We start from the raw sequence: 102,392 nt of genomic DNA on the forward strand, positions 1-102,392 counted from the left end.
ATGCTATTTCTCTTTCTATGTTGAATGAAAGTTTATATGAGTGGCCCACAGGACACTTCAGGAACTCGCTGTGTCCCAAGGTCAGTACTGTGAACAGCATAGGCAGGACAAGACTGGAAATGTAGCAGAAATCGGACCAAAACTTTACAGAGTTGACATACTTTATGAAGGATTCTGCCTAATTTTAACTTTTACTCTATCACACATATACACTGGTGTTTCTGCCATTAAGTCTCTGAAAGTAAAGCTCCAGATCTATTTGGAATGGAAGATGCTCCTTCATTTTATTCCGGTTAGCTCCGGATGAATGGCAGCATCCTACAATATGGCTAATACGGTAACATTTTCTGACTCGGTAAAATTGCATTGCTTCCCCCAATATCCATGTACTCTTGTGGTGTCTCCCTAAGTGTGGAAAAACCAAACCTTAGGAATTGTTTTTTCTGCTTGGTAAGAGTGGATGGAGCTGTGCTTTGGAACCAAGCCTCACGTAAATAGTATTGTCAAGTAAATTCAACAATTATTTATTGAGCACATACCATGAGCCAGACAGAAAATGATTAACAGGGGGGAGCTACAGGGCTGTGTCTTGTTAGAGCTCACAGTCTACTGCTGGTGGCAGTGGAGAATGGGGAATTATAAACAGACAAATAAATTTACACTGGTGGTTCCCAATGGGGACGAGTACCAAAGGAAAAATTTCTGAAACATATGCAGCCTCATAACATCTTTCCTCACTTTCATCACTGCATAACAGTCTTCAAGGGGAGGGATGTGTATCAATAAAGCCCCCCAGGTTGACTCCCCTCCCCACTTCACCTCTCTTGAAAACCAGTGCAATACCTTGTGCCCTGGATTCTCTCCATGTTTATACTTTTTTTTTTTTTTTTTTTATGTCACAGAACATCTTTATTTTGCTTTCATTTTTGAAAGAAACTTTCATTTTTGAAGAACACTTTCACCAGATATAGAATTCTAGATTACCAGGTTTTTCTTTTAGCACTTTGAAGATGTTGTTTCATTGTTTTCTAGCTTACATTGTTTCTGATGAAAAGTTCACAATTATTCATATCTTTGTTTGCCTATTCTTTATGAGTCTTTTGTTCTCTAGCTATTTTTTTGCTTTTTACTGAGGAAGATTCACCCTGAGCTAACATCTGTGCCAACCCTCCTCTATTTTGTTTTTTTTTTTTTTTTTATTTTTTTTATTTTTTATTTTTTTTTTTATTTTTTCCCCCCAAAGCCCCAGTGGATAGTTGTGTGTCGTAGCTGCACATCCTTCTAGTTGCTGTATGTGGGACTTGGCCTCAGGATGAACGGAGAAGTGGTGCCTCGATGCGCACCCGGGATCCGAACCCGGGCCACCAGCATCGCAGCGCGCGCACTTCACCACCAAGCCACAGGGCCGGCCCTAACCCTCCTCTATTTTGTATGTGGGTCACTGCCACAGCATGGCCACTGACGAGTGGTGTAGGTCTGCACCCGGAAACTGAACCCGAGCTGCTGAAGTGGAGCACGCCGGACTTAACCACTAGGCCATGGAGCTGGCCGCTGGCTATTTTTAAGGTTTTTTTTTCCTTTATCATTACTCCTCAGCAGTTGGGTTATAACAAGTATTTGCATGGTTTTCTCTCTGTTTATCCTGATTGAGTTTCAGTGACCTTATTGCCCTATCTTCAAGGTCACTTTTTTCTCCTAAAGTGTCTAATCTGTCATTAAGCCCATCCATTATTTTTTTATTTCATGTATTTTATTTTTCCATTCTAGAATTACCAATTGATTCTTATTTTTATAGTTTATATTCCTCTCAAATATTTTCATGTGCTCCTTTAAATCCTTGAATACATTTATCATCTCCATTTAAAAGTTATTCTCTCATGTAAAAATTTATCAAGCTAGACATGTATGATCTGTGTATTTTAATAATTAAAAATGTTAACAACAAAAAAAATAAAAGTTTTTATCTGATAATTCCATCATTTCTGTCACTTTTGTGTCTGATTCTATTAACTGATTCGTCTCCAGGTTATGGGTCTCATATTCCCACTTCTTCATATGTCTAGTAATTATGGATTGGCTATGTAGAATTTTCATTGTTGAGTGTTTGGATTATGTTGTCTTCCTTTAAAGGTGTTGAATTTTGTTTTGAAAGGCAGTTAGTTTACTTGCAGAACACCTTGATCTTTTTGAGGCTTGTTTTAAAGCTTTGTTGGAGTGGGTCTAGGGCAGCTTTTGTTCTAGGGTTCCTTAAGAGTGGCCTTTCTAGGGCCTGTACTGGTCACCTGAGGTGTTCAACATGGTCTCTCCATTCTTCAGAATTCAAATAATTCTGACCATGTACGAGTTATGGGGTGGTCATTAAGCTGGTAGCTCTCTGGCAGTTGTTTTATCCCTGGTAGATGTTCTTTGGCCAGCCTCATGGAATCTCACCCTACATATGCACAGTTTAGTATTTAGCTGATCTCTCTGAATGTTTATGGAGCTCTTTCTTGGCATAACTTCCTCCTTTCTTGTTTCTGCCCTACCAATTCCAGCATGTCAGTCACCCTAAATTCCAATCTGTATTTTCTCATCCTGCTAAGATGAGACTATTGTGTTCTGATTTTCCCCTCTTCTTGTAATGGGGTCAAGTAGATGCCTTAGGCATAAAGTCAAAGAGGTTGTAGAGCTGATTTCATTTGTTCCTTCTCTTGGGGATTCACAGTCCTGAACTGTCAGTTTTCTAATATTTGAAAACTTATATTTATTTACTTTGCTTATTTATCTCATTGTTTATGGTGAAAGGGCTAGTCCAGTGCCAGATACCCTCTCATAGCATGAAACAGAAGTTTCATCACACCTTTGTAGTTTATATGGTACTTAATATTGGCTGAGAACATTTATTTGCAAAAATGGCCCTAATAATTCCCCTCCCTGTATTTACACCCCTTTCAATGTGACGTTACAACTTCTCCCCTCAAGAGATGAAATCTATTTACATTTCCCTTTACTCTGGGCTGGTCTGCTGACTAGTTTTGACTAATAGGATGTGATGACATGACTTTTCTGAGCTAAGACTCAAGACACCGTCTGTGCTTCTGCCTGCTCTTTTGGAACTCTGCTCCCACCATGTAAACCCATATTACTCTGACGGATGATGAAAGACACATGGCCCAGTGATTCCTGTCACATTGTCCTAGCCGACAGCTGGCCAACCACCAGAGCTGTGCATAAAACATCTGAGAGAAGCTGGACCCAAGCATATCCAGCAGCTGAATGCAGATGCATGAGTGATCCCAGCTGAGATGAGAACTGCCCAACTGAGCCCAGCCTAAGTTGCCAACCCTAGATTTGTGAGTTAAATGAGTGGTTATTGTTTTAAGCCACCATGTTTTGAGGTGCACTGTTACACAGCAATAGTTAACTGATAGATTCCTTGAGGGCAGGAACAGTATCTGTCTTGCTCAGTACCAAGAACAATGCCTGGAACATGGTACAGCTCAATAAATAGTGAGTTAGTGAATAACATAAGGTAGAATCATTGTGGGCTGGTTCTAGATTGGTTTTGAGTTAGTCTATTTTGTCTGATATAAGTATAGCCACTTCTGCTTTCTTTTGGTTGCCAAATGAAAGGGATATCTTCCATTTCTAATATTCCTTCACTTTCAGCCTATGTGTGTCCTGGAATCTAAAGTGAGTTTCTTGGGGCCGGCCGGGTGGTGCAGTGGTTAAGTGCACGCTCTGCTGCTGGCGGCCTGGGTTCGGATCCCGGATGCACACCGACACACGGCTTGTCAGGCCATGCTGTGGCGGCGTCCCATATAAAGTGGAGGAAGATGGGCACAGATGCTAGCCCCAGGGCCAGTCTTCCTCAGCAAAAAGAGGAGGATTGGCATGGATGTTAGCTCAGGGCTGATCTTCCTCAAAAAAAATAAATAAATAAATAAAGCGAGTTTCTTGTAGACAGTGTATAGTCCTGGTTTTTTATCCATTCAGTCACTCTATATCTTTTGATTAGAAGGTTTAATCAGTTTACACTTAAAATAATTATTGATAGGGAAGGATTTACTATTACCATTTTGTTAACTGATTTGTCTTGTAGTTCTTTTCTTCTTTTTTTCTCCTGCTGTCTTCCTCTGTGTTTTGTTGCTTTTCTGTATTATTAGGCTTTGATTCCTTCTTCTTTTCCTTTTGTGTAACTTCTATAAGTTTTCTATGTTAACCACATAGAAAACTTATGTTTTCTAAACAATGGTCAAATGGCTTACATAAAATATAGTTATAACAGTCTATTTTAAGCTGATCACAACTTCACTTGCAAACAAATCTCCACACTGTTATATTGCTTCCCCCCACATTGTGTGCTAATGATGTCACAATTTACATTTATATAGTGTAACCATTAACATAATTTATATTTATTTTTAATACTTTTGTCTTTTAACCTTTATACTAGAATTAAAAGTGATTTGTGCACCACTTTGGTAGTAATATGGTATTCTGTTTTTGTCTATATATCTGCCTTTACGGATGAGTTTCATACTTTCTTATGCTCTTCTGGTACCATTTAGCATCCTTGCATTTCAACTTGAAGAACTCCCTTTAGCCTTTCTTGTCAGGCAGGTCTAGTGGTGACGAACTCCTTCAGCTTTTGTTTATCTGAGAAAATCTTTATCACCCCTTCATTTTTGAAGGGCAGATTTGTCAGGTATAGTATTCTTGTTTGGCAGGTTTTTTCTTTCAGCATTTTGAATATATTATCCCACTCCCTTCTGAACTGCAAGATTTCTGCTGAAAAATCTTCTTATAGTCTTACAGAGGCTCCCCTGTATGTAACAAGTCACTTTTCTCTTGGTGTTTCAAAATTCTACCTTTAACTTCTGACAATTTGATTATAATGTGTCTTAGTGTGGGTCTTTTTCATCTTATTTGGTATCCTTTGGGCTTCATGAATCTGGATGTCTGTTTCTTTTCCCAGGTTTAGGACGTTTTCAGCTATTATTTCTTTGAATAAGCTTTCTGCCCTTTTCTCTCTCCCCTTCTGGGACTGGCATATGAGTATCCTATAAGTCCCTTAAGCTATCTATCTTCACTCTTTTTCCTTCTTTTTTCTTTTTGGCCCTCTGACTGGATGATTTCCAATGACCTGTCTTTTAGTTTGTTGATACTTTCTTCTGCTTGATCTAGTCTGTTGAATTTTTCAGTTCAGTTACTGTGTTCTTCAGCTCTATGATTTCTGTTTGGTGCTTCTTAATATTTTCTATCTCTTTGTTGAATTCTCACATTGTTCATGATTTGTCTCCTGGCCTTGGGTGAGCATTTTTTTGACCATTGTTTAGAATTCTCTGTCAGGTAAGTCATTTTTTCATTTGTAAGTCATAAATCTCCATTTTTTTTAGGGTCATTTTCTGGAGATTTATCTTGTTCTTTTATTTGGATCATATTTCCCTCTTTCTTAATTTTCCTTGACTTTTTATGTTTGTTTCTGCACATTAGATAAAACACCCACATCTCCCAGCCTTCATGAACTGGCGTCTTATAGGAGACTAACCACACCAATCAGCCTGGCCAGATGTTCCGCATTCCTCTCCAACCTTTGTGCTTGTTCAAACTGCCATCTTTGTTCCTAGTGGTCCCTAGGAGGATAGGGTATGCCAAGTCCCATCAGTGCCCCAAGACAGACAAGCTGGAAGCCAGTCTCTCACATAGAAGCTGGAAAAGTCGAGGCACTAGGTGTGGTCCAATTCCTTCTCTCTTTAGGGAGAAGCTGGAGTTTACTGCTCACTTGCTCTGCACTGACCTGGAGAGAGGGGCTGTGGCAAATTCCTATACCCTTATTCAAACCACACACTCTTTCAACAGTCTGCTTTGTTCTCTGTTGCCTCCAGGGTCCTAGAAAATGCTATGTCATGTTAGCTTTCATAGACAGGTGGGTTAAAACCTAGTACAACTCCTTCTAGGGAGAGGCTGGGGGCATCATTTTATTGCTGCAGCAGCCTGGGGAGAAGAGCCACAGGAAGCGGCCATGCACCCATTCGAACTCCCAAGTGATTAGTCATTGCCTGTCCTGTCAGCTCCCAGAGACAGGCAAGTTAGAAGCCAGACTCTTGGGCAGCAACTGGAAAAGTCAGGCTGCACTAGTATGCAGTCTAATCTCTTCCAGAGAGATGCTGGGCACTGGGTTTTATTGCTGGAGTGAGCTGAAAGGAGGGGTCATGGGAAGACTCTGCGGGGCCCTTCAAAACTTCTTTCTCTGCAGACCCTGGGAAACTAGTGAATTTCACGCCCTGTCAACTCCTAGAGACAGGCAAGTTAGAAGTCAGACTCTCAGGCAGAAGCTGGAAAAGTCAGGGTGCTATAAGTGTAGTTGAATTCCTTCCAAGAAGCTGGAGTCTTGTCTTTTCCACTGAAGTAGGCCAAGGGGAAATGCCACCAGAAGTGGCCACATGCCTCTTCAAGCTCCCAGAGAACTAATAATTGCCTACCCTGTCAGCTCCAAGATGCAGGCTAGTTAGAAGACAGACCCTCAGGCAGCAGCTGGAGAAGTCAGAGTGCTAGATGTGCAGTCAGACCCCTTCCAGGGAGAAGCTGGGAGATGAGCTTCATTGCCTGCTCACTCAGCACTGAGCCAGGGGTAAGAGCCACAGAAAGTGCTTGTGCACCCATTTAAAAGTGCCTCTTTGTTCTCTGAGGTCCCAGGGGACTAGCAAATACCAGGCACCATCAGCTCCCAGGGATGGGTGAGTTCAAAGCCAGTCCTTCAGCAAGAAACCATAAAAGTTGAGATGCTAAATATGTAGTCCAAACCCTTCACTCCTCAGGGAGATGCTGGTAGTTGGGGGTTTCCTCTCAATAGTAGGGCACTTAGCTGAGGGTGGGGTTTATGGCAAGAGTGTGTCTCACCTTTTCCTACCTGTTTCAATGTGGATATTTTCTTAGTCATCCAGTGTTAAGGAGTCTCTCAACTAATTTCTGGATTTCTCTCAGGTATTGATCCATGTGTAGCAGTTTATTCATAGAGTCCATGAGTGGAGGGCAAGTCCAGAGTCTCCTATTCCATCATCTTGCTGACCTAAATGCTATTATAAGTATGTTCGAAGTACCTAAAGAAACCACATCTAAAGAATTAAGGTTAAGTATGAGAGTGCAGAATGATTCTTAATTGGTAAAGCGTTTCTACTTGGGGTGACAAAATGTTTTAAAATTAGAGAATGGTGATGGTCACACAACTGGGAATATACTAAAGACTTCTAACTTGTACACTTTAAAAGAGTTTATATGGTATGTGAATTATATCTCAGTAAAGCTGTTATAAAAATATGACTTGCAATAAATCTAGGGAAGAAGCTTAGGGATATGTGCTGGTTAGTCATAGGGCTGAAATAAAAATCCTTTTCTCTTAAATTCTTGTCTATTCAGATGATCCTTCCAATGCATTCCCCTGATCTCTTCAGAGTATCTTGAGACTGGATTTCTAAAGAAAATATTTTGTGCATCATCAGCAAGTCTAGTTCAGCTAGGACATTTTTGTTCACTGTGTAGAAGATACTGTGCCAAGTCCTGGAGGGGAAACAGATGAACCAGATATGGCCCCTGACCTCCAGAAACTTAGTCTAGTGGGACAGATACATTAAAATAAAAAAAGTGGATCACATTAAGGTCACTAAGACAAAGATTTTGGAAGTTTTAGAAAAATGGATCTCTCACCTTGTTTGAAATCTTGGAAGGATTCATGGAAGAGGAGAATGTTTGCGTTGAAGCAAGAGGCCTAAATTGCAGCTTCTACCACTTACTGATAGCAAGTTGCTGCAGCCCAAGTGGGCAAGGGAATGGAGCGCTTCACCATCAAAACCACAGCCAGCTGAAGGCTCCAACGGCAGCTCTATCCCTGAGCATGTCACCATGTGCGGGGTGATGTCTGAAAGTTTCACTTCCCTACATTGCTGTGATCCCATATCACCAGACCTTCAGAGAGATGGAGAACATGTACATTCAAACTAGACATCTAAAACAGAGCTGTCCAACGGAATTTTCTGATAGAAATCCTCTATCTGCACTGTCCAATATCAGCCACTAAGCTATGTGTGGCTGAAATAAGGGAGTAAAATTTAATGAAAATTTATGTGTAAATATCCAATATGGCTAGCAGTCAACATATTGTATGTGCAGGTCTAGAACCTTAGGTCGCTCTTAGTGAACTAGTCACAAAATTATCTGATGATGTTGGCCCATCATCTGTTGTACAGTTCAAAAAGTTAAATTTATAGAATCATGGTCTTTTGGAATGATGAGGATCTACCTAAAATGAGATGGGACTTCACTTCTGTCTCCATCTTTGCATATCTGGCAAATTATCTTCATTCATGTGATTAAACAAATATTTACTGTTTTCTGTTGCATTAACAGCAACAGAATTAAATGTTTCCAAGACATTCCAAGAACATGGAACACCTGTGCTTTTCTAAAAATTCATTTCACAATTCATTTTGACATATGTGTATAGATTGGGAAATAAGTTAGGATGCTGGATGAAAGAAACCCCAAAATAAATTAGCTTTGAAAAATGGTTTAAACAAGAGAAATCTGGGCTGGAAGTCCACAGCTAAGACAGCTAAATGGTGATTTCAGGGATCCAAGTTCCTCCTTCCTTGTTGTTCCACTGTCCCTGAGGGTTGCCCTCAGTCACATGGCATTCCAGATGGGGAGGAAAAGAGCTAAGGAAAGCATGACCATTCTGTTAATAGGCACACATCACTACTATTCACATCTCTTTGGCCAGAATTTATAAAGTGGCCCCACCTAGTTACAAGGGAGTCTGAGAAGTAGTTATTCTTTCCCCCATGGACAGTAAATGTAACAAGATAAAATATGGGGTTTTGTTACTAAAGGAAAAGGGGAGAATGGATATTAAGGGATAAGTAGCAGTCTCTGCCAAAGAAAATCCAGAAATGTTCTGGATTCCAAGATAACGCAAAATGTCTAGATTCCAGTGCTGAAGTTGGAGACATAAAAGAGCACACCAAAACTCACTTAACACATCTTCTTCACCAAAAAAATTCAAAAGGAACACAAAATTATAAAAATTAAATTAATGCAATTACTCTTTGCCAATCTAAATATTTTAAGTCCTTTATTTAAAGCAGCAAATAAATGAGCACTTGTACCCACTAAAAATCCATCATAATCATCAGACACAGAATCAGAAAGTTTATTTACTTAAAACATTTCACAACTATTATACTGTTATTGGACAATCATTTATTTAAAATAACATCCCAAATACTTACAAAAATAAATCAGGTATTGCTTCTATTTTTCAAGTGTCAAAGTCTTGGTCATAGAAAAGAGGAATAACCTTTTATAAACTAAACATTAAAGCTACATCAAGTTTAATAACTGCACACTATTTTCTTTTATGGTTGTGCTTTACAAATTTCCAAACTACTTCTTTGCAATGTACAGGTTCATAATAAGAATGTATGCACAACCATATACACCCATTTCTACATATGAACGTTTCTCATTAAATACAGAGAACCTAACCTTGGCCACAGGGCCAGATGTGCCACTACACAGAAATGGTGTAGATATAGAAGCATTATCTAACATTCAAATTAGCATGCCAGTTATCAAAGATGATGACATCTTAATGAAGGATACTCAATGTTTCTAGATGTTAATTCTTAATCTATACTAAATCATTAGTTCAACTGCCTTATTCATCGAAAAAATAGAGTGAACTTCAAATATTTCTCAATACATTAAGTTAATCTCAGGATAAACATCATTGTCATAATTATACACACTTTTTATTTTAAAAAGAGAAAGGAATTAATATTCCTTAGAACAGACGCTCAAAATTAAAGATCCTTTCCAAACTGGTCTGTGGTTTTACTCTATCATCACTGGGACATTTAATTCCTTCTAAAATAGATAAAAATGCTGAATTGCTCTTCCCTAGTATATGCACTCCAGCCTCACTTACATCACAGACATGTACAAATCATGGTTCATGATGAATATTTATAGTGCTTTACCACCCACAGGGTGTCAATCTCACTACATTAACCAGATGTGGAAAAGAATCTCACTTCTGATCAGTTCCTGAATTTCTGCATGATTAATCACAATAATACAAAACGTGAAATTATATTAGTCTTTCATAAATACTTATATATCAAGCATTTGAAATTCTACCTACCACCTAGAAAAGTGATAGATCACAAAATTTGCTTTTCCTCTATTAAGAAAAAAGAATCTAGCCTTATGTCTTTATTCAGAAATTGCATCAGTTACGTAGAAATTCCAAGTATAATAATTGAAAATTTAAGAGCAATTGAACTGTGAAAATACTAATTTATTGAAATTGATGTTTTACAATAAATTTCATTAAAAGGGAGCTTGAAGAGTTTGTAAAATGTCAATATAAGCAAGTAGTAAACACCACAGGGGCAGATGACTTACACTGACCAAAATATCCAAAAAGCCATAATATTTAGAAAGTCTTAATTAGCATGCTGCAGTATTTTCAAAGGCTTATTTTACTTCACTAAAAGTCACAGGCAAGCAGAGGCTACAAGAATATATGAAAATGCAAATCAACAATATAATTGTACCGATAAAAAACATCCAACTCTAAGAGGTAGTGAACAGAAGTAACCCTGATAAAACAAAATATCCTGACAGATGCTCCCTAATCTCAGAGACCCAAATACAGTATGAAATTCTTGTAGTTTTAGCGACTAGAAAAAATTTACTGGTAAAGAATCTAAAAACCAAGTATCTAAATGAATAATACTGTAAATGGAACAACACTCATATTTGCAAAGAAAGGCTAAGAATAAAACCTAGACCAGAGGTCTATAGCCTGCAGGCCAAATATGGCCTACTACCTGTTTTTGTAAATAAAGTTTTATTGAAATGCAGCCACAACCATTTTGTTTACATATTGTGTATGGCTGCTGCTTTCACACTTATGGCAGAGTTGAGTACTGGTGACAGATCATATGGCCCACAGAGCCTAAAATATTTACTAAAATACTTATCATCTGTCCCTTTCCAGAAAGTTTGCTGACCCCTGGTCTAGACATATGCTGATAGGCATGTAGCTGTTGAACAGCACTGGAAAGATTAACTGAATGTCACAATAGAAGGTATTCAACTATAAGGAATACAAGATGCTAGTTACATCACAACTCAATTCCTTTTCATATCTCAAGTAGTCCTAACATTTTTCTTCTTTTTATTTTTGTGGTCTAACATCAAAGAGTATTTCCAAGTTATTATAAACAGATTTAGAATGGTGCTGTCCAATAGAACTTTCTGCAATGATGGAAATATTCTATATCTGCACTGTCCAATATTGCAGCCAGTAGCCACATGTAGCTACTGAAGATCTGAAATGTGGCTGGTGCAATTTTTATTGGAACTGAATTTTTAATTTTAATTCATTTAAATTGCCATATGTGGCTTGTGGCTACAACACTGGACAGCACAGATTTAACTCACCTAAATTAAAGTTTCAAAGTGTGACTCTTAAAAATGACCAAAAAACCTAGAAAGTAACACCTTTGAAAATAAGAGCTTTGGGCAGAAACGAACCCAATACCATACACAGCCCAAGACAGATTCCTTAGTGAGTAAACAAAATCAAACTGTTTCCAATTGTTTCATCACTGCACCACCTCTTTTTGATGAACAGGCAAAACTATTAGGCATCTTTTTTTAGCAGAAGCCCAGATAATTTTATGCTTTAAAGCAATAAAATTGTAATCTTCATGAATTATATTAAAAAGTATGTGGATGCTTCACACAAAGTATATTCTTTAGTTTGCTTTCCATCAGAAAGTCACCTCTTATAAAAGTCAGTTCATTTCCATACCTTCAACATTTCAACCATATTGTACAAAAGCCGTTGTTTATAGTAGGGACATAGGAGAACTGTGACCTCTCTGAATCTGCAAAATTTCCAATTAGTCACTTTTACTAGGACAAAGTCATTTCAGTAGTCAAATCTTCCAAATGTTCTATCTTCTGTTACATGACAAAATATACCTATTCAATGACAGAGTTAGAGGAGAGAGGTAAAACCTTGTATGTATCAAGTCAAAAAATATAACTCTTGTATAGTTCTCCATGTGCCTACCTCATGACTATTTTCATATGGACCAGAACAATAAAACAAATATAGATATATGTTTAAATTACATACAACTGATTACACATAGCAAATCAACCAAGCTACTGGCACAACTGAAAACATTAACCTAAAATATACACGGTCAATTTGAATTTATAATACTCTCAAAAGACAAATGTTTGGTTGAGGTGTGTGCCTAATTACATCCTCAAATTATTCAACTGTGCTCCCTCAGAGAGATAGCTAATTCCATATTTTGTGTTCAAAGTAAGCTGGCAAAATTAATTTCATGCATCTTGATTTTAAAATAGCTGATATCCAGCATCATAAACTTCTTTTTCAATCTGATAGTTAGTTGAAAGGTACAAAATATTTTAAGGGCACTTCTGTTTTTGTTTTCTTTTGCAGTTTAATCAGCTGTTGCAGCAGGAACTTTAACAGAGAGGTTTCTTCTGGTGTGGGTGATGTGCCGCTGCTGTGCTAGGAAAGACCGTGCAGGGGTGCAGGCACCAGTGTCTTGGCCAGCACCACTGCCGCTCACAAGTCTAGACTCCATCCCCAGTTTCTGGAACGCTAAACTCTGAACAAAAACAAATGAATCAATAAGATAACTAGAGTATGCAAAGTGCTTTTCACATCTATAAAGTCATTTAATCCTCAAAACAATCCTATTTTTTCCTCATTTTTGTAGGAAAAAATAAGGGTTCAGAAGCTAATTTATCTGCAGATGGTAACGCTAGTAAGCAAGACTGAAAACAAAGGCATAAAACCCAGTTTCTCTTTTTTTTTGGTGAGGAAGACTAGCCCTGAGTTAACATCTGTGCCAATCTTCCTCTATTCGTATGTGGGACACCACCACAGCATGGCTTGATGAGTGGCGTGTAGGTCCATGCCTGGGATCCGAACCTGTGAGCCCTGGACTGCCAAAGAGGAGCGCATGAACCTAACCACTACATCACCGGGCCGGCCCCCCAGTTTCTCTATTTTAATCCACTATATTTGAAATTATTAAAAACAGTAGCTTAAAATAATGTTCCAGATTTAAGCTTAATTATAACAATTTTAAAAAGGTTCCAAAGCATATTTTTATGTTTGGGCCATCCCTCCACCCACTATGAGCAGACATAGCACAACAGAACAGCTTAGATCAATGGTTCTCCAAGTATGGTCCCTGGATGAACATTAGCACCTCTGAGAATTTGTTAAAAATGCATATTCTACCTGGACTCTACTCAGACCTACTAAATCAGAAGCTTTGCAGGTGAGTCCAATAATTTGTGTTTTAACAATCTTCCGATGCATGCTAAAGTTTGAGAACCACCAGTATAGTTCAAATTTACTATGGTCTATCTATATATTGATATATGACAAATTACTGTAGTTATGGCTATTGGGTTTCTTGTAAGGGAAGTCATTACCTCTCACTAGACCACATAACACAATTTTACTGGACTTAGCATCACTAGTACCTAGTACAATACATCAAATATACTCAAAGCTCAAAAAATATAGGTTGAAAAATGAATAAATAATGCATTATTTGGCTCTAATATTTTTAATGATTTATGTATCAAGGGGCCACAGAGGAAGAAAGAAAATAATACACAGCCCCCTATCTTAACTAGGATGACTAACCCATGAAGGACACTTCACACATAATTTCCTTCGAGGCTTTGCTAAATTAAGCCAGATTTTACCAAAAAAGTGAAGGGAGGAAATGAGCACAAAAAGTGGAATGAAAGACAAGGCATGTTTGAGGAAGGACAACCAGTTCTATGTGGTGAAGAACACCTGTGTGGGCAGTCTATAAACTGATATTCTCTCATACTAAAGAAGCAGGAGCTAAGGTAGACAATGGCTCCATTGTTATCTATTCTAGCTGATTAGAATAACTCAAAAGAACCATTCATAACATGAAATGATACTCTTGGACACATCCCACTAATACTAAGGATGACAAAATAAAATACATTTCAAATTATTATTTTTTTGCTGAGGAAGATTAGCCCTGAGCTAACATCTGTGCCAATCTTCTTCTACTTTATATGTGGGTCGTGACCACAGCATGGTTGATGAGTAGTGTAGGTCCACACCCGGGATCAGAACCCATGAACCCAGGCCGCCGAAGTGGAGCATGCCAAACTTAACCATCACGCCATGGGGCTGACCCCTCAAATTATTTTACACTATTTTCTCCTTGTTAGGACAGATAGACAATTATTGAAGAGTATTCCTGGGTTAAAAAAAAATACATTAAGGGACACACTGAGAGGCTTTAGGGGATGTTAAAATAAATGCTGAATACTAGAAGCACTTAATTTTGCATTATCTAGATATTCATATTTCTACAGAAACTCTTCATGAAGCACAAATTAAATATTTTAGCTCAAATAAGGCAATTTAAAAACATTTATAAATTGTTGTGCGTGCTTCATGCGCGTCAACTAGAGGTTAATGAGTTATAAAATCACTGTAGTGATTTTTGAAAGTCAACTAAAAATATTAAACTAAAATATACAGTTAATTAGGATTGTGACCAACATTTTAAAAAAACAGAAGCCAATACGACAGAAAATACCTGAGTGCAATGCACAGTCAGGGTAACTCTTGTTCAGTTACCGATGTAAACATGTATATGTGCTGACTCGTGGTATAAGATATATTTCCTTCTGTGGTTCATGGTCAAAATGTTTGATAAACACTGTTCTACACATCCAATCATTGGTGGAATTTTAACTCACCTTATTATACCAGGCAGAAACAATGAGTTTTTCTTCATAATCACGGAATTTTGCTACTTTACATTCACTCTGGAAAAAGATATAAAGACTATTAAAATCCCAGAAATCAACCCAAATTACTAAAATGGAATCATTTTTTCACTATGCTCATCATCATTATTACTATTTTTTTAATTTTTATTTATTTATTTTTTTCCCCCAAAGCCCCAGTAGATAGTTGTACGTCATAGCTGCACATCCTTCTAGTTGCTGCATGTGGGACGAGGCCTCAGCATGGCCAGAGAAGCGGTGTGTCGGCGTGCACCTGGGATCCGAACCCGGGCCGCCAGCAGTGGAGCACGCGCACTTAACCGCTAAGCCACGAGGCCGGCCCTCACTATGCTCATTATTGAGAGAATTTGAAGACTGGACTGTGAGGTATATCAAATAGTCAAAATGTAAACTGAATCGTGGAGAAATGCATGCACAACACTTTTAGGAAAGAATAATATTGTTAGCAGCAAATCTTTAGTTCAGGAATTTTACTGGTAGAATAGACATTAACAACGAGAACAAACAGGAAACTACTGATTCTTATGCTACTGTCCCCTATGTCTAGAGGAAAAAGTAACAACTGGTTTACATGACAAAACAGAGCTGCACTTATGGAGGAGTCAAAACTAACGAGAAAGATGATGTAGTAAAAAAATACCCCAGAAAATCCTTTACAGTCTCCTATAAAGCTTAGCATGAATTTTTCTCTCTCAGTTCTTGGTGACCTGTATACTCGATTGCTTGTGGCCATATTTGCATGCCATCCTAGAGACTGGCATCCATTTCTCAATTACTCTAATACTGCCAATTTTGTAATTTTGTTGAGCACTAGATATAGTAGGCTCATATAAAAAGTTATAATCTTGAAACATTTGAACATTCCCACAGCAAGATGCTCATGATTCAAAAAGCAAACAGGAATGAGGGAGGCAAGAGGCTCTTCTTTTGGTTGACATCCACTCCAGGCAAAGACTCCCTGAGAGGGATGGCAGATAGAATAACCTCTGCTATTTACATGACTTTTCTCCTTTTTACATTTTTCAGTGTGTGTACTGAGGAATACACATACATTAAAGGCCCATCTGCTGTGACTGAACTGAATTTTTCCCTCAGAGCCCTACAGTTAGAGGCACCATTTTGTAATCATACTTGTTAGGGAACTGTACCCCAAGCATTGACAATTGTGTACATTCTCACTGGCTTTCACTGGGAAGTGAATAATCAGAGCGGCTGAGATTTCAGAGATCATTCATTCCAACTCTTGTTATTTTACAGACGAGGAGACTGAGGACAAGTGAGGAGAGGTGACTTTGAGATAAGTTACCAATAAAGCTGGAACCCTGGCCTCCGATTTATGTCATATTTAATGCTGGGGGTACAGAGACATAAGACACAGCCTCTGCCTTCAAGACACTCTGACACACGCCAAAAAGAAAATCAGTGTTATTGTGGGATGAATTCATGAGTTCAAAGTACATGGAATCACTATGGAGTCAGAACTAACTTAGCCCTAAGGAATACAGGGAAAGCTTTATAGTCCTTAGGGAAAGCTTTATAGAGGAAGAGACATTTGAGCTGGATCCTGAAGAATGAATAGTATTTCTTCAGAGAGATATCTCTATCCAGTGCTTTTTACAACACTTGACATGGCCTGAACAAGCACTTACAGCAAGTGCACATAAGGCTGGTATGTACTCTGGATGTTAAAGTCTTTAAGCAAAATATTTCCACCACAGTCCATATCTACTGGCTCAGAAATAATACAAAGAAAATGGTAAATGACTACAATGTGTTTCTCTGAAATATAACATTCCTAGTTGATTTAAAAAGAAACCAACTATCAGTTATGAGAATTTCAAGGCTAGTGACAAGAGATTTTCATATATTGAGGTATATGGGGTAACTATTCAGGTTCAAAACTGATTCAGCTTGAACTAAAGAAGCCTGACTTATGGCCTATCAAACATACATTGTACATCTTTAACCACGAAAGAATGTACTCTCACAATAAGAATGCATACTTCCCCTCCAATGCCAGTATTGGTAACGCCCATATTAGTCTCTTTCTAGACACCAGGGTCACATTGATTACTAATTTGCAACTGAATACCTCTTTGAAACTTTGATGAATATGTATCCTGGGTGTGTTTAATGTATTTTCTTTGTTGTAAAAAGGTATAAGACTGTATTGAAAACCATGCTTCTCCAGAATGTTTTCTTCCTTTGTGGAAACTGCCTTCCTGGGTTATAATCCTCACCCTGGCTCAAGTAAAACTCACCTTACCTCTCCTATCCATAGAATGGTTATTGGTTATTTTGCACTGACATTTCGTGGTGTAGTTGGCAAGATTTCAGAGAAACCCCCTGGAGACCATCCCCTGGAGACCACCTGGAATCTACTTTGAACTGGTACCACTCAGGCCCACTGAGACCTTCCAGCTTCATAGCACTCTTCAGGTGCCCCCAGTGAGTTTCTCCTGAAACCCAGACTTCCTTATTTAAGCTGTAGGGACTTTTACTTGAGCTGTTTCAAGTCTTAAGACTAGGTGTCTTAAGGGGGTACTGGTACATTTTCTAGGTGAGAGCAACCTCTGGGGAATTTCAGAGTGAAGGGGACAGGCGGACCTTTTCAATTTGGCTTTAAATTGGAAAAAATTGTGTCCATAAAGTCTGAACAAATTGTTTAATAGCAAAATGAGAGACTGAAAACTCATTCAGCTCCAAAGAGAAGGGATACCAGCTCCTCCCAGCCGTAAGGTGTCCTCAGGCAACTGAGAACCTAGTGGGAGTGTCTAGGTTGAGCCTCATGACGTGCAGAGGTCCCATAGGGAATTCCACCATGATTGTTCACTTTAAGTAACTGACAGCTCATGCAAGGATGTGCACATAAGGACTGGCCATCCACATACTCCGAGCCCCCACGGTAGTTTTCGACTTGACTGACTGCTGGCCAAAGAAACCTCGACAAGAGAGTGTTCACGACCTTTTCTCTGACCCACTAAACTGTCCTTAGAAATTGTTCAGACTTTGTAGTAAAACGAAACTAAAAGAAAAACAGAAATCTTGCTTCTGAAAGCCAACTAGTTCCAGAATGGGTAGCCTCCCCCTAGAACTCTGGTTGACTTCATGCACAGTACGTATGGATCTGATACTTGCAAGTGCTTAACAAAATGGGGATAAATGGTTGGATCTTTGAATCAAGATAACCTGGAATAATTTAAAATTACAGTGGCCACTTTGGGGCTCCTTTGAGCCTCCAAAACTTGTACAGTGGCCATTAGAAGGAATGTGCCAATTAGGTAAGATCATTTAAGAAGTCTACTTATTAAGTCACGGTTTTACAGACAACCCCATAATCTACCTTCAAAGAAGGGCCCAATATGAGCCCCTCCCCAAATTAATGAGATTCTGAGAGATTTCCTGGGAAACTGCTATGTTGAAGATTAATGAAGGTGTTCAATGCTGCTAGGTATACTTACTGTTTGTCCTGGCTGAAACCTGACAAGATATTTGAAAGGATTTAGCAACTTATGATCAAAAATTCAGCCAAATTGTAAGCTGATATTCAAAGCCTGATAGGATATTTTTTTAGGCCTTCTTCCCTAAATTAAGATAAAACTATGTACCCAGAGGGAAAGAAGCAAATTAAGGACAAGGTAATTGGATGGGTATGTCAGTCCTTTGATAAGTAACTAAACTTCTGTTTATCTCAAAAAAACTTGTGACTTCTCTGGGAGCTATTATCTAGATATCCAGATTCCTAAGACTGAAAGAAAAAAGAGAAAAGAAGCCTTCAGAGATGCAGGCTGTTATGAAAGCACCCTTGCCCAAAAATCTAAGGAAAATTTTAAAAACGGAGGCTATAAAATCTTTGTTGCATCTGACTGTGTGTTTATGTGTGTGCCGATATATGTATGTTATAAATGTGTTTCTATATTATAAATATAGATATGTTTCTACCTGCAGATGGTTTAATTTCTGAAAGAGCCCTATTTAATTGGCTTAAAGTAAGTGCTTATATAAATGTAACAGAAAATAACCCAAATGTCTTTCAAGTTAATGTGATATAAAATAATCTTTGGTAAACGAAAGCTTATTTAAGTTTCTTGGTTTGATTGAAATAAGCATGTCTTCAAAGTTATCAGCACTGGTTATGCTGCAGACATGCAGCTTTTTTTCTACCTGGGTTATTAATCAAATAGCTCATGTTATCTCTGTTACAAAACTTGTTAGCAAAGATAATAACTTAGAATGATAGCTAATTTTGCCTAATGTCTCATGAAGTCTCGTAGGCAATCTAAATAATTATTGAGAACAAGTAAACTAAATAGATGTGAAAAAGACAAAAGTTTCAGGTGAATTTTTTACAATAATTGTATGTTATGGTGTACGTACCTAAAATAACTTCAAAACCTTTTTGGTAACTTAAAATCTTAGTTTTGTTAAATCAAGTTAAATGATAAAATTTATTGAGTATCCAGATCATTTTCACATAAGATATAACATTAGATATTAATTACTAAACATGGATTTATTTACCTTTGGCTCCTTATTGCAGAGAAACTAGAAAATACTGGGTTTATTAATAAACATGTTTGTGCCACACTGAGAAATTTTCTATGAGAAAGTGCATGTTTCTAGACAGTATTTGTGGATCTGCCAATCCACGGGATGCCAATATAAAAATTAAAGAAAGTAAGATGTATGTTTTCAGTAAAGAAGATTTAAGGAATAGAGATATGTTTGTTTTGTTAAGAAAAATAAATTTGTCCTAAAATACTAGGAAGGAAAGAAAGCATAGGACAAATTCTGAATGTAAAAAAAAAAGTTATAAAAGGTTTGTGGAAGAGGAACCTTGAGGAAATAATTTTGAGCATGGTCAAGCTGGCTAAGATTAAAATAAATTTAATTAAGTAAATGAGTTTTAATATCAAAAGTAAGCAGATGCAAAATTAAAATTAGAGTTTTCTTTCTCTTAAATGATAATTTTCTTTAACTTTTAGTCTGCTCTTGATAAAGAGATTATAAAAGGTTTTTCTTTACCTTTGAGTAGTCTGCCTAAAAGCAGGGATTTTATCAAAATAATTTTCTATGTCCAAAAAGTTGAGCCTATCTATTAAAAGACTTTTTTTCCCCCCAACTGTTTTACCTTCTGTGTTTGCCTTTAACATCTTCTGTTGTCATCCTGGTTAAATAGATAACTAAGCACTCCTTCTCATTGGACCAAGTGTTTTAAAATCTTTTGATATTTTTGACAAACTTCTCCAAAAATCCAAATGCTAAATAAAGTCTTTCTTTTGACCTGAAAGAACCTTTGAAAATTTCTAATGGGTCCTGGGACTTGTCAAAGAATTTGTTCTCTCTTGCTATAAAGAGTGAGATACTATACTAATTAGGTTTATTTGGTATGTTAAATTGCATGGGAAGCAACGTCAAGTAAATGATCATAAACGTTCTTAGGTTATATTGCGTAGGTAAATATTATTCATTACCTTAACCCTCCTACCTTGCTTCCAGCACCACAGGAGGAAAATTACCATGACTGCACCACAGGAGGAAAATTACCATGACTGCATTTTTATTATCTAATTTGGTTTACAGATGGGTCTTACTTAAAAGAGAAGTAGGGACATAACCAGGCTGGATATCCTGTCCAGCCTGGAGAATGTCCACTGCTCTCTGTTAACCCTACTAACCCAGGGAAAGATGTCCTTCCACAGGCTCAAGAAATCACCACAGAAGAAAACAAATATGACAACAAAAAATGGGAATTTTTGACGGTACCATGCAGATGTGGTTCAGGTCAGATAACAAACCACAGTGCCTATTAGAGCACAATTGCCACTGCTCCAGCAAATACATCAATTACCCATTACTCACCTGAAAAGGTGATTTTATGGGGAAAACAATATTTTTGAAAACTTTCTCCCACAGTGGCTCATAAAGAATATGCTCATTGTACTATATGTCCTAAATATAATCCCAAGAAAACACTTCATGGGTCACAAGGTCACTTTCCCCTTCCTAAGGGACCCTTTGAGGTACAGCAATTGAACTCTGTTCAAATGCTACCATCTCAAGGATATAAATATCTTAGCAATGATCTGTGTGTGCTAACAACTGCTGCCAATCTTCCTCTCCTTAAGGCCAGATGGGCTTGTTCAGTGTTCCACTGGTATGAAACCACCTAGCAGCTATATTTGTTCCTTCTTTGGGGCTAGAAGATGTCATATCACATCTAGAAGCCCTGACTAAATTTACTCAACAAGCCCTTAATGATAGTCAAGCAGGATTAGCCTTATTAAATACTGAAATGTGTTTAGTAAGAAAGGCTGTCCCTCAAAATAGAATGGCCTTAGATATTTTAACTGCATCCCAAGGTGGTACATGTGCAATCATTCAAAGTGACTGCTGTGTCTTGATATCTGATGAATCTTCCAATGTGTCCTCTCTGCTAAAGCACATGAAAAAGCAAGTGGAAGCCCTAAGTGACCCTATACCTAGTCTTAATTTGTTTCATTGGCTCACTTCCAGTATTGCCTCCCTTTTGCAATATGGATTGCAATTCCTATTCCCATTATTTCTTGGAATTTTTCTATTAGTCATAATATTCAAACTAATTACTGTTTTCTTCACTCAGTATTGTAAGACTGGAATGCAGGCTAGAGTAATGGTTGCTCAGTGACTTGAGATGGTCAATCAATCTTACAACACTGGAAGAATTTCCTTTTCTGATAAAGACTATGCCTAAGAATTCATTTTAAACTAATCATTCCAAGTATTGAATTATCTATTCTCAAATTGTTATAAACAATGTAACCATAGGAAGTCATGTAAAAGCACATGTACAACGTTTGTGCAATAATCTAAAAATAATTGACAAATTACATAACCTATGAAACGCTTCCCCTGTTAATATATACCTCTATGTTTGTCAACTATATCCGACTATTTACCCCCAACATGGTTAACTGGGCAAATCAATGAAATAAAAGCCTAGCACCGAAGGACATGATGGACCAAGGGCAGGCAGCAACCACCCTAGCACTGAGGGACAATATTTTGATCATCAATACTTTCCATCAAAAGATTGTTGATTAAAAGGGGAAAATGACAAGAGATTTTCACATACTGAGGTATATGGCATAAATACTCGGGTTCAAAACTGATTCAGCTTGAACTAAAGAAGCCTCACTATGGCCTATCAAACATACATTGTAAATCTGCTTAACCATTAAAGTAAAGAATGCACTCTCTTAAGATAAAAGTGGATACTTCCTCTCCTATGCCAGCATGGGTAATGCCCTCTTGGTAATGCCCATGCTAGTCCCTTTCCAGACATCAGGTCATGTTGACCTGCTAATTTGCTGCTGAATACTTCTTTGAAACTTTGATCAATATGTACCCTTGGTATGTTTAATGTATGTTCTTTGTTCTAAAAAGGTAGAAGACTGTACTGAACACCATGCTTCTCTGGAGTGCTTTCTTCCTTTGTGGAAACTGCCTTCCCAGGTTATAATCCTCACCCTGGCTCAAGTAAAATTCACCTTATGTCTCTTATCTATAAAATGGTTAGTGGTTATTTTGCAGCCACACTAGTATACAGAACTCAACATGGCTCTGCAATTATGCATATGTTAGTATGAAGAAGTACATACTGACTTCAAAAATAGCATCAAATCTCACCATTGTATTAAAAATAGTAGTTTTGCAGAACACTTTGCAAAGGAAACTAGAACATGCCCAGTTATAAAATCAAAGAATATACAATATCGTACTGACACACCTAACCCAGCTAGTAAAACTAATGTAATCTCTAAACAAAAATAACTAAAATTTAAAGACTCAGCTAACTAATAACACCATGCCATTACTAACACAACTTTGTGTGATTAATAACCAAGACCGCCACTTTAGTCCAAGGGCTTACTGGAATTCTGTAAGTACTTCCTTCTCCCAGGAATTCCAACTAAGTTTGTTTAGGTTCAGGGAGAAAAAGGGAGAAGATAAGAGAGAAGAAAAATCTGGTTAAGAAGGAGAGAGAGACAGTGCAGCAGAGCACATAAACTCACAGAGACTAATCTTGTGGATAGTGAGATGCCTTGTAGTAAACATGCGGAGTGCTGAAACATGATGTTTCTAACTTCTTGTGCAACTTGATCATTAATAGCAAATATATGACAGCAGTTAATTATCATGATTACACAGAATAATTAAGAGGAGATGCGTGAATATGGAAGCTTTACCTCCAGAATCTCAATTCTTCTCTCTTTCTCTGCCAACTGCTTTCTAAGTAGCATTATTTCAGCAGATGCTGGATTTAATTTGGGATCTAAAGTTTTTATTACCTGTTTAAAGAAAAGAAAAAATATTTTACATTCACTCTATCTTATCAAGTATTGAAACAAGACATAGCCTATAAAATATATGTAAGTGGAAAATTTTCCACAAAGCGATCCAGGAGCTAATGATGGCTTGTTTTACAGTCTAATTTGAATAACAAAAATGACATTCTATAAACAAGAAATGATATAAAATTCAGTACAAAAATGGGAAGATCCCCATCCCCAATTTACTTTCTTCAAAGCTGAGAATGCAGGGATAGTTATTTAGCCTTATCAAACTTTGAGTGTTGAGGTCTTGAAATAACCCTTTCCACATTTATCTGACTCGAGTATTTTTTAAAAATTAAAATGAATTCAATAATTATATGGGAACTTGCTGATTGGACAAAGAGTAACAAAAAATTCTTAGCAACAATATTTTTTACTACCATTATTTAGTTAAATGTAATTCAATATATAAGATCAACATAACAGACATTGGTGATTTTGTCTGCAAACCCTAGGGTGCTCAACCACATTTATGTAAATTACTAAAAGTTAGATGAAAAGAGATAGTTGATCAGAATGTTTTTCAGAGACTTAACTAAAGTATGTACACAGCAGTATGGTTGGAAATCAACTCGGAAATGTCAGGCATAATTTATAAGCAAAAATAAGTTTCCAACAATAAGGTCATCTATATAATGTAATTACAAAGCTACTAAAAAAGGTTTAAAATTATTTAATGATTTAGGAAAATTTCACCTATATTTATAACGGTAAAAAAAAGAAGATTAGGGGCCGGCCCGGTGGCATAGTGGTTAAGTTCTTATCCTTTGACTCAATACTTCCATTTGACCCATTAAAGCAGGAACAAGATTAAGATAATAAATCAAAATAAAGGGAAAGCTGTCTGCCTAAATATGTTGCCTAGAGCCTTATTTCTAGCAGCAAAAAAGAAACAGAAATGGAAATAGACTATTTCCAACAGTAGGATGATGAATAAGTAAACTATGATATATCCCACTCAATGAATATTATGTAGCCATTCTTTTATTTTGCAAAGTCAGCTCCATAAGCAAGTGAATGTCTTGGTTACTGCTGTATATCCAGGGCTTGGCTGGATGTGCTCAAAAAATATTAAATTTCATTTATTTAACATGAAGAAATTACTATTTTAAGTTTAAAAATACAAATCATACGTGATATAATCATACAATTACTGTGTGTGTATACTATAATCAACAACCATAGAGATAATATGCATTGAAAAAAATGCACTGTTAAGAAAATACACCAAAAGATTAACAGCAGTTATCTCTGGGAGCCTTTCTGTATTTTATACTTTCTACTAAAAGCATGTATACTTTTGTAACTGAGAGAAATTGAACCATGGCAGAGACTGCTTGGATATTTACCACACCCTGCCTCCCTAGAAGCTGGGTGTGGCTATGTGCCTGAGTTATGCCCACTGAAATGAGAATGAAAATGCTTTACCCTGTTTCCAGGCCTGACCCATTACATATCTCCCTTGCACTGGGCTGTCTTCCTTCATCCACTAGTTGGACGATGTCAAGTGAACTTGGGAACCCTATGTTGAAGAAGGCAGAGCCTCTGTCAGCCAGGGACTCTGAATGATTGCACGGAGCAGAGCCCTTCCCTGATGACTGGGCTTCATGTGGTCAAGAAGTAAACTTCTGTCTTGTTAAGCCTTGAGAACTTGGGGCTTATCTGCCGCTGTAGGTAATATTTACACCTTAATTAATAAATATAAAAGTTTGGGGCCGGCCCCATGGCTTAGTGGTTAAGCACGTGCGCTCCGCTACTAGCGGCCTGGGTTCGGATCTCGGGCATGCACCGACACACCGCTTCTCTGGCCATGCTGAAGCCGCGTCCCACATACAGCAACTAGAAGGATGTGCAACTATGACATACAACTATCTACTGGGGCTTTGGGGGGGAAAAAAAAAGGAGGAGAATTGGCAATGGATGTTAGCTCAGAGCCGGTCTTCCTCAGCAAAAAGAGGAGGATTAGCATGGATGTTAGCTCAGGGCTGATCTTCCTCACAAAAAAAAAAATAAATAAATAAATAAAACATAAAAAGGGCAGCTATATCAGCAATACTTCAAAGATGTTATAAAATTCTCTTCTTTTCTTCAGTAAATAGAAAGAGTATGTTAGCATTCTCTGAGAGAGAATACTTACAGTTAATTAGGAAAATATATGGTATTCACGGAAATAAAAGAATTTATGAGAATAGTACTTACAGATATTTAAGAAAAAGTATGAAATAAGAAAAAAGAACAGTCTGGTGGATATTAGAATAGTGTTTGTCTAATCTAGACTAAATGCTAAAACAATTTCAAACAAGTTGGTAAAGCTCAATTTTCACAAAAGTGAAATTTTCACAAAAAATGTTCACTTTAAGAACTAAAGATTCCATACATTACAGCAGTCATTTTCTCTAATGAGGTCACTACAGTTCATGTGTTTTTTATCTGATGCTGAGTGAGAGGAAGCGAGCGTGAGGACACACCAGGAACCTCATCAGCAAGGCAGGGTAGTGGGGAGCTAAGTGACGTGATGCAGATATGAGAAGAGCAATACAATCAGGTGGAACAGGCCTAATTAGAATCTGGATCACAAAGATTGGAGCTCTGAAAGAACAGTCACTCACATTTCTTGCTTTCTCTAAGTACATTTTATATCTTTCCTCCATTGCTTTCATATCCTCATCTTTCTTCTGAAGAGCAGCTTCAAGTTCATTGATCTTTTGTACTATTATTGAAAATGAAATGAAACATGATTACCTATTTAGAATACTCCATCCTCAAAGAAAAATTATATTTATCATATTTAGCTTCTAAAGACTGATAAGAGAACGTAAAAGAGAAACCTTTTATTTCTTCTTTGTAGTGAATTCTTACCTAAAACTTTTGAACTATCACCAATACATCCCTTATCATTTCATATTACTTTTTCTCAAAAAATATCTACAATCTGCTTTATCTGGCTTTTTTTCTCCTTTCTATGAAGCATTTCGAGGAGCAAGTACACCTTACAATGAAAGCACAACTATCATAAGAGAAAATAAAGAATCTTTCTGTATGTTTGAAGTTCATTTTAATCTGATTATAAATCATTATTTTATTTACATTTCCACAGTATTAAGTGTATTATATTTTACAATGTTTGATACTCCTATATATCAATCAGTTCATTTTATTAGATTTACTTATTTTGCTTTAAGATTAGATCATTTATTGATTACTTAAATCACTAAAAATTATCATGGTTCTTATTTGCAAAGTATGTATCTATGTACTGTCCAAAGACTTATGCACAGTTCTTGCATCCTTCAACTAAAAAGGGCAAGTCCTTACATACAGTCTGATCCAGGTTTTCACAAATACCTACCGTTCTGGTTTACATCTGGCTGAAGATCTTCAATGAGTTCTTGTTTCTTCTGTAATTCTTCATGGACCTCTGTTAGTTTTTCCCTAAGTAGTGGAAAGAGCATGGAGCTTTGGAGGCAGACACACCTAAGAATGAAAACTGATTTCTGCCAAATAACATTTGTGGACTGTGGGGAAACATTTGTGGACTGTGGGGAAGCCCCTTTCTGATTCTCAGCTTCCTCACTTGTGAAGCGGAAAGACTATCTGCCAAACATCAGGGGGTTGTTGTGCGGATAGAAACTGCCTGCACATGGTGGGTGCCAAAAATGTTAAATTTTTTCCCGTTGCCACCCTTGCTTCCTAAGAAAGTTAAAGAAAATATTTTATAGGTTAAATATCCCACACTGCCACATAGTTGTGATAGTTGTCTGCTTTGTAAACTCTTGAAATGACATCAGTGATTGAAAAATGGAGGAGTTTGGGATCACTGGCAGCTGAACCTTCTAGCATGTTTTTCTCTTCCCTTTTTGGTGGCAGTGGTGAACATTCAATTGGCATCAGAATATTTGCTCTTATAAACAAAATCAGAAAAGGACATTAATTCTAGAAGCTTTTAAAACCCTTCCCCTCTCGTATTTGAAATGAAATATCAGTTTTACTTACATATGAGCTTCCAACTTCTGCTTTAGTTTGCTGGACTATAAAAATTTTAAAAAGTTGCTGTAAGATAACTATCATGACAAGATAAATTTTCCACACACCACATCTCTCTACCTCCTTTTGAAGGTGTACTATTTAAAATTATAAATGTTTCAAAAATTTGTATTCTAATAACATACTTGTAAAAACGTAAAATTTTAGGTATTTTTTTACTTCAAAGGGGAAAGGGAAGGAGAACAGGAAGTGAAGTAAGGAAGAGTACAACAGCAGAAAGAAAACTGCTTCACGTTTCTGAATATAATGAAAATAAAATGTGAACTTGAAGAAAAATAGCAAATGCAAGATGAAGGTGATATATTGAGGAGTATCAAAGATTTAAATACCTAAAGCATCATTTATTTAAATTCCAATTTTAAGATTTTAGGCCTTTAATGAAGAATAAAGAACTAAAATAATTATCTTTAAAATAAAATTTTATCATTATAAATGCAAGCACTTTAATATTAACATCAAAATGAAGCAATTGGATTTTGTTAAAAAATAAATTTTAAAATAAAATTTCCTCTAAAAAACACAGGAATTTAAACTGCAATAGTAGTAGTTCTGTATCATCTACTGAAATAGCTAAGAGTTTAAAATACATAATCTGAAATATAATTTAGAAACCAATACATTTTTTTACAAAGATAAAGAAATCTAAAATCTTTAAAACACTGCATTCCAAAATACACTCCCCCAAACAGATCCCATTTTAAAAGTATTCCCTAATGTGGCTTTTAAAAAATATTTGTATTAGAGAGGTTACAATACCGTATATATGCACATATGAGATGCCGCCATGCATGAGACGATTTCTATTTTCCAAGCCCCCAGGGAAAAAAGAGAAAATATAAAGTATATAAAAGGCAGAAAGGAAAAGCAATCCTTTCAATCTTCCTTTTCATCTCTACTTACTCTCCATAGTTTTCTCCCCCATCAACACAGGTACGATCACCTAACTTTCTATCTAATCAATATCTATCTAACACACATCTAGCCCTATCGTTTTGTTGTTGTTGTTTTAGTTAAACACATGCCTCCTTTGATTTTGACTTCTTTTCCCCTCTGCATAAAGAGATCAAACTACAGAAACACTGCTAGGTATATTCAGATTTAGGCTGTTTGAGCTCTCAAGTCTTCTTATCTCTGCCCTCACAATATCTGCCATCAAAAACCAGTAGAAACAGCAAGGCTGTGAGTCAGTATGGAAGAGGGAAGAAAGAAGGGGTGATGTCTTCAAGATTGCACTAAGGTTTCCGTCCTTTGGAGGCTGGAATGCTCCACTTCCTGAGTGCTCTTTTGGTAGAAATCATTTCTCATTCTCTCTTTTCCTATTAGAAATTTCCCTCACTTCTGCCCACTGATTACCCTCACAAGGGTTTTTCTCAGGCCAGCCTGCTTGGATCCCAGCAGAACAGTGAAGGCCTCAAGGGGAGCATGCTCTCCATCAGCAGTTACCATGAACTTAGGTGTAGCTGTTGAAGTAGGACAGACAGAAATCACCTTCTAATACATATGATCAATCGATAGGCCCCAAGTTGGCAAAATCGCTGCACCTGTTATGCAGATATATACGGTATTTAAGGGGACCCCCCCAGTGATAAGGGTAGCACTTTCGAATACAAGATTAATTTGAGCATCAGGACCTATTCCAGAGAGTTCCATATGCAGCACAATTATTATAATTTTTAAGCTACTTACACTTTCTCCTTCAGGCTTGGAGCCTTGCTCCTGTAAGGACTTCTGGAGGTCCTCAATCTGCTGCTGCAATTCTCGGATGCGCTCTCTGCTCAGCCTGTTGTAAGATGAATCATATGTGATTATTTGTATTGAAAGTCAAAGTACTTAAGGATCTATAAAGGTGGGTTTATGCAATTTAACTCATAAAGTATACATTTAATAGCAATAACAAATGCCAAACACTTATCTATGGAGAGGTATAATATATAGTAGAGTAGGCTACTTTCAAGGAAATAACTAAAAAAATAAGACTTTTTTTTTTTTTTTTTAATTTTTATTTATTTTCCCCCAAAGCACCAGTAGATAGTTGTATGTCGTAGTTGCACAGCCTTCTAGTCGCTGTATGTGGGACGCGGCCTCAGCATGGCCGGAGAAGCGGTGCGTTGGTGCGCGCCCGGGATCCGAACCCGGGCCGCCAGCAGCGGAGCACGTGCACTTAACCGCTAAGCCATGGGGCCGGCCCAAATAAGACATTTTTAACCTGAAAGCATATACACCCACATTTAACAATTTAAGGTACTTCCGTGTCAGTGACAAAAGTATAACATTTCTGTACTATATTCACTGGTATAAAAATTAGAAAACTAGCTCAATTTTCCTCCAGTTGTATTTTCAATGAATGGAACTAGGTTTCCTTTTCCTGTTTCAGATTTCAGAGTGTACTGGGCGAAGGCGAAGGTCACCATTTCCCAACCATTTCTTCGTGACTTTTTACTTAAAGTGACTGGCACTACCAACTAGAGCAGATTTTTAACTTGGCAAATCTCATTCTTTAAAACCCTGCTTAAGAGTTACTTCCATTGTACATTACCAGCAAGAAAGAGAGAGTACCTGTCTGACTTTCTCTCTTTTAATATATATATTTATATGACACAACACACCTGCCCAGTATAATTGTCCTTAGTCCCAGTGTTGTAGTTATCACATAATACAATAATTATCTACTCACGTGTCTGTCTTCCTAAATCAACTCTCTAAAAGCTGAAACTTAGTATCTCCAGTGCTGATACTGAACTCTACAGGATAGTAATATTTACCAGTGTCTTCAGAAAGCTAAAATGTTATTCTTCTTTTAATAGTATAAACACACAAATTTGAGAGACAAGATTCAAGTGTCTCTAAAATTCCTGGCAGTCTCTAAGAGCCAATAAAGCTTGGTCAAATAAATTCAAATACCTTTATTGCAAGTATGCTATTTATAAGGCAGGTTAGCACAGTGGTTAAGAGCACAGACTCAGCAGTCAGATTGACAGAGGGTTCTATGTAGGCTCCAGAACTTACTAGCTGGGTAACTTCGGGCAAGGTACTTAACCTTCTTGTACCTCAGCTTCCTTAGCCATAAAAAAAGATAGTCATAGATACTATTTCAGAGAGTTATTGTGAGGATTTATTTATACCAAAATAGTGCTTAGAAAAGCACCTGGCATATAGTAAGCAATACATAAATGTTGTATTTTTTTATTCATAATTTTTGAGCACCTCACTGGTATCAGATAAGTACACTGTTTGCTTTAATCAAGTTATCTATAATCTTCATAACAACTTGCAAATAGGTATCACCTCCAATTTATAGCTGAGGACACAAAGTGTGACTTTAAGCAACTTGCACAAAACCAAACAGTTAATAAGTTTAAGTAGAGGTGGGATTAAAATTTGAGTCCACAATCTGTGTCCCATCTATGCACCAGACTGCAGTAGAAAGGCAGACTGTCATTTACTCATGTGTTAAATTTTCTGTCTGTTGTAAAGATATCTAAGTGCAATTCAAGAATAAGCAACCTGGTTAACAAAATGTGCTAAAAGTAATGGGTAGTGAGAGACTAAACACAAACAAATTTAAACTTCTTCTAAAATCCTAATTATTTTAACTACAATGATATTTTCCACTTCTGGAATCAAGACTTTGTGGTTACGTAACGGCATCACCACGAGTGTCTATTATGAAGGAGCATGTCACCTTTGCTCAGTTTCCAATTCATTCATCCTGCGGTGCTTCTGTTCTAGCTGCTCCTGAAGCTCTTCAATACGTTCATTCTCAGTACCTTCCTGCTGCAGGCGAAGCATCTTGTTTTCATGTTGCAGTCGGATAAACACCTCCCTGTTGTTGAAAAGCAAAATTTGTTTTGAAATTTTTTAAATGTAAGAATTTTCACATTCTTAACTTTTTATAAGAAGAAATTCTTGTCCACTCAATAGTTGTCATTTTAAAATGTTACCAAAGCTTCTGAAAGTTAAGAAAAAACTGTGTACATTGTAAGACTATGTCTCAAAAAGAGTAAGTTTTTAAAGGTACAGGTATAAGATTATGTTATATATGATTAAGTGTTGATTATGCAAATCCCTAAGAGATAATATGAATGGTTTTACTTTCATAATTTAGAAACTATTCACTGAAGGTAATAAATAGCATATCCTTAGAAAACATATAACTGAAAAGCAATAGACTTAAGAAACTATAGCTTGCCTAAATAGTTTAAATATACTTTTATGATGACAGTCATATGATTATCTCTAGATTTTTTGTTTTTAGAAAAAATTTTTATTAAAAGTTTATATACATATTTTTAAAAATACAAATGATAGGAATGGTATTAAGTAAAAAAGCAATGCTTTCCTAACTGCTGCCCTCCTAAATCCCATTCCCCAAAAGCAGCTAATTTCAATCTCAATTTTTGTTCTTCTGAATGCCAGCACCATAACTTTAAAAAACAGGCTCATATGGCTATTTTTAAATGATAATAATCTCACTGGATATTAAAAACTAAAAAGTGCAAGTCGGTTTCCAGCCTGGCATATAAGGAGCTCTATCTTAACAACAGAACACTGAACAAACTGAAAATCAACAACTTTGTACTGAAAATCAACAACTTTGTACTGAAAATCAACAACTTTGTAAACATTACGCTAAGTGAAAGAAGTCAGTCACAAAAGGCCACATATTGTATGATTCCCTGTACAGGAAATGTCCCTAAGAGGCAAATCGATAGAGACAAAGAGTAGACGATTGGTTGCCCGGGGCTGGAGTTGGAGGGGAGGCAGGAATGGAGAAGACTGCTAACAGGTACAGGGTAGCTTTTGGGGGGGATGAAAATGTTCTAAAATTAGATATTCACAACTTTGTGACTATACTAAAAATCACGGAACTGTACATTTTTAAACGCGTGAATTATATACCAAAAAAGCTGTTTAAAGAGTATGAAGTAATAAATCAATAAAACTGTTGCCACAAGAAGGAAAATAAAACCCTAAAAATACCAGATTAGTCAATTGTCCAGAAGTAAACATAGCAGTAAAATACCCAGATAAAGTTGGGTCAAGAGGAACCTCTACAATTTGTGTTTGATTTAACTTCTGCTTCATCCTCCTGCTATGATTGACAGCTTCTCTCCCATTTTTCTCACCATGTGGGCTTGAATGTCATGTATTAAAAGGGTTTTCAACCGAGTTTAAGGATAGGAAAAGAAGTTCAACACAATAAAGGTCTTATTATAAAAGCCAGAATATGTTATTCAGCTAGTTTGTAAAATTTTACTTCTGATAAATTTTAAAACTGCTGTAGTAGCAATAATAATCTGACTTAGAAAGTTTAAGCAGATGAGACAAAGTAATCTTGACCTCTGTGACTCATAAAATGGAAAGTTTTAAACGCTCAGAAATTTACAAAAAAAAGAAGAAATCACATTTCTAATATTAAGTATGGATTATCAATTAATTAAAAATAAATTTACCTATATTCCACTGGCATAATCTCAGCAGCAAGATTCTCATAACTTTTTGTAGCAGATGCATCTAAACAGCAGCAACAAGAAACAGATGAACATTTCAGTATTTCTACCATTAAAAAAAGCTTTTCTAAATCCAACAAAATTCACCTGTTTGGCATAGATGATCCTGTTGTACTTGTGAACATCGCAGCTCTTCATTCGTTTCTTTCAGAGTATCACGCTGTTCTATTAGTCTCTAAAACAGAATTGTTTATATAAGCCAAATATTTAATTTTGCCCATAGGCAATGTACTTTATGCTTACAATAATTTATCTTAACAAAATAATTTGATAATTGTTGCTTAGTTAATGAAAAATAACAATGCTTTAGTTTTAATGCTAAGGGGTAATTTTCTCTTGCATACATCACATAAGTAATAGTCTTTATACAACACAAAGCTTGTGATTTCCCCATTAGATAGTTTATTGTTGAACTAAATGAACATAATTAAGCAACAGAGTATAAACAAGCAACTGTAGAGTAACAAAGCATGGACTTTGGATGTAAACAGATCATGGCTTGAATTCCAGTTTCACTACTTCCTAGCTATATTATCTAGGCCAAGTTATTTGACTCTTTGGCTTTAGTATCCTTTTTTTTTTTTTGTGAGGAAGATCAGCCCTGAGCTAACATCCATGCTAATCCTCCTCTTTTTGCTGAGGAAGACCGGCTCTGAGCTAACATCTATTGACAATACTCCTCCTCCTTTTCCCCAAAGCCCCAGTAGATAGTTGTATGTCATAGTTGCACATCCTTCTAGTTGCTACATGTGGGACGCGGCCACAGCGTGGCCGGAGAAGCGGTGCGTCACTGTGCGCCCGCGATCCGAACCTGGGCCGCCAGTAGTGGAGCGCATGCACTTAACCGCTAAGCCACAGGGCCCGCCCAGGCTTAGTATCCTTATCATCAAAAGGGAAATACTGATACATAAACTCTTGCAAAGGTGTTTTGAGTAACGAATGACGTAGATTTTGTCTATATCCAGAATATAGTCTGGTGTGTAGGAGATTTGTAATTTCCTTTTATCATAGCTGTGAAATTCCACTGAAAGAAGTGATACATAGTATCCTGGAAGTATGATTTTGTGGAAAAACACTATTTCCCAAGGATAGATCCTAGGACTTCATCATTAGCTATTTTATTTTAGAGCCTACAGCTAATGACAAATTTCTATGCCCTGTACAAAAGGCTCACATTTAAATCATTATCCCAGAACTTGAAAAGTACTTTTGAATATAAAATCATATTTTAAATGCTGTTATATTCCAAATCAGTAAACAAAACCCTATTTAGTCCACTATGTAGTTCAAATCACCCTAACAATAAATTGGTAATTGATTCCAAGGGTCCTTAGGCTGAGTCTACAGATGCCCTAGGGATCTCTGAACACTATAAATTATAACTACAAGCAGGCATGAGGTCCTTTATAAATCTGTACCTTCATAAATGCAATGCAAACACTAGAAAATTGGTCAAAATCAACTTTTCCAGAACTCTGAAAATTAACTAAAGGCCTGTAATGATCTGAGGAGCATTTGTTAGAGAAAATCTGCTAAATCTCAGTTAGAACAGTGAATTTTTTGTTCTTTTAAATTGTCTTACTACTATCATCCTCTCCCCAGCTTTAGAGTAGCCTTATAAACCAGCAGTCTTTCAATCACCGTAGCTTTGAAAAGCAGCAGTACAGCAAGCACCAGAAGGGGCAAACGGGACACAAAACTCGTCCCCAAAAGCCCCATCCTTAGAGAATTGTCATTATTTGACCTGTCTTACAGAAGCCTGGAGAAGCCCCATATATAGGCACTTTTCATTATTTGAACTGATTTGGTGCTCTCTGTGCAGGAAAATCCCTATTCTCAAGGCATTTGTCAAAAATAATCATCAGCAATTGCTTATCACTATAGCTGCTGAAGGCTGTGATGTCAGTTGGGGCAAATGAGAGCCTGGCCAAAAACTTACAGGGAAGATCTGAGAACAAGATATCTGTAGGGGACTTTGAAAAGCTCTGACATTTTCCTGGAGATTCAGGAGGACAGCCATGTGCAGGGCTGCCTGTGTGCCCAGAAAAGACCTGAGAGGGCCCCAAGTCTCAGCTCTGGATAAACCTGAGGCCCTGTGCAAGCATGAAATAAAGGCAAAGGCAGAGTTTTAAACTGCCTTAGAATTGAAGGTGTTTTCCAAAACACACACTGAGTCCTTGGGCAAAGGCTGGGAGAGTTATTGGTTCAAGGCATCAGTGGAAATATATGATTAATCATTAACTGACCTCAATGGTAACTGAGCAGAGAATTCAGTGACTACATATTACAAAGAATGCAGACATTACAGAATTAGTCCAAAAAAGTCACTAAAAAACCCCAGAAACAACAAATAATCCTAAAGTTGAGGGAAATCTGATTATCAGAGTTGAAACAATATATTATTTTAAATGTCATATTTTCAACAAAAATACAAAACACACAAAGAAACAGGACAGTCCACACACAGGGAAGAAAAAAAAGTAGTCAAAAGAAACAGTCAGTGAGGTGATCTAGTGGGTGGACACACTAGACAAAGACTTTAAGTGAGCTAAAACCTAAAAAAGCAGGAAAAATTTTCCAACTCATTCTATGTGATATCACTTTGATACCAAAACCAGGCAATGACATCAGAAGAAAACTATAAACCAATATCCTTATAGTATAGATGGAAAAATACTCAGTAAAATACTGGCAAACTGAAGCTAGTAATATATAAAAAGGATGATACACAATGACTAAGTGAAATTTACCTCCAAAATGCAAATTGCTTTAATATCCAAAAATCAAGGTAATACACCACATTAATACAATAAAAGACAAAAATCACATGTCATCTTATTGACCCAGAAAAAGCATATGACAAAATCCAACACCTTTTCATGATAAGAACACGCAACAAACTAGGAATAAAAGGAAACTTCTTCAACTTGATAGAGGGCATCTACAAACAAAACCCACAGCTAATTACATACATAATGGTGAAAGGATGAATGTTTTCTCCCTAATATCAGAACTAAGAGAAGTATATCCAAAGAAGTATATCTACTTATGTCATTGTATTCAACATAGTGCTGGAGGTTCTAGCCAGGATAATTTGACAAGAAAAAGAAATAAAAGGCATTCAGATTGCAAAGGAAGAAGTAAAACTATTTCTATTTGCAGAAGTCCTGATCTCATATATAGAAAATCCTAAAGAATCCACTAAGTGGATTCTTAGTAGAGATACTCAGTAGAACTACTAAGTGAATTCAACAAGGTTGCAAAAATCAATTGCAATTCTATACATCAGCATTGAAAAATCCAAAAATGAAATTGAGAAAATAATTTCATTTATAACAACAACAAAATAAAACAGGAATAAAATTTTAAAAGGTGCAAGTCTTGTACAATGAAAACCAGAAAACACTGTTGAAAGAAGCTAAAGACCTAAATAAATGGAATGTTATCCCACATTCATGGATCAGAAACTTAATACTATTAAGGTGGCAATGTTTCCAAATTGATCTACATATTCAGGCAATCCCTATCAACATCTCAAGCTGGCTATTTTGCAGTAATTGACAATATGATCCTGAGATTCATATGGAAATGCTATGGACTCAGAATAACCAAAATAATCTTAAAAAAAAAAAAAAGAACAAAGTTGGAGAACTCATAGTTCCCAATTTCAAAACTTACTACAAAGCTACAGTAATGACAGTGGGGTACTAGCATAAACCTAGACATACAGATCAATAACAAAGAATTTAAAGTCCAGAAATAAACTCCTACATTTACAATCAAATGATATTTTGTTACCTTTTTAAAAAAATTAATAGACCTTTTTGGCCATTGAAGGTTTGCAAAAAAATTGAGCATAAAGTACAGAGTTCCCATATATTCCCTCATCCTCCTCCCACCCTGAGATTCCCCTGTTATTAACATCTTGCATTAGTGTGGTTACCTGTAAGAATTGATGAGGCAACACTGATACACAATTATTAACTAAAGGACTTAGTTTACATTAGGGTTTACTCTTTGTATTTTACTTTTATGAATTTTGACAAACGTATAATGTAACCATCACTACAGTATCATGGTCAATTGATTTTTAGAAGGGTACCAAGACAATTCAATGGGGAAAAGAACAGTCTTGTCAACAAATGGTGGTGGGACAACTGAATATCACATGCAAACGAATGAAGTTAGACTCCTGTCTCACCCCAGATACAAAAATTAATTCAAAATCGCACATAGACTAAATATAAGAGCTAAAACTATAAAACCCCTAAAAGAAAACATAGGAGTAAACCTTAAAATCTTAGGTTACTCAACGGTTTCATAGAAATACCACCAAAAAAGCACAAACAACAAAAGAAAAAATAGATAACTTTGACTTCATCAAATGAAAAACTATTCTGCGGCAAACAACACCATTAAGAAAGTGAGAAGGCAGCCCATAGAATGGGAGAAAATATTTGAAGATTATATATCTGACGAGGGACTTGTATGCAGAATATATAAAGGACTCTAACAACTCAATAATAGAAAGCAAATAACCTAAATAAAACACGGGCAAAGGATTTGGGGAGACATTTCTCCAAGGAAGATATACAAATGGCCAATAAGTACATGAAAAGATACTCAACGTCATTAGTCATTAGGGAAATACAAATCAAAAACAGAATGACAGGGCCGGCTCTGTGGCTTGGCGGTTAAGTGCGCGCGCTCTGATGCTGGCGGCCCGGGTTCGGATCCCGGGCGCGCCCCGAGGCACCACTTCTCCGTCCAACGCGAGGCCGAGTCCCACGTACAGCAACTAGAAGGATGTGAACCTATGACATACAACTATCTACTGCGGCTTTGGGGGGAAAAAATGAATAAATAAAATCTTTAAAAAAAAAAAAACAAAACAGAATGACATACCACTTCATACCCACTAGGATAGCTAAAATTAAAAAGTAATAAGTGTTGGCAAGGATGTGGAGAAATTGGAACCATTACAAATTGTTGATGAGAATAAAATAATGGTTCATCCATTAGAAAACAGTCTGGTTCATCCATTAGAAAACAGTCTGGTAGTTCTTTAAAAGGTTAAACATAGTTACCATATGACTCAGCAATACCATTCCTAGGGATATACTTAAGAAATGAAAACATGTGTCCACACAAAAACTTGTACATAAATGTTCATAGACACATTATTTGTTTAATAGGCAAAAAGTGGAAACAGCCCAAATGCCTATAAACTGATGAACGAATAAATAAAATGTGGTATAACCATACAATGGAGTGTTATTCAGCAATAAAAATGAAGGAAGTACTGATACATGCTACAACATGGATGAACCTTGAAAGTATTATATTAAATGAAGGAATCCAGTCACAAAATCCACAAAGTGTGTGTTTACATATTCTGGATAGACTAGGCAAATCTACAGAGAAAGCAAGTAGATTAATGGATGCTAAGGCTGGGGGGAGGGAGACTAGAATGCAGAGTAACTGCTAATGGGCATTGGGTCTCCTTTGGGAGTGATGACAGCGTTCTAAAATTTGATTGTAGTGATGGTTACGTAACTCTGTGAACGTACTAAAAACTCAAGTGTACACTTCAAATGGGTGAAATTTACAGTATGCAAATTAAAATTATGGTCTGTATATTAAAAAATCACATCTATGGTCCTTGCTCTCAACGAGTTGACAACTAGAGTTGGAAAACATGCACTGAGACATATGACCTTGGCTCTGTGACTTCATGTTCCCTTGTGAAGTAAACTAACAAAATTGCATGAAGAATTTTTATAAGACTTTCTGTTACACCATCAATTTCAATTTGGAGAAAGAAAAAGAACTGGTTGACATCACTTTTATTCTTAGAACAGTAAGGACAGTATTAAAAAGTAAAAGAAGACAGACACATTACTCACAAATATATTTAAGTTTACGTTTACCTCTTTTTCCTTAAGCAAAGCTTCGTGTTTTTCTTCAAGCCGCTTCATTTCAAATGCCAGTGTGTCTGCCCTTTTGGATTCAGAGGAAAGTTTAACGTGAAGATCCTGAACCTTTTGTCAGAAACAAAAGTAAAAAAACAAGAGTATTGATAATACTGACAGTTTTTCAGAGTTAAAAAAATGAGAAACTGATTGGAAATAAAATTTATACTAGGATTATAGTCTAATTCTAAATATTTGTAGAAATAGCATGTAGATAAAAAGAACTAACATAAATTTAAAATACCCAAATTATAATTTAGCCAAAATAAAAAAAATGCAGCCTTCTATTCTAATGTTTATCTACATTGTTTGATAAAAGCAAAACAGAATATTTTAGGTTATAGCTCCTTTCTCGAGGCATTTATCACTGGTTATCGGAAATGCTAATAAACAATGAAATGTCCAAAAAAATTATAAGCTCAGAAGCCGATAAAGACGTACAAGACCTAGATAACACAAACTTAATGATCAACCCTTGAATCAAAATTCCAGATAGAAGAAATTTATCACAAGTTCACAGCCAACCACAGGCAATGTTTCTTCACTTATACATCATTCTTAAAGTATCAAATGGAAGGATGGTTGAGCTCTTTCAATTTCATTGATTAAAAAAATTAAGATATTTTCTTACCTGTCTCTTGTATGTTTCTAATTGTGTACGTGCTGCATTTGCCTTCTTTAATTCTTCTTCTAAGCTGACTGTATTATGCATATACATCATGTTTGTTTCCTGTAAAGTTTTCACCTGCTTGCGAAGGTCATTCAGATCTTGGAGCTTCTGACGATATATCTCTACTGTTGACTCCAGCTTACTTGCTTTATCAGAGGTAGCCCTATAATAATAAAGGCTAAATATTACTGTGTAAAAACTAGTAAATGCACATAACAATTTTATCCTGGCTGTAAAATGAGTCTTTTAAATAAACTATCAATTGGCTAAAACAAACAAAAAAAAAAATGAGGGAGAGACAAGAAATCATAAACTTCGTGAAAACTTTGGAAACAGATTCAGGCCTAAAATTGTCTCAAGTTCAACCTTTTTGCTATAAAGGCATCAAAATAAAAATGCTTCAAATTTGACACACTAAATTATCAAACTGTTTTATACATTAGCAAAATGTACCAAAAAAAACTGTTTTATAAATACAATTGAACAACTCTTAGCTACTCTGCAGCTTATGGGCCAACTGTGCTTTGTGCATAGCACTTATGGCAATTTTGTTTTAAATATTTGATATACTTAGAAAGTTGACTCAGTTTATAATTTGTCCGGCAAAACACTTCCCTTTAGAGCTGTGCTTACCTGACCAACTGGGCTAGAGAAAAAATAAATAAACCAAATCACTTCAATATCACACGCAGGTTCAAATTAATGGTTATAAAGACTTTTACTTCAAACGGCCATTAAAAACTGTGAGACAAAATAGCTATTTAAAAAAATTTAACTGAAAATATCAAGAACATGTGGATAATCTGTTTGCTTGAGTAACATTTCCAAGGCAAAAGGTAAACATAAATTTTATATTGTTCAAGGACAATCAGAGAACTCTGGGATAACCCTGAAATAAATGCTAAGACTCTCATCTATATTTATCTATATTTTATCAAATGCCAAAATATGGATTGTGAGAATGTATTTCCTTACATAAAAATTTCACAAGATATATTAATGAGTACAAGAGGTCAAGCTAAATGTATCTAAAAGAAACTCAGCTTACAAAATTTTAAGAAAAGCTATCATTCTGGGTTTATAGGTTCTAATGTGAAATTGTCCTAACAAGAATCAAGTATCATCCTTAAACTGCAATTACTCTCCACAAGCATAAAAGAAGTAAAGACAAGGAGCCTGGATCAAGACCACTCAATACGTGATACGTAGGGATAACTCGAAGAATCCCTGATGAATATACACAATGCCAAAATGACTAAGTAGTAACTCAGACAGGATACGATTATATTTAGACAGGCCGTACCTAAGAACGTCTATCTCATCTTTCAGCGCTCTTGTTTCCTCAGCAAGACTAGTCAATTCATCATTCCTATGCTGGAATTCAATTAGTTGCTTTTCAAGTTCTTCACAGTGAACACGGTAATCATCTTTTGCAGCTTCAAGCCTTGTATAAAGAAAACAAATAAGTATTTATAATGTAATTTCCATCATTTTTTTTTTTTTCTTACTGAGGCATAAGCTTAGCAAGACTTACTTCTAAGATGTTTTTTTTCCTTTTTTAATTCCACATTCAAAAGAAGAAAGACTAGAGGAATAAGATACCTTCTGACTCTTCGTTTTTGAAACAGACTTTAGAAGTAAGCAATGTTCTGAATTTTCATTTTCACTTCTGAATATTGTGCTTGGTCATCTCTAGTTCAAACAGGAATTTTAATTTCAAGAGATGAAGAGCAAATGTATAAATACATATTAAATTTATTCAAAAATATACATAGCATGTAAAGTGGTAAAATATTAACTCCAAGCAGACTATGATAAATTAAAGATACTTCAAACTGTACAGCAACAACAAAAAATTAAAATGACAAGACAGTGATTAAAATCAAATATTAAAAAATTATTTCATCAACCCAAAAGAATGAAAGAAGGGAAGAAAAAGAAACAAAAGTATAGACAGGACAAACGAAAAATAGGAAACTGACAGACCTAAATACAACCATCTCAAAAATTACATAAAAGGAAATGGACTAAACACATCAATTAAAAAGGCAGAGACTATCAGACTGGATAAAAAAGTATATGCTAATAAGAAGAGACATTTTAAATATAATGACACATATATTAAAAGTAAAAAGATGAAAAAATAATACCATGCAAACAATAAGCAAAAGAAGCTGGTTGGTTATATTAATATTAAAAAAAACATAAATTTTAAGTCACAAAGTATTACCAAAGATAGAGAGCTATTTCTTAATTGTAAGAGTCATTCATCAGAAAGACATATCATAAATGTGTATATACCTAAAAACAGAGTTTTAAAATACATGAAGAAAAAACTGATAGAATCGAAGGTAGAAATCTACAAAGCCACTGGTGAAAATTTTAACACCAGTCTCCCATAAATGATAGAACTAAATAAAAATATCAGTAAAAATATAGGAGATCTGAATAACACTATTAACCAGTTTGATATAATTGACATTTATAGAACATGTATGTCAAAAATTACAGAACACACATTCTTTGCAAGTACACATGGAACACTCGCCACAATAAAACATGTGATGAACAATAAAATCAGTATCAATAAATATTAAAAGACTGAAATCTCATGGACTATGTTCTCTAACCACAAGGAAATTAAATTAGAAATCAGTCATAATAAAAAGTCTACAAAAGCCTTAAATATTTGGAAATTAAACAACACATTTCTAAATAGCCCATGAGTCAAGGAAGAAATCACAGAGGAAATCAGAAAATATTTCAAAGAGAATAATAACAGAAAGACAACCAATCAAATTTTGGGAACACAGCTAAACCAGTGCTTAGAGGGAAATTTACAGTTTTAAAGGTTAATATTAGAAATGAAGAAAGGCTTAAAATCAATCATCTAAGTTTCAACCTTAACAGGGTAGATAAAGAAGAGCAAATTAAATCCAAAGTAAGCAAAAGGAAAGACATAAACACAGATCTAAAACTAATAATACAGAAAGCTAATAAAGGGTGTTTGAAAAGATTAATAAAATTGATGAACCCCTAGCAAGAGTGATTAACAAATGAGAGAAAATACAAATTACTAATATCAGGAATGAAAAAGGAAATATCAATACAGCTCCTAGAGTCACTAAAGGGACAATAAAAAGAATATTATGAACAACTTGATGCCAATAAATTCAACAACTTAAATGAAAGAAATATATACCTTGAAAAAAACAACTTACCAAACTGACACAAGATGAAATAGAAAATCTGAAAAGCCCCATGACCATTAAAGAAATCACATTTGTCATTAAAAGCCCTTTCACAAAGAAACCCACAGGTCCAGATTGTTTTATTGATAAATTCTATCAAACATTTAAGAAAGAAATAATATCGTTCTTACATAAACTCTTTCAGAAAATAGAGGAGGAGAGAATACTTCCCAATTATTCTATGAGACTAGCAGAACTCTGATAACAAAACCTGAAAGACATTACAAGAGAAAAAAGTTACAGACCAATATCTATTATGGAGACAGTCACAAAATTCTTTCAACACAGCAAATCGAATCCAGTCATATGTATACAGGATAATAAAATATGACCAAAGTGGACTGTCACTGGAATAGAAGATTTTTTAACACAAAAAAACTAATTGATCATATTAAAAGAATGAAAAAGAAAAACCACACTCTTTTCAAAATTCGGAAAAATCATGACAAAAATCAACACCCATTAATGATAAAAACTCTTAGCAAGCCAGAAATAAAAGGGAACTCCTTCAATCTGATAAAAAGCACATTAAAAAACGCTACAGCTGGCTTCATACTTGACGGTACTTAATTGAACATTTTCTCCTAAGACATGGAACGAACCAAGATGTCTGCTCCTGCTCAAAGCAAGAAAAACAAACGCAAGGCAGAAATAATAAAAAGAAGACGTGAAGCTCTATTATTAGATTAGATGACTATAGATTCCTTAGGATTTTCTAAGTAAACAAACCACTAGAATCAATTAATGAATAAAGAAACTTTGCAAGACATAAAAGTTTCAAAACACAAGATACAAGTTTCAAGATACAAGATAAAAGTTTCAATATACAAAAATCAAAGTACATATACATATTAGCAGCAATTTTTCAGAATAATTTTTTAAATTGCATTTGTAATAGTATCAAAAATATAAAATACTTGGGAATAAAGTTAACAAAAGACATACAAGACTTCTATGCTGGAAACAACACAACATTGCTGAGAGAAATTAAAGATTTAAATAAATGAAGATACCATATTCATAGATAGAAATTCTTAATATAATTAAGATATCAATTATATACAATCCAAATCATAACCACAAAAGGTGTTTTTTTCTCTTATTAAACTGACTAGCTGATTCTCAATTTATGTGAAAATGCAAAAGACTTCAAATAGCCAAAACAAATTTTGAAGAGGAAGAACAAAGTTGGAATATTCACACTACCTGATTCTAAATGACTTACTCTGGAGCTGTGGTAATCAAGGCCGTGTCGTACAGGCATAAAGACAGACAGATTGACCAAGGGAAAAGAACTGAAAGTCCAGAAAGTGACCCACATTTTATGGTTATATCATTTGTCACAAAGGTGCCAAAGCAATCTGATGGAGTAAAATAAAGATCTTTTCAACTGATGATATTGGAACAACTAGATACTCATATGGAAAACAAAAATAAAAACAATGCTTGACCTCTACACCTCACACTACTTTCAAAAAATCAATTCAAGATGGACCATGGACCTACGTGTAAAAGATACAACTATGAAAGTTCTAGAAGAAAATAGGAGAAAGTATCTTCATGACATAGAAGTAGACAAAGATTTCTTGGATAGTACACAAAAAGCACTAATCTTAAAAATATTTGATAAATCAGATTTCATCTAAATTAAGTACTTTTATTCTTTGAAAGACAAAAAATAAAAAGGCAAGCCACAGAATGGTGAAATCCTACTACACATATATCTGACAAAGGATTTGTATCCAGAATATATATTTCTTAAACTTCTATACTCAATAAGACAGACAAAAAACCCAATTTAAAAACAAGCTAACGGTGTGAAGAGACAATTCACAAAGCAAGATATATTGCCAATAAGCACATGAAAAGGGGCTTTATCACGTCATTAGTTATCAGAAAAGTGCAAATCAAAGCCACAATTAGATACTCCCACACATTCCCTGGAATAGCCAAAATGAAGAAGACTGAGAAGACCAAATTATCCTATGCAGGCAGAGCAACTAGAACTAGTTCTGGCACACACGAGTTCTGGCAGCACACACCAGTGGGAATGTAAAATGGCAGGACCACTTTGGAAAATGGTTTGCTGTATCTTTTCAAATTAAATATAAATCTACCGTGTAACTCAGCAATACCACTCTATGTATTTGCCAATGAGAAATGAAAAAATATGTTCACAAAAAGTCTTGTATTCCAGTGTTCACACCAGCTTTTTTATAAATTTAGCCAAAATCTGGAAACCCAAATGTCCATCTAAATGAAAATGGATAAACAAAAGGTGGTATAATGTGGAATAATTCCATATAATGGAATAGTACTCAGCAATAAAAAAGAATGAATTACTGACATAGTCAACAGCATAGGTAAATCTCACAAACATGCTGAGCAAAAGAAGCCAGTCACCAAAGGGTTCATACTGCATGATTCAATCTTAGTGAAGTTCTAGATCAGAGAAAACGAATCTATGGTGAAAAATCATCAGAAGAGTAATTAGCCTCTGGGAGGAGGGGGTCAACTGGGAAGGGGCATCAGGGAACTTTCTGTAGTGATAGAAATGATCTATCAAATGACAAACGTGTGAGTTACACAAATGCACGCATTTGTTAAAACATGCCAAACTGTATTCAGCAATTCATTTCACAATATGTAAATGTTATCTTGTGAAAAAAAGAACTGTAAAAATACTGAAGTCTAGTATTAGTTTGCTTTTTACAAAAGTATGGGTTAGCAATTCTTAAATTACTTTCAGTGTGTTTTGGGATTGGGTAAATGAGTAAATATATTGAGGAAAATGGAAGCCAGGTTTCTCACTAATGGAGAAGGGAGTTACAATACAGAAATGGAGAAGATTAGAATGAACCCTGAAGTGACCAGACTAAAATGAAAGATGTCAATATGAACTCACTGTTCATAACTGTAGATATAAATATAAATGCAGATGTGTATATATACAAGCGTGTGAACACGGGCACGTATGAACCTGTGCAAGTGCATTTCCTAGCTCTGTGCACCAAGGCGGCCTAGGAGCAATGACAGAAAAATTCATCTGGAGCATAGATCTTTGTTTATAAATAACATTCTCCACTAAAAGGAATAGAACTCTTTTGAGAAATGGCTGATTTCAGAATTGGGAAAGGAAAAGGACCAGATGAGTCTGGAACATTTTGTTGTGCCAGAAAGTAAGAAAATGCTCAAAGAAGGATAGCAGTATGTTGAAAGGACACAGGGGCCATTTGAAAGGCTTCCCAGTGGTCAAATCTGGGACAATTTGAGCATCAAAATAAGTGATGAAATAATGGATTTAGAGTCCATTGAATAAGAATCCATACTAAATGCAACGCATAATCCTGGCTTACATTCTGAACCAGGAAAAAAAAATAGCTATTAAAGGACAGTGAGATGACTGATGGAATTTGAATGTCATCTGTGGATTAGATAATAATATTGTATCGAGGACAAATTTCCTAATTTTGATCATCATATTGTGGTTTATAAGAGAAAGTCCTTCTTAGGAAACATGTATCTAAGTATATAGGGACAAAGAGGCATGTCTCCAACTTACTCTCAAATGGTTCAGAAAAAAATTTGTATATCTATGTGAATACATAGAGAGATGCTAAAACAAATGGAGAAAACTGTAAAACAATTGTTGAATCTGAGTGAAAGGTATAAAGGAGCTCCCTGTACTTGCAACTTTTTTTTGTAAGTTTGAAATTATATTAAAATAAAGAAACAAAAAAAATTCACACAGTATAATTAGAGTGCCTGCTGTCAAAGCCTCATAGTGCAAGGCTCAGTAGAAAGCACACAAGAGACAATCAAGGTTTATTCAAGATAAGATGTACACCTTTCTTTTTTACAGAAGAAATACACAAGGTAAAATAAAAAGCATCTCTTTAGCTTAAGATTTACAATTTTTCCATTTACTACTGGGTTCCTTCTCCTATGTAAGAAACCCCCCATTCTCCTCAGGTTTCAGCAATCACTCCTTTAAACTCTTAGTGGACTTGCCTATGGCCTTCATTTGGCCCTTATCACATGTTATTTTGAATTATTTAGTTATTTTTTTTTGGTGAGGAAGATTGGCCCTGAGCTAACATCTGTTGCCCATCTTCCTCTTTTTGCTTGAGGGAGATTGGCCCTGAGCTAACATCTCTGCCAATCTTTGTCTATTTTGTGTGTGGGACACTGCCACAGCATGGCTTGATGAGCTGTGTGTAGGTCCGCACCTGGAATCGAATCTGCAAACCGTGGGCCACTGAAGCAGAGCATGCAAACTTAACCACTATGCCACTGGGCCAGCCTCTGAATTATTTTGTTTTTGTGTACATATCCCACTTGCCTAACTGGATTGTGAGTCCTGTGAGGGCAGGAATCACTTATACCAAACAGTATTTTCAGTAGCTTAATCAGTGTCCTAAACAAGTCTTATGATGCTTAATAACTATTGTTGATATTATGATTTTTTTAGCTATTAGTTTAATAGACAACTCGACAGAATGATTTCTACTGAAAATATTACCTGAAGTTTTCTTCCTGTAATTGTTCTAGTTGTAACTGTGCATGAAAATACTTTTTTGCAACCATTGTATTTGGATCATCAAATGATCCATCCAGCTGGTCAAGTTTTTCATTCATCATCTCATTCTCAGAAACTAGTGAATTCTTTTCATCTTGAAGCGCAGTCACCTAAAAACAAATACATGAACATAAGCATCAACAGTGAAAATAGAGTCTGGAGTTCTAGATTCTCATTCTGACTAAGCCATTAAACAGCTTGGTCAATCAGATTAGATAATTTCTAAGGAGACTTTCAACTCTGGAATTCCGTTTCTAGGAGGTTTGGGTCAAACAAAAGAAATAAAATTAATTTGACTCATACAGAGAAAACAGAGTTAATACATATAAGGAGAATATCTTCAAAATGTTATGCTTTAATTCTAGGAAGAAAATGTTTCTAAGTCTATAAAATTGGATGCACCAATCAACTTCAAAAAATTAATCTGGGGGCCAGCCCGGTGGCATAGTGGTTAAGCTTGTGCGCTCCACTTCAGTGGCCCAGCGTTCACGGGTTTGGATCCCAGGCGCAGACCGACGCACTGCTTGTCAAGCCATGCTGTGGCGACGTCCCATATCAAGTAGAGGAAGATGGGCACGGATGTTAGCCCAGGGCCAATCTTCCTTAGCAAAAAGAGGAGGATTGGCAATGGATGTAGGCTCAGGGCTAATCTTCCTCACACACACAGAAGGAAACTAATTTGTTCCCCTTTGAGGTATAAATTTATTTTTAGGATGCTGTTACCTAGTAAGCCAAAATATACACACATATGCACAAAGTTATCATTTTAGGTTCATAGTTGAAAATTATCAGTTACACATCATGTCTTCAGAGGGCAAGCATGTTCTTTGATTAATGAATCAAGACCAAAAGCTGAATTGAATCCATTTGCACATTGAGACCGTGTGCTTATGATTTAAAATGGATAAAAAGATGTAACTTTAGAATTCCATCAATATCAGTGCCCGATACATTTTTTTATTTTGCTTACATATTTATGTAACAAGCATGATTTGCTTCCTTGGTTCTGTTTTTTTAAAAACATCTTTAAAAATTTACAGCTACAGCTGTGATCTTTTAAAAGACCAGAAGTTTACGTATGATTTTATTAAGATTAGTTTGAAAAAAAGTTGACCTATCATGACTTCCAACATATTATTGCACAAGTTTGTCATTTTTATTTTCAATAGGTGTAATTAATGAGACTACATATTGACACACTGAGCTAATAACAGGAAATTAAAATTGTCTGATTGTCTTCAATACAGTATAGGCAGGTTACAAACATTGTCCTCTAAACGAGAAACACAAACAAAAGCTGGGAAACTGTCCCCAGGCAGAGGATAGGAGGAAACAATTTCTCTTCCTAAATTCAATGCACCTTGTCATATAAGCAGTTTAGTGACTACTACCCGTCATGTACAATCCTCAGTGATTGAGACACAAAAAAGAATGCGAGTCTGTGCCCTTAAGATCCTTACAGTAGAAATGTAAACAATTACAGGAGAGAAAATGTTGAAGGTGCTTTGATGGAAGCAGACTACAGGGTAGGGGTAGTATACAAAGAAAGGAATATCTCATTCTAGATTGAAGGGAGGGGCTGTCATAAAAAGACTGGTAGAGGAGAACCAATACCCTTAGTCTTCAAAACTGGGTAGGAATCCTCTCAAGAAGGCAGAAGAGCAAGGGCAAATTTCGTTTTCAACACCGGGTGGGTAAGCGACCTCGCTCTTCTCCATGTTTCACATTGTGGTTGCAGAGCCACAGACGTGAGGGAAGGGAGTATTGAACACGCAAATGCCTCGGACCTGCCCCAGATATATGACTTAGAATGTCCAGTGGTGGTTCTAAATCTCCTTCAACAAGCTCCCACGGTGATATTTTCTTTAGGTTCATGCTGCACCTGCCTGTCCCTCTCTCTATTTCTGATTTTCTCTCTCTTCTCTGTCTGTCTCTCTGAGCTATTTAAAAGGAAAAGTTAAAAAAGCTAAAAAATACTAAAAGCTTGAAAATAATACTTATTTTCTCACATCACCCAGACTTAACTTCATAATTTTTATCACGTTTGCTTATTTAAAAAAAATAAAATATAAACTTCTATAGCTGGAGTCCTCTTTATCATATCGTACCCAGTCCCACAGGATTCTTAGGCACATTAAAGTTTGAAAATCCCAGCCTCAGAACATAAACTTATCTGTACAATGCCGGGCAGGAGTATGTTTTCTCTATCATACTATAAGCAAGAACCAGCCACTGCACTGCAGTAAGCGAAGGAGCGCCACCTACTGCTGCCGGGTGTTAGGAACAACGGCCGGGAAAGGCAGAAGAAAGAGCCACTGGTAAGCAGGTCACAACTTCCCCGAGGGCCCATAACAACCTTGACTGGAACAGAACTAGGAGACCGCACCAGAGTTCCTCAAGCTTCACATCAAAATCTCCTGATGAGTTTTTTCTCTTTCTTTTTGTAAAGTGCACATAATCAGGCTGTCCTCCCGACTTACTGAATCAGAATTTCAGTTGTTCTAGTATTTATAACCATAATTTGCAAAGAACAAGCACAGTTCTGCATTTAAGTGAATTCAGTCTTCACCACCAGATCTTTCACCACAGAATCTCCATTCCTGCGTTTTCTATTTTGATTAAGACATGTTTGCTAGCTGGACTGTGTCGACGAGTCGTTTTTTTCAAGAAGAACTCAAGTGTTTGCATCTGAGCTCTTCCTCTGGCTTTACTGCTGTTTCCCTCCCTCAGCATTCTGTGGACGTTGCTCCTCTGTATTCTGGCACTGAACTTGTCAGGGAGCCTGATTTTCTTGTCCTTATGCGTGATTTACCTTTTCTACCCGAATGACGGAGGAGTTGTTTTTCCTTTAATCTTGAAGTTCAACAGCTTAACTAGAATAAGGCTTGGTGTTAAACATTATTCACTGATCTGTTTCTATACCTGCAATTTCCTTTAAACCTGCACTGTGTTGTCCTACCACTTAAGTCTATTTATTATTATTTTTTTTTTGGTGAGGAAGATTGGACCTGAGCTAACATCTGTTTCCTCTTTTTGCTTGAGGGAGACTGGCCCTGAGCTAACATTTGTGCCAGCATGGCTTGATGAGTGGCGGGTAGGTCTGCACCTGGGATCTGAACCTGCGAACCCCAGGCCGCCAAAGCAGAGCGCACGAACTTAACCACTACACCACCAGGCCAGCTCCCATCTACTCTATTTTACTGATGTGTTCTTATGCAATTGTTATACTACATGAAGCAAAAGTTATTTTCTAAGCTTGGCTATTGTCTTTTACATGCTCTTCTCTATTTCTGTTTTTAATCTGTAATGTTCCCACAGATGTTATGCTTTTATGCTTTTCACCTAGTTCATGCTTTGTTGGCAGTCAAGACACCTATCTGTTCCAGTGTAGTGCTGACGACTTCTTGGTCACCCTGTTCACTATACCCAGGACCAGTCTATTTTCCCCTCTAAGTTATGGTTGGGACTGTTTTCTCTCCACACCACTCTGTGTAGCCTTCTGATGGCCAGGGAAGGGTAGGGGGCAGTTGATGCAATGGGCCATCTTTTTACAACACCTGGGCTAGCCTTTGACTTCTGAGGTTTAAGTTCCCTATAGCAGGATGGTGAGAAGTGTATCCCATTCCCATGGAGGAATTCCTCTGGGCATTAAACTGTTTCCTCAACTCACTGTGCAGCCCTATAGCCTCTGCTTCTGTCAGAAGGAGTCAGGCCTTAGTTTCTTAGCTGTCATTTCCACTCCTCTCCAGTCCAAGGAAAGAAAAGGAAGGAATCAAAGGGTGGATTTCCTTCTGCTTGGGTAGACTGCCATGAGCAGTCTCAAGGGTTTTGTTGATCCCCCTGTATGGGCTGGGGATTAGGGAAGAACAATGGGTGCCTGCTGTGTAGCACCTCTGTCGGTCATACACCTACTTCTTTTCTTGATTACCAGCTTTTAATTTAACTTCATTAGGTTATATCCTTTCTCCTGTTTACCTGCCCTTGGTGAATTTTATTACAGTTTATTTTTCTTTTTTGGTTCATTTGGTTAGGTATTAAAAAAGAATCCCCCCCCAAATTTTAAAATCACTGTCAAGTTATATATGACTAAAAGTAAACATTTTTCAAAAACAATTTTCCTTATACAATTGGGATATGTGTCATATATACCTGCCTGGATTTCTGTTAAATTAATAAAGTATTTTTTGTTCTGATTATATGCAGTAATCATTCATTTCATGTGCACAGCAGATAGTTGAGAGTTGAATCTATTTTAATACTAGAATTAAAATGCCAAAACTTGGGATGTCTACACTTTTCAACTAAAATCAGATCATCAGATACTCTTTATTATGTGTTACAAACACTCAAATCTTTTAATACAGAATTTTGTGTTCTTGTATAAGCATTTCTCAGAAAACTGTATAGAGATCCTACATGAGACCAGTAACAAGAGAGGACTGAATGATTCAATCCTCTCTTCCTTATATGAGGTATTCTGGAGGGTAGATATGATGTTACTTGAAAATGATCTCAGATGCTTTGCATGTGTGTGCATACGTGTTATAACGTGTGAGATGAGGGTGGTTAGGAAAGATGAAAGGAGAACAGGTAGAATTTCCCCTAATTTCGAGACACTGCCTTTGTTCAAATATAAACTTTGGCTTTGTTCAAACACAGAGGATTGATTTTTAAAGAGGAAGTTAAAAGACCTGGATTCTAGGGCTGTCACTGCCCTAAGTAGCTGAGTCACTCTGACCAAGTCGCTTCTCTTTTCCTTATTTGCAAACCCTGGAGGGCTTACCCAGCCCTATCATTCTAGATATTTATCTCAAGGATAATGCTACCATAACCCTTGTTCCTTGTCCTCATACTTTTCAGAGTCAACTAGTTATGTAGCTCATCATTTGAACAAAAATGCAATTTACATACAGCATATTAGGATGGTACATTTAACCTTCTGTATAATTTTTCAAGATCTTCACATTTGCATTTCCATGTGACAGTGATAACAACAATATATGCAATCACATGCATAGTGTTTATGTGCCAGGCCCTGCTCTAAGTGATTTAGGTACATTAACTCATTTCATCCTCATAATCACTCTGGGAGATACAGACTATTATCACATCATTTCTCAAAAGAGAAAACTGAAGTATAGAGGAATTAAGTAATTTGCCTGAGAGTATACAGCCAGCTGGTAACGTGGCCAGGGTGGCCTGCTTTGACAACCTACCCCTTTCACTGTTAACTGCTGTCTCTCACACCAAGTTCACTTTGCTAACACGTATGTGCCTATGAACACAAGAATTATATACACGTGTCCATATGCATGTAGATGTTAGCAAAACAAACTTGGCGTTGCATTTATTGGGAGTCAAGCACTTCTAAGTCCTTCCATAAATGACCTCACTTGATACTCACACCCTATGAAGTAGATACTTTTATTCCCCCTTTTGAGAAAAGAAAAAACTAAAGCCTCATCTAAATAGTTGAAATTCTACAATTAGAATGATCTTCTCAAAGAAGTAGGTAAGCCAGCAATTTTTAACTCTAAGAGAAAAATAATTATGAAATTCATCCTTGACTATTCAAGCCCATAATGAATCCTTTTAAAGATCCCTCCATGAAATGAAACCCAACCTCAGAAACACTTTGCCAATTAATTAATTAAAATGAAACACTTGTGAACTTAAAGAGGAAACTTTCTCAGCTCGGGTGTCTTTTCCGCACCTGCAGATCTAGTTCTTGGCATCTTTGCCTCAGTTCTTCTTTTTCTGCTAGTGCTTCCTGAAGTTCTTCCAGGGCCCTTTTAAGCTGAAATATAAAATGTCCCAATTCTTAGTAAATCTGTTTCGACACAAACTGAAAAATATACTTTTATCACTAGACATGTATACATTATTATTGGAAATGGTTTTTAAATTTACCTATTAACAAATAAGTCTTAATTTGTTGTTTTTGGGTGAATATTTACATAGTCTCATTAACATTTAAGACTAAGTTCCCACAGAAATAAAGTTTTATGAAAATCCTTGTGAAATATTTAAACAAAAGAGTAGTAGAGGATGCACTGTTTAATTTCATCACAGAAAAAAATTAGAACACAGCATACTTAAATTTAAATATAAATTTTATAGGAAAAATTTTTAATTTGAAATAATTCTTGAGATGACTGGTGACACTCAGGAAAAACAGATGTACAAAAATATAACAGGAAAAGCACGTGATGTATTTGCCTCTCCTCGTACCCTTTGCCTTACAACCCAGGTGGGGTTACACGCAGGAGGAGAGTGCCTTTGCCCCCATGCAAACAGTCATGTAATAAAACCAGGGAAAGGGTCTGAGCTGTTTTTTCAGTATCAGGAGAGAGGAAACAACTGTGACAAAAATCACATTACCGTATTAGATAAATAAGAACTTCACAGAATTTTAAAAAATGTCTACTATTTAATTATATAAACATACAGAATGGGTCACATATGTATTACAAGTGTCAGAAGAGAAGTTCAACGCTACTCAGCACTTTGAACATAATCATAGAAACTCTGGAGTACACTACTTGCACTCAGGAAGGAATGCATAATAATATTCAATTGAGATCTTACAGCAGAAAAGAAGGTCTAAATTTCATAGACGAAAATAATCTTATATATGCTCTCCTATGTAAGCCAGACCAAGACAGTAATTGGCAAAGGAACTGTGTCACGGTTTTCAACATTTTCCTCACATACTGAAATACTTACCTGTTGCTCTAATTCTCCAACAGTATCATTTGTAGGAGAGCTCAGTATTTCTTTACTCATCAACTAGGAAAGTAAAATGGAAGAATTAAGTAAAATAAAGTGATGTTCATGCAATAAAAATGTTTACTTGAAAGGACAGTAAAATGCTTATATTTAGTTTTTCCTTGCCTTAACTTGATGATCCTTAGAATATTATTCCAATAAAAATTTCATATAGGTTTAAACTAAATAACACAATGTTCAAGCATTATATTAGTGAGGACATTATAAGTAAAGTGTCCTTGAAATATGTAGATATATTTAAAATACTTGTGTACTGAAAACTTACAATCCAAGTTCTAAAAGATGAATTACTAAATAAAACCGAACACATTAAATAATAAAAAATGACTCTTCCACAACATACATTACCACTTTTTAAATATAGCCTTTAAATGAGTCATATGGCAAAACTTCTATTGAGAAGTCATTTTAAAAGAAGGAGCTATAATTATATGAAAGAAAAGATCCCGTAAATAACTTTTTTACATATGAAAGGCAGATTTATTTATGTGCAGAGATGCTTTGAATTCAAAGCAACAATGCAAACGCAGAGTGTGCAGTCTTCTAAAGTCCCGGGTGATGTCTCCTCTCAGTCAGGCCCTTTCTAAACTCGGTTCGTCCTCACCAGTCCCCCTCCACTTTCCCTCAGGTCTCCTCTGCACTGCGCCTCATCTCAGCCATGTAGTCTGATTTCAGGACTCAAGATGCACCACGTGAATTCTGAATCTTTATGGTTCAACTGAGATAACCAGCCTGGCTTAAACCCAGTTTACCTGGCTCCAAACCCTAAGTATCACCATAATTGCTCACAATTCTAACATTCTGAAAATGCACATGGGAGAGAGAGAGAGATACACACATACTTTAAAATGTCAGGAAAGTTTGCTCCAACTGGCAGAAAAAAGAGAAGAAATAAAAATTCCTATCTGGGAAGAGGTTGTTTATCCTACTTAGTTGAAGTTATTTAAAGGAACTTAATTTATCTTTTAAAATGGAGAGGTACTAAAATTGGGCTTGAAGTCTTTGTAAGATAATTTGGAAAAAAAAGAAAAGGGAAGACACAACTAAAGATGAGCAAACCTGCTGCAAAGGGCAAGTTTACACAAACAGAAATATACACATCCATAAAATTTACATCAAAAGTTTTACATAATGTGGTTTAGGATTTTCACGCCTATGTGAACATGGCATAACTCACCTCCTGAATAGCAGTCATGACCACATGCTGAACAGACTCTTCCAGTGTCATTATATTTTGAATATGTTCTGTGATTTAAAAAAAAACAGATATGAAAAAAAACCTAGTCTTTACCCACAGTACTTTAGCCATTCAATTAACAGTATAAAAATTCATTTACCACACATAATTTTTTATGCAGGTACATTATTTTTCCATAAGAAATATGTCCACTGAAAACAGGCAGAATTGAAAACAGTCATGTAAATATTTTTAAGTGTTTTATTTTAAAGAAGAAAACCTCTAATTTCTTATAAGGAAGAGAAAGACAAGAAATTGCAATTAATCTTAAAACAATTATGACAATTTCTTCCCTCTTGTTAAATATTTAGTACTATGGGATGAATTCACATGTATTAAATGAACTCCTAAAATCTTAAGGCCAGAAAGTTTCATTTTATCACCTACATTTCAGAAGTTCGTTTCAGGAAGGCTTTCCAAGAAGGGACCTACACAGCCTCCTGTAAACACTGTTCAGCACCCACCAGGTCTCATCTCAAGGAGATCCTTAGACCTACCACAAACACACATGCAATAAGCTAAGCTGATTCTGTCTCAATAAGAAATAAGGAATCATGAGAAAGTCTTTCACATATTTGCAGATTTAAATCCACTTCACCTGTATGTTCTCCAGCTAAAACTATTTTCCAAAAATTTGAAGGACTTATTATTTTCTAAAACTTTTATTGTTCTAATGATTCTTCTGGAAAACTTCCAGAAGTTCTCTAATCTTTCTTTTATTTGTGAAGCCAAGAACTGGACAGAGATTGTGATAGATTCTGGTATGCATCTGACCACTAAGTGCTATAGGGTGTGGGAGGGGACGACAACTAGAGAACGCCCCGGCAACAGAAGGCTTTCTATAACTGAATTTTTTGGATAATGGAGTGTTTTAAGTCTGCTGAAACCTTCATAAAAATTATCTCTTTCTGCAACAAGATAAACAGGGTACTGTTGACCAAACTAGTTCATTCCTTCAAGATTGAGCCTACTGCAATACCTTGGAATCATTTTGAAAATCAATTCTCACTGCAAAGTATAAAGGTGTAGAAGCTGTTTTATATTCTGCAGGTGTTTTGGTTTTAAACATTAATTAAATTACTAAAAGTTGCTCTTCATTTATCTGCTCACTCCTAAAAATTGGGAACCCAGACACATACCTCCAAAAATAAATTCAATTAGATAATCCTGATGTTTTTAATAATGAAAATGAAACTCTTTATATTTACTACCTACTCGGGGAGGCGGAGTCAAGATGGCGGCGTAGGCAGACTCTGAACTCACCTCCTCCCGTGGACACAGCCAATTTACAACTACTCGTGGAAAAATTACCCCTGAGACAGAACTGAAAACTGGATAAGAGGAACTCCTGCAACAACGGACAGTCCTAGCTGGGGTGGAAGAGGCAGAGACTCCCTTCCGGAGAGGAAAAACGCCGCCTTCACAAGCCGCCAGCATGACGGCCGGCCGCCGGGAGCAGCTCACAGGTACGCAGCCTCCCTGGAGGCGCGGGGCCCTGAGCCGGGGAGCGCCCCCGCTGTGGGCATTTTGTGGACCCAGCACAATCGACACCAGCGGCATAATATCTGACCTTGCCTGCTACTAAAGCATTGGGGAGCACCCCCAGAAAACCCGGTTCACAAAGAAACTAAAACTGGCTCTTAAAGGGCCCGCGCACAAACTCACCCGTTCCAGAAAGCATCCTAAAATCACCAGAAAGAAAGGTGCACACTGCTTTGGTGACAAGAGACTCACCTAATAGGCCCTGAGTGCATCTCGGTGAGGGGTGAGACCTCTCCAGGGACTGGGACATTGGCGGCGGCCATTGTTGTGGCCTGGTGTGAGCGTGCTGACACAGACGCCATTGGAGTTTTCCCTGAGACCTGCTAGCCCAGGGTCTGCTCCACCCGCTAGAGCACCGATTTAATCCAGCTCAGCCAAGGCAGGCAGCCCACCCTAGAGACTGGCCCCACCTAACAACAAGCCCTCAGGCAACGTGTGGGCCTGCATAGATTGGTGACTGGATTTTCTGCAGCCTGGCAACTGAGCTGACTTGAGCGGGGCAGGGTGTGCACAAGGAGCGGGTGGAGAGTGTGGGGTGGTGGCGGAGTGTGTGGGGCTCCCGCCGTGGAGAGACTGGGTCCGCTTGGGAGGTCGGGCGCTCACACGGGCAGGACTGTGTTGACTGTGTGTGTGGACCTCTGGGCGGCAGGGCTTGTCAGCTGCAGAAGACTTGTGCTTCTCAAAGACCCACATAGGAGGTTTGCCCCACCTTCCAAAGCCTGAAACAATTGGGTGCTCCTGTGCCTGAGGCCAGCCCCACCCAGCTGCAATCCTCAGAGAGCTGACAAGAGACCTAATAGGCTAGAGGTTTACAGCAATTCTAAGGCCCTGAGCCTAACAACCTGCCACACTGGGGGCCTACTCACTTAAAAGAAATACTGCAACACAAATGTGGTATTAGAACTTACAGCCAACTGTGCTGGGGCTCCCCACACCTGATAAAGAGACTGAAGGGCCCATAACAACTACAAGCAGCTGAGCATTACAACAGCTGGCCAGGAGCATAACTCAGCCTCCCTGGGCGCCTATAGGGGGAGCTAACAGGCCACAATAGAAGGACACACGTAGCCCACATAGGGGCCACCCCTGGAACATTGAGAACTGAGGGAAGCACACTGGAAGCCTCCTAAGCCATCACTTACATAAGGTCACCTAACCAAGAGCAGGAGACGTAGCTGACCTACCTAATACGTAGACACAAGCACAGGGAAAGAGGCAAAATGAGGAGGCAAAAGAATACATTCCAAGTAAGGGAACAGGACAAAACCCCAGAAAAGGAACTAAGTGAAACAGAAATGAGCAACCTACCTGACAGAGAGTTCAAACTAAGAGTGTTAAGGATGCTCACTGATCTGGGGAGAAGAATAGATGAACTCAGTGAGAATGTCAACAAAGAAATGGAAGATATAAAAAAGAACCAATCAGAAATGAAGAATACAATACTGGAAATGAAAAACTCATTAGAGGGACTCAAAAGCAGAGTAGAGGATACAGAAGAACGGATCAGTGAGCTGGAAGAAAGACTAGAAGAAATTACCCAAGGTGAACAGGTAAAAGAGAAAAGAATTAAAAAGAGTGAGGACAGTCTAAGGGACCTCTGGGACAACATCAAGCGCACTAACATCCGTGTTATAGGTGTCCCGGAAGGAGAAGAGCGAGACAAGGGGGCAGAGAATCTATTTCAAGAAATAATAGATGAAAACTTCCCTAACCTAAGGAAGGAAACAGACATCCAGGTACAGGAGGCACAGAGAGCCCCAAACAAGATAAACCCAAAGAGGCCCACACCAAGACACATCATAATCAAAATGTCCAGAATTAAAGATAAAGAGAGAATCCTAAAAGCCGCAAGAGAATGTCAAGTTACATACAAAGGAAACCCCATAAGGCTATCAGCTGACTTCTCAGCAGAAACCTTACAGGCTAGAAGAGAATGGCACGATATATTTAAAGTGCTAAAAGGAAAAAACTTACAGCCAAGAATACTCTACCCGGCAAGGTTATCATTCAAAATGGAAGGAGAGATCAAATTTTTCCCAGATAAGCAAAAATTAAAGGAGTTTGTCACCAAGAAACCAGTGTTACAAGAAATGTTAAAGGGACTGATTTAAGGGGAAAAGAGAAGACCACAAATAGGAAAAATTATCTATTTCCACGATTAGAACGTAATGGATACAAATGCACAAAAAAGAGGTTAGATATGATATCAAAAACATAAAAGGAGGGAGGAGGGTAGTTAAAGAGTACAGCTTTCAGACAGAGGTCAAACTAAAGTGACCATCAATTCTGTATAGAAGAAGTAAGGAACAGAGAAGGACTACTTAAACACTGAGGAAAAAAAAATAAAAAAGTTAAAAAATGGCAGTAAGTACATACTTATCAATAGCTACTTTAAACGTCAATGGACTAAATGCCCCAATTAAAAGGCATAGGGTGGCTGACTGGATAAAAAAACAAGACCCATATATATGCTGCATACAAGAGACACACTTCAGACCTAAAGACACTCACAAACTGAAAGTGAAGGGATGGAAAAAGATACTCCACGCAAATGGCAATGAAAAGAAAGCTGGGGTAGCAGTACTCATATCAGACAAAATAGACTTTAAAACAAAAACTGTAAAAAGAGACAAAGAAGGGCATTACATAATGATCAAGGGAACAATCCAACAAGAGGATATAACACTTGTAAATATCTACGCACCCAATGTAGGTGCACCTAAATATATAAAGCAATTATTAACAGACATAAAAACAGAAATAGACAGTAACACAATAATAGTAGGGGACTTTAACACTCCACTTACACCAACAGATAGATCATCCAAACAGAAGATCAATAAGGAAACATTGGCCTTAAATGACACATTAGAACAGATGGACCTAGTAGATATATACAGAGCATTCCATCCAAAAACCGAAGAATACACGTTCTTTTCAAATGCACATGGAACATTCTCCAAGATTGATCACATATTAGGCCACAAAACAAGTCTCCATAAATTTAAGAAGATTGAAATAATACCAAGCATCTTTTCTGACCACAAAGGTATGAAACTAGAAATCAACTATAGGAAGAAAATCAGAAAAGCCACAAATACATGGAGATTAAACAAAATGCTACTGAACAACGACTGGGTTAATGAAGAAATCAAAGAAGAAATCAAAAAATACCTGGAGACAAATGAAAATGAAAATATGACATGCCAGAATTTATGGGATACAGCAAAAGCGGTTCTAAGAGGGAAGTTTATAGCGATACAGGCCTATCTCAACAAACAAGAAAAATCTCAAATAAACAATCTAAAAATGCACCTAAAGGAACTGGAAAAAGAAGAACAAACAAAGCCCAAAATCAGTAGAAGAAGGGAAATAATAAAAATCAGAGCAGAAATAAATGAAATAGAGACCAAAAAAACAATAGAAAAAATTAATAAAACCAAGAGCTGGTTCTTTGAAAAGATCAACAAAATAGACAAACCTTTAGCTAGACTCACCAAGAAAAAAAGAGAGAAGGCACAAATAAGTAAAATCAGAAATGAAAGAGTAGAGGTTACAACAGACACCTCAGAAATACAAAAGATTATAAGAGAATACTATGAAAAACTATATGCCAACCAATTCGACAATCTGGAAGAAATGGATAAATTCTTAGAATCATACAACCTTCCAAAATTGGATCAAGAAGAAGTGGAGAATTTGAATAGACCAATCACCAGTGAGGAGATCGAAACAGTAATCAAAAACCTCCCCAAAAATAAAAGTCCAGGACCAGACGGCTTCCCTGGTGAATTCTACCAAACATTCAAAGAAGACTTAATACCTATCCTTCTCAAACTCTTCCAAAAAATTGAGGAGGGGGGGAAGCTCCCTAACTCATTCTACGAAGCTGACATTACCCTGATACCAAAACCAGACAAGGACAACACAAAAAAAGAAAATTACAGGCCAATATCACTGATGAACATCGATGCGAAAATCCTCAACAAAATACTAGCAAATCGCATACAACAATACGTTAAAAAGATTATACACCATGATCAAGTGGGATTTATTCCAGGGATGCAGGGATGGTTTAACATTCGCAAATCAATCAACGTAATACACCACATTAATAAAATGAAGAACAAAAATCACATGATCATCTCAATAGACGCAGAGAAAGCATTTGACAAGATCCAGCATCCATTTATGATAAAAACTCTGAATAAAATGGGTATAGAAGGAAAGTACCTCAACATAATAAAGACCATATATGAGAAACCCACAGCTAATATCATCCTCAATGGTGAAAAACTGAAAGCTATCCCTCTAAGAACAGGAACCAGACAAGGATGCCCACTGTCACCACTCCTATTTAACATAGTACTGGAAGTCCTAGCCAGAGCAATCAGGCAAGAGAAAGAAATAAAAGGGATCCAAATTGGAAAGGAAGAAGTGAAACTGTCACTATTTGCAGATGACATGATTTTATATATAGAAAACCCTAAAGAATCCACCAGAAAACTTTTAGAAATAATAAACGAATATGGTAAAGTTGCAGGATACAAAATCAACATACAAAAATCAGTTGCATTTCTGTACACTAACAACGAAGTAGCAGAAAGAGAAATTAAGAATACCATCCCATTTACAATTGCAACAAAAACAATAAAATACCTAGGAATAAATTTAACCAAAGAGGTGAAAGATCTGTACACCGAAAACTATAAAACATTTCTGAAAGAAATTGAAGAAGACACAAAGAAATGGAAAGATATTCCGTGCTCTTGGATTGGAAGAATTAACATAGTTAAGATGTCCATACTTCCTAAAGCCATCTATAGATTCAATGCAATCCCTATCAAAGTTCCAACAACATTTTTCACAGAAATAGAACAAAGAATCCTAAAATTCATATGGAACAACAAAAGACCCGAATAGCTAAAGGAATCCTGAGAAAAAGAACAAAGCTGGAGGTATCACACTCCCTGATATCAAAATATACTACAAAGCTATAGTAACCAAAACAGCATGGTACTGGCACAAAAACAGACACACAGATCAATGGAATAGAATCGAAAGCCCAGAAATAAACCCACACATCTATGGACAGCTAATCTTTGACAAAGGAGCCAAGAACATACAATGGGGAAAAGAAAGTCTCTTCAACAAATGGTGTTGGGAAAACTGGATAGCCATATGCAAAAAAATGAAAGTAGATCCTTACCTTACACCATACACAAAAATTAACTCCAAATGGATTAAAGACTTGAATGTAAGACCTGAAACTGTGAAAGTTCTAGAAGAAAACATAGGCAGTACGCTCTTCGACATCGGTCTTAGCAACATCTTTTCTAACACCACATCTGACCGGGCAAGAGAAACAATAGAAAAAATAAACAAATGGGACTACATCAAACTAAAAAGCTTCTGCACAGCAAAGGAAACCAGCAACAAAACGAAAAGACAACCTAACAATTGGGAGAAGATATTTGCAAACCATACATCTGATAAGGGCTTAATCTCCAAAATATATAAAGAACTCATGCATCTCAACAACAAAAAAACTACCAACCCAATTAAAAAATGGGCAAAAGACCTGAACAGACATTTCTCCAAAGAAGATATACAGATGGCCAACAGACACATGAAAAGATGTTCAAAATCACTAACTATCAGGGAAATGCAAATCAAAACTACAATGAGATATCACCTCACGCCTATCAGAATGGCTATAATTAACAAGACAGGAAACAACATGTGTTGGAGAGGATGTGGAGAGAAGGGAACTCTCATACTACCTACTCAATTATCATTTATGTATCCAGGAATTAAATTTCCTTTAAAACATCTGAGGACAAAATTGCTAAGTAATGCTTAGAACTAAATTATGAAAATATTACATATTATATCAAAATTTGTTGGAGGCAACAAAATCATAACTTAGGGGGAAATTATGGCTTAAAATGTCAATTATAGCTTAGACTAGAAAGAACTGATTAATTCACAATAGAAGAAATGAGATAAAAGATAAAAACAGACGTTAAATAGTATAAACAAAATAGAATCAAAGCCAAAAGTTGGTTCTTTGAAAAAGACAAACCTGACAAATGTGCTAAAATTAATTAAGCAAAAAGATGTTATAAATAACCAGTAACTGAAATAGAAACAAAGCATTAATCGATTAAAAAATAAAAAAGATCACAATAATAAAAAGTTGCTAACTTATAAATGAATTACTATTTGTCAATTTGTAATTAAACATTTACAGAAAGTTTCATTTTCCATGAGTAAATGTTCCTTACTTTTATGAAAAACCCAAAATGTAGATCTTCGACATTATCTGTGAGAAATAAAAGCCTATGGAAAAGTACTGACTTCTCCTAGAAAAAAACAGCTAGTTAATGATAGAGATGGACTAATATCAAAGTCTTCTGATATGTAATCCCTTTCTTATTGATAAACTACAATTGATTTCATGTATTTTATTTTTCTCCTTCCGGAATTTGTTCTTAATAAATTTATCCTGTCTCATATGCTCTTTTCATTAGTTGATAACATTGAATATGTTTTCTAAGGTCCCAGCTTAAAGTATTTTACCAAGTTAAGCACCCAACATTCTGTTATATAGGTGATGTACTAAGGCCAAGTTCGGATGAATCATGCAAAAAACATCAGCATCAAAAATCTCACTGCCCGGTTGCACAGGCAGTTAAGTGTGCGCGCTACGCTGCGGTGGCCCGGGGTTTGCCAGTTCGGATCCCAGGTGCGCACCGATGCACCGCTTGGCAAGGCATGCTGTGGCGGCGTCCCATATAAAGTGGAGGAAGATGGGCACGGATGTTAGTCCAGGGCCAGTCTTCCTCAGCAAAAAAAGAGGAGGATTGGCAGATGTTAGCACAGGGCTGATCTCCTCACAAAAAAAAGAAAAATGTTTTGGGCCGGCCCAGTGGCTTAGCGGTTAAGTGCGCGCGCTCCGCTACTGGCAGCCCGGGTTCGGATCCCAGGCGCGCACCGACGCACTGCTTCTCCGGCCATGCTGAGGCCGCGTCCCACGTACAGCAACCAGAAGGATGTGCAACTATGACATACAACTATCTACTGGGGCTTTGGGGAAGAAAAAAAAGGAGGAGGACTGGCAATAGATGTTAGCTCAGAGCCAGTCTTCCTCAGCAAAAAGAGGAGGATTAGCACGGATGTTAGCTCATGGCTGATCTTCCCCACCAAAAAAAAAAAAAAAAATCTCACCACCCACACTGATGCAAGCCCCCAAGGGAAGCAGATCTTGATCTGTTCAGTTCATCATTTTATTCACTACATTCTACCAAAAATGCTCTTTTTGTACTCAGCAGGATATGGATCACTGTGTCTGGATATACCAAATTACACACCAATTCCATTTATATCATCAGACTGCTTCTCTGGAGGATACCTTGGATAGGTATTCTGAAAAGAGCAGAATATCATCTGAAGAAGCCTGGATTATAGTTTAGTTGCTGCCTATTTGTTTATAAAAATCTGGATCAACCTAAGGTTCTATATCTCACATGTGAAAGATATAATGTATCAGATGAATAAGTAAAATTTTTACTGAATATCCACTAAGTCCTAAACAGTGAATATATTAAGATAAACTGAAATACATTTTATTTAGTCACTGAATATGAATCTCAGAACCCAGGTACAATTAGGAGACTCAAGATTGTAGCTTTTTAATGGCAGAGCTGCACTAGAATTCAGATCTTCTTTTAGGGTGCTTTCTGCCAACCTGTAGTAGTACACTTTTATGCTACTTTCTATAGCAATGTAGGTTGTTTCTAGAAAGCAGACATCCTCAAGTGACTGAAATTCACTCACCGTGCTTCTTCTCACAGTTGACTGCACAACCTAAAATAAGCTGGAGCAGCCTCCCAAGCTCCACAGAATCTGCACGTTCAGTTATATGATTTAAATCAGGGATCAGTTCTTCAGAAACTTGTTGCCCCAAAAACTGCGGTATTCAAACAATAAATTAGATAAGCCATTTATGTAGGCTACAAAGAATTTACTACATTTAATTATTACAAGGAAAATAAATTAGAAACAGGTTCATGAAATGACTCAGATAAATTAACAAATTTATCTGTTGACTAAAACCAGTTAGCAAAGTTCAAGCAATCTCCCCAAATTTTGAGCAACTAACCAAAACCAACTAAAATGGTTCCACACCAAATATTCTTTGCTCCCACTGTCAGAGAGAGGGCTTGTTTAAGAAACCCCTGTCCTGATCTATTAGGATAAAACTTAAGCCTTTCCATTAAAAAGTAAACAGCCCGGTGGTGCAGCGGTGAAGTGCTCGCACTCCACTTTGGCAGCCCGGGGTTCGCCGGTTCAGATCCCGGGCGTGCACCGATGCACTGCTTGTCAAGCCATGCTGTGGCGGAGTCCCATATAAAGTGGAGGAAGATGGGCACGGATCTTAGCTCAGGGCCAATCTTCCTCAGCAAAAAGAGGAAGACTGGCATCGGATGTTAGCTCAGGGCTGATCTTCCTCACACACACAAAAAAATACATTATAAAAAAAAAGTAAACAGATTTATGTTAAGTCAAAGGATATTCATAGTATTTTGATATATGATCTATTAACAGAAACCACAAAATAAATAAACAACAAATCTAAAGGATTAATCTTTCCTGGCCTTTCTTTTTTTTAGCTTATTAAAAAGTTTTCTTGGCATTAAAAAAAAAGCTTCAAAATGAGCTTTAGGCATTAGGACGAATGGATAAAAAAGCTGTGGTATATATACACAATGGAATACTACTCAGCCATAAGAAACGATGAAATCCAGCCATTTGTGACAACATGGATGGACATTGAGGGCATGATGCAAAGTGAAATAAGTCAGAGGGAGAAGGTCAAATACCGTATGATTTCCTTCATTAAGTAGTAGATAATAACAACAATAAACAAACACATAGGGACAGAGATTGGATTGGTGGTTACCAGAGGGGAAGGGGGGAGGGAGGAGGGTGAAAGGGATAATTGGGTACATGTGTGTGGTGATGGGTTGTAATTAGTATTTTGGTGGTGAACATGATGTAATCTATGCAGAAATAGAAGTACAATGATGTACACCTGAAATTTTTACAATGTTATAAACCAATGTTACTGCAATAAACAAAAAATTTAAAAAAAAAAAAAAAAAAAAAAAAAGAAAAATTTCAGTCAAAGTTTTTTGGAGGAAATTAAATTGTAACTGACTCAAAAAACAGAAACAAATTCTTTAATAGCAAAACCAAACCAAAAGCTTCTAAATATTAAGCAATAAACTTTCTTATATCAGATAATCCTAATAGAGAACTTATCCTGCTGAATAAGAAAAAAAAAACACTACTTGGATAATGCACTATCTAATGTGACTTTACCATTACTTTCATTTTGCACTTTTCCCCCCAATTCACTTGCACAAGCATAATTTCACAGTATATCTTTGCAGTTGTTTACATTGAAAGGAAATGTCAAAATAATGCTTTAAATAGGAAATTACCTCAATTTAATTTATAAGGTCTACTTTTTAGTATAGCATACAATCAAATCACATAAAGAGGAAGGTAATTCTATTTGAGAAAATAATCAATTTAAAGAGTATCAATATAGAAGCAAAATTATTTTACAAATCAATGTATTAAGTTTAAGCCTGTTTATGTTCACAAAATTTGAGTGTTCTACAAACGGCAAAAAACAATAATCTACTCCAATTATGAATTATATTCCACTAAAACATTACAAACAAAAAGCCAAGTCATTTTTCAGCATCAACTATCACATAGCATTGTGTATTTAAACAAAGTCAGATGTTTTTCATACCTCATTGTAATAACTCATAATTCCTTGAAGTACCTTCTTTAAATTACTAGCCTAATGAGGAAAGAGAATAAGAATTAAATAAATTATTTTATATTAATAATGAAAGAAAATGTATGCCAAGGAGAAAGATGATAAAAACTTCCCCCTGATAAAAATGACAACATTAAATATTAGAGTTCTACAAATACAAGTACATGATAATTTTTAAACATCAAAGTTTTAATCAGACTTTGATTAAAAGAAAAAATATCTTCATGCTTACATAGCTTAACGAGAGTGATTCACAAATGAGTGAGTCACAATGAATTCAAGTACCAACTTGAAAGATTTAGGTATGAGCATGTCCACCTTCAGTCTCGAGTGAGTAACAGGGTCTAGACTTACTCTCCTACCACAAACAACTAGAAAACAGGAAAAAATACAAGGAACAATTGTTTTCAAGCTTTAGCCAACACGCAACATAGAACCCTAATTTCTGAAAGAAGGAAAACAAAATAGATGAGCCCTACACTAGTCCAAGATTTCTCCCTGGATGCGATTTTCAGACCATGGCATAGGGAGGGGGAAACTAAATAAAGCCTGATGTTCTCATTGAGTTGAGGAGATAGACATTAGAAGTTCAGGAAGGTCAAGGGAGTTAGAATTTACAGGACACACAAATGAAGAGGTGAGCTATGGAGAGAAAGAACTCCAGAAATGCGCACAGTGCAAAGCCAATTCCTTTGACTCTGGCTGAACACTAATTTGCATGTGCATGGATGAAACTCAATGAGATTAAACAAAAATAATTTCCAAGGAAAGAACAATCCAGGGAACTATATACTGAACAAGTCCCAAAGATTACACAAGGCCAGGATTGTTGAAATTCCCATTAGCCAGAGTAAGGAGACTATGCTGTATAGACAAGCATTCACTAAAGACCCCAAAAAGGTCACAACTTAGTAGGGGGTCTAACCTAGCCCTAGAGGAAAAAATAACTCTAGATATGCCTCCCACTTCCCAAAATCTTGAAAGGATCAACCTCATTCACAAGTATCTTAACTGCCTGCAAGAACAAAGTCCAACACTCTTTAAAGGAATACAAAAAGCTCAGCACTCAACAATAAAACTCACATCGCCCAGCATCAAATAATAAATCACTACACGTGTGAGGCAGCAGCAACGTGTGCACTATAATGAGGAGAGCAGCTCAGTCAATAGAAATGGGCCCAGAAATGAGAGAGGAAAGAATAGAAGATAATAATGTTAAACCTGCTCGTTTAAAAATGTTCAAGGATTTAAATGAAAACAGGAATATATGAAAAGAAATGGAAGATATTTCTAAAAAGAACCAGATAAAGAGATTGTCACTGAATAAAAACGTTAAGACCCAACTATTAGGTGTCTATATAAAATACTTTCAATATACAGACACAGAGAGATTAAAATAATAGAAAAAATATACTAAAACAAAAAATAATCATAACAAAACCAGAGTGGCTACATTAATATCAGACAAATTAGGCTCCAGAACAAAGAATATTACCAGGGATAAAGAAAGGCATTTTATAATGATAAGTAAATTCATTCATCAGAAGATATAAAAAAATTAATGAATATAAACCTAATAACAGAGATTCAAATTACATGATTTAAAATTAACAGAATTTAAAGGAGAAATTGACAAATCCACAATCATCGTTAGAGATTTAAGGACTCCTCTCTCCTTAATTGATAGAATAATCAGAAAGAAAATAAAGACATAAAAGATGTAAACAGTACTATGAACAAATCTGACATACTCCATACTTATAGAACTGCAGAATACATGTTTTGAAGTGCACAGGGCATATTCACCAGGACAGACTATACGTGTGGTCATAAAATAAGTCTCAGTAAATGTAAAAGAACTTCTTAATACAGAGTATGTTCTCAAACCATCACAGAATTAAATTAGAAATTAATAAATAAAAGAAAGTTACCTAGAAAAATCCTCAAATATTTAGAATTTGAAACACCTACTTCAAATTTACCCATGGGTCTAAAGGAAAAACCACAAGAGAAATTACTTTTGAACTGAATGAAATAAGAACATAGTATGTCAAAATGTGCGGAATGTGACTAAGGCAATGCTTAATGTTAGGAAAAAAGGACCTAAAACTGATGATTTAAGCTTCTACCTTAAGAAGCAAGAAAAAGAAGAGCAGATGGAAGAAGAAAGGAAATAACAAAGATCAGAGAGGAAACCAATAAAACAGAAAACAAAAGATAATTCTTTGAAAAAAATCAATACAACAGAAAAACATCAAGCCAGACTTATCAAGAATAAACTACAGAAGACATCACTTACAAATATTAGAAAAGGAAGAGGAAACAAACAATTCAAATATCCATCAACAGGTGAGTGGCTAAGCAAATTGTGGTATATCAATGTCATGCAATACTACACAGCAAACAAAGGAATAAAAACTAATACAGGCAACGTTGATGAGTCTCAAAAGCATTGCACTGAGTAAAAGATGCTAGACACGAAGAGTACCAAAGAGAACATAATTCCTGATTCCATTTATATGAAACTCTAGAAAAGAAATCTACAGTGACAGGCAGCAGATATGTGGCCACCTGGGGCCAAGCTAGGAGTGAAGATTAATTGGAAAGGGGCATAAATGCATGTTTTGGGTTAACAGAAATGTTCTATATCTAATTATGATGGTAGTTACCTAAGAACAAACACAAGTGTCAAAACTCAAACTGTACATAATAAAATGCACCCTTAAGTTAATTTAAAAAAAAGAGAGATTTAGTTGAGCTTAGGGCTAATCTTAGAACCTACTGACTGGACCAAGTGCTTCTACCATTCATTCTGCATACCTTTATTCTCCAGTTGTCACCAACATCCTCTTTAATTCGGCTTAACCAAGATTCATTGAACCAAGCTACATCACTAAAACAAAAATAGAAATGCTAAACATTAAAACATTTTTATTACACGAAAAATACCAAAATTAATCAATAGAGAAAGTTATTTTATATCTTAAAGCCTGTCCTTAATAAGAATAGGAAATATTATTTACTTGAACCCACTGAATTTTTTGTTATTCCTAAGGATTTCTTTTGGAATTTCTCACAATAAATTACTTAAGTCATTAACATCTTTAATTTAACAAACATTTACTTAATATCTCATATTAGGCATCCTGGTAGCAGTTTTTGGCAATTATGAATAAAGCTGTTCTAAACATCCATGTGCAGGCTTCTGTGTGGACATAAGTTGTCAACTCATTTGGATAAATATCTAGGAGCGTGATTGCTGGATCATATCATAAGAGTATGTTTAATTTTGTAAGAAACTGCCAATCTGTCTTCCAAAGTGGCATTACCGTTTTGTACTCCCACCAGCAGTGAATGAGAATTTCTGTTGCTCCACATCCTTGCCAGCATTTTGTCAGGGTTTTGTTTGTTTGTTTTAATTTTAGCCTTGGTAATAGGTCTGTAGTGGGATCTTGTTGTTTAAATGTGCAATTCTCTGATGACATGTGATGTTAGGGATTTTTAATACACTTATTTGCCATTTGTATATCTTTTTTGGTGAGGTTTCTGTTCAGATCTTTTGCCCATTTTGTAACTGGGTTGTATTGTTGAGTTTTACGAATTCTTTGCATATTTTGGATACAAGTATTTTGTTGGATATGTGTCTTGCAAATATTTTCTCCAAGTTTGTGGCTTGACTTTTCATTCTCTTAAAAGTATCTATCACAGAGCAGTTTCTAGATTTTAATAAAGTTCAATTTAATCAATTTTTCTTTCATGGATCATGCTTTTGGTGTTGTATTTAAAAACACTGCCAAATGCACAGTCACCTACACTGTCTCCTATATTATCTTCTAGAAGTTTTATGGTTTTGAGTTTTACATTTAGATGTATGGTTCATTCTGAGTTAATTTTTGTGAAAGGTGTAAGGTCAATGTTTAGACTCATGTTTTTTTTTCCACGTGGATGTCCGCAGAGAACCCTGACTACTACACCAGTCTTCCAACTGACCCTAAAAAAATCTTCATATATGATTCTATAACAGCATTGTAATTACCTTTAGAAAATGAATCTAGAGATAACAAGAAACCTCTTCTAGTCTTTCCTCTTGTTATCTTACATTCCTCCTTGTCATCTTTTCCATCCCAAATCAACTTTAGCCTTATGTCCAAGGGACACCAAATAAGAAGGGGACACGAGACTAAGGAAGCAAAATATGGTCCAATTGTTTTCTAATAAAAGTAAGTTGGAATCACTACACGATTATTTTTTAACTCCACCATGGCATCTGTCTTCAATAATTTTATCAACTAAACACAGGTAGTATTTAATCCCTGCTGGTTACTATGCACAACATAGTTGTGTTGCTTCAATGGACACCCTGACACTATTCTTCTTGAATAATCAAAAGGCCTTTTGTGCTTAACACATCAAATTGTGATCTGTATTTTCAACATGCACATCTGGCCTTTCATTTAAAAATCTATCAAGAGGGGTCCAAGATACTTGATTTCAAAGATTACAGCTGACTGAGAGAACTAGCTGTAGAGTGAGGCCAAAGTGATGCAAATCCTGGCTTTGCTATTTACTCACTGTTTGACTTTACAAAAGTCATTTCACCTCTCAAAACCTCTGTTTCCTCATCTATAAGTTTTGGATAAAAATAATGTCTACCTCAGAGAACAGTAAAAATTAAATGAAATAACATGTATAAGGTAAACAACAATGTCTTATAATTAGTAAATAGTCAGATGTTGGCTGTCATGATTTATCATTTTAAATGCTCAAATATCTGCTGAATGAATGAATGAACAAATAAGTGCATGATACTTGAGGTCTCTGAATATTCCACATACTCTGGCTCATTCTTTTCCTTCTTGCGAAAACGTGTAGTCAAAGACAATAAAAAAAGCAGACAAGTTATCTGATGCTTACAGTGACAGAGCTAAGCCTTTCTTTTGGGGGAAGTGACATACACTATTTATAATTGTTGTGGGTTGAATTATGTCCCCCCAAAAGATATGTTCAAGGCATACCCTGGTATCTGTGAATGTGACTTTATTTGGAAATAGGGTCTTTGCAGTTGTAGTTAAGATGAGATCATACTAAATTAGGGTGGGCCTTAATCCATTATGACTGGTCTCCTTCTATGAAGAGGAGAGGAGACACAGAGCAGCAGAAGGAAGATGGCCACATGAAGACAGAGACACAGAATGGAGTTATGCTGCCACAAACCAAGGGATGGCTGGGGCTACCAGAGCTGGAAGAAGCAAGGAAGGATCCTGCTCTAGAGGCTTTGGAGGGAGCATGGCCCAGCCACTACCTGATTTGGGGCTTCTAACCTCCAGAACTATGAGAGAACAAATTTTTGTTTTAAGCCACCTAGTTTGTGGTACTTTGTTATGGTAACCCCAGGAAACTAATACAGTTGTAGCTATAGTTTTCCCCCATGTGTTTTTTAAATAACGACAGCTTCTACGTACATTTAAAAAAGAGATACACATACTATGTATTCAGACTATATGATAATTAAGAAACTGTAGAACCCTAGCAATAATTCCATGACTCCCCAAGTCTAAGTCAGGTAGTTGGGCACTGATTTTTAAGATTTTATTATATAGAAGTATATCTGCCTCAGTAAATAATGAAGGAATTATTTGTTAAACTTTGCTACTTCCTTAAGAAGCAAAATTTCCCTTCTCATCTTAACAACTTTGATGTGATCTGATGTGAGTCACAATAGCCATAAATGAATTCTAGAATAAACTGAAACATATATAAAGCACTTTGAAGTGTTCAAAGAAATATGGTAAAGTTTGCCCTTTTAGCAGGAATATGATATACTGACCCAACTAGAGGAAAATGTATGCTATAAGTTTCACTATCTGCATCCAGACTGCTGAAAAACTACAAAACTGGTAGGCGGTTCAAAAGGAAAAATAACTTTTCAAATGGCCCTTAAATGATAAGGAGGCTTAGACATTTAAGTACATGCAAAAACAGGCAAATGAAGCAAAACAGAAGTCTAGGCTCCATTTTAGGTCACTGCCATTTGTTTTACGAAGAAAGAGAACTTTGTGATTGGTTGGCTATTTTATTATTCCTGCAGAAATGCAATTAGAAGACAATAAGACACCAAAGAGAGAATAAAAAGAAAAATCAGAGACACAGAGGATCAGCAATAACAGCAGAATCCAAGAGATTATGGAAAAATGAGTTGGTGATAAAGGATACAGTTGAACTAAAATTGACCTGACCCTAGTCTAAACATCAGGCACAGTGCTGGAGTATAGGAGGTCAAAGAGCCATATCCATTGTATCATAAAAGAAATAGGTCTCTTCTATGGTGTTGTGATACAAAGCTACTAAAGCCACTGCAATGCATATAAATGACATCTTAGGATGGCCCTGTTGAAGTGAGTGAACGCATACCAGCCTCACATCTACACCAAGACCCACAATACACAGCAGTAAGAACAGGCAAGGTGTACATTCTAAGGACAAGACACAACAATGCCTTCCCCAAATCACCCAGAAAGGACCATGCTCAGAATGCATGGCTCTGACCAATTAAATCACTTTGAAACCAATCAGAGTATACATAAATAAAATATATAACATTTTCAAGAAAACAGGGGAGTAAGGCATATTTTAGAGTAACTGCCCCCCCAAAAAATGTTAACATGTTAAGTTTGTCTCTTAAAGTGTTAATCTTGAATTAACCATAAAATCTGTCTATTCAAATTAGATCATTTTAAAGATTCCAAGTAATTAAGATTTTGATACTGCTTTATGTTGTTTTTCTAAGAGTGGTAAAGAATTTTTGCTAACCATCTACAAAGTTTTCAATGTCAATCACAAGAAACCTTTACAAAATGATGGCAACAATTAAATAAACTCTGACTACAAAACAGTGTAGCAAAGACAGGATTCTGGTCTCACTGAAGATATATTACCATGAAAGTAAGATAATACAAAATCAATATGATAATAAATTATGACTACAGAATTGGCCCTGTTTGTCCTACTAAGGGTACAGCTCACATTGTAGACATTATAACCCTAATCCTTGCACAAAGTTTGGCAAAAATTAGGAAATGATGGACTTCGGAACTTTTGATATTATGTAATTATGTAAAAAGGGCCTAACCCAAACAGAATCACTTTATTAGTTAAGGTTCCCCAGCATTTGTGACTTCAAATTTAATTTATACATCATTTCATTATTGGTAGATTCATACAATTACTGTTATTAATTCAAATATAGATTTTAAAATTTAATGTTTTTTCAAATCCGGTATTTTGTTTAAGTTAGCTCTAAAATAATAATCTCCATGCACTGATACCTTAAAATGACAATAGTATAACTGAAGGAAACATTATAAGCAATTATAACATTCATTTAACCTGTTTCTTTCCCAGTTATCATAACTTGTGAACATGACCAGAACAAGTTTAAAATTAATATCTCTTGAATAGATAATAATCCTGATTGCTCATTTAATTGAGGTGTATCTCTATGAACAAGCAAGGAATAATCCGATGGTAAACTTTTTAGTTTCCTAGTTGCAAGAATGCCTTGGTACCATATGCCTGTCCTCACTGAATAGAATAAAGTTTCAATAACGTTTAGAATACAAGTCTAAGTTTTCTTCCTTAGTATTGGGTTTATAATTCATTCAGGAAGAGTCTGGACCACTACTTACATTTGATGAAGAACTTGTGCCATGGCAACTCCATTAGTCAGCTGTTTGACATCTTGACAAGGCGCAGCAGTATTGAATGTCTGCAGCTAAAATGACATAAAGCAAATGACTTGACTGCCCCCTTAAACCTAGAAGGTAGCATTACGTCCCTGCAAAATATGTATATGATTGAACACCAGAGAGAAAAATAGCTAAAAATTTTCCTGTTTCCTTTAAATTCAGACCTTGCCAAACAAATGAAACTATACTAATAAGTTTCTATGGCTGTGTAATATTTTTATAAAAATAAACACTTAACATTTCCTAAAACCATGAAAAATTTTACCTAAAAAGTCAAATATATTGATGTCATGTATGAAGTACTTCAGAATTTCTGAAAGCCACATGTAGAACTCTTAGGACAGTAATAGTCTGTGTTTTGTCTATTTTTAGGAGACTAACATCAGAAAAAGAACTTTAAGATAATCTAACATTTGCAAGTTAAAATTTCACTCATATCATTTGGTAGGAAAACAAAGGCTAGAAGTTCAAGTCTTAAAACTAGTTTATTGATGAGCTCTAAAATAAGGCAGGACTTCTGCCTGCTGTCCAACACACAGCCTTCAGGCACGAACAGGCCAGGGCCCACCCACTACATCAAGCTGTTTCTATCTAGTTTGGCTTTAGATATTACTAACTTTTAAAATCTCTATTTGTTAAACATTCATATACATATTAAAAAGAGAAGTGTAATGGTGGCATCTTTTTCTAGTAAGTAAATATAAGGCAGAGGAATTTTTAAAAAGCAAATTACAGAAGAGCTAACATGGATCATATACTTGCTAGAAATCTAATCTCAACCCATAAGTATCTTAAATTAAATATACTATGATCCTCTTTTCCCACACATATTCATCTCCTTCACTATTTAATTATAATTCCTTAGTTTACCACTTAACTATATTAATCCAATAAAATTCTATCCCACCATAATTCACCTTCAGTGGTTCTGTGTATTACGAGATTCTACAAATCTGTCTCCATTATCCTAATACAAAATGGAAGAATGACACTGATGAACTAAATCTGGCCTGAGTTACTTTCAAAGTGCACAAAGATACTTTACTGAGCCCCTACTCTATGTGGAACAGCGTAGCACAGGATGGAGTTACAAAGGAAAATATCCAGGTTTGTACTCTCAAGTAGCTTCAATCAAGAGTTAAGGAGAAGAGAAAAAGACAAATCATTTCTAGAAAATGCCATTTCTAGTCCTATGATTGCAGCATGCACAAAGTGTTCTGAAATATACGTGAGTCAACCAATCTAATCAGGGATTGTATTTAGGAAAGACTTAGAGACGATTTCTGAACGGAAAGTCTTGAGTAAAGAAAGGGCAAGGGGAAAGAAGCTTCAGGAAATAGGAACACGATAAAAGCACAAATACATGAAAAGAGATGGTATTTTTAGACAACATGCAGTTCAGTATTACTGGATTTCCAGTGCAAGGAGGGAGGGGGAAGGTGTGACAACCAAGGAGGTTAAAAAAACAGGCATGGGTCAGGACTCTGGAAGGCCGTGACAAGAAGCTTGGACTTATCCTTAACGGTATCAACTGTACAATGGGAAACAGTAGAATAGTTTCTACGTCACAAGATGGTTGTGAGAATTAAATGAATTAGCAAACATAGTGTACTTAGATCAGTGCCTGGCACGGGGTACAAGCTCAACAGCTGTTAGCACATTAGCTATGAGTCAGGGTTTCTCAAGTGTGGGGTCTCAGAACAATATGTATCAGAATCTCCAAACATATTAAATCAGAAAATCCCGAAATGATTCTTATGCACATCAACCTTTTAGAACTACTGCTCTGGGTGATGAAGAATCACTTAAGAGTAGTAAGGAAGAGAATGATATCTTCAGTATGTTTTGGATAGCCGCAATAGTGACACAGAGAACGGAAGAGAGTAGCTTTAGGCTTGAGTCAGTTAGAAGGCTTGTTGATAATGGTCTTATTGATAAATGGATAGCTTACAGACAATTAGGGTAATGCTGACTGAGAGGACAGGATGAATTCATGGAATATTTAAAATAAAATAAGAAGGATTTTGCAATTGGGTGCATGTACAGGGAAGAGAAACCCCAGGGTTTAGGGCATCTTTAAAAGGAAGATAATCATATACTTTCAGTTAAACTGTGGCTCCTACTTTTCAACCCTTCCTACTTACACTTTACATCATTAACTTTTTACAAAATGGATATGATTAGTGATTTAAAAAAGACAATTTCAGAGGCACAGAATATTAGGCAAAATAGTAAAGAAATACGTAAAAGGAGTACAGATACTAAGCAGTTGCCTGGTTGCCCACCATGCCCATATTAAGATCAATTTCTCCCTCTTACAGCCATGGAAATTGGAGTGTCTCTTGGAAGTTCTCAAACTAGTTGCAAAATAAATTACATAACAGAGAATATAATTTCATTTGGCTAAACTGGAAGGTTTTATAACCAAGAAGAGAGAATAAATTAAAAAGCTCAGTGGGGGGAGTGAAGCCAAAGCAGAGGGACAAAACAAAATGTATTCTCTCACACTACTCTTCACAGACGCGAAGGGGCACAAATCTTTTTAGCAAGTGACCCAAAAAGGATAGACAGGGCTTCCATCACTAAACACAGTGTTCTGGCAAATAACCATCTTATTTTCTTCTTTATTTTAAATAAAGTGAATAATCAGAAATGTGGAAATGCTGTTCCTGAACTGCTTCAAGGCAAATGTCACAGAAATCAAGGAACAAAAGGGGGTTTTCACAACTGAGACCCAACAAAAACTCAACCTTGGGTCAATTCTCTTCTCACGTTCTCCTCCTCTAGCTGCTCATTTCAGAAAGAAGATCATTGTTTTAAGATCTTCATAAAAATGATGCAGCCTTTAATATTTTTTGTTAATTTGGGCATATATTTGGTATTAGTCTTTCTTCACCTGTCTGCCAAAGTCAAAGAACGCAAGAACCAAAGGAACCATTAAAAAAAAATCTTGTCCAGGGGCCGGCCTGGTGCCACAGTGGGTAAGTGCACCTGCTCCACTGTGGTGGCCCCGGGTTTGCAGGTTCGGATCCCAGGCACGCACTGACGCACCGCTTGTCAAGCCATGCTGTGGTGCATCCCATATAAAGTAGAGGAAGATGGGCACAGATGTTAGCCCAGGGCTGGTCTTCCTCAGCAAAAAGAGGAGGATTGGCATCGGATGTTAGCTCAGGGCTAGTCTTCCTCACAAAAAAAAAAAAAAAAATCTTGTCCAATCCTCCAATTTTATTGGTGAAAGTAAAGTCCACAGATTTTGAATTCCAAAATGTCATAGAGCAAGAGGTAGAATTAAATTTATTTTCATGCAAATACTTCAAACTCTCATATACTCCCTCCACCACGGATGCCCAAGTTTACCCATTAGCCCTAAATTTTTTGCTAAGTAGCAGTATAACATTTCTAAGAACTGATTATTTTAGGATGAGTTCCAAATCATAAAATGTAACTTTTTAAAGGCTGCCAAAAGAGGCATCTCTTTGCCTAACCCACTTTTCTTTTTTGTTTTTTTTTTTAACAGTTTTATTTACTTATTTATTTATTTATTTTTGTGAGGAAGATCAGCCCTGAGCTAACATGCATGCTAATCCTCCTCTTTTTGCTGAGGAAGACCGGTTCTGAGCTAACATCTATTGCCAATCCTCTTCCTTTTTTTTTTTTCTCCCAAAGCCCCAGTATAGTTGTATGTCATAGCTGCACATCCTTCTAGTTGCTGTATGTGGGACGCGGCCTCAGCATGGCCGGAGAAGCGGTGCATCGGTGCGTGCCCGGGATTTGAACCCGGGCCGCCAGTAGCGGAGCGCGAGCACTTAACCGCTAAGCCACAGGGCCGGCCCCCTAACCCACTTTTCTTGATGACTTCTCTAATTCTGCTCACGTGGTTCTATTGTCCCAGAACAAGGTCTAGAGCTGAAAAACACAGTTTATACCAACTGTCTTCTCACCTCCATGGTTTGGCCCCATCATAACTTTTAAATCTTACATCTCCTAGTACTTCCCGTCAACATGTAACATCACTTAGCATGGTAGAGAGCACATTAAGAGACCAGGGATATCATGACAAATGTGTCTTCCACTACCTCCTTTCAATCTACTGCCAAAGAAGACCATTTACATTAATGCTAGGGACTCTTCCCTGTGTCTGGAAAACTCATTTCCCCTCATTTCTACTTGCCGAAATCCATCAATCCTCTATGACACAGTTAAAAATTCACTCCAGGTATCTACAAAAACCTACACACTTAATGGTGAAATACTGAATGATGAAATACTGGTCTCTGAGGTCAGGATCAAGACAAGGATATGTACTATCACCACTTTGATTCAACGTTGTATTGGAGACCCTAGCCAGTCTTGTTCCTGGGGATAGAGCAGAAAACAAGTCAGACAAGCGCTCTGACCCCAAGGAGCAAACGGGATGACTTCAGAAAGTGTTAAGTGTTACAGACCCAACAGAAAGGGGTTAACAGGTTACACTGGGACAGGAGTGGAGGACAAGTAGGTCACTCACCATCAGAGTCTCTCTGAAAGATGACAACAGACCCAAGAACTGAACAGTGAGAAGAAGCTAGCCACCGGAAGAACCAGAAGAAGAATATTCTAGGTAGAGGGAAGAGAAATTAAAAAGCCCTGATGTGTATATATAAAAAAAAGCTTAACTTCCTCAAGACATAGGAAGTCAATGCAGTATGGTCGGCACGGTGGCATGAGGGGAGTTTGGAGAAAGTTGGGGAGGTGAGGTAACATCAACAAAGCCGTGGCTGGCAAAGGCAAAATAAGACAGCAAAGTTCACTGGGAATCACCCAGAGAGGTAAAGAAAAGCCAAGAGACAGGTATTCAGGAAACTAAGGTAGAAGATAATTTCACAAAGAAACCAACGGGTAAGACAAGGATAATATAACAGTTATCAATTTAACAAATCCAGTAAGTAAGTGAAGGCCTTAGAGAAAAGAAGCTCAAGTGCAGTGGGTTCAGGAGTGAATGAAGGTTCAAGAAGTATAAAGGATGAGCATTAAAAACTTTGAAGAAATCTAACCGGGAAGGGGAAATACAGTGTGGTTTTAATAGGAAGTGGTGGCTCTTTATTCTTTCTCTTTGGTGAGGAAGATTAGCCCTGAGCCAAGATCTGTGGCCAACCCTCCTCTTTTTGCTGAGGAAGACTGGCCCTGGGCTAACATCCGTGCCCATCTTCCTCTATTTTTTATGTGGAACGCCTGCCACAGCATGGCTTGATAAGCGGTGCATAGGTCCCCGCTCGGGATCCGAATGCGCGAACCCCAGGACACCGAAGCAGAGTGAGCGAACTTAACCACTACGGCACGGGGCTCGCCCCTATTCTTTCTTTTTAAGATAGGGAAGATTTGCGCAAGTTTACAGGTAGAGAGGAAGGAGCCAATGGAGAGGAAGAACTTGCACATACAGAAAGGGGATAAATGACAGAAAAAGGTAGAAGGGATGGGATCTAAAGGCAGAGCCAAAGATAAGGAGGTGGTCATTTTCCTGAGGAGGAGAAGAGTTTGGGGCTCACATAGGGTACTGATAAAGGTCTGCAGAGAGAAATGTGAGAGGAACTGTATGGTTACTCTTAATCGCAAAGCTGGGCAGTGTTATGAGAAGAGGGGGATATGGCTGTAGCAGCATTTGTCTAGGCAATAGTCTGCACAACAATTCCATTCTCTCCACAGTGTTTTCAGCAACCTGAGAGAGAACTGGAGAAGCAAACAACCAATTATAATCTGTCGTCTGTGATTCCTCATCATTTGGTTCATAACATTTTTGCAGTTTTTAAGGAATTTTGCCTTCCACTGTAACTCCAAGTAATATTACAAGTTCTTTGATTATTCTTGATATCTGTCTTCCTCAGTGCCTTGTACAAAGTAGGAACTCAATAAATACCAGTTAAAAGAACGCTAAAGTCACATAATATTTTTAAATATTATAATACAATTCAAGAAAATCCTATGCTTCTCCACCATCTCATATATAAGTCAATGACATCATAAAAACAAAGTTTACTATTAAGTCAGATGTTTAGGGCAACAGTGTAACAGATTAGGATACACCATTTAATTAGTTACTTGTTTTAACAAAATACATCATTAAAAGTACTGTTGCCTTGTTTCAGTCTTAAATACAGCATCTACACCCTAATACTTATTTTACATGAAAATACAGATGAACAGTTAGCTAATTGCTTTTAACTCAGAAACCCTAGATACTTGCATTCCACTTAAAGCCAAAGCTATTTACCTCCAAAGCGTGAAAGTTGCCTTCAATTATGGTTACTTCCAATAGACTTCATACACTGACAGAAACCTTTCCTGATTTCTCATACTTTTGAATTACACACATTAGGAGATCACTAGGGAATCTCATCAACCAATTATGGCCTCCTGATCCAGTCTGTTGACATTCCATTCTGCATATACTCCCCTTCACACAACTAAACAACTGGTTTGCAGATGTGCATCATCAACAGCACTTTGTGGACCATCGAGCACCAACCTTGCCCAATACAGTTTAGCAACCATACCTAAATGCCAGCTCCCTAATCACTGAGCATCTCCAAGAGGTGCGACATCATTTTGCTGACGGGAATACTGGGGACAGTCTGCCTGTCCAAACCCAACACAAATTAACAAAAATAGTAAACATGGATAAAACGCAAAGGAAAATGCCCTCTTTTTCTTTAAAGAAAATGCTTGCCCATTGGAGGGGGAGGGGGAACCAGCGAGAAAAAGGGAATGTGAGCCCCACCCCCATCATATCTTTTTCTCCATGCAGGAAATACATGGAAACATCTCTTCTGCGAGGCTTCTACAAAATTGGATATCCTGGTGTCCTGGAGGAGCACTGATCCAGGAACTAAAACCACTTCTTGGCCACCTGTGTCCAAGTAGAGCAAGGTGACTGGGCTGGGAGGCAGGTTTCGGAGGGGGTCTTCACTCCAAAGTTGCACACAGGTCCCTCTGGGAAGGCCAGAAGACGGCAGGCCAGAGAGTCGGTGATCCAGAAAGTCTAGGGCTTGGGCGCGGGCGCGGGGCAGGGAGAAAATGGGGCAGGGAGCAGGAAAGGGGACGGGCGCTTGGCTCCAGCCACAGCTGTTAGGAGCACGATCACGATAAGACAAGGCCCCCGACCCCCCGCCCCCTAGAGGTACCACACGCGCGCGCGCGGGCACACACACACACACACACACACACACACACACACACACACACACACACACACACACACACACACACACACACACACACACACACACACCTGCCCCGCGACCCGCAGATGCACTCCCGCGGTCAAAGGCGACGGGAGGCGCGGAGGGTCACGCAGCCCGCCTGCTCCTCAGGCTCACCTGGGGAGAGCCGGGCGGCCCGGGCGACTCGCCGCGGCCCTGGGCGCTCGCCCCTCGTACTCACCCAGATGATGAGGCTGTCGCACAGCGACAGCTCGGCCTGCGGAAGCGGCCGCGTCTCTTCCATGGCCGGGCCGCCGTCGACCGCGCCGCCGCCGCCGCCGCCCTCCACGCCGCGCTCCTCCGGGAGCGGCGTCGACCACCTGCCCGCCGCCGGGAAAGCTCGGTAGCCCGGCCCCGCGCCGCCCACGCGTGAGGCCTCGGCGGCCGACGTCGCCGGCGTGACCCCCTCCTCACCGCCCCTCCGCCCCGCCCGGCGCTCTCCCCTCCCCCGTCCGGCCAGCCGCGGCACCTGAGCCCCTCCCCTCCCCTCCCCTCCCGCCCGCCCGTCCCACCCCTGCACACCTCTCCCGCCGCGCTGAGTGACCTGCGCGCGCACCAGTCACAAAGAAGGTATGTTCCGAGAGGGGTGGGCGAGGCGGGGAGGGGGCGGGAAGAGCGGGTGTAGGTTGTGCAGGAGAGATTGCTGATTGGACGCGACCTCTTCGGCTCCGACCAATCAACAGGAGACAAGACTGAGCCCCCGGGAGGGAGCGCGAGCCGGTGGAAAAGGGTTTATGACCTGGCAGGTGCAGGGAGGCTAGGGCGGGAAGCGCGTGCGCGACAGGGCTTGGAGAGGCTGGAACTGGCGCAGCCCCAAGGGCCTCCCTCCTGCGGTAGGGCAGCTCCTGGCTACACCTTTGGAGACCCACACTCTGCTTCCATAATGTCTTCAGAAATAGATCTTACTCATGAGTAAAAACCACTTGAAATAGGGAGAGCTGATTTTCTCCTAGAAGCTCGTTGGAAAAGCATATTTTGATTTGCAGACGTGGCAAAGCAATGTGTTTCCGATAGGAAAAAAATACCATAAAGCTGCTTAAATCAAATAAGTTCTCACAAGCTCACAAACCATGGGCAATTTTATTTTTAAAGGGGGAGAAAAGAAAGGCGATTTTCAAGTAGGCAAATGAAAAATGAAATAATCTTTTAGTTTTCAAAAAACATGGAAGATATCCATGTACAATGCTTCCTCTTTTCCTTTGGCGGTTGAAAACCTGTCTTTTCTGAGCATGTTTGTAGGGGAGCGGTGGCATAAAATTGGAAGCTCTCCAAGGTACTGACATATGGCTTAGGCTATTGAAATGGGCTAGAATATTCTTACACTTGCTGTTGATTTCCATCACTTCACTCATTCATAAACTCATCAATTCATGCTCTGTGTAAAAATGCAGCTGGCTCATTTACATTGATGCATCTTTATATTTAGACATTGAAAGTTTAAGGCTGATGGATGACTGCAATTAAAAGCCCCAAATGTAAATCAGTCTCATTCTAAAAATACAGTATATGCATTTGCTACCGAGTCCCTTAACATTATTTCAGAACCTTCTTACCCCGTGTGGAGTCATTTTATATTTCTGGACAATACCAACATTGGTAATATGACTTAATGAAAAGTAAAAGATCTAGGAATGAAAGACCTAGCCTGAGTCTTGACTTTACTCCCCACTGGCTGTACAGTTTTCTCCTGTGGAACCCAACCTCCACATTCTTAAAATAATGCTAATGGCACTAACTTGCCCTGCCTACCTCACAGGGACAACAATGATAATGGATGTGTAAGGGTTTTATGAATTGAAAACTCCTTTACAGGGCCGGCCCTGTGGCTTAGCGGTTAAGTGCGCATGCTCTGCTGCTGGCGGCCCGGGTTCGGATCCCGGGCGCGCACCAACGCACCGCTTCTCCAGCCACGCTGAGGCCGTGTCCCACATACAGCAGCTAGAAGGATGTGCAGCTGTGACATGCAACTATCTACGGGGGCTTTGGGGGAAAAAATAAATAAATAAAATTTTAAAAGAAAGAAAACTCCTTTACTAATATGAGTTACTACAATCATATATGTTTAGAAACATAAGAGAACACTTATCACTAAGAGCCACAGGTGACTGACTCGAAATATTTAAGAAGATGAACTAGGAAGCAATACAGTTATCCTTCTGGGCTCTGTACAAGCACAAGTAGATTCTCAGGGGAGGATGCCCAATTCTCTTCACAATACTAGATCTAATGGAAAAATATGTGAAGGACATGATCAGTGAATTCAGAGAAGAAATACAAATATTTCAAACAAATATGAAAAAGTTAGAAAAAGGCAAAACGTGAATCATTGAAATAAAACAAAAAATAATGTCGGGAAGAGTGAAGTGCACTTCCATATACGACTGGAACAAGCATTTTAGAAAAATTTTTCTAATTTTTTAACCAATATTTATCAAGAAACTTTAAAATGTCCACTCTATTTAAACCCATGATTCTATAATTCCACTTCTGGTCATAAATTCTATTGAAATCATTGGAAATGCAGTCCAATGTTATGAACAATGATATGTAGTGTGATTCTTTATATACTGAGCAATACATGTTTAATAAGCAAGGAAGTTAACTACATTATAGCAGATTCATAAGAGACTATTTGGCAACTAATGAAAATAATGCTTTGGAGAATATTTGATAACAAAATTTCATGATATATAACATTAAATTAAAAATTTAGATATAAAAGTATAAGCCATGTGATTTCAACATTATCAGTATTATTTATTTATTTAATATGTGCATAGCAAGAAGACAAAGGAATGTTCATAAAACTACTGTGTCATTTTTATATCTGGGTGATGTGATTATTTTCTGTAATCTTTTGTATTTTTCAATCGTTCTGCAATTAGCTTGTATTACTTTAAAATCAGAAAAAAAGATATTAAAAGCAACGCCTAATACAATGTAGACTATCGTTTTTCCAGCTATTGGCATTCATTTCTAAAAGTTGGCATCCATATTGAGAGTTGAATAAAACTATCTTTTAGACACTAGCCGTGGGATTGTAAATTGTCACAATCTTCCTGAAAAGTTTTTGACAATATATATCAAGAACCTTTAAAATGTACAAATTTGTTGATTGCAGTCCTATTTATCAAAGCAAAAAAAGAAACAGCCATTAAATGTTTGAAAGAGAAGTGCTTAAATACATTATGGTATATCTATCCGATGAAATATATCGTAGCTATTATTTTGAAAGAAGTTTAGTTACTCAGGAAAGTGCTTACAAAATAATGTTGAAAGAAAAAAGTGATGATACAAATCTGTATATGCAGTGTGAATATCTCTCTTTTTCTGTCTCTATTTATTTATTTGTGGATGCCTATGTGTGTATGCATATGTGTTATATACACACACCAAAAGAGAGAAAGAGAAGAGAGACTAAAGGAAATAAACCAAAACGTTAATAGTAATAATGATATCTAGGTATTGGAATAATGGGTAAGTTTTTGTGGGTAAGTTTTACCTTCTTTATACTTTACAGTAATTTTGAAATTTTCTACAGTGATTTTATTATCAGATGAAGAAACTAAAGACTGAGAATGATTAAAATTTCGGATATGGTCGGATCTCAACTGTGGAAGAATACATATAAAAATACACACACACACACACACACACACACCCCTATGTATCTATACAGAGAGAAGATTGAGAAGAGAGTTGGTTAAAATTAATCACAAACTTTAGTGTTATAGAGACCTGATGTGACTTCTTATTGACTGAATGATCTTGGATAAGTCGCTTAATTTCAGTAAGCCTCAGTTTCAGTCTCTGTAAACTAGAATAATACTTGTATATTTCTATATTAGTTAGGGAATTTTTCGTGGTAGGCGGGAGAAATCAAACCTGGGTAACTTTATTAAAAAAACAATGGTGTTGCGAGGATATGGGAAAGCTCACAGATTCAGAGGAAAATCTGAAGAACTGAGCATGGGAATGGGCAAGTCCCTGAGCAGTTCATCAGATCTGGGTAGCAAAAACTATGGGAAGTCTTTTCAGGAGAGCACCACTTGGATGAATACAATAAAATTGTTGCTAAGTCTTTCTGAGTCATTCTATTCAAGATTCAGTTATGGGGAGGGCATCTGATTGGTCTGTCATGGGATATGTGTCCAACCTTTTGCCAGAAGAGGATAGAGCACTAGACTGGCCACCCCACCAGGACTGGAGACCCAAGGTGAAACCCTGGGGCAGTGCCCCATGTAGATGTGGTGTGAGGCCGCTGAGTCGCGAGTCGAAAAAGAATTTTCAGACACGAGCCCCTCGTTCTTTGGTGCACCTTTATTTTGTGCTCAGCATGGGGACAGGACCCATGGGCATTACAGAGCTGCAGTGCAAGAGTCTGTGTGGGGCCACCATATACGATTTTTAGCTATTTTACTATTCTATAGAAATGTCAAAAGAGAAAGTATTAGGTGGTCTGGTTAGCCTCAAAGATTAGGGCATGGGAGCGGATGAATGAGATGTGTCCTTGCATTCCAAGGTAAAGTTTGCCTCAAGGAACACGTGGGCAGGAGATTAAAGTCTTGGATTACATCCTCAGGTAAATTCCTTCGCTCCCAGCCAGTGGCGATTGAGTAAGAAGGGGCATGTGAGACTGAGTGGTGACCATGTCAGAGGGAAGGTGGGGGAGATGGATGCCTGAAGACAGAAACAAAAACAATAATTCCCTCCACATAATCTTATGTGGTTGTTGGGAGGATCAAATGTATTTTATAATGCTTAGCAGAAATCCTAGCTCATAATAGTTGCTCAATACATTTAAGCTATTATGTACACTGTGCATGTGTCTTGGTGTGTGTGTGTGCGTGTATGTGTGTTTATGTTGGCACTCATTAAAAAAAAACCTGAAAGAAAATATATTAAAATATTAGTAGAGGTTATTCACAGTGATTATTAATTTTTTTTATTTTCTAATTTCACCACAATGAACAAATATTACCTTTTTAATTAAAATAAAAATAAACTTTTTTTAAAGAGAGAGAAAGACAGGGTCAGGGTGAGATTTTAGGCTCTGGATTGGGCTGTAAGTAGATGAAAAATGATAAAAAGAGAGAATCCCTGATTAGGTACCTTAACTATTTAAGTAGTTGAAGTAATTTAAGCCTATAACAGCTCTACCTGTAAAGAGGAAATCTGTGCTTTGCACATACAAGTGATGGAAGGAAGAAATGGAGAAGTCTAAGATTTTCCCTGCTGATATCTAGGTACCCTGAGTGACTGAGGGTAGACACCACTAGAAGAAAACTCTGGCCTGGACAGGCACAAATCTAGACGTTTAAACAGAGCAGCCAGGCTAGCAGAGTGGCCATACCAGCAGCCAACAGTCCAAGTGGACCTCACCAGCAAAACATTCATTCCTGAAGCAAATTATTGCCCCCGCCCCGACAGAGAATCCTATAGCATTGCTTAGGAGCAGATATACCTTCCAAAGTACCCCAAACAGAAGTCCTACAAACGTTTTGGGGACAGAAGGAAGAAAGAGGGATAAAGAAAGGGAGGGAAAGAGGGAGAAAGAAAAGAGTTGCAACCTAGGCCAGATCTCAGCAACAAAGAGATGGAAGAAGCCAGAATGGTGTAAGATCCACCATAAGGTTAAGTTGGTTCTCAAGATGATACCCCAAGGGTGGTCTGCAGTCCACAATACCCAAAGAACTATAGCAAAATCAGGCTATGTCTGATCAGCATCAAGGTCCACATGCAGTTAAATGCAACAGCAGACTTATAGAATGTGACAGTTTTTCTGAAAAGTGAGAGATACCTTGGAATAATGGTGTCCAGGCCCTGGGAAAGGAGATTTATAAGCCCTAGGCAGAGTCCTAGGGAAGAGAGATGGTGACAAAAATTGACATTTTAAAACAGCTTCTAGTTCCTAGGCCTGTGGTCACAGTGGGTGTGAATGCCTAGCTCTATTAAATACTCTACTGGGTTTAGAGAAGCAAGACCAATCCCAGACACTAACCGTGGGTGAGCTTTAGTCCTCTGATAAAGAGACAGTCTTGGACAGAACTGACTTGGACATTCAGTGGGTCTGAACTTTTAGATGATGGGGTTGGGACAGACTTCATCTCCATAGATATTTTCAGCCAGGGTGACTATTGAGGTAGAGACTGGAGAAAGAGGATCAAGGATGTGGACTACCTACCACTGTGTATAAAAGGGAATGCTTATCTATTCCTCACACTGGCCGGGAACTGACTCCTGTTATGAAATTGATGCTCATTTGGAGACTGTACGTGACACTGAGAATTTTGCTTCTGGGCTTTTATAGCCTTAAGTTGAAGTGATTTTATGGCACTTAATGAAACTGCCTTGTAATACATTTTAATTCAGTGCTTGCAAATGATGTTATCACTAAACATGTTGGGCTGCCCAAAGAGAGATTATTCTAAGATTTCAGTGGAGAAATGCAAGCCAAGTTCAAGTTCAAATTAAGGGTGAGGTCATCTCTGTCACTGGGGAATGTACATCTATAGTGCAAGGGATTTTAAAATTACACAGAAAAGCAGAAAAAAAATTGCAGGAAGTAGACTCTGAGACAGAGATTAGCATGCAGGAGGTTTATTAAATTGTGCTCTTGGGAATAACAGCTGTGGAAGGGAAGGAAAGGAAGCAGAAGTGTGCAGAGGGAGCAAGCAGGCTATGGTGCAGTCCTAATGAAAGTCTCAGTCAACCTCTGGGGAGTTCTAAAGCTGGAATGGCCCTTCCAGGTTGTCCATTTGGGATGAAGGAGACTTGGTCTTTATGCCTCCATGTTGACAAATCGTTGGATGTGGGCTATCCTGGACAGGTGGCATGACGGCCAAGGCAATTCACAAAGGCTGATGGTGATGGCTGTCTGCCAACAGCACTCCTGGATATTGGATTCAGGGCATCACATCACAGTATCCTCTGAACAGCAGTGGCGCCCACAGTCATTTTGGGTGGAGGTAGGGGTGCTATCATTCAGAGTGGTAAAGCATGGTGTCAGAAAAAACACGGACAAGTACCCCTAACTGTGGCAATAGTATCGTAACTGCAAACTTAAAATGGTCCCAGAGGAAGAATGTTGACCTCCTTGGTTCTGGCATTGAGAAGGCTCCAGAACAGAAAGGAGTTGTAGCCACAGTTATAATTCCATTTAGTTCCTTGGTGTTAAATAACTAGATAAATGTTGCCTCAGAGGAATGAAGACTGGGGTGCCTGGTTCCCCTGTAACCTTTGTAACAAAGGTTACAAAAAGATAAATCACAATGCAGGGTAATATTATCAATTGTATTTTAAGCTGATGGGAAAGAATGTTTAGTTTGCTATTTATTGAGTGAAAATAAATATAATAATTTCATTTATTAAGCATATTTAAACTCACCCCAGAGCTCTAAGTCAGGTAAAATAGAGCATAATTATTTTATCTTGTCCTAGGTAACTCAGATAAGAAAAAAAATTAATAGCAAGGTATATGTACTATATTTTCAAAAACTTAAAAACAACAGGTAACAAAATAACATTTAGTAATTTTACTAATCTAAAGTATCATTTAAACATATAATTTCTGTACTTTTTATCTCAGTTAATCTAAGTGAATCATAAGACATGTCATCATTTTACACTCTGTTGGAAGAGATGATCCATGCTTCTCATTCCATTGGTGACCTATTTTTTATGTACAACAATCCTAATCCATGTAAACAGATTTTTAAAATAAAGGCCAAACTGACTTAGATTAAATGATTAGAGTGGCTAATCATTTAATCCATGGATGTTTGTCTCTAAAAAGCAAGCAAAATCTAACTTTACAGTATAATTACCCAAGGTACCTCCTATTGTTTTCAAGGGTATTGAAAATTAATATTTTAAAATGACCAGTTCTGGGGCCAGCCTGGCGGCCATTAGCAGTTAAGTTCCCACGCTCTGCTTTGGCGGCCTGGGGTTCGCAGGTTCAGATCCCTGGCACAGACCTACATACCACTTGTCAAGCCATGCTGTGGCAGCATCCCATATAAAGTAGAGGAAGATGGGCACAGATGTTAGGCCAGGGCCAGTGTTCCTCAACAAAAAGAGGAGGATTGGCATGGATGTTAGCTCAGGGCTGATCTTCCTCACACACACACACGAAAAAAGAGAAGTTCTTTAATTTACATTATATAAATGCAAAGTGGATAAAATCACATCACAGGACAGGATTCACAGAAATAATAAGAGTGCGATTTCTAAAGAGGACAAGGATCACCACGTTAGAAATACTGCTTATATTTTATTACAGCTTGAGAAAACTATGTTTGAAACCATTATGGGTGAATACGGTGTTCTCAAACCTCCACATGTGTATCAATTGAAAATACATTAAAGTGATGTTTGCCTGAGGAGATAGAATATGTTGCTCACTCTCCATGTGTTAGATAGTACAACTTATACAGAATATAATACTTCTTAAAATACCAAAATGCTAGAAGGAAGGAATTTTTCAGATCATTTAAGGACAGAAGAGGAGGGGGGCTACCTATCATGAGTATAACAAGTTGAGCTGTAAGAACAAAGAAGGAAATGCTAGGACAGATGTGTGAAGGGTTTGGTAATATGAGCAACTGTAGGAAATACCTAGAAATCCAGTTATGGTTGATGAGATTTTTGAAATTGTTTAACCAAATAAACAAATACTTCACAATGTGTTTTGGAAATATTTTCCAGGGATGCTAAAAACAAAACAAAACAAACATAAATTAAAAAAACTGACCAGGGCTTAGCCTTACAGAAAAGGGAGAGCACATCTCATTACCATGGGGACTTCACACTTCAACAGCGTTTGTATGAACACAATTGTTGACCAAAAAGATAGCCAATCCTGTGGCTATAAACAACAACAGCAGCAATAATAATAATAGCTAAAATATATGGAGTACTTATTAGGTACTATGCACTATTCTAAGTGCTTCGTCTGTGCTAACTCATTTATCTTCAACAATCTGCCAAGGTAGGTCATACTTGTAATCTTTATTTTGCAGATGAGGAAACTGATGCATAAGAAGTACCCAAGCTCATATGACGAATACATTGCATACTTTAGAAAATCTCTTTCCAGAGGCGAAGAGGAGAATCGTCTTAGGGGAGATCAGAACTGATTTTTTAAGCTTTATTGAAGTATAATTGATATATAAAAATTTACACACACTTAATATACACATATTGATGAGTTTGGACATAGGCATACACCCATGATACCATCACCACAATCAAGGTTCTAAACATACCCATTACCTCCAAAAATTTCCTTGTGTTCTTGTGTGTGTGTGTGTTTTGTGGTAAGAACTGATTTTTAAAAATAATCATTGCAAAATAAAATATAGCATGTACAATTCTTCAATCATTATTGTTTTTATATTTTCCCTTATTACTGAAATATTTCTTCAGGCAGTCAAGATTCTTTTCGTTCAACACTGTGAAGCAAGCGAAGCCGTCATGTCTAGGTGAGTGAAATTAATTGTTACCTATTAGAGAATTGGCTGGTTGAAAGTTAATGACTACAGTAGATCACTCAGAGACCTTGAATGTACTAAGCTTTTGACATTTTTATCTGAAGATGAGCTTGAACTATTATTTTGCACACAATTTTTTAAATAAATTTCACATGATTTTTCTGAAGAATAATTAAGTTGACCATTTGGATTAAATAACTGGCCTACCCTTGGGGGTGTATTGTTTTACGTTTAAAGTTTTTTTAGGTTATAGTTGCCACATTTTCTCTCCCTTTCTCTCCCTCTCTCTCCGTGTATATATATTTCAAGAGTAACAAAAATCATTACCCTTTACACTTAAATACTTCAGCATATGCATTCTATGAATAAGGACATTCTCTTACATAACCACATATAATTATCACACTTGGAAAATTTAACATTGATACAGTATTATTATTTAATATATAATCCTTCCTTAAATTTACCTAATTGTCCCCAATTATTTTTTTCCCCCTGGGATCCAAAATCAAGGCATCAAGGATCATGCATTGTGTTTATTGCCACATCACTTTAGTCTCCTCAAATCTAGGTCAGTTTCCCAGCTTGTGTGTGTGTGTGTGTGTGATATTTCATGACAGCAACATTTTTGAATTGTCCAGTCCAGTAAGATTTGTCAGATTGTTTCCTTGGGATCAGATTTGGTTTAACTATTTTTAGCAGAGATTATATTGTGAGCTTGATGCATCACATTGGCAGGAACATGGTACTGGATTGTATAATTATGGAAGATGCTAAATTTTATCATTTGGTTAGGATGGTGTCCACCAGATTTCTCCATCGTAAAGATATTTTTCCCATTGTAATTACTAAGTAACTTGATACCGTGTGAATATATGGTTCCCCAAAAGTTTGTCATCCAATACTTTTAGCATTCATTGTTAATTGTTGCCTGAATTAATTATTACTCTGGTGATTTTCTATTTCCATTATTCCTTTTACATCTGTTAGTTGGCATTATTCTGTTAAAAATTTTTCCTCTTCTTTCTATACGCACCTTTAAATTTTTTAAGTGTAAATATGGACTCAAATTTATTTTTATTCAATATGATATAATCCATTCTTGTCACAATCGTCAAACTGTCCAAGTTCAGCCAATGGGCACCCCTTCCAGTTGGCTTCTGTGTCCTTTCTACATACTCTACTGTTTTTTATGCATTTTCATACTTTCTAGCACAAGATGTTCCAGGTTCACTTTGTACTTTCCTGTCCCTGTCCTGGAATCAGCCATTTCTCCAAGAAGCCGAGGCTCCATTTTGTGGGGAATAGTGTTTAGTGAGGCTAAATTTCTGTGACCAAGCAGGTTCAATTTCATAATTATGATTTCATTCCTTGGACATTAGATTTTAGTCCTCTGTTAAAACAAAGACATCCCTGTAAATACCAAAATATTGAAACTAATAGTCATTTACACTTTAGTGTGACAGTATTTATCAGCCCATTTATTTTGTAAGGGGTTGGAAGCTGAGAGAATGAGGACATGTGACAATGTGAAAGTGGGCAGGCCATGGAGAAGTGAGGGGCCCATGGATAAGGAAACAAAGCTAACATCAATTTCTTCTAGTCCAGGCACCATCATATACACAATTTAAATTAATCCTGACAGCAATCCTTATTTTTGCAAATGAGGAAGTAACTTGTTCAAAGTTGCAATGTGTATATGGCAGATAGCCCAGAACTAAAACCCTTTTTGTTTGACCTGAAAAGCCTCATCTGTGCCTTCCACTATTGCATACCATTCTCCAAGCTAAGCAAGGAGGCCAGTGGGCTGAGAAGACAAGGTTCACCTGCTTCAAGGTTTGAGAAGGGCAAACTCGGGTCATGCTGCTTTCTCTGTTTTACTTGTTGTTCATTGTGACTTGCATGCACAGCCACCCTCACAGACATTGTCCTTTGGTTAAGAATAAGGTTTAAATGCTTCTCTCTACTGCTCAGGAAGTCTGTGGGAAACAATTCTATTTCATTTGCTTTCAGTGTTGATTCAAAAAGAACAGATAGTCATCTCAAATTGAATGCTGTCTCAGTTGGATTATTCATTACAAGTACTGCCTGTTGCCAGAAGTTAGTGCTAGTGGTGGGAAAGCTTGTTGTGGGCTTGTAAGAGATAACTTAGGCAAGCTACCTGAAAATCAGTGTTGGGTACAAAGCCCAGAAGAACACGTTTTTCTCCCCTTCTTATTGTTACCTTGCTCAAGTTCCCGAACTCTCTTGGTTCTCAGTTTTCTCACTGTAAATGGGGATGATCACAGCTTACCTGCCTGAAGAAAAGAGGCAGGATATGGAGGACAACATCAACAACCACACATTAAGTATCTTCTAGTGATAGAACATTTCCTTTGACACCAGAAATGTGGAGAAATATAAGGCAGAGTCTCCACTCTTACCATGCTTACCATCTAATTGGGGATGCTGGACTTGCCTATAAAAAAGACAACACAGAGACATATTTGTAACACACCAAGTGAGTGTCAAAGATGAGAGAAAGGATAATCATTAAGGACATTATAAGCTTCCCAATTTAAAATGATAACGAAATACAACTTTCTCTTTTTTCCTACCAATATTCTACAAAAAAAAATAAGGAACAAAGGAACAAATGAAAAAGGAAGGGGGGAAAGGAAGGAAGAAAAACACAGGAGCAGTAAAGGTAACTACATAGGTAAATATAAAAGTATTAATGTATTTTTAGTTTGTAACTCCTTATTTTTCCTATATGATTTAAAGAAAACTGCATAAAATAATAATTACAAATCTATATCGATGGGTACACAATGTATAAAAATGTAATTTGTGACAATAAAAACATAAAGGGAGGGATGGAGTTGTATAGGAGCAAACATTTTGTATATGATTGAAACTAAGTTGATATTAATTCAAACTAGATTATTATAAATTAAAATGTTAATTGTACTCCCCACAACAACCACTAAGAAAATAACTTAAAAATGTGTAGGAAAAAAATGAGAAAGGACTCAAAATAGTAGAAAATATATCTGTAACACAAAAGAAGGCAGTAATGGAGGAATTGAGGAATGAGAAAAGATATAAGACATTGAGAAAACATATAGCACAATAGAAGTCTTTCCTTATCAGTAATTACATTAAATGTAAATGAAATAAAAACTTCAATCAAAAGGTAAATATTGGGGCTGGCCTGGTGGCATAGCAGTTAAGTTTGCTCACGCTGCTTCAGCGGCCCGGGGTTTGTGGGATCGGCTCCCAGGCACAGACTTACACACCGCTTGTCGAGGCATGCTGCCGTGGCATCCCACATACAAAATAGAGGAACATTGGCACAGATGTTAGCTCAGGGCCACTCTTCCTCAAGCAAAAAGAGGAAGATTGGCGACAGATGTTAGCTCAGGGCCAGTCTTCTTCACAAAACAAGAAAAAAAGGACAATTATGGCAGAATGGATTAAAAAAACATGATCCAACCATATGCTGTCTATAAGAGACACACTTTAGATCCAAAGACAAGCTAGGCTGAAAATTAAAAGATGTGAAAAAATATTTCATGCAAACACTAACCAAAAGACAACTTGATTGGCTATATTAATATCAGACAAAATAGAGTTTAAGAAAAAAATTGTTATGACTGACAAAGAAAGACATTACATAATGATAAAAGGATCAATCCATCAAGAAGATATATCAATTATAAACACATAAACAGAGCCCTAAAATATATGAAGCAAAAACCGACAATTAACGGGAAAAATAGACAGTTCTACAATAATAGTAGGACACTTATATATACCCCACTTTCAATAATGGATAGAACAACTAGACAGAAGATCAGGAAGGAAATAGAAGACCTGAACAACACTATAAATCATTTAGATCTGAGATACATATAGAACACTCCACCTAACAACAGCAGAATACACGTTCTTCTCAAGTGCATGTGGAATATTCTCTAGAAAAGACCATATGTGAGGCCACAAAATAAATCTCAATACATTTTAAAAGACTAAACCATACAAAGTATATTCTCTGACCATAATAGAATAAAATTGGAAATCAGTGTAAAACTCCTAGAAGTAAACACAGGGGAAAAGTGCATGAGATTGAGTTTGGCAATGATTTCTTGCATATGACACCAAAAGCACAAGCAGGAAAGGCAAAATTACACAAGTAATCAAACTAAAAATCTAAGTAATCAAAGGAAACAACAGAGTGAAAGGCAAACTACAGAATGGGAAAAAATATTTTAAAACCGTATATCTGATAAGGGATTAGTATTCAAAATATAAAGGAACTCCTACAACTCAACAGCAAAAAAATCCTAAATAATTTGGTGTAAAAATGGGCAAAGAACTTGAGTTGACATTTCTCCAAAGAAGACATACAGGTTGCCAACAGGTATATGAAAAGATGGTCAACATCACTAATCATCAGAGAAATGCAAATCAAAACCACAATAAGATATCACCTCACACCTGTTAGGATGGCTGTCATCAAAAAAGCAAAAGGTAACAAGTATTGGTGAGGATGTGGGGAAATTGAAACCCTTTTACACTGCTGGTACATGTAAAATGTAAAATGGTGCAGCCTCTATGGAAAACAGTATGGAGGTTCCTCAAAAAATTAGTTAGAATTACCATATGATCCAGCAATCCCACTTTGGGATATATATCCAAAAGCATTGAAATCAGGATCTCAACAAGATATACACACTCTCATGTTCATTATTCACAATAGCCAACATATAGAAACAGCCTAAATGTCCTCAACTGATGAATGGATAAAGAAAATGTGGTACATACATACAATGGAATATTATTCAGCCTTAAAAAAGAAGGAAACCCTGCCATATGTGACAACATGGATAAACCCAGAGGATATTATGCTAAGTAAAATAAGCTAATCACAGAAGGACAAATGCTGCCTGATTCCACTTACATGAGGTATTTAAATTAGTCAAACTCATAGAAACAGAGAGTAGAATGGTGGTTGCCAGGGGCTGGAGGGAGGGGGAAATGGGGAGTTGCTGTTCAACGGGTATAAAGTTTCAGTTATGCAAGATGAATAAGTTCTAGAGATCCACTGTACAACATCATGCCCATAGTTAACAATTCTGTATTGTGCACTTAAAATTTGTTAAGAGAGTAGATTTTATGTTTAGTGTTCTCACCACATATACAAAATAATTTTAAGCAAGAAAGAAGGACAGGAAGGAAGGAGAGAAAGAAAGACAGGAAGGAAGAAAGGAAGAAGGAAGAAAGAGAAAGAAAGAAAAAGAAAGAACGGAAGGAGAACTGGCAAGTTCACAAATATGTGGAAATTAAACAACACACTCTTAAACAACCAATGGGTCAAAAAAGAAATCACAGGAAATTAGAAAATCCTGTGAGATGAGTGAAAAAGAAAACATAACACACAAAAACTTATGGGATGCAGTTAAAGTAGTGCTCAGAGGGAAATGTATGGTTCTAAATGCCTACATTTAAAAGTAAAAAAAAAAAAATCTTATATCAATAACTTAAGCTTCCTAAAAAACTAGCAAATAAAAGGCAAACTAAACCCAAAGCAAGCAGAAGGAAGAAAATAATAAATATTTAAGTAGAGATAAATGAAATAGAAAATAGAAAAATGGTAGAATAAATGAAATCAAAAGTTGATTCTCTGAAAAGACAACACAATTACCAAAATTTTAGCTCTCCTAATCGAGAAAAAACGATTCAGATTACTAAAATAAAAAATGAAATGGGGACGTTACTATCGACTTTCTAGAAATAAAACGAGTATAAGAGAATACTATGAATATTTGTATATCAACAAATTAGATAACCTAGATGAAATGAACAAATTCTTCAAAACACACAAACTGCACACACAACCAAAACTGACTCAAGAAGAAACAGAAAATTGGAATAGACCTAAAATAAGTAAGGAGATTGAATCAATAATCAAAAGTCTCCAACAAGGAAAAGCTCAGGACTGGGTGGCTTCACTGGTAGACTCTACCAAATGTTTTAAGAAATAACACGATCCTTCTCAAACTCTTCCAAAAACATAGGAGACGAGGGAACACTTCCTAACTCATTCTATGCGGCTAGCATTACCCTGATATCAAAACCAGTCAAAGACATCACAAGAAAAAGAAAACTGTAGGCCAATATCCCTTATGAATATAGATGCAAAAATCCTCAACAAAATACTAGCAAGCCAAATCCAACAGCATATGAAAAGGATTACACCCATGACCAAGTGGGATTTATCCCAGGAATGCAAGGATAGTTCAACATATGAAAAGCAATCAGTATATTACACTATATTAATAGAAGGAAAGGAAAAAACCCAGAGCTCATCTCAATTAATGCAGAAAAAGCATTTGACAAAATTCAACAATCTTTCACGATAAAAATACTCAGAAAACTAGGAATAGAAGGCAACTTCCTCAACATGATAAAGGCCATCTATGAAAATCCCACTTACTGTGAAAGAATGAAAGCTTTCCCCCCTAAGATCAGAAACAAGACAAAGATATCTGCTCTTGCCACTTCTATTCAATGTTGTACTGGAAGTTATAGCCAGGGCAATGAGGCCAGAAAAAGAAATAAAAGGCATCCAAATTGGAAAGGAAGAGGCAAAACTATCTCTATTCACAGAAGACATGATTTTATAGATAGCTAATAAAGGAGTTGAGCAAAGTTGCAGGATACAAAATCAGCATATAAAAATCTTATGGTAGGATTTCTATACACCAGCAATGAGCAATCTGAAAAAAATAAGAAAACAATTCCATTTAAAATAGCATCAAAATGAATAAAATACTTAGTAATAAATTAAACCATGGAGGTGTAAGGCTTGTACACTGAAGACCACAGAACATTGCTAAAAGAAATTAATAATTTCTAAATAAATGGAAAGACATCAGTGTTCATGGATTGGAAGGCTTAATATTGTTAATATGTAATACTCCTCAAATTGATCTACAGATTCAATGCAATCTCTATCAAAATTCTAACCGCCTTTTTGAAGAATGGACAAACTGATTATAAATATCATATGTAATTGCATGGGATACCAAATATCCAAAATCCTGAAAAAAAGAACAAAGTTGGAGAACTCATACTTCTCTATTTCAAAACTTACTATAAAGCTATAGTAATCAACACACTGTGGTGCTGGCATAAGGATAGACACATAGATCAATGGAACATAATTCAGAGGTCATAAATAAACCCAGACATCTACGGTTAATTGATTTTTGACAAGAGTACCGAGACAAATCAATGGAGAAAGAATAGTCTTTTCAACAAATGGAGCTTCGACAACTGGATATCCACTTGCAAAAGAATGAATTTGGATCTCTACCTCACACCATATACAAAAATTAATTCAAAATGGATCAAAGCCCTAAATGTAAGAGCTAAAACTGTACAATTTTTGGAAGGAAACATAGGTGTAAATCTTCACGACCTTGGATTAGGCAATGGTTTCTTAAATACCAAAAGCACAGGCAACGAAAGAAAAAATAGATAACTTAGACTTCATCAAAATTAAAAAAACCTTTTGTTCATCAAAGAACACCTACAGAATGTGAGAAAATATTTCATATCATCTATCTGATAAGAGACTTGTATTCAGAATATATAGGTAACTCTTAGAACCCAACAACAAAAAAGATCAAAAACCCAATTAAAAATGAGTAAAGGATCTGAATAGACATTTTTCCAAGGAAGATATATTAATGGCCAACAAGCACATATAAAGATGCTTAACATCATCAGTCATTAGGGAAATACAAATGAAAACCACAATGAGATACCACTTCACACCCACTAGGATGGCTATAAAAAAAAAAAGGGAAATAGCAAGTGTTGGTGAAGTGTGAAGAAACTGGAACACTCAGACATTGCTGATAATAATATAAAATGTTGCATCCACAGTAGAAACACAGCTTGATGTCCTCAAGAAGTTAAATATAGAATTACCATATGATCCAGCAATTCCACTCCTAAGTATATACCCAGAATTGAAAACAGAGGTTTAAAATAGAAACTTGTATGTGAATGTTCATAGCAACACTATTTACAACAGCCAAAAGGTGGAAACAACTCAGTGTCCATCAACAGATGAATGGATGAACAAAACATGGTATATGCATACAATGGGATATTATTCAGCTATGAAAAGGAATGAAGTACTGATACATGCTACAATATGGATGAACTTTGAAAACATTGTGCTCAGTGAAAGAAGCCCGACACAAAAGGCCACATATTGCATGATTGTATTTATATGAAATGTCCAGAATAGGCATAGAGACAGAAAGCAGATTAGTGGTTGCAAGGTGCAAGGTGCTGGGGGAGAGGGGAATGGCTAGTGACTGCTCAATGTGCACGACATTTCTTTGTGGGATGATGAAGGTATTCTGGAATTAGGTAGTGGTAATGGTTGCAAAACATTGTGAATGTACTAAACACCACTGAATTGTACACTTTAAAATAAAATGATTAGAAGGGTGAATTTTATATTATGTGAATTTTACCTCAATTTAAAAAAATCTAGGGGGAGAGAGGAAGCATTTAATGATTCTTATTTTATGCCCAGCCTTATCCTGGGTATTTTCCACCTGTTTTCTTGTCGATCCAAGGGGTCATTTGTCCCTAAACAAATTTTGATTTAACTGAAGAGAATTTCCAAACTAGGTTTAAAACTTTAGAATTTGCTCTAATTCCGCCTCCTCTGTGAAGCATTCCCTTAACTCTCCTAAGACAGAAAAAATGGCTACATTTTATGTAATGCGTCTCTTCCTTTTTCTGGCTTCTGATATTTGCATATATGATGCTTTGGTCTTATTTTCACATTTGTTTTCTTTTACAAGGTGGCAGGTTTGTTGTCTTTCTCTTTTCCTAGTTGACGAGCTCCTCAAGCAGGACTTGCCTGTGTTTACGTGACTGCTCGGCACATAGTACATGCTCAATAAAGGTTTCCGCTGGCCAGCTGGAACTGCATGTTTGGTTCCTGTGAGTATACTACACGAATGGCTCCTAAAATAGCCATGTCTGTTTGACTTGCCTGTGTAACACTTAGCATCCATTTCCCAGAATGAAACTAGGTCACATCTGGGACACAGGAATAGTTTTAAGAAAAGTTCTGTCTGAAACACAAAACCCTTAAGTGTATATCAAATATAATCAAGCTGACCATGCCAAAAAATTGTAAAGGATTAGAACTTCACTTCATTATTACATTTTTGGTCTTAGTACAATTACTTTGTTTAATAAGTTTTAGAGCAACAGAACGATTTACACACGTTGAAAATCAAAACAGGATGAAAATGGCAAAAAGGAAGCAAAACATTTTACTTTGTCTTTTTCTTTGTGAGTTCTCCCTTACTCAGTAGTTGTTTTATACAAGATCTGTCTGGTTATGTGGACCACCTGTGCAGAAAGAATCTAAGACATCTATCTATTCTCCTGTAAAAACATGCATCAAAAGAGAAAAAAAGAATCTCTATCAATAAAGAGGATGGGAGAGGGAGGGCCTCTCCTGACCACAATAACATGTAGGATACTTTATTAAGAGAAGCACTTGGAATCATCTGACTTTGGTGGTTTCTAGGAACAACAACAGAATTTGCTGGACACTCACAAACCTTTTGTTGTGCCTGTGCTAGACACTGTGAACAATCCACTTTGTGGGCACTAGTTACTTTCTCTATTGTTTAAGTCATTCTTAAAGTTCATCCATTTTTTGTGCAAAGGAGGCAAAATAATTCCTTTCTGAGGGCACGTTATTTGAAAATTGTAAATCATTCCAAAAATGGTTGGGCATATGAGAACATTAGTCATTCCATTAATTACGTTATGCCCGCTCACCTCTACCCTACATTCAGGTACCTAAAATGGCACAAAGAAAAATCACATACTTGCTCTTTGCTGCACCATTTCTCTTTGAATTTTATTAAAACCTAGAATGATATTTTACATCTTCATAAATTTTGTTGTTGTTGTTCAGGCTAAATGAGCTGATTAATCCTGATTCTCTCTCTTTCTTCTGTTCACTTTCCATATTGGGAAAAGGGGATCATCTCATGGAAAGGATTTGAGTCCTGTGTCTCAAATTATTGTGAAACCTGCTGTCCCTTATCCTGTCTTATACCCCTTACTTCAGATTTATCAACATTTATTGAATATCTACTATAAATAGTGCCTGGCTCTGTGCTTGGCCTATAGTGGGGACTCAAAAATGGGACTCTATTCCCTCCCTCTTCCATCTTGTTATAAATATTCATTGTATCAGTCAGGGTCCTGACCAGAAACAGAATACATGCTCATATTGGATTCTGATGAGAATTTAATGAAGGGACACTTTACAGAAGTAATGAATCGAGTTGAGGAAACCAACAAGTGATCCTGAGGCACCTTGGGATAGCAACATCAAGAAGCTGTTACTCTCTCATCCCTAAAGGAGCAAGGAGAGGCAGCAGTCTCGGAGCTTGGTGAGAGCTGGCACAGTAAGGCAACCGCCCATCAGGACCTGTTATACTAAAGGGAGCAGCTTCCTTTAGACTCTTGGCATTGAGGCAGTGGGGAGAGGCCATTCTTGTTGGCTGAACCAAACAGGAAGTCAGAGGGCACAGGTTACCCTGGGTGATGCAGTTTGCAGGGTCAGCCTCCCAGGGAGGAGGACAGGACAAGGAGGAGAGGGGAATGGATGTAGGTTGGAATAAAGAGCGTGCTCACTTCATAATTTAACTGAGAATGGTTCATGAAGCAGCAGTATTACCCAAAGTTTACAAATGAAGACAGTGAGATAGTCCAGTTTAAATAACTTGCTTACAGTCACATGGCTACTAAATGGCAGACACAGGATTCAAATTCGTCTTCTAGTTCCACTTTGATTCTTTCATGCCAAAATGTCTGTCTTACACTTTACTTATATGACCTGCCTTATAATTTTGACAGTGTGAATCTTGTAAATGATTATGACTTCCATTTTTCATTTGGCTATTAGGAAATTCAGAGTCAAATTTTCAGCCCCCTTTGCTAAATCTGCAGGATTTATAGCTTGCATTTCTCAGTGGCTGTGTCTTACTATTTGATCTTACTTTCCTTTTGCTCTGATTTACAGGGCAAATATATATATTACATATATTTTCTTCTATGTCTTTTTTGAGGAAGTAAAGGAT

The 102,392-nt window shown here is 36.9% G+C and overlaps 1 protein-coding gene across 2 annotated transcripts; it reads right to left on the bottom strand.

Annotated features, from left to right (window-relative positions):
- Window positions 1–9,092: 9,092 nt before the first annotated feature.
- HOOK1 (hook microtubule tethering protein 1) lies at window positions 9,093–82,068 on the bottom strand. 2 transcript variants are annotated; one of them, XM_004438620.3, is made up of 22 exons: window positions 81,900–82,068; window positions 74,424–74,509; window positions 69,559–69,631; window positions 66,709–66,759; window positions 64,719–64,851; window positions 55,278–55,345; window positions 54,038–54,100; window positions 53,025–53,108; window positions 47,255–47,421; window positions 40,785–40,925; window positions 39,443–39,644; window positions 38,770–38,880; window positions 32,927–33,014; window positions 32,783–32,843; window positions 31,012–31,152; window positions 29,016–29,109; window positions 27,279–27,313; window positions 26,635–26,717; window positions 25,895–25,995; window positions 23,139–23,240; window positions 14,860–14,928; window positions 9,093–12,698 (listed from the first exon to the last, which is right to left on the bottom strand). In XM_004438620.3, the coding sequence occupies exons 1-22, from the start codon at window positions 81,960–81,962 to the stop codon at window positions 12,528–12,530; spliced, it is 2,187 nt and encodes a 728-aa protein (XP_004438677.1). In that variant the 5' UTR covers window positions 81,963–82,068; the 3' UTR covers window positions 9,093–12,527. The 2 variants fall into 2 exon arrangements, with proteins under 2 accessions (XP_004438677.1, XP_087301957.1); XM_087445831.1 differs by lacking the exons at window positions 64,719–64,851; window positions 66,709–66,759; window positions 69,559–69,631; window positions 74,424–74,509; window positions 81,900–82,068 and adding an exon at window positions 57,072–57,144.
- Window positions 82,069–102,392: the final 20,324 nt, after the last annotated feature.

This window comes from Ceratotherium simum, chromosome 22, assembly GCF_057802395.1.
Source record: "Ceratotherium simum simum isolate JZ-2026a chromosome 22, ASM5780239v1, whole genome shotgun sequence".
In the NCBI taxonomy this organism is placed as follows: domain Eukaryota; kingdom Metazoa; phylum Chordata; class Mammalia; order Perissodactyla; family Rhinocerotidae; genus Ceratotherium; species Ceratotherium simum.

Excerpts from the sequence above, each read along its gene's own strand:
- HOOK1 (XM_004438620.3), bottom strand. The coding sequence starts at position 81,962 with ATGGAAGAGACGCGGCCGCTTCCGCAGGCCGAGCTGTCGCTGTGCGAC. Across the intron at positions 54,101-55,277 it reads TCATGACTGCTATTCAGGAG|TTGATGAGTAAAGAAATACT; the intron begins GTGAGTTATGCC and ends TTACTTTCCTAG. Across the intron at positions 53,109-54,037 it reads TTGGAGAATTAGAGCAACAG|CTTAAAAGGGCCCTGGAAGA; the intron begins GTAAGTATTTCA and ends TTTATATTTCAG.